The sequence below is a fragment of the Podarcis liolepis genome, assembly GCF_965112155.1.
Source record: "Podarcis liolepis genome assembly, chromosome: 13".
Classification (NCBI taxonomy): domain Eukaryota; kingdom Metazoa; phylum Chordata; class Lepidosauria; order Squamata; family Lacertidae; genus Podarcis; species Podarcis liolepis.
Window position 1 is genome coordinate 29,531,451 of NC_139573.1, and position 120,891 is coordinate 29,652,341.

The following is a 120,891-nucleotide window of genomic DNA, read 5'->3' on the forward strand; positions in this document are numbered from 1 at the left end:
GGTCCAGCTCTCACTTCCATACATCACTACTGGGAAAACCATAGCTTTAACTATACGGACCTTTGTTGGCAAGGTGATGTCTCTGCTTTTTAAGATGCTGTCTAGGTTTGTCATTGCTTTTCTCCCAAGAAGCAGGCATCTTTTAATTTTGTGGCTGCTGTCACCATCTGCAGTGATCATGGAGCCCAAGAGAGTAAAATCTCTCACTTCCTCCATTTCTTCCCCTTCTATTTGCCAGGAGGTGATGGGCCCAGTGGCCATGATCTTCGTTTTTTTGATGTTGAGCTTCAGACCATATTTTGCACTCTCCTCTTTCACCCTCATTAAAAGGTTCTTTAATTCCTCCTCACTTTCTGCCATCAAGGTTGTGTCATCTGCATATCTGAGGTTGTTGATATTTCTTCTGGCAATCTTAATTCCGGCTTGGGATTCATCCAGCCCAGCCTTTCGCATGATGATAAAACAGCCATCGAATAGCAAGCTCTGGACTGGATACACAGTGAAGTAATCACACCAAGACTTTTATTGTGAGACAAAGAGATCTCTTATCAACCCGAGATAAGATTAATGCAGGTAATCATAGTGATACTTGCTTGGGAGAAAGTCCCATAAAACTCAGTGAGACTCCGGCTGTATACACAACATATATTCAAAGCAAATGTCTTCCCTGCAAAAGAATCCTGAGAATGGTAGTTTGTTAAGGGTACTGGGAAGTGTAGTTCCATGAGGGCTATGCTATAACTCCCAGGATTCTTTGAGGGAAGCCATGTGCTTAAAATGTATGGGGTGTGTTTGCGTGTGTTACATTAATAGAATTTTTAGGGGGGGGGGAATAAAATCTGTGATGATGTTTGACGAGACTCCAGGAATGATTCATGTTCAAATGTTTGTACTCCCCCCCCTTTTTTTTGCACCCTTAGAAATATCTGGGATGAATGTACTCAAAAAAACAGCGCCAGGAGGATAGTCATTTCCTGTTGTCTTACAAACTATATTAACCATATTCAAAGCGGTCTCTCTCTCTCTCTCTCTCTCTCTCTCTCTCTCACACACACACACACACCTCCCCCCCAGTGGTGGAGCCAGCAGGTGGGGTGGAGGGGGCGTGGCTGGCACGCATCCTGGGGGTGTCCCCACACCCCTGTTCCTCCGCCAGTGCTCGCCCCACCAAAAAAAAAGGAGCAATACAACATTAGAAGCAAACCCTTCTAGCATCATTCCTAGCCTAAAGTAGATAATGAGGTTAACTACATGATTGCAATTAACTGTGCATATCTTTTGTCATGTAATTAGTGGCAGAGGGGAAGCCTGAACAGTAGGGAGTTTAACTCCTCCTCTCCCTGTCCTAATCCTTACTTACAACAACAACAACAACAATTGCCTATCTGAGGTTGCTATTTGCATCCAGGGAAGGCTGCAGTGGCATTTAATGCTTGTGGTGAACAATTAAAAAAACAAAACAACATCTACAGTATTCAACATGAGTAGGGGCAGGAGTGGGGGGGAACTTCCTAGTTTCTCCCAAAGTTAGGAACACATGGAAGTGGGGACAAGGCTATGACACAGTGGCAGGCAGTAAGTGGAACCCCTTTGTTGGTCACAGGGCAGTGCAAGCCCGCATAGGAGTGTTTAGGGGTCAGGACATGCTCTGTCTGTTGCCATGAGTCCTTTGTGGATCTTGGCTGTCCTGCCTTGAAATTGCTGCAGCTGCCGAGTTCCTACAAAAGCTTCTGACGACAAGCAGAGTGGTTGCTGCTTCCAGAAGCTGGGCCATAGGTTAAAGAAATTACACGAGCATTTTACTACTCTTTCATAAATCCATACACTTCCCATTCACAACTGGCTATTTTTCACACCAAAGCACTTGGTGAGTGTTCCAAGGGCTGAAACTCAGCAACTGGAAGGCCTGGTGGAAGTCCACAAGCAGCCTAAAAAAACAAGGTGAACTGTAATTAAATGTACGTGAAGGAGGAAATCAGACCCAAGTACCTATTTCCTATAAACAGACATGCCATTAAGATATTAGAAGCACTTACAGACTCTTTCAACAAACCTCCATGAACATGTAGCCTAAATTAACCACATTAGTTAATCAAAACAAGCAAACAAGCAAGCAAACAAACAAACCTAAATCACATTTCCTTTTCCTCAAATCATCATGGCTGTACCTTATCCTGTGCATGTCCCATCCTAGGTCTCACTACAATGAAGCAAGTGGTGAGATTTCATGACACCTTACATTTACCCGCCCCCCCCCAAAAAAAATCATGGAAACTGTAGTTTGCTAGGGGGTTCTGGGAACTGTAGCTGTAAGGGGCAAACTACGGTTCCCGTGATTATTGGGGAGGGATGTGTGGGATGTGTTCAGAATATATAGTGAGAGCCGGTGGGGCATAATGGTTAGTGTGTTGAACCTGGGAGACGGGGGTTCGAATCCCCACTCAGCCATGAAGCTCACTGGGTGATCTTGGGCCAGTCACCATCTCTTAGCCTAACCTACCTCACAGGGTTGTTGTGAGCATGAAATGGGGAGGAGGAGAACCACATACACTGCCTTGAGCTCCCATGAGGTTAAAGATGGTATATAAATGTAGTAGTAGTAGTAATAATAATAATAATAATAATAATAATAATAATAATAATGTGGTATCTCGGGTTAAGAACTTAATTCATTCTGGAGATCCGTTCTTAACCTGAAACTGTTCTTAACCTGAGGTACCACTTTAGCTAATGGGGCCTCCTGCTGCCGCTGCACCGCAGCTGCATGATTTCTGTTCTGATCCTGAACCAAAGTTCTTAACCCAGGGTACTATTTCTGGGTTAGCGGAGTCTGTAACCTGAAGCGTCTGTAACCTGAGGTGCCTTTGTAATAATAATAATAATAATAATAATAATAATAATAATAATAATAATGTGTATGTAGCCCAGGTCAGTGAAGGAAAGGGCCTATTGAACCCTTGCCCCATACTTTAACTCTCTCCCCTTGTTTTTTTCTTTTTCTTGGCTGGACTTTTTTAAGGTTACTGGAGAAAAAAGGGAGCAGGCGAGAGGTTAGGGACTGAGGAGGATTCCACCCCATCTCCTTTCCTAATCCCTCTCAATATGAAATTCCCACCCACACCAGCTTAATGCCTTTCTGGCATGATCCACCAGCCCAGTAACCACCCCATCTCATTCGTTAGCCCCACAGAGAAGACTGCAGATTCCCGTAAAGAGAGAACAATGGTCTCTGCATGCCCTCAGCAAATCGCTTCAACAGGCTCCTGCGTTTCAGTCAAAACCAGTCTGAGCCATGGAGCCAGTGGCGGCCTTGGCGGCACTGTTTGGAAGGACATTTTCCCCCCTGTAGGGAAAGGGGAATGAAATGTCAGAGAGCAGCTGGAATAGTAGCAGGTGGGGGTGGGGTGGGGTGGGGCTCTTCTCATTTCTAGGAAGGCCCCAGGATTCCTCAGCTGCTTCTCTCCAAAACATAGCGGGGTTTGGTATTCTCCCTGCGTGAATTCCAGCAAATGAAAGGCAGGCTTCTCTGAGGCGCGACACTGTGAGGTGCGGACAGGGAAGAAACCGCAAATAAATTACCAGCGGGTATTGGAAGCCATTCAAGACCAAGGTGGTGAAAGATTGGCTAAATGAGGCAAGCGAGGACTAAGAAGAACGCCACAACCGAGAAAGCTGCCTTGTGTTGAATCAGGCCAAGGGTCTTTGAAATCTTCTGAGGAGGCCTTTCTCTCAGTGCCCACCATCTTCACAGGCACATTTGGTGAGGCCACGACAGAGGGCCTTCTTAGTGGTTGGCCCCAAATTGTGGAACTCCCTTTTATGGGAGGCTAGGCTGAACCCTTATCTGCTCTCCCTTCCCTGGCAGGCAAATACTGTGGTACCTCGGGTTACAGACGCTTCAGGTTACAGACTCCACTAACCCAGAAATGGTACCTCCAGTTAAGAACTTTGCTTCAGGATGAGAACAGAAATCATGCAGCGGCAATACGGTGGCAGCGGGAGGCCCCATTAGCTAAAGTGGTACCTCAGGTTAAGAACAGTTTCAGGTTAAGAACGGACCTCCGTAACAAACTAAGTTCTTAACCCGAGGTACCACTGCACTCTTTTTGTTCAAGCAGGCCTTTGGCCGCTAACTCAGCTGTTGTGGCAGGGTCTTCTGAGGGTGGGTACTGCTTCGAAATGGTTTCCAATGCTGCTTTGAACAGGGTCCTTTATTCAATTGCTTATTCAATCTACCTGGGGATGATGATGATGATATTTGTATCCCGCCCATCTGACTGGATTTCCCCAATCACTCTGGGATGCTCAAGAGAAATCAACAGGTGCAGCTTTTCATCACACAGGCCAGAGGTTGCCAACACCAGAAGAGTCTTCCCTGGCACCCAAAGGATTCCCCATGCCCCACCGAACCAAGGCTTGAAAGATTCATTTAGCTGGGAGTCAAGAGAACAGAGGGAGGGTGCTAGGTTAGGATGCATGGGCAGTGTCCACAAAACTTTGCAAGTGTGCCACAGGTTCAGAAAAGGCTGGCAACTCCCAGCATAGGCAGAAATGGGCATGATCACCTCCTGACACCTGCAAGTTTAACAGCTGCTGAAATTTGTTGTTGTTTAGTCGTTTAGTCGTGTCCGACTCTTCGTGACCCCATGGACCACAGCACACCAGGCACTCCTGTCTTCCACTGCCTCCCACAGTTTGGTCAAACTCATGTTCGTAGCTTCAAGAACACTGCCCAACCATCTTGTCCTCTGTCGTCCCCTTCTCCTTGTGCCCTCCACCCTTCCCAACATCAGGGTCTTTTCCAGTGAGTCTTCTCTTCTCATGAGGGGGCCAAAGTATTGGAGCCTCAGCTTCAGGATCTGTCCTTCCAGTGAGCACTCAGGGCTGATTTCCTTCAGAATGGATAGGTTTGATCTTCTTGCAGTCCATGGGACTCTCAAGAGTCTCCTCCAGCACCATAATTCAAAAGCATCAATTCTTCAGCGATCAGCCTTCTTTATGGTCCAGCTTTCACTTCCAAACATCACTACTGGGAAAATCATGGCTTTAACTATACGGACCTTTGTTGGCAAGGTGATGTTTTTGCTTTTTAAGATGCTGTCTAGTTTGTCATTGCTTTTCTCCCAAGAAGCTGCTGAAATAGGGCCAGGTTAAAAGAAGAAAAAAAAAAAGGTTGGCAGTCCTGTTTGCTTGTTTCATGCGGCCTTTCCAGACCAAAGTCCTCCCAAGGCAGATTATGTACAAATTTAGAACATGAACTACAGATAAAGATCAATTAATTAAGATGATAAAACTAAAGCAATAGTTTAAAGCTCTCTCTACAGTCCAGCATGTCAAGTCCAGTAAAACAATTCAAAACCATTTAAAGCCGAGACTGCAACAATTTAAGCAACATAGTTTTTGGCACATCTCCTTTCGCAGAAAGCAAGAGTGAAACTAAAGGGGTTTCAAGGCCTGTTTGAAGGCTGATAAGGATGGGAGCCACACAAATGTCCCCTGGGAGGGAGTTTTGCATGTATGGGGCCACTCCAAGAAGGCTCTGTGGCCACTCCAGACTGGTGGGGGTTTTTTTGGTGGTTATATACTGAAACATGTCACTGATGCAACAACAGAGCATTCATGGTGGATTTATAGTGGACCATCCACATGAATCATTCTGCCTTATTGGTAGCTTTGCAATGATTCCCCAATGGTACCACCTTATTGCCATCTAGAGGGCAACTCCTGCACTAAAGCTGAAGGAAAAGCCCCACAGAATATCTGCAAGTATAAAAAGTTACAGGATTTCAGCAGGAAGCTATGGGGAATGTACCCATTGGAAACAAAGCACTATGTCTGTCCTGGAACTTTTGCAAGTGGAAATAGTATTGACAATGGGATTGTGTACGGCCACACATCACGGATGTGTATAACCTCACGAGCATAAATCATCAGAAATGTACAATAAAAAGGACATCTGTGCTGGAAGTGTTGGGATGCAACTCAGCTTGTACTGGAGGCTGATGTGTCTGCACTGGGGAGAGCACAGCAGAGCCTCCAAATTTCCTAGGCTGCAATCGTCTCTACTCAGAATTAAGTTCCACTAAATTAAATTGGAGCTTACTTTCAGGCAAGTGGAGTTGAGATTGTAGCTTTAGGCACCTCCTCAGTGCCTATCCTGCCGCCCCTCGCCTTGCCACGGGGGCTGGGAATCCCGCACTTTCCTCGTGGCATGTAGTTCCATTCAAACAGTGCATCTTACCTCTTTATAAAAACAATTTGAGCGGCTCGATTCCATCAGCCGGTGACGGCGAGGTGCCTGGTTCTCACTGAGATGTTAAACCTGCTGCGCCTGCCTGCGTTGGGCTGTAACATTACAATATATATATATATATATATATATATATATATATATATATATATATATATATATATATATATATATATATATATATAATCGCTGTGCGTTAAAGAAAAACCAGCATGCCAGGGGCAAAAGACTAAAATACAACCCTAAAATCGACGGGAGGTATCATCATCATTTTGTACAGGGATCACAGACAGTGCAATCTAATAATTGCACCGCCTGCACAGAAGTAATCCCCAGAAGTTAGTTGAACGGGGAAAGGCGGCGCAGGAAACCCTGCGAGCCTCCGCCGTGCTCCGTAGCTTATTGGAATAAATTTGGGGCTAGCGGCTCCCTGGAGAACTACATTTCCCAGCATGCTCCACCGTCCGCTAGTGATGATGTGTCCGGAGAGGCGGTGCTTGCGAGAGCTCCTTGCTGTGTTGTCAGCTCTTGGGAAGAGAAGTGTGAGCTGCGGGGAGCGGGGCTTTCGAGGGAGAGGAAGACCCCCAATTCGTGAACCCCCTCCGCCCCCCACCGCCGTTGCCTTTCCAGGCAGCCCAGATCTGGGGGCCACGAAGGAAGGAAGCCGTCCCTGCTGGTAAATGAAATGCATGGGGGGTGGGGTGGCGGTGGGGCAGAGAAAGGGATCCGTCTGCTCCAGCCAAAATCACAGCTTGGGGGGCGGAGGGTGCTTGTAAACATGCCAAGGAAGGAGTGGGCGGCCAAGCGAAGGAAGTTTTTAAAAATCTGGGCCTGGAGGGGGGAAGCACCTTGGAGAGGAAGGGATGCAAATATATGGTAAATGGGAGAAGGTTGTGCACGGTTGCTTCGGGGAAACGGTGTGTGGGTTAAGAACAGCTGCTGTGGGTGTTGATAAGGGAGACGGTGTACGTGTGAACGCTTTGGAGCGCTGCTCTCGTTCAGAGAAGCTGGTGGGTTGCTTTTAAAACGTAGCCTGGGGAGAAGAACTACAGAGTCTCTGAAGTTGGGAGTGACATGCTTTTCTCCCCCTTTGGACATGCTGGGCCTAATTTAAGAGTGAGTAGAAAAGTCTAACCCAGCAGAAGCGGGTGCTGAATGTTGTGGGTTCGAGATATGCACACACCTTTCTGGGTATCTGAGCCCACGATTTAGTTCAGAGCTTGGGAATTGCCAGTGTCGGCCTTGTTTAAAACTCCTGCACCGAGCTTTGCTGCTGCGTTTTAGCGTGTGCACCTGTTTGACTTAAGCCAAGAAGAGTGAAGGTTGTCGGGAAAGCATGAGGGGTTAGGTCAGGAAGAAGAGGGGGGATGGAAATCTCCCCAACTGTCTGCAAAAAACAAGCAAGCAAGAGCAAGTTTCACTGAGGTCACATCCAGACCAAACATTTAAAGCACTCTCAAACTGCTTTAACAGTTGCGCCTCCTCCACAAATAATCCTGGAAATTGTAGTTTTTAAAGGTTCTGAAAGTTGCTAGGAGACCCCCTTACAGAGCTACAGTTCCCAGCACCCTTAACAAAGTACAGTCCCCCAGGATTCTTCATGAGAAACTATGGCTGCTAATTTATGGCATGGATGTGACCTAGATGACTATGTTGTATTCTAGAGCTTTGGGAAGTTTGTTTGTATAGAAAATGTGTACAGCTCTCTGTAATGTTGTTGGAGGTGGGGGAGCATATGTGTGACTTCCTTGGAACACCCAGCTTCTATATAGGACAGGAAGCAGGTTTGGGCACCCCTGTCCTTTGACCTCTTTTTCACCATCTCTAATATGTCTGCTGAAGCAGCCAGCTCCATCAGCTCATCTGCCTCAAGGCAGAACTCCTTTTCACCCCGAGATTCATATGCTGATATGATCAAAAACCCCTGTGGTGCTATGGATAAAATTAAATATTGCCTTTGCTCAATGTGCCTCCCTTTCCCATATGTCCTGCAGCAGAACATAGTGCAACATCTTTTGTGGTTTTTACGGGGTTCCTCCAAGAGCAAGTGTAGACCGTATTGAGTTTGTGCCATGAAAGAGTGAGGTCCAAACCATACACTTTAAAAGTGCTCATATGTCACTTGAACAGTCATGGCTTCCCCTGAAGAGTTCTGGGGAATATAGCTTATTCCCCTGAGGAATTCTGGGAACTATAGCTTATTGAGAGCGCAGAGATGGGAGACCCACCACAGAGCTACAATTCCCAGCACTACAGTTTCCCAGGATTCTTTAGGGAAAGCCATGACTGTTGTGGCGTAGGAGCGCTTTTAAGTACATGGTGTGCAGGGCGACTTCACTCTTTGATGGCACATCGATATATGTAGGGTGGTAGATGTGCCCAGCAATATAGGGCAGTAGAAACTAATAGGCCAGCGTTGTGGCGCCTTAAGACGATTTGCATTGCAAAGAAACTAACCAAAGCAAATTGGAATCCATTTGCAACCCAGCAGTGGGTTGGAGAATCTGGAGGCAAACATTGCAATTTATATGCAATATCTTTACCTGAAAGCCCTAGAGCAGGAAAGGATCGAGAAAGTGGAACCTCCCTACAAATCTGACCTCTTATCCATATTCTCAGTTCCAAGAGAAGCAGGACAAATGTTGACTATATATGGCAGAAATGTTATTTTTGGGAACCATTTGCAGGAGTGCCGCCAACAAGAGACCGGTCACAATCGCTTTCACCCAGCTCTCCTTGGATCTTGCCTCAGTTGGAACGTTGCACATCGTTTTCAAACCATTGTGTTTATGTGGAGGGGGGGGTTTGAACAAAAGACTGGATCCAAAAAAAGCAAGGGGGGGAGCAGAGATGGTTATTTCATCTGTCACTTAGTTTGGATATAGTCTTGCAGTGGAATAAGGTGGCAGAGGGTATACTATAGCAGACTTCAGGAAAGCAGATCGCTCCCCAGTGTAAAAAAAGCAAAAGGCCTATTGTCACTCTACGCATGCAGACTGTCCCCGGGTTCAAGCCCTGGGTATCTCCAGATAGTGCTGGGAATGTCCCCACATCTAAAACCTTGGAGAGCTGCTGCCAGTTAGTCTGGACAGGTGGTCTGACTCGTATAAGGTTCTTAAAAATGGAAGGCTTCCATGCAAACAGCATATTAGCACATTGGAGACTGGGCTGGACTAGAAACTACTGTAGTTGTTTACTTGCAAGGAGGTACGGCTCTATGAAAAATGGCACCACCCGCCCACTCGCAGCTCCGAAAGGAAAAAGGCTGCTGTAATAACTGTGTAATGACAGACAAACTGCCCTGTGAGGAATATGTACTAGAAGGCAACGTTATATATCTGGTAAATAAATACTGACTTGGAATTCTACTCTCCCTCATTCTTTCGCTTGGGCAGACCAGGTTATAGATTTGGGTCTAAGACGTGGGAATAGGGTAATACTGGAGAGATTTACTAAGCTTGGGAAAGATAGGTTTGGTTTATTTATTGTGGGTTGGGGGTACCTTTATCCAACATGTGGTAGATGATGTGTCTATTGTTTGCTTTGGATCCTTTCAAACAACCTAATTCCTCTTGATTGACTGCAAAAGACAATGCCTATTGAGAATAAACTTGCTTGTCTGAAACCAGTCCCACTTCATCCCCAGTGTTTGGCCATTCCTTTTACCCCCAATAAACCTTCATAGTGTTTTTTTTATTTTATAGCTGTTGAAATCCATTTACAATCGCATACCGTTTGGGGGGGGGGAAGGTTTGGAAATTGAGAATACGATGGGCTAAAAGGAGGCTGCTATTTCTGGAGTTTGAAACACGATCCTAACTTCCTTTATGGAAGAAATCCTATCTGTGAATGCACTGTGTGCTGCCTTCGCTTCCTCCATGCCCACAGTATAGCTTTAGTGGGTTGTATACAGTCTTAGTCCCACGCAAGAGTAGACCTACTGGAACAAATGGGCATGGCCAATGCTGGTCCATTATTTTCAACAAGTCTTGAGCAGAACGCTGTTGGGTGTGACCAAACATAATTCTGTTTATCCAGATGTTTTGGGTTCTCTCCAGTCGAGTGGGATGGCTAGAGTCATGCTGCAAAAAGGTCACTTAGAAAGAGCCAAGTCAATAGTCCAAAGAGCACCAGCTTGAGGCACAAGTGATGCTGCAATTAAAGAATCACCAGCCACTGGAATAGGAAGAGTCCTTAATTATCCTCTCCTATGGTGCACTTTGCAAGGATGAGACGAGCAAATAAATGTGACTACTGCACCATCCATGGGCAGAAGCGGTGGCAGGACAAAGGGATGGAGGAGACCTAGGGACACATGACACAGCCGCAAATTGACTCAGACCAATTGGTCCACCCAGCATTGCAGTCTGACACTGCAGGATTTCGCCCTGCCCTGCCACCAGAAGGGTTTAAAATTGATGGTTGAGAATGCCATTCTCTGCAAGAAAAGCCTGCGTTCTGCCATCGAGCTAAGTTAAAGAATCCTCAGTCCAAGCTCCTCCAGCACAGCCAAACTCTGGTTCAAGAGAGCTTTAAACTGCATTTAACTCTGGAGGAGGGGGGTTACCCAGCTCTTTGATCGGTTTGGTTGCCTTTTTCAGCACCTTTTTCCAGCGCTACGGTATCCTTTTTGAGGCGACACCAGAACTGTGCAAGGTATGTGCAAGATAAGGCATTATTGACACTGGAAGATTCGTTTTTGATCCCTTAGAATGAAACTGGCCTGGTTCCTCGCAATGATTGGCCATAGTTTATTAAACTGAGGTTTATTAACTCGTAGCTTGTTTGACCCTGCTCAGCAGCTTAACAGTGGTTTGTTTGCCGCCAACAAACCATAATCCAAGTGCATAACAAACAGTTTCGATTACAAGCATTTTATTTGTTTTAAATAGGGTTTGGTGTTACGTGCAAACCTGGCACCCTTCCTTAACCCATGGTTTGTTTAGCCAGGCCACCCCAATCCACCCTGGATGCTCACAAAGCTGCAAAGACATGAAAACAAAGTAATGTTTGGAGGAACGAGCTGTGGTTAATAATTGTCTGTGGGACAACTTGCGGTTAATCATGGTTTAATGTCATCATATTGTTGCAATAATATGGTCAGATGTTTATTTCCTTAAAAAAGAAACCACCTTTAAAAAGTTACACAACCCATGTTGTTTGATTGAATTGGTATCCTTGCTCAGATTAGCTTGCTCAAGCCTAGTTAAATTTGCATAGAACAGTTACATTATGGCAATACAAAATGATCCTCAACTGAGACTGTTGAATTAAACTCCCTCAAATAAAAACCAGGACTTAAGAAATCAAAGGCAGTTGCTTAAACAAACAGCTTAGCAAATAAAGACATCGAAATGTTAGATCTGGAGGTTTCAGTTTCTGGCTGAAGTAAGCTGCCCAATATAGTCTAGTCTCGATACTCTTGTATTTTGTTCTGGTTGGCCGAAACACAAGTTGCACAAGTTTAGCTCGGTGAGTGCAGAGGCTGAGCAAAACCAAAATACCTTCAATAGGAGTATATACAAAGACCACTTAAAACAGATTTGTGATCCATGGTGCTGTTTAGGGAGCCTGGGGCATACATGTCTCTTTCCAACGCCACTCTGGAAACTACAACAAAATGTTGCAGTGTGGAGCGTTCCCTGTTGAGAATTCCAGCCATTCTATTCCCCCTCATTCCCCAAATCGTTGGTATTCCACGCTCACTAAGCATGCCTAGTTCTTATTGGAGCTGTTTCCGGGGTTCCCACCACCCCAGGCTTTCCTTTCCTGAAGTTTGTATCATAAAAGGTTTTGGGGGTTTTAAAGTTCTGCAAACTTTGGAGTTCTCCCAAGCCTGCTAATACTTTCTTCCTGTTAGCTTCAGAGCAACAACACTCACGTCTGAAATGTTGGAAATACAGTGGTACCTCGGGTTAAGAACTTAATTCGTTCTGGAGGTCTGTTCTTAACCTGAAACTGTTCTTAACCTGAGGTACCACTTTAGCTAATGGGGCCTCCCGCTCCTGCCACCGTGTGATTTCTGTTCTCATCCTGAGGTAAAGTTCTTAACCCGAGGTACTATTTCTGGGTTAGCGGAGTCTGTAACCTTGAAGCGTCTGTAACCTGAGGTACCACTGTTGAGGGAAACAAAGCCCTGCAACAAAATGTTGCAGGTTATCCCTGGTAACCTGAACCTGCAGCTGAGGGGGTTGAAAAATAAAAGTTACCATCAAATACATATGCGAGTTCCTGTTCTAATTTGGTCTTTTACTTCGCGTGCAATGGAGAAAAATGTGGTTGTTTTTACATTTAAAAATGGAACCAGTTTGCTTGCAAGTTAATAGAGCATGAGGTTTCTGCAGGCAGCTGGGTGCTTGGCTTGCTGTTGGAGGTCAAATAGTCACATCTGTGACCTGAAATACAGCAATGGGTCTACTTTACAGGGCTGCCGAAAGCTGTTCTTCTCCAGCACAGCCCTCCAAGCTGCAATAGGAATGTAGCAGTGAACTACACCTCAGGGTTGTTGCTGCCCAACTTGCAATGTGGGGATTAAAGTAGCAGACAGCAATGCAGATTTGTTGGAAACCAATCAAGCGTCTGGCCTGCAGTATTTGATGTGACTGTCCATAGGACTGTCCATAGTCACTCTCTCTCAGATGCAGCCAATTTCAGCCTGGAAGTATAAGGACAGAAGTCTGGCATTTGCTCTGAAATTTGCATTAGCGGTGTAGGAAACTATTCCATTCGTTGCTGCCTTTTTCTTTGGTGTGTGAGGAAAGTGGACAGACACACTGATGCCTAGCCCTAGCTGAGTTACAACCTTGGATTTCTCTACTATGGGCAGTTCTCAGTTCTGTCTCTGGGGACATTCGAAAATAGCTGCTCAGCGTAAACCAGGAAGTGACCTAGCTGGACTTGTTCCTTCTGCCCTTTTTATCAGGGGTGTGGAACGTTTTTGGCTCCACAGACCATAGTGTTATCAAGAGCGTCCTCACAGGCCAAATTTGACAGGTGGGCAAACTATATGAGTGAGAATTTTGAGAATATGCCTGCGAGTTTTGAGATTGCTCTGTGGGCCTGAAGTTCCCCATCTTTTTTTTATCTGTCCCTGCAGTCATCTTCCAGCCCGTTCATTCTATCTCCCCACCACTGACTGCCACACCCCTGACCTCTCAATATTCCATGGCATTTGGTTATGATGGGCCCGTCTAACGTCTGTGTACGCATGCCTAGGATGGCACTGCAAACGGCCATCTGTGCTAGTTTTGCATGCCAAAGGAACAAGTCCTGTTGGTGCTCCTTTAAAAGAAGGGATTCATCGCGAACATTGTTATTACGAGGCATTAAAAAATAGGCACTTAAAAAAACACCACACCTTTGCTATTTTAGAGTTTCACGCAAAATGATCTCTCTGTCTCTCACTCACTTCTACCCCCCCCTCCCCAAATACACAACACATGATGAATAAGTATAAATGTGTATCTACTGAGATATTGCTTGGATCCAGGGTCTCCTGTCCTCATTTCATGCTTCAACGCAAAGTTAATAAATTCAGTGTCTCATCTGTCCTTGTAGTTCTCTGGTTAATGTAACTTAAGACAGGAGCGCATTCATCAGGCATGCTTGCTCTGGTGCCAGCTGTTTCCAGCTGTTTCTTTCCTACCCACCAGCACCACTTGTGCTCTCTCTATATGCAGCCAGATTTACCATTCTGATGGTTCCTAAGACTTTTAATGAACACTCTTCCTTAAACGGAGTTCACTTCATATGTAGCCTTGTTGCCGTTGAAAGCTTTTAACACGATCACTTATTTATCCTTTGCAATCAGAGGCTTTAAAAATTAACCACAACAAACGCTGTCAAAATAGGCCGGGGTTTTGTTTTGTTTTTGTTTGCAGTCCGAATCTGAACATGAACAAAAGTGGGCTGTTAAAATCTTATCGAAGAACCTGCTTCTCCCAACCCCTCTTCGAAAACGTATTCTGAAATGGAGCTGGTTTAGAATGGTGGGAGGGGCATTTTAAAAGTGAAGAGCAGGTCTTTTGGAGAGAAAAAGTGAAATTAGTGTGATATAGAGACATTGCTTTCCCATGCTGCCATCTCTGGTTGGACCAAGTTTTGAAGCGTTCTTTCTCCCCACCCTGCCCCAAAACACAATGATAGCAGGATGAGTACCCCACTGTCAACAAAACCTCCATCATACCACATTTTAGCTTGCTTTCAAACCACACACTGTGAATGCTTGCGAGCTGAGCTGGGTACTACCAGAAAAGACCCCACTAGACCATAGCTGTCAACTTTTCCCTTTTCTTGTGAGGAATCCTATTCGGAATAAGGGAATTTCCCTTAAAAAAGGGGGAAAGTTGACAGCTGTGCACTAGACCCCGCGGAAACAAACAAAACTATAAGCTTCAGTGTCTTCAGCCGATATGGGAGAGTTCCCTTTAGGATCCCAAATATGGTTCCACGTGAGTGGAACAAACCACTGTATGCCTCCGCAAAAATAAAGGGCCCTTAGAGCCAGCCACTACTTGCCATCTCTGAATGTCTTTTTGATGGCTGTGGCAGTCCTAGAAGAGGGATGGAGGACTACCTATGGCTTTTCAGATGTTCCTGGATTCCATCTCCCATCTTCCATGTTTCTGTTAACTAGAACAACATCTTTAATGACCATTTGTATCACTTTCAGGCTTCGGGTTAGCTGCAGTCATTTATTTCCATCTTGGCCATTGGCCTTGTGGTTGCGGGTGGGGTGGGGAGTGGGTTTCGGGAGTCGCAGTAGCATCTGAAAGGCCTAAGGGGTCCCTATCCTTGAGGAAAACAAGAAAGCCAATATAGCTTCCCAGAAAAGGTGCTCTGCCTGGCTCTCCAGGTACAGATTGAGCTTTTTCCTGTGGCTCATTTCATTTGCTAAACAGGCAACATCAGTAGGAGTGCTGGGCGTTAAGGATGCAACTTCAGTGCCCTAAATCTCAGTTCAGCCCAGAGGATCTAGCTGTTGCATTTACTTAAACTGCACTGACATGAGCAGATCCATGAATGACTTTGCACAACCAACTGATCCTGATTTGTTAATGGGCTTGCTCCAGATGCAAAGAGGCCTGTGATAAATCAACTTGTTTCAATCTGAAAAGGTACTATTTAGGTCTTATTTTTGATGTGCTGGACCAGAACAACAACCCTGCCAAAATGTTAATGGAGTTATAGCTATCTATAGCCCTCCCATCAGATGTCAATGAAATAAACAACTATCTTTTAGAAGACATCTGAAGGCAGCCCTGTTTAGGGAAGTTTTTAATGTTTAATGTTTTATTGTGTTTTCAATATTCTCTTGGGAGCCCCCAGAGTGGCTGGGGAAACCCAGCCAGATGGGTGGGGTATAAATAATAAATTGCTATTGTTATCTATCTATTGCCAGCTTTTATGGTCTACCCATCACCAGTTGGTCCCCAGGCAGGTTACGCAGGTGGCGCTGTGGTCTAAACCACTGAGCCTCTTGGGCTTGCTGATCAAAAGGTCAGTGGTTCGAATCCGCACAACAGGGTGAGCTCCCATTGCTCTGTCCCAGCTCCTGCCAACCTAGCAGTTCGAACGCACGCCAGTGCAAGTAGATAAATAGGTACCACTGCAGCGGGAAGGTAAACGGCATTTCCATGCACTCTGGCTTCCGTCACGGTGTTCCGTTGCTCCAGAAGTGGTTTAGTCATGCTGCCTGCATGACCCGGAAAGCTGTCTGTGGACAAACGCCAGCTCCCTCAGCCTGAAAGCGAGATGAGCTCTGCCACCCCATAGTCGCCTTTGGCTGGACTTAACCGTCCAGAGGTCAATTACCTTTTACCTTTACCTTACATACATTTTTTTAAAAATACAGTGCAATCAGTCTTCAAGGGCAGCCCCAAGTACAGTGGTCCAGTTAGACCCTTCTCTGCAGAGGAAGGACCATAGCTGCTAAACCAGCTGTCGCTGGCAGTAAGCGCTTCTTGTCACCAAAGCTACTTGATGGTTCACAAGAGTTTTCAAGGATCTCTGGTATCAGTGCTTGTTTAAACAGCATATTTTGGGGTGGATGGGAATGTAAGTCTTTACATTTATTTATTTTATGCTTATTTATCGCTGCGTTCACTTCATAGGAATTTGCAATGGTCAATGTTTGCGGCGTCAACTCGCACGTTTGAACAACTCGCGACCCTGCCAAGCTAAACGTCGCCTGGCAACCTTGGCAAGAGTATTTCCCACCCTGGCAAGGCCACAGGTTCTTGGCTTGCCTGTCCTTCATCCCAGGATAAGCAGCCGCATAAATAAAAGCAGCATTGCTTTTCCTGGTGGGCAGAGCAGAGAGTCCATCTTATCTTAAGGGTTTTCTTGCATTGTTTGCAAGGGGCAGGTACATACGGTGTGACTGGTCCCCACTGGGAGTTCATGCACGTTTGGGTTTGAGGTGTGGCTTTGCTGGCAGAAGAAGCCGGACTGCCATGTTTTGAATGATGGGAAGAAACAGCGGGCTTCAAGCCCAAACTAGAGAAAGTCCCACTCAAAGCAGATCCATTGAAATTAATGGACCTAGGTTAGTCGTGGCCATTAACTTCAATGGGCCTGTTTTGAGCGGAAAACTAGCACTGGATGCAACCCAGTGGGGTTAAATACCAAAGCAGATGCAGTACAGGCGGTTTAAGGGAATGGCTGTGGCTCAACCGGAACGACTGTAGCTCATTGGTAGAACATCTGCTTTGCATTCAGAAGGTGCCTGTTTCGACTTGTGGCGTTTCCAGGTAGGGGTGTGAGAGATCCATGTTTGAAACCCTGGAGATCTGTATACACCATACCGTTTCCTGCATTGCAGGGGGCTGGACTAGATGACACTCAGGATCCCTTCCAACTCGACAATTCTGTGATTCTATGACCTTGCTGGACCAGAGGTCTAACTCTGTATAAGGCAGCTTCCTTTGTGTTTCAAATAGAGAGAGAGAATTCAACAGTCCTTCATTTCAGTTTTGGTTGTTCATTAGTATTGCTAATATTGTTTTGTGGATTAGGAGTGCTGTACCTTGGTAGTCGAACGGCTTAGTTGTCGAACAAATCGGCTCCCGAACGTTGCAAACCCGGAAGCGAGTGTTCTGGTTTGTGAACGTTCTTTGAAAACCAAACATCCGGCGTCGCTTCCAACAGGCTGCAGGAAGCTCCTGCAGCCAATCAGAAGCCACGCCTTGGTTTTCGAACCGTTCTGGGAGTCAAAGGACTCCCGGAACGGATAAAATTCAAGAACCAAGGTGCCACTGTAATGCTTTGTGAATTTTATCATACGACTTTTCTTGCGTTTGTGCTGTTTCACCTTTTTGTTGTTGTTATTGCTTTGTTAATAGTGTTTCATAGAAGGCAGTTGTGTTTTACTGATGGTTTGCAATCGTTTTGCTGATGATTTCGATAATTATTCTATACCATTACGCTGTGGTTGTGATGTTCTGCTATGTTATCACTTATCGTATATAAGCCGTTTGGGACTCACGTGAGAGAAAGGCGGAATAGAAATGTAAGAAACGAAACGAGTTGTTCAATAAACACAGCAAAAGGGGAGGACCTTCTCATTTTAACAGCAATACGGGTGCGTGGGTAAGGGGTGCTAAATCCCACCCACCTACAATTTACCACCCTGCAGCACCTCTTCCCAAGCACCATTTGTCAATCAGTCCATAACTAATGGATGAGCCCAGAGATTTGGGACTGGGGAGTGGGGTTCTGCGTGCTGCACACCATTTTTCCTTTGTTTTGTTTTGTTGTGCTTCTAACAATATATTTCCCTTTCTCTCTCCTCCACCCCCCCCCCCACACCCCTTTCTATTTAAGCAGAACGGGAGCTGTCTCTAGTTCCACTCTGATACGTCAATTCTGCCCTGCTGGAGAGGTAAGCAAGGATTAAAGTTTGACAGCTTATCAAACGCTCTCCCATATTTGCGCAAGTCCTTGGTTGGCTGCGGTGGTATGAAACCTCGGTCAGGAAACCGCTCAGTTGTGTCTGTCTTTTACGAGCAGAAAAAAGAAAAATTGCTTCAGCAATCTGAACTTTGCTCTCGAATGCAAGGAGATGTTTTCCTGTGCAATCCCAGTTTTGAAGCCTCGGTGGACAATTGAAGTCCCCTCCCCACCTAACCATAACCACAGAGCTAATAAAGGCTAGGCCTCAGGGCTGTCAGGCCCTTACCTCTTCTAACACACATTTGCCTGCTTGGGGACACGACTTTGCGCCGTGCTGTAGTCATCAGTCAAACAAAACTCCACTTGCAAATTTTTAAAAAGCCTCATAAAATGCTTTGCCGAAACAGGTTGTTAATTTTTATAGCTCGGTATTTTCTCTCTCTTTTTTAATTGGTCTTTTAAACTAATGCCCAATTGCTGCCAGAGTTCTGGGATAATAGCTGGAGCCTCTGCAAGGCAAATGTTCATGAATAGAGAGGGGCAATGGTTGTGTGTGTGTGTATGTAGAGAAAGAGAGAGAAGCTCTTGGACAGAAGTAGTGTCTGATAATTCCTTTTATTGGCCTGCTTCATGTGCCAAACTCGGATCAGAAGGGTCCATAAAGAAATGTTGTTGCTGGTCACATACCTGTAGAACTCCCTTTGGGAAGGAAAACTTATGCACCAGGTATCATGTTCTTACTTGTACAAGAATGTGAACAGCAAGTAATACAGGAAGCAGACTGAGTCAGGCAATTGGTCCAACTATCTCAGTATTGTCTGCACTGACCGCTAGCCACTCCTCCAAGGTTTCGGACAGGGAAATTCCCAGTCCTACCTGGAAATGCCAGGAATTGAAGACACGACATTTCATACACAAAGCAGATGCTCTTCCACTGAGCTGTGGTCCTCCCTCCATGTACAAATTACTAGATCAATGGGGAATCCACACTGCAGTGAACAAAATCCATGGAAATGCTGTCCAGCTATTGATTTTTCAGGTGTACAGTGGCACCTCGGGTTACATACCCTTCAGGTTACATACACTTCAGGTTACAGACTCCGCTAACCCAGAAATAGTACCTCACGTTAAGTACTTTGCTTCAGGATGAGAACAGAAATCGTGCTACGGCAGCAGAAGGAGGCCCCATTAGCTAAAGTGGTGCTTCAGGTTAAGAACAGTTTCAGGTTAAGAACGGACCTCCGGAACGAATTAAGTACTGAACCCAAGGTACCACTGTATAAGAATGGGGGAAACCCAAGACGCCAGCCAGAAAAGTGGAACGTATGAATATGTATGTTAGAAGCAGAGAACCGTGTCAGTCCAAGATTATTCTTTTTTAAAAACAATATTGGTGTCTGGATAACACCACTAGAAAAAATGCTCTGTGCTTAAAAATGGGTGAGTGGGTTGTGTCCTACTGTCAAGCAGGCTGATGTGCAGGTGAAGGACCTTGTTGGGTAAATTCAGCCTAGAATGGGAGGTTCTATAAATAGCTACAGAAAATGTGTCTGACTTGCATCCCAGCTGCGTAGATAGCAGCCCACAGACAGGCCAGATGTTTGGGATCTGACTGAGATTACATGAAGCTTGAAGGACAGAACAGCTACAGAAGCAAGTGCTCTCGCTCTCTCCCTCTCCCTCCCACCACACACACACACAAAAAAAATTTAAAGTGGCCAGGACAATGCAGAAGGCAGAACTACAGACTCTAAAACAGCTCAGGACCAAGTCTAGATGCATTTGTGAACATCTGGTGTCCACGCTGCCTAATGATGCAAGAGGCCGGACTGCAGCTGCCTTGATAATTAGGGCACATTCGCTGCAGAGAACAGATAATTAAGACATTTTGTAAATGGGTGCCATGGGAAACTCCTAGGATAGAGTAGGAGGAAGTTAAGTGCAATGTGCATATTCTGACAGCTGCGATTGCATTGCATGCAAATTGGATGCTCATTTATGGGACTGTTTTGTAAGGATTGCTGAGAAGAAATTAAGCAAAGCGGAGAGTGGCTGTATGTAGCTCATTGCAGGAATACCTGCTTTGCAAACGGAAGGTCCCAGATTGAATCCTCAGCATTTCCAGGTAGGGATGGGGAAGACCTCTGTATGAAATCCAGGAGAGCCATTGCTAGCCTTTGCTAACCTGGTGTCTTCCGAGTGTTTGAGACTATAACTCTTTGGCCCCAGGCAGCACATCTGGAGGGCGCCAGGTTTGTGAAGGCTAATGTAGACTCTACTGAGCTAGGTGGGGCAGTGGTGTAACTCTGGAGTAAGCCAGCATCCCATGCCCATTCAGAAGTGTTGCATGGATGCTGAATGGCATTACTAAAGAAGAGGCAGGAACCAAGGCAGTTTTCAAACTTCTTACACCTTCTGAAACCTGTGGCTGGTCCCTATTTCCTGTATAACTGTGCCCCTAGTCATGCTCATTGGAGAGGCGGTGGAGATGTCTTTTTAAAAATATTACGATGCTCTGTGTGTGTCTGTGTGGCAGCGGAGTCTGTGCGCTGGTCCTCGCCCGCCCACCCCCCCAAAGTTAAATATTGAGCGGGAGATGGATGTGCCTTGACCTTAGCGCATAGAACATGTAAGTGCCGGTTGCCAGAGCGCCATCCCTTCCTTGCCATCCCTTTCGCCAGCCCTCTTATCTAAATAGGAAACGTTGCCTAATGTGTGTGTTGTTCTGCCTTTGAGTTGCAGCTGTTCTGTCGTCAGGACAAGTGGATTCACTGTGAGAGCAAACATTGCTCCATCTGCTATATGCATGTATTCATTTACTCTGCAATCGGAGGCTCTGCCTTGCGCTGGCAAGTTGTGGCTAGGGCCCAAACAAGATGGGGCTATCCAGCCCTCGTGCGGCTGATTCTTCACCCCATCCCACCTAAAAATAAGCAGCTCCTGCAGGGGTTGAACCAGATTGCAGCTGTGGTGCTTTAAACCCTTTGCACCTTGCTACAGTCAAAATTTGAATTGGGCTGAGTGTGCGCATGCACTCGTTCCTTCTCTTTGCAGCAGGAGGGAGGTTTCACGTGGTGCAAGCAACAGGGATGGGCACCCTCTTGATTTGGAGCATAACCACAGTGGGGTGCACACAGGGTTGGAGATGATCTTCCCCATGCCAAGGTATTGCTCCAGCCCCCCCCCCCCTTTGGCTATTTGTCGTGGGAGAGGGAATCTGGCACAACTTCGTAAGCCAGAGCACGGCAGGGCATGCCGTTCCAAGGTAAAGACATGCCGTGAGCCGCAGATAAAATCAATACGTAATGGCAGTGTGCTTATGTGATTGTGGTGACCGTCGGTGTGAGGGTTGTGGGTGTTGCGTGTATTTAAGGATGCCTTGATGTGTTTTTGATCGGCTGGAGAGTTCTAATCCGAGCTCTGTTAATGATAGGACCCTATGCACCGTCCCTGCGGTGGTATCTGTTATGTATTAAAGTCACAACTCAATAGTATCCATAGGAAGGGAATTACAAGATGGCCTCCCAGGTCTACAGGAAGCCAATTGAGCAGGGATGTGGCTGCCCAATTGATCTTGGTCTGCAACTCCCGTCTCCCCTGATCATTCACCCTGCTGGCTGGGTTTTTTGGGTGGCTGAAGTCCAGCAACATCTGGCACATCTGCTACTGAGCATCTATAAGGGCCGTCACCTAGCCGCATTCTGAATCAGCCTTGCCCCTTGGTGGGATAATTAGGCTTAACGATATCAGGGTTGGTTTATGGAAAAATACAAAAACTGACCCAGGCCAAAAACAGATGGAGCCACCTGTTCCAGGGTTGGAGAACCCACAACTCTCCGGCCCTTGTTGGACTACAGCCCCCATCTGCCCTAGCTGTGGCATGGATGATGGGAGCTGTAGTCCAGCAACGTTCCAAACGGCCGCAGATTCCCCCAGCCCTGGTCTTTTTTTTCCTATTTGGGAGCTTTCCCTCATCCTGCTAACCCACCTGTGTCCCTCTGTGTTCTCTTGCAGGGCCGCCGAGCTGGAGAGATGAACGTGGGCACAGCTCACAGTGAAGTGAACCCAAACACCCGGGTCATGAACAGCCGGGGCATCTGGCTCTCGTACGTCTTGGGCATCGGCCTTCTGCACGTGATCCTCCTCAGCATCCCCTTCTTCAGCGTCTCTGTGGTTTGGACTCTGACCAACATCATCCACAACATGGTACGGGGAGCCCCTTTGGGAGCAGCTTTGAGTTCCGGCATTGGGCACTGTAGGCAGAGGGTGCTTCTGCAGGCAGCGCAGGGAGGGGGAAGCCAACACAATTCCCACCCCCTGTACTCCCTATAACACAGGGGTGGGGAATCTTAGGCCCAGGGCCAAGTACAGCCCTCCAGAGCTCCCTAACTGGCCCTTTTCTTCAGCCCTCCAAGAAATGGCCACCTAGGCTATATGAATGTCTGGTGTCTAGACCAGGCAGCCGGCAAGTATCCATCTAGATGCAAGTCTGACGCTATCAGCTGGATTGTCCAGAGAGATCCATCAAGTTGTCAGTGCCAAGGATGGGATTGTTGCTATGAGCATGCAAGCTGAGCAGAGAGCCACTATTTTAAAAAAGTGTTTGTGGATTCATCCTAAGCATTGTTGTGCCTACCTGCCAGGTATAATAGACATTTATTTTTTATTAGGGTCTTGGTGGTGGTTTTTAAATCTGCAAACCAATCCACTTTTAGTCGTGAAATGCTTCTAACGGAGACCTCTTTTCCGACTTCATTTATCTTGTTCTTGCAGTCAGTGTCCATTTTACAATATCTTAAAGATACAGTACTGCAAATGTGCCCCCCCCCACATATATACAGGCACACAGCTGGCTCAGATTTGACAACCTCAGCATAGGAAACTATGTGATGTATTATGCCAAGAACCAGTGTGGCGCTTGCATGCTCCCTGCGCCACCCCCATGCACCGGCTTTTAGCATTTCTATCACAATTACTTTAAACCACTTCAATGCCTGATCTGGGAAACCATGGATTAATCTTGGTTCACTCACTGAGTGTGGTTATACCACAGTTTCCCAGTTCAGGTGTAATGGGAAACTATGGTTTAAATTAACTCTGGACCACTAAAGCTTGCTGCAGGAAGGGAGTGGGGGGTGGAGCACAGGGTTTATTAAGGATTAGTAAGCCGTCTGAGAAACCTCATACATGCTTCTACCCCACCTCCTGCTTTTGTTTTGTGCGAACCTGAGACTGTTAAGGGGAGAAAATCCTCCCTAAACCCATTCAGAAAACAAAAAGAACATCCCAGTTTGAATATTACACCAGTTTGAAAGGTCATGGCTTCCCCCTAAGGAAGTGTAGTTTGTTAAGGATGCTGATAGTTAACAGGAGACCCTCAACAGAGCTAGGCTTTCCAGAGTTCCCTGGGAAAGAGGGATTGATCATCGGGGGTTTCAGCAACCTGAAAACAAACTGCAGTTCCCAGCATTCTGTGACAGTTCACAGTGCTATAGTACAGTTTTAAAGGTACAGTGGTACCTTGGGTTACAGACACTTCAGGTTACAGACTCCGCTAACCCAGGAATAGTACCTCCGGTTAAGAACTTTGCTTCAGGATGAGAACAGAAAACGCATGGCAGCGGCATGGTGGCAGCAGGAGGCCCCATTAGCTAAAGTGGTACCTCCGGTTAAGAACAGTTTCAGGTTAAGAACGGACCTCCAGAACGAATTAAGTTCTTAACCTGAGGTACCACTGTATACTTCAGATGGGGAACTAAAGCTCACAAAACAGGCTGCACAAGGAGCAGGTGTGAAACTACAATTTGAAATAATCATAATATAATTTTAAGGATGATGACTATGGTGTGCCTTAGCAGGGGCTCATTCTCCCTCGTCCTTAACATTGGTCCATATTTCTGGGCATCTCCTCCCCCACCCCAAACCCTCAGTTAACCTTAATCTGCTTAGCCTAATATCCAGACGCTATCTCAGCGCAGACATGGCAGCCTGCTGGCTTATGCCCTGTGCTCCGAGTGGTGCATCATTTTGCATCTAGCCAGGGGCGGTGGGGGTGGGGAGCAGCTCTCCCGGCGGGTTACCCCATCTGCTCCGCATGCAATTATTTCTTCACTTTAGCAGTAAAAACAACTGAGAGTGACAGCTATGTGCTGTTTGGCTTCCTTCCCCTCTGATATATTTAATGTGTCGCTGGCCCTGTAGGGTGTCTAGCTCAGGATTGTTAGGAGGGTTTTTTATAACGGCGTCAGCGTAGAGAGATGCGCTTGCTGTGTTTGGTTTCCACACAGTGGTTGTATTCCAAAGCATATGCATTCATCTAAATCCAGGGAGTGAGGAAACTCAGGCCTGGGGGCCTGGATTTGGCCCTCAAGACATCTCTGCCTGGCCCTCACGTCACACCCCCTTCCCAGGCCACCCCCCTCACTCGGCTGACTCTGCGCCCTTGTCCCGTGATCTTTACTGGACCGAAATATGTCTGCTTGCATGCCTGAATGTAGGCGAGAGTTTGGCCTCACCCCCCCCCCCGGTATGTGGCCCTTCAGTATGTGGCCCATGACAGAATGCGGCCCTTCATTGCCCCTGATGTAAGGGGCATCTAAGAAAAAATGTGACGAAAAGAGAGAGAAAGATGCGATAGTGTTGGAGGAGGCAACAAGACAGGATAATCTTGACTGGATTTGTAGGCTGATGCGCACACACACGGGGTCTCTCTTTCTCTCCTGGCCACCTACTGTGGAACAGCGAGAGAGACCCTAGCTGACATTCAGCCGGACCCCAGAATGAGTGAATTGACCTCAGTACCCACTGACATCAATTGAGCAACTTCGTTGTGACTCAAGTCACCCATTGGTTTCAATGGGACTTAAGTGCCACCACCTTATAATTTGGATCCACCCAACGATTTCGCGTGGGAAGAACTGAAATCCAAGAGGACAAGAGCTGGAAAGAATTAACACAAAGGAGTCCGGGCACCCTGGCACCGGTTATCGCCGTGCTTTGTTATCATTGCTTCATGATAGGATGAGCTTAAGATGATTTGCAACTGGGAATTGCCCGCTCACAGATTTTATCTGGTGCTTTTGTTCTCTTTCAAGGCTTCCCCACCCCCGCTATGTAGGAAGCGAACACTGGACGGCCGCCAGATTAAAATTCCAAAGTGCAAGGGTTTCTAGAGTGCTTCTGTATCCTGTTCCGTGAAACTCGAAGCTTGGTGAAATTGGGGCGTCTACAGCTAAAGGATTGTTATTTGGGCAGTTCATCCTCCTCCTGTTTAATACAGACATATGGATTTCTCACACCCAGTGCTTATTATCACACCCATTTACTCCATCGAACTTAATTGCAAAAAGCTACAGCCACCCCTAATTTGCTTAATACCACTTTAACAAAAGCTTCCCAGCACCTACTGCATTAATTGGAAATGTGGGGCGAGCCACACTTTTTGTGCAGGGCGGATAATGATAATAATAATTTTTTATTCATACCCCACCCATTTAAAAATACATTAAAACCTCAATCATTAAAAACTTCCCTGAACAGGGCCGCCTTCAGATGTCTTCTAAACATCAGATAGTTGTTTATTTCTTTGACATCTGGTGGGAGGGCGTTCCACAGGGCGGGCGCCACTTCCGAGAAGGCCATCTACCTGGTTCCCTGTAACTTTACTTCTTGCAGTGAGGGAACCGCCAGAAGGCCCTCGGTGCTGGACCTCAGTGTCCGGGCAGAACGATGGGGGTGGAGACGCTCCTTCAGGTATACTGGACCGAGGCCGTTTAGGGCTTTAAAGGTCAGCACCAACACTTTGAATTGTACTTGGAAACGTTTGCAAAGGTGTTCAGGGTAATGGAGGCACACTGAATAACGATGCACCCTTGTGCATTTTTCCATAGCATGCAACCCCTGCCAGGTTACAATGAAGGCAGGGTTGTCTAGCTTACAAGCACAAGAGCCCCGCTGGGTCAGGCCAAAGGCCCACCTAGTCCACCATCCTGTTCTCATGGTGGCCAACCAGATGTCTATGGGAAGCCCACAAGCAAGGCACGAGCCCTCTGCCCATTCGTGAGTCCCCCCGCGGGTGGTATGCAGAGGCAGGCCACTTCTGACATTGGCGGTAGAACGTAGTAGCTGTTGATGGCCTTTGTGTAATCCTCTTTTAAACCCATCCGAGTTGGTGTGGGAGTGAGTTCTGTAGTCCACCTATGCTCCGTGTGAAGAAATGGCATTCTTTTGTTGGTGGCGCAACCACATCTGGCGCAAGTGGGGTGGAGTTGCCAAACCCCTGGCAGGCCACGATCCATGACTGGTGGGATTGCAGTAATCTAACCTTGAAGCAACCAGTGCATGAACTACTGTGGCCAGGCTCTCCCGGTCCAGGAGCAGCTCCCCTTTGTGTATTACAAATGGCAAGCTACCTCCTACACACCTGTGACAAGCACATGTGCGTCTCAGTTGCCGTTGCCCGCTGCAATAACCTAGGACAGATTAGGAATTTGCACACAGGGCTGGCTCAAGGCATTTTGTGGGTGCGGTGTGAAATCTGAATTGGCACCCTCTCTCTGCCCTGGGTACCATTGGCCACGCAGACGCCAATAACCGGTATGGCACAATTCGTGACCTAGAAGTAGATCTGTGTAGGAAATCTGTCTTGCGTAGAGCGCTGGCCCTTTGAAAAATTATGTATGTGACACTTTGCCTCCAAAAAAGAGCAGGGAGGGGGCTGCCTCTTGAGGCCCCAGTTATATTTTTATGTGCATTACAGCATCTGAATTTTTTAGCACTGCTTTGTAGGCAGCAGAAGTGGCAACAGCTCCCCCTTCAGCACAAATGTATAAATGACGTGTTCCATGCTAGTTCACTGCTCAATGCTTCCTCCTGCTTTTTTCTCCTTTCTTCCTTGGATCAGGTTAGCCGAAGCATTTTAAGGCTCCAAATACTGCAGCTTCTTTCCTCTGCCACGTTTTTAAAGGTCGGTCAATAGTCCTCTTTGCAGCACTGCTTCTAGTGGACTTCAGCCAAGCACCTTAGATCGAGGGTTTGTAGTAGAATAATAATTATCCTAAATTAGCACTGTATCTGCACGTTTGCCCTCTTTCCTGCTAGGCTACCCTTGCTTCTCATTGAAAAGTGGTTATTCATTGGCTGTGCAGGAACCTTTCCTTCAACACAGCACATCTTTCGCAAGGACGTTGCTGCCTTTTCAACCGGTTAAATCGGGACCCGAAACAAGAGAGAGGAAGAGATGAGCGAAGTAGCCCAGAATAGGGACGGAATATTATTCCCCACCGCCATGTAGCCCTTAAAAACACACGTGTGTGTTTGTGTTTTCTTACAGAGCATGTACATTTTCTTACACACTGTGAAAGGAACGCCTTTCGAGACTCCTGACCAGGGCAAAGCCCGGCTGCTGACTCACTGGGAGCAGATGGATTATGGGGTGCAGTTCACCGCTTCCCGCAAGTTCCTGACCATCACACCAATTATACTGTGAGTGTAAAAGAGGGCTTAGGGACTGTACTTATAAGGCTAGGTGGAAATCGCTTCTGGATCAGGCCAGAGGCCTGCCAAGCCCATCATCCCATTCCCACAACGGCTAGTCTGATGCCTGCGGGAAGCCCGCAAACAAGAAATGTTGCTGTTCTCCATCAATGAGTATTTGGAGTCATGATGCCTGAGGTTGGCATGAAACCACATTGACTAGTAGCCATAGGTACTTACCCTCCATGTACTTGCCTCACCCTCTTTTTAAGGCTGTCTAAGCCCTAAGCCCTGGAAAAGACCCTGATGTTGGGAAAGATGGAGGGCACAAGGAGAAGGGGACGACAGAGGATGAGATGGTTGGGTAGTGTCTTCGAAGCTACAAACATGAGTCTGACCAAACTGCGGGAGGCAGTGGAAGACAGGAGTGCCTGGCGTGCTCTGGTCCATGGGCTCACGAAGAGTCGGACACGACTAAATGACTAAACAACAAGCCCTAATAGCCACCCCCACAACTCATAGCAGGCCAGTTCCATAAATTAACTCCACACTGTGCGAAGAAATGCTTTTCAGACCCACAGAACTCCTTCCTATCCTTGTGCCCTTAGAGCTGTGTTTCCCAAATTTGGGTCTCCAGCTGGTTTTCCCCAACTACAATTCCCATCATCCTTGACCCCGCTGGCCTTGCTAGCTTAGGGATGATGGGAGTTGTAGTCCAAAAACGACAGTACCTTAACATTCTCTGGGTAGTGAGCAATACAATTTACAACGTTAAAGAAAAAGAAAAATCCCTGGAAAAATGAAAAGCTCTTCACCTGGCACCCAAAGAATATATATAAGATGTATAAGACTGAATCAGGTGAGTGTTGGAGATGTAATGAGACTGAGGATACTTTCTATCATATATGGTGGACCTGTAAAAAGAGTATTGGGAAATAATTCATAATGAACTGAAAAAAAATGTTTAAAAGCACTTTTCAAAAAAAAAGCAGAGTCCTTTTTGTTGGGGATAACTCAGACAGAAATTCCCAGGTGTTGCAAAAGGGTTATTTATATATGTCACTACTGCGGCTCATGTTTCGTTAGCCCAAAAATGGAAAACGAGTGAAGTCCTGACTGGCAACTTAAACTGATGGAATATGTGCAGCTTGTGGACCTAACGTATAGAATAAGAGAACAAGAAGAACATAATGTTTAAAGAAGACTGGAAAATGTTTATTGAATATATGGGGGGGAAATGTTAGGATATTTCCGTTCCACCTTAAAAGGGAGCAGGCTTTTGTAAGTAACAGAGTCTGCGCATGTCCTAGTCACAGGATGTTTATGTCTGCTGTTGTTTCCTTTCGTTTTTGCTCAGTCGGCTCAGACACGCTGACAGAATGGACGTGTTTTCTTTTGTTCTGTTAAACGCTAAATAAAGTCTGTAAATTATGCTCTTCTGCTCTTCTGTGATGCAAGCTTTCGGCTGTGTTTCTGCTGATAAAGAGGGTGCACCAGCCTAGGAATGATGCCAGGAATTTCCAAAGGCTTTGTGCCCCTAACTGTTGGATCTGCGTGAGTACGGGAGGCCGATGGACGTCCAGAACTCCGGCTTGGGGGCTCATGATGGACACTATCTCCCTGGCAGTTTCCCAACAACAAGGTTTCGGGCCCAGATTCACGGCACCTACAGGAGAGTAAAGCTGCAACAGACTGCGTAAGAGGTATGAAGGGGGGAAAAGCGAAAGGGACGGACGCTTTTTCTGTTATACCTCGGCAAAGAGCCTTTGAACTCCGGCAAGGCTTAATTGGCCTGGGAGCCGAGCCAAAGAGTTCGTGATTAATGAGCTGCCAAGATAAGGGTCTTTGAAGGCAATAGACTCACGGCTACTGCCAAAAGCTGAAATGGAGTTTTTCCAAGCTTCTGGAGATGCTCAGTCCCTTAAGTTGGATGGGCAGAATTATGAACCCTGGACAAAATGGTGTGAGAGTTTACTGCGTCAGTTTGGGGTGTGGCATGTTGTTTCTGAAACCCCCCCAGTTCCTCTGACAGAGAAATGGAGATCAGCTGATTCGAGAGCGATTGACATAATAGTCCTATCCGTATCTCTTGAGGAAATTAAGACGCTGGCTGGCAACACCACTGCACGTGCAATGTGGTCTGCTTTAAAAAAAGCTCACAAGCCAATAATCCCAGCCCAGAGTTTGACTGCATCGGAGGTCCTAGCTGTTTCCCAGAATGCGGGTGATTGCAGGGATGCTGAGAGCACCGGTTGCAAGCTGCAGGGGGAGCTGACCGTCACGTCATCCCAGGCAGCATTCCAGCCTCCAGGGGGAGCCAAGGAGTCGGCAGCTGAGAGCTCTGTTTCTCATGGGAACCAAGGCCATCGCCTTTGCAGAAGCCGGAAAGGCAAAGGTAAACAGATGCCTGCAGATGGCCAGGAGCAGAGGGAGGGTGAAGAGCCCGCGGCGCCAGGGAAAAACAAAGCGTTGTTTACTGGCACAGCTTCACCAAAGGCTAAAGGCACGTCTGCTGACCAGAAGCAGGGGGGCAAGCTGCAAAAGCCCACGCCAGTGGAAAGCAAGGTTTTGCTTGCTGGCACAGCTTCACCAAAGGCTAAAGGCACGTCTGCTGGCCAGGAGCAGCAGGGGGGCAAGCTGCAAAAGCCCACACCAGTGCAAAACAAGGGTTTGCTTGCTGTAAGGACTGCTCCAACAGCCAAAGGCAGGTTTATTGTGGACTCAGGTGCCAGCCGCCATGTTTCCAAGGACAGGCATCTCTTTATCTCCTTCAAGCCCCAAGAAGGTGAGATCCACCTGGCTGATGGAAGGACGTTGCAAATTGCAGGAGAAGGGACTGTGAAACTTGCAAGTTTGCACACAACCATCAGCGGTGTACTATATGTTCCAGGCGCTGCAAGCAACTTGTTGAGCGTCCCACAGCTTACTGGGCGTGGTTTTCAGATTTCCTTCAAGAGGAGCATCTGTGTCATCAGTAAAGGCAAAGAGGACTATTTGCATGCAAAGTTTATGGATGGTTTGTTCCATATAACTTATGATGACACTGCTGTTGTATCAAATGCTGATTCTTGTTGTGTTGCACAAACTAACAAAGTTCTTCATGCAGGTTGCATTCATGATGCGCATCGAAGATTTTGTCACCTCTCTTGGAAGGCACTGGCCAAGATGCCAGAGGTGGTTGAAGGTTTGAACATCAGACCCTGTAAATTTCACATGAAATGTGTATCTTGTGCAGAGAACAAGGTGAAGGTTGCTCCAAAAGGCAAGGAGTCTAGCAGGCAGGCTTCCAAGCCCTACCAGCTAGTGCATGCGGACCTGGTTGGTCCACTAGCGCCCTCTATAGGAGGAGCAAGGTACTTCATGATTCTGATTGATTCTTTTTCCAGGTACATTCATGTGTATTTGCTCGAACAGAAATCGCAAGCGTTTCCAAAGTTTAAGGAATTCTGTGCTTGGTTGGAAAATGTGCACGGTAAACGTATTTCTTGTTTTTTTACTGATCGGGGCGGGGAGTTTACTTCTCAGCAGTTTGAAGCTTTCCTGACTGAGAAGGGAATCCAGCATGACATGTCAACGCCCAGATCGCCATGGATGAATGGGCTTGCGGAGAGAGCAAATCAAACATTGCTGCAAGGAATCAAAACCTTGTTGCATGATGCCAATCTCCCTGATAAGTTTTGGGGGGAAGCTTTGGGGAATCTGGTTTACAGTTATAATCGCAGATTGTCATCACCCATTGGTTGTACCCCCTATGAGAAGATGTTTGGCAAGAAACCCAACACCAAACACATGAAAATATTTGGTTCGGACATGTGGGTACGCACACAACAAACCAACAAGCTTGGGAAGCGTGGGGCACATGGTTTGTTCATGGGGTACGAAAAAGGTGCATACAGGGTATGGATGACTGACTCTAAGTCCATTAAGTTCACAAGGAGTGTTGAGTACAATCCTAAGTGGGGGGAAAATGTGGGAATTTTCCAGTGTTACCCAGAGGAGGATGAAGGTGATGTCAAGCAAGCAGCTAAAGCTGAGGAAGCTGCTGCTGATGATGAGGATGAGGATGATGATGAGGATGATGATGATGATCAGAGTTCGGATTCCAGTTCAGTGGACGGCGCTGCTGCTGATGTCAGTGAGAGTGATGACACAGCAGACTACCAGAGCGCAAAGGCCTCAGTCAGACCATCTGATGCGTCTGACAATGAACTGGAAGAACCACTGTTCACCATTGGTCACTTTTCTCCTAAGAAAGAGGAGATGAGTCCAGAAGACTTGCGTCTAGTACGCAGATCTGAAAGGGCGACCAAAGGCAGACCTCCAAAGAGGTATGCTGATGAGTTTGCTAAGACAGCAACTGCTGTTCTTAGTAGCTCAGAGAAGGTATGGGAACCTTCAAGCTTCAAAGAGGTTCAGGAGTTAACCTCTAAAGATGCTGAGCCTTGGCTTAATGCCATGAAGGCTGAAGTTGATTCCTTGAACAGGAACCAAACTTGGGAACTGGTACCGGTAGTCCCAGGAATGAGACTGGTTGGCAGCAAATGGGTCTTCAAGGCCAAGACAGACCAGAATGGCAAGGTAGTCAGACACAAAGCCAGATTAGTTGCCAGAGGTTTTTCACAGGTACCAGGACAGGATTACCACGAGACCTACTCACCCACAGTCAAATATGAGAGCATTCGGCTGATGCTCAAGGTCGCTGCGGAGGAGAAACTGCATGTCACCCATCATGACATTAATACAGCTTTTTTGTACGGGATTTTGGGGGAGGAGCTGTTCATGCTTCCACCTGATGGGATGCAGATACAGAAGGGAATGGTCTGTAAACTGCGGAAATCCTTATATGGTCTCAAGCAGAGTGCCAGGTGTTGGAACACAAGACTCACTGAGACATTGCTTTCTCTAGGTTTTCACCAGGGCAAAGCTGATCCATGTGTGTTTGTCAAGGAGGAGGGGCAAAACAAACTGTATTGTTTATGTTTTGTTGATGATCTTCTGATGTTTTGGAAGAATCAGGCTTTTTACCAAAGCACCCTAGCTCAGCTGAAGGAGCACTTTGACATGAAGGATCTTGGTGAGGTATCCAACTATCTTTCTCTGCAGGTGGAGAGAGACCAAGCAGGTAATTTTCTGGTGCACCAAACACAGAAAATTGCTGATGTGTTAACCAGGTTGAATTTGGTTGATGCAAACCCAGCAGACACACCGATGGTGACAGGTTACCAGGTAGACAGTACTGCTGAAGCGTTTTCTGACACAACGCTATACAGATGCATTCTAGGCAAGCTGAATTTCATTGCCAGATGTTCAAGACCTGACATTGCTGTAAGCTGTAATCTGCTTAGCAGACATGCCAACAATCCTACGGTTCAGGATTGGAAAGCTCTGAAGCGCATAGCCCGCTATTTGAAAGGGACTATGCGCTACAGGCTGAGGTTCACCAGTCAGAAGACTGGAGGTCTTGAAATCTTTGCAGATGCAAGTTTTGGAAGTGACACCACGGATGGTACAAGCACTTCTGGTGTGTGCTACATGTACAACCACTGCCTGTTTGACTGGTTGTGCAAGAAGCAAACAACAGTGAGCCTAAGTTCCTGTGAAGCAGAACTCAATGCTCTGTCATTTTCACTCATGGATTGTGAATGGTTGATGCAACTGTTTAAGGACATCAGGGTGTCTGTGAAATGTCCTATACAAGTGTATCAAGACAATAGATCGTGTTTGGCTTTGCTGAACTCCGAGAGTTGCAAGCAGAGAACCAAGTACTTGCAGATTAAGTTACATCGTGCAAGAGAGTGTATCCAGAAAGGACTGATTCAGGTGTCCTACATGGCAGGAAATGAAATTCCTGCTGATCTGTTGTCTAAGGTTGTTAACAAAGAACAACTAAAGGTTTATGTACAAAAGTTGCAATTGAGTGAACCACAGGTACAACAGGTTACACGGAAAGGGGGAGGATGTTAGGATATTTCCGTTCCACCTTAAAAGGGAGCAGGCTTTTGTAAGTAACAGAGTCTGCGCATGTCCTAGTCACAGGATGTTTATGTCTGCTGTTGTTTCCTTTCGTTTTTGCTCAGTCGGCTCAGACACGCTGACAGAATGGACGTGTTTTCTTTTGTTCTGTTAAACGCTAAATAAAGTCTGTAAATTATGCTCTTCTGCTCTTCTGTGATGCAAGCTTTCGGCTGTGTTTCTGCTGATAAAGAGGGTGCACCAGCCTAGGAATGATGCCAGGAATTTCCAAAGGCTTTGTGCCCCTAACTGTTGGATCTGCGTGAGTACGGGAGGCCGATGGACGTCCAGAACTCCGGCTTGGGGGCTCATGATGGACACTATCTCCCTGGCAGTTTCCCAACAGGAAATTGTGTACATATGAAAACGTGGGCAGCATAATTAAGATAAATTCAACAGTGCAAATAAGTTTTGATGGCTGTAATAATGGAATACAGAATGGTTTAGTTTATATAAAATGTGCAAGTGTTTATGCTGTGCAAAATGAACCATGGAAAGAGAGGAAGGGAAGTCATTGATATTTTAAGGTTGTTTAAGTGAATATTCTAAAAGGTAAAACAGAAATTTAATAAAAATTATATATCCATAGAGAGAGAGGTTATATGCATGATATAAAAATGTTGTGTGTGTGTGTGTATGCATGATACGGGCATCCAGCAAGCCTCCCTAGGAAGGGCATTCCATGTTTCAACTCTCAGCGTGGGCTAGTTGAGGGAATGGGAGCATACGCGATTCAATTCTCTCCTCCTTTTCTTTCCTCCGCAGTTATTTCCTTACTAGCTTCTACACTAAATACGACCGGATACACTTCATCATCAACACCATCTCCTTGATGAGCGTCTTGATCCCCAAACTACCCCAACTGCATGGCGTACGCATCTTTGGGATTAACAAGTACTGAGCCCGGGTGTCTTTTATATTCCCTTCTGGTGAGCTGTGAGAGGCCATCAACGTGAGAAGCCTGTTTCCTTCGTTCCGGCTGCGTCTTCAGGATACACTTCCACACAATGGCTCCTTTTTAAAAATTTAATTTCTTTTTAAAATGAGCACATGTTGAGCAGGATTCCAAGATCCGGCAGAGAACGCAGACGGCTCAAACGAAGCTTGAATCCTGGGTAGAGTTTAGCTTGGAAGAGAGACAAGGGTTGGGGGGGAGCTTAAAACGTATTTATTATTATTATTATTATTATTATTATTATTTTATTTTTCAAGAATCTGAAAATAGATGCAGACAACACTGAAATTTGAAAGGTACTCATAGCTTGCTCTCTGGGTAATGGAAGACATCCAGCCCAGAAGGCTTGGACAGGTAGAGAAAGGTAGGAGCCTATTGCAAGGCGATGTTTAGGATGATAGCAAATGCACTTTAATATAAAGTTGTCCCCTTTGGGGCGGGATTTGTGACTTGCTCATCGAAAGGGCTATATCAGAAATTTTGAGATGCACACTAGGTATAGATTTCTTTGTGAGTTTGGAAACCTTAGCTGATCATTTATAAATACATTTTAATTATTTGGTAGGCAGTTGGGACAGATTCTCATTCTTTCTTGCAGGGGCATGAACCAGGTTTCCCCCCCCCCCCAGTTACAAAAGCAATGCTCTTCAGAGTCTTCTTTGAAAAGCCTTTGCCTATATATATATATATATGTCAAAGCTTTTCCCTCTCTGAGGTTGAGGGAGTGGGGAACTCCACATGGCAGGTTGAAAACACAACCCAGGGACGAGAAGGAAGAGGGAAGAAATGTTTTGACACTTGCCTTGCAGTGGTTGCCACATTTCGACAGTCGACAGCTGCCTCATTGTGGCGTTTCTTCTGGATGGGAGAGCCAATGGCTGAAAGACCGGTCTCTTGAGGCATGGATGTCTTATTTTGACATTGTACAGTGACGGCGGTGGAGAAGACACAAGATGAGGCCAAAGGACCCAGGCCCCGTTTCCAGCATAAGTTGATTAGGGTTGGTTAGGTACCACTCTTCGTTGATTCATTCGCTGATTCATGCCAGCACTGGGGTTCAGAGAGAGCTATCTTGTTGCTGCCCTCTGTGATGTCTAACTGAGATGTTGCTTGTTTCCTGGGCAGCCTCCACCCATGTGGTTTAATGGGCTTTTGCTTTAGTGCCCCACTGTGTCAGAATAAAAAACCCTGTATTGCTCTCTGTCACCTAGAATGCAGATATTTTGGTATACGTCTGACTGCTGGTTGGTCTGCTTCCTAAACACCAGTACAGCAAGGAGGAGGGTTTTTCTTCTGCTAATGGGTTAGTAAGTGGGTTTATTTCTTTCTGATGCTTCTGTTGGATTGGGGTGGGGGAGAGAAACAGACTCTGAGAGCTATAATACATTATGTCATGTAATCGCCAACAGCCTTTTAAGGTGCTGGCTGCAATTCAATCATGCGGACATCAAGAAAAACGTGGGTTAGGTTTTGATCATCAAGATCATAGGTATGTGAGTTTGGTTCTTCTTGTCAATGTTGTGTCCTGTAAAAAAAATAAAATACAATTTCCCTCCCCTTATCCACCCCGCCCCAGGAAATGCACACATTGCTAGCTAGGATATGAGTTTTATGATGGGATTTAAACAGCCTGAGTATTTCCTGGAATCTGTTTCTCAGGCTTGTTAGCTTGGCAACTGAAATGTTTCCTTACCCCACTAAACTGGGGAGGCATCTAAACATTTGAGGCCGGTGCCAATAATTCGTAAGCTGTTTTCCCAGCTTTAGAACTGTTTGGGACACTTCCCTGAAAGGAGGAGGAGGGCATTCTAAACACCACCTCTGCTTTTGGCTGTATCTAGAAGTGATGGCAGGGAAAGCCCACCTGGTTTCTCAATGGCCACATTAGCAGTGGTGATGCTGTTGGGCTTTGCAGCAAGCAAAGGTTCTGGGTTGGGCAAAGAGGTTTAAAAGCCTTCCACCAAGCCCAGTATCATTAAAGGGATGGGAGTTGCCCCCTTCTTTCTCTTCAGATGTCCTTCCCATTATCTGATTTGGTACAATCTACGTAATAAAACAGATGATTTTAGCTGAGGTTCCTGCATTGCAAGGGCTTGGACTAATTGACTCTTGGCCCCTTCCAACTCTACAATTCTATGATTCTATCCCTATCCTTGACCAGTGGTGCAAGGCAGCTCAACAGACAAAAATTTAAACCGCTTTACACCGGCAGCAAAAAATGTAAAGGACAGTTAAGTGGCTATCCGGGGAGGCAATGTGTACTAAAGTCCACAAAGCTTCAGAGACAATGATGCAAGAAACAAAGGAGATTGAAAATGTGGAGGCAGAGGTGGTGAACCTGCGGGACCTCCAGGTGTCGGGGGACTACAACTCCCATAATCCATGAACGTTGGCCACGCCGGCTGTGGTTGATGGGAGCTGGAGTCGAATGGCACCTGGAGCATGTTTCCCACTCCCTCTATTGAAAGAGATACAGTGGAGCTGTGTTTGGCACAGCTGCAGCCAAATGTTGCTTTTGGGCTTGTCACCTGTATGTTTTAGCAGCCTTTGTGTCGCAGTTGGGACTAGTAATCTTGGAATCGAAGGTCAGGTTCTGGTGTACTTGGAGCTCTCCCTCCAGACACAACAGGGAAGAGTATCAGCCCTTGCAATTTCCTGTCAGTCAGAGACCTTCTCAGTTAGCCAGGTAGAAGGACCAGGTCCTGATGTCTACCTTTGGTTGTCTGACAGAGCAGGACCTTATTCCTGGTTACTCCTCAACCTGATGGAAGTCATCTAGCCCTTGCCCTTGCCCAACAACTTGTCATGTTGTTGCCGTTTTGATTGGCACTGACAGTTATAATTAAGTGTAGGTACGTGAGTTTGTGGATTAGGAAGGCGATAGTAGCTTCGAAATTACGGACAGGCAATATATACCACTGTTGATGATGACTGGTGTGGACCAGAGCTTGTCATCTAGGCACAGAGAGGGAGGCAGGGTCTTCCCGGTGTAATTCTTCTCTGAGAGAAGCAAGTGGCCTTCCCTGCTCAAGACACCTGCCAGCAAAGTGGGCTAAGAGGATTAACATTGTAAGCTTTTCACCCAAATCCCAGCGCTAAGATGCTGAGCTGCTACTGACCTCCGTTAGAGCCTGTATTTTTTAACTTCCTGTCTAAGGCAACTTGAAAGCAAGGTCCTTTTTAAAATATTCATGAAAAAGGAAGAAAACCAAATTTAACGAAATGTGAAAAATATGCCGAGGCCGGGGAACAGACTCAGCATTGGGTTCTCAGAAAAGTGGGGGCAGGGGGAGGATAGGCATTCTAATTTTTCTTCTTCTTGTGTTCAGTTCAATTATTAGCTTTTTCTAGCACTAGATCTCCCCGTTCTACCTCCCATTCTTTATTCTGCAGAAGCAAAACAGCTACTAATATGTCAAAATAATCGTGGAATGCTGAACAACCACTTACCAGTTTTCAGCAATTCAGTGGAACCAGCTGAGCCCAGGTTAAAAGTTGAAATTCAGCAGCGATTTTAAGAAATTTTAATCAAACGCACAATTTTAACCCCAGGTCTTGCTTTGATGAGGAAGCAAAAATACCGGGGGAGGGAAACAATCTGCTTCAACGTAGATTTCTGCAATAGAAGTTGTGCTCATTACTTGATGATACGTGTAACTCAATATATGGATAACTTAAAGGGCTTGTGTATTTTTTAGCACTATTCCAATATATAGGTGGTTAAGGCCTTAAACACAGATCTAAGTTGCACTCTTCCGAAAAACAGAATGTTCTTTTGCAAGGGTATAAATCAGTACCCTACTAAAAAGGAAAAAATATAGAAAGAGCTCATTAGCACTATGTCTACACACCAGCCAATTTTCATGCCATTCATTGCTCTGCAAACTTCTGCTCCTACCACTTCGGTTTCATTATTCTGAGTACTGAGGGGATTGTTCAGAATAGCCCGTTCACCAGCCACAGTGCTGTCAAGGTATTCTAGGCCTGCCTTAGCAACCTGAAGTCCTCCAGATGTTTAGGATGTCAATCAGCCTCAGCCAACAAGGCCCAGAGCTCTAGGATGAAGGGAGTTGTAGAGCAACAACATCTGGAGAGTACAAAGTTGGGGAACCAGCTGTTCCAAGCCGTGTCTCCCGTTGTCAGTAAGAGTTCCTGTTACAGTTAAGCAAAGGGGGTGGGTTTAGCTTTATGAAAATCTAAACAAAACCCTTTTCAGTGCGAGCTGCCAGCTCACTCTTCTGTCAATAGTTACTGCTACTAGAAAAGTGAGCTCTAAGAAAGCTTACGTTGTCCAGGCCAAGACCATATGAGAGAATCAGCTGGAAGATTGTTCCTTTACATTAAAAATATTAAATACTGTGGAAACTTTCAAAACCCAGTGGAGATGAAGAGAGCCTGGGCTGTGGTCAATCCTATAAGCTAATTTGCTGAGGACTTGCTCAGTCCTGGCTTTGTCAAGCAGAGCAAGTCCAGTTAATATGGCGTGAAACCCATTTGTTTTCCATATTCCCCAATGAAGCTGCTTCTTGGTGCTGACACGAAAGTTCATGCAGTTTCCTTGTTGACCACTTTCTGTAACTCTATACTGTAGAAAGAGCTGCTTTGCTAAGTCTGGGCACTCTCCATAAAGAAGGTTTCTGTATACTATAACATTTAGTAGTTGTGGTTTGGGATGGAATTCCTCGGTGTTCTGTGGGCAGCAGAACTTATTAGAGAAGATGCACCACGCTATCATTTTTAATAATTTGGAATCCCTCCTGTTATTAGTAAATTGTTCCCCTGTATGTGCCCCTAATGGAATCTCCCTGGTAGAGGGTAGTGGACATGCATAACTAAGGATGGCAGGGGCTGGGGAGGTATAATTGTCTTGGCTGAGTTGTGTTTTAACCAACCCAGTTAGGTCCACTGTGCCTTTTACGAAGAGCCCCAAATCCGTCCTCAGTTTGCCTTGGGAGCAAACAGAGATTGAGCCCTTCCTGCTCTTCTAAAGGAGGTGCTGGGCGGGCGGGCGATAGCATGCTCCCTTTAATTCACTGTCCCAAAGGCCAATCTCTTCCACCAGCACCCTAGTAATCATTTTGAAGGGGACTCAGAATGCAGTGCACCATTTGCAATATTGTCTCTGGGCCACAAATCTCTCCCCACCCTACATGGCTTTACGGATAAATAAATGCTCTCCATCATTGAAGTGGTGAGTGGAGAGGATGGGATTTCCCACACAAATGTTGCATGTGAACACATTTCTCCTGGAATAATTGTAGGTAGCAAGGCTGCTTTGCCCAGGCTGGTATAATTAAGGTATAAAATGCATCTCGAGCCTGGTGCATCTCAGAGACTGAGCAGAAAGGCCATGCACTGTCTAGGGTTTCTGTTGTCAGGTTCTGTGATAAGTGCAGGAACAATCTGAAACATGGGCCTGTGGTGGTCAAAGCTTCAAGTTATACTAAAATCACGCTTGGCATTTCCCATGTGTATGCAATAAAAAAACTGAGGTTTACCCCCTCTCCCCTATGCTACTATCCTGCTGAAAATTACCCCTCTGTGAAGTTGTCCCCCCCCCCAAGCTGCCATTATCTGCAAACAGCAGCTTCAGGCAAGAAGTGGGTTTTCAGTGATTATTGAAATTCGGTGATTTCATCATGGTCCCGATCTGGAATCGCTCCCTCTCGCACACAAAATAAATAGATTGTAAATACAAAGACACGGGAAATCTCAACATGGGATTCAAGGACTTAATGTAGCATGTTGATAGAAAGGAAATATGGAGCCTATCTGAAACAAATCAAGGTTTTCTTGTGGCTTTTGATGGGGACTCTATGGGGTCTGTGCACGCCCAGAACAATGCACAGAGCAGCCTAGAGAAGAACAACCCCTCTCCCAGCAAGCAGCTTACATAGCATGCAGGTTCCACATAGCAGAGTGAGTAGCTGTGTGCTTTGTGCCAAGTCTGGAGCCAAAGTGCTGGCAGATACCTAGAACAGGTGGACCTCCTGGTCCTGGTGGGCACCAACTCCCATCACCCTTGACCAATGGTCAGGGTGATAATGGGGGTTGTAGTTCAGCAGTACCTGGAGGCCTGCAGGTTCCCCCTCCCTGGGCTAGAGCAGATGATCAGGGCAGAAGTAGTTTCTCAGTGTAGCAGGTGTGAAAGATTTGCAGCAGAACTGGATTTGTTATTTGATGATCATCTAATGGTCAACAGAGTTGCTAGTGTCCCTATTCAAATTGCCTGCGGTTCCTTCCTCCAACTGGCACCTAGGGTGGCTTGGTGAGTAGGGAATCTGTGCCTGAACAGCTGTGCTCCTGATTTGATCCCTACAACAACAACAACAACAACAACAACAATACTGTTCCTGACCATGAGAGCCTCTGTAGCAGCAGAAGTAATGATGGAACACGCAATCGCACAATGGTCCACTCAAAGATCAGTGGAAAGGAAGCAACGTCGTTCCAAGTTGCCACAAGAAAGTTTTGCTCGAAATAAGTAGAACTGGGTTGTGGGGCTGCAAATGGCCTGCTCCCACCCAGATTTTTGCACCAGGTAAAGCATAGTTTCATATGGGCAGGTCATGTATATGTGACCATGCAAGGAACAGTGTAACAATGATTAAAGGGTCCCTGCCAAAGGGGCATATGTCGCATTTCTGGAACTCCAGAAATGGAAGGAAAAGGGAAAAGACCAATGAGCTCTTTTCACGACTTAACAGCAAGGTGCTGTGTTTACTACAGGAGCTAATACTTGTGGGTTTAATTGCTAATTTGGCATCAATTGGTTGGTGAGGTCTAGGTTTTTCTCTTAGCTTTATAGGCTGTTTACTTCATAAGGGTTTAATTTTTTAAAAAACAACAATAATTAACTATTTTAAAGGGATGGTAGTAAGCTCTTTAGGAGGGCATGGTACCTGAGTTGTTGCCACAAACTGCATTTTATGATATGTCTGTGGATTGTTCTTTAATTGTAGTGAATTAACCTATTGTATTGATTTACCATTATCTGTGAAATATAATTTTTAGAATGTGAGTGTGAATGTTCTTTTCAGTGAGCGTTAAATGTTTTACACCTTTGTGTCGAACATAGAATTACGGTTGTGTTGGGTTTTTTTTAAAAAAAATCTTCTTTTGTTTCTGGATTTGCTCTCGTTTTGTTGTGTACACGTGAGAAAAGAAAACTTTCATCTGGAGAACTTTCTAAGACAAAGTGTGAATATTATTTTTATGAGTCCTTTCTACAGTATTCAAAGACAAACCAATTAAAAAAAATCAGTATTCATGTAATATATCTTGTATGTATTCCTCGAATCTGTACAATTATAAGGAAAGCTCTAATGTGTCAATGAGCACTGTCCTGCTCTTCCCCTGAGTAGGGGAGGATGCCTGAAAAAGACAATGGTGTTTTGACATTGTGTTGAGGGTTCTTGGCTGCTTCCAGATCAGGGCCTTTTTGAGTTGTTTTTCATCCTAATGAAAGTGACGTGGGAAGCTGCCTTATACTGTGTCAGATCATTGGCCCACCCAGCTCAGTATTGTTTATACCAGTGTATCCCAAACTTGAGTCTCCAGCTGGTTTTGAACTACAACTCCCATCATCCCTAGCTAGTAGGACTAATGGTCAGAGATGATGGGAACTGTAGTCCAAAAACAGCCAGAGACCCCAAGTTTAGGAAACACTGGTTTATACTGACAGGCAGAAGTTTTCCAGGATTTCAGGGAGGGGTCTTTTTCTAGCCTGACCTGGAATTGCCATAGGAGCTTCTCAATGCAAAGCAGATGCCCTACCTCTGAGGTAAAAACAGATGGGCCCAACGACTCTTCCCCCTCACACATTTTTTGGCAACTTGCTTGCTCTGTCTCTCTACAAGTCATCACCATTTAACACACACACAAAAATCAAGGCACAAAGCACTTGCACATTAGTACCCAATTTTTCAAAATGTGGAAAAGTAACCCATCCAACACAAGTGGTAGATGAATCTGTGAGGAAGGAAGGAATGGCAGACTTGCTGCAGCCTTACTGAAGGAGAAGATTTGTTGCTGGCACAGAACATCTGAGGGAATCAAGAAGAGCATTGATAAAGACCACCGAAATTTCTCAGGGGAAAGGAACGCCTTTCGAGTTTTCGCTGGGTTTTCCTGAAGAGCCAAATTTTGTGGTGCGCTTAAAGGTTCCGCTGAGGAAAATTGCCTTTCAGTCAGGCAGCCAATATATTTTTATTCTGCCAGGCTTTTAAGATTTTTTAAAAACTGCATTTAAATTATCCTCCTTTTTATGCTGCCTTTCAGCAATCCTTTTAAGATATTCTTCTCAGTTGTTATTGTATATATTTGTTGTAACCCACCTTGGGTCACTCTGAGGGCCAATAGGCAGCATATAAATGTTATCTTACAAGAGCCCAAGTAATTATTATTTTGGGGGGGGGGGACAATAAAAATAGGCTTTACAGTGGTACCCTGCAAGACGAACGCCTCGCAAGACGGAAAACCCGCTAGACGAAAGGGTTTTCCGTTTTGGAGGCGCTTCGCAAAACGAATTTCCCTATGGGCTTGCTTCGCAAGACGACAGCCCATAGGAAAATCTCCGGGACAGCGGGGAAGCGCAGCGCGTCTTCCCCACTGTCCTCGGACCTCCTCCAAAGCCTGGCGGTGGGGCGGGGACACCTCCTCCCGGCGCCGGGCTTCGGAAGGCTCCTCCGAAGCCGGGCGGCGGGGCGGGAACACCTCCTCCCGCCGCCCGGCTTCAGAACGATGCTCCGAAGCCGGGCGGCGGGGCCGCGAAGCCTGGGCGCGCTGATCTCAGCGCGCGCAGGCTTCGGCATGCTGGCAACTCTCCGCAAGCAGCGGGAGAGGTCCGCGAAGCCTGTCCAGGACAGCTTTTGAAGGCGGGGGGGAGGGGAGCAAAGACTTTTGCCCCCCGCCCGCCTTCAGAAGAGGTCCTGGACCTCTTCTGAAGGCTGGCGGGGGGCAAAAGTCTTTGTCCCCCCTGCCTGCCTTCCCAGGGGCTTTTAAATCGCCCCGGACAGCGGAGAAGTCCTCCGCTGTGCCGGGGCGATTTTAAAATGCCGCCCGCCAGCATTTTAAGATCGCTCCGGACAGCGGAGAAGTCCTCCGCTGTCCCGGGGTTTTTTAAAATGCTGGGGGTGGGAAGAAAAGCCCTTGTCCCCCCCCCCCAGCCTTCAGAAGAGGTCGGGGGACAGACTGTCCCCGGACCTGGTCTGAAGGCGGTTTCCATAGGAAAGCATTAATTGATTTTCAATGCATTCCTATGGGAAACCGTGCATCGCAAGACGAAAAACTCGCAAGACGAAGAGACTTGCAGAACAAATTAATTTCGTCTTGCGAGGCACCACTGTACTTATATTTTAAGTTTTAAATTGATAATAAAAAGTATGAAATGCCACAAAGAATGCACAATATTATATTCTTGCTCTTGATCTTTCAGGTTTAAAAGGAAGAGGCAGTTTAGAAACTGTTATTTGGTATAGACACACCTCTCCAAGAGAAATTAATAATTGGAGCTGCTGTTGTAGTTAATAGGCAATTACTTATTCCACACTAAAGAGTCATTTTGTCAACATTATTCTATGCACGGAAAATAAAAACAAATATGTTACAGTTGCTATCAAAAGGAGGCACCCTTCTCCTAGCTTTCAGTAATAATGAGCTTCTCAGCATGACTATATTCAACCAAAACTCTTAGGAATCAACTGTCACAATCTGAGTGAAAACTTTATAAAGGCGATGATGCTAATAAGAAATGAGACAACATACTATTTCAATGCCTGCAATCTCCCCATCAATTGCAGGAGTTGCAGATATTAAGAGTAAATTCATTAGCTTAAAGCCACCATTCTTTAGTCTGTCAGCATAACTATCTCAAATGAATTATGAAATTTGAGTGAACAGAGTTAGGTTTAGGATGATTCAAGTTCCAGGACAAAATTCTACTCCAGCTCAAGATACTGTATACCTACGCAAATTTCCTCACCATCGTGCACCTAAATGATCACGACAACGTTCAAATGCCTCCTGTGAAATATGCTACGGTTTGAATTCTTCAGAACTTATCAGCTTTAAGGGAGAAAATTGTAAAACCTTGGGGACAATATGCTGATATTTATAAATAAAGCAAATCTTTCTTTTTTAAAAAAAATAATGTTACTAACCCCCACCATTAATAATAATAATTATTTATTCCCAGGGGTTGACAGCCTTGAGCATGCTCAGTTCCAACTTTTCTGTGGAAACTTTTGGGCCACCAGGTAGCAGCCACATAAGCATATCTTACAGCCACCAGTAATAAGAGTTTGGATTTTATATCCTGCTTTATCATTACCCTAAGGAGTCTCAAAGCAGCTAACAATCTCCTTTCCCTTCCTCCCCCACAACAAACACTCTGTGAGGGAGTGGGGCTGAGAGACTTCAGAGAAGTGTCACTAGCCCAAGGTCACCCAGCAGATGCATGTGGAGGAGCGGGGAAGCGAACCCGGTGCACCAGATTACGAGTCCACTGCTCTTAATCCCTACAAGTAAGGCAGATCCTCCTCGCCTGTCACTTCCGGTCCATCTCACTCACCTTCCAAGTGGGTCACCAACTTCTAAGAATGAAGAAGCAGTTGCTGTGTCCGCTCTTTTTCTTCACACACACACACACAGCTATGGCGCTCTGCCTCTGCAGAGTTACTGCTGTGGACCATATGTGCAAAGCTCTCAGACCTCACATGAGAAACCCCAGATGACAGATCCCATTATAGTTGGCCACTGGCCATGCCCATTGGGGCTGATGAGACTTGCAGCCCAGGGACTTCTGGCAGGCCATGGTCTAGCCTCCGCTGTTCTATACCAAATGGAGGGTCCCTTATCCTGTACCCTATTCCCACTTCCCAGGTTCTTCCCCTGGTGCTGCAAAGAAAGAAGGATGGAAACTTGACCCAGAACTCTCCTTTTAGGAAAGAGGATGCACTGCAACATTTTGCTGCCCAGCCCGCTACCTCCATGTCCATGTCATTTTCAGTAGGCCTGGTCAGTTCTGCACAGAGCATTCTTGCACCAGACAGAAATTTTCAGTTGTGCTGGTCTTTCCCTTCTTGTTTCCTGGCGGTGTCTCGTTTTGCTGCATACGCAAAAGACAAAATCAATCTTCCATCTTCCAACACGGTACGAGTTCGATTTTTCATCATCCCTTCCACAGTAAGGCAATGAAATAAAAATTATACATGAAATGTCCTATCTATAGTTCGTTTGTTTGTTTGATACATTTTTATCCCACCTTTCGTCCAGGGTGGTGTACATAGTTCCCCATCCCCCATTTTATACTCACAACAACAGGTTAGGTTAGGCTGAGAGAGGCAGTGATTGGCCCAAGGTTCATGGCCGAGTGGCGATTTGAACCCAGGTCCATCCAGCACTCTAACCACTGCCTCAGGCCGTACTTCTGTAATTGAGGAGATAATTTTGCTTGGTCCACAGACCAGAATTGTGAAATCAGGTGTTGCAGTATCAAGGCAAACCACCTTATTTCCCTATAAAAATTACAGTATGGGAGAATGTGAGCGAATGTTTCAACTGAGCCACTTTTGAAAGGACAAAGTGTCAGATGCCAAGGTGGCTCAGTAAATTGACCTCCCATAATTGCTGATGGTGAGACATCACCTTGCCAACAAAGGTCCGTATAGTTAAAGCTATGGTTTTCCCGGTAGTGATGTATGGAAGTGAGAGCTGGACCATAAAGAAGGGTGATTGCCGAAGAATTGATGCTTTTGAATTATGGTGCTGGAGGAGACTCTTGAGAGTCCCATGGACTGCAAGAAGATCAAACCTATCCATTCTTAAGGAAATCAGCCCTGAATGCTCACTGGAAGGACAGATCCTGAAGCTGAGACTTTGGCCACCTCATGAGAAGAGAAGACTCCCTGGAAAAGACCCTGATGTTGGGAAAGATGGAGGGCACAAGGAGAAGGGGCCGACAGAGGACGAGATGGTTGGACAGTGTTCTCGAAGCTACTAACATGAGTTTGACCAAACTGCGGGAGGCAGTGGAAGACAGGAGTGCCTGGCGTGCTCTGGTCCATGGGCTCACGAAGAGTCGGACACGACTAAACGACTAAACAACAACAATTGCTGATGGCAAAGCATTGGGGAAGTGCTATATGAAAACAAGCAGTAAAACAGAATTTCCTTCCTATTTTATAACATTAAGAGAGTTGCTGGGGAAATAATGCAATTGCAAAATAATGCTATTTTACAGCAGTGATTCATGTCTTCTGTATCACTTCTCCCTCACAGTTTTGCCAGCTGACTCGTTTCCTTCTTCCTCTGTACTAGTCAAGAGTCTATTTTACACCATTTATAAAAATATCATGACTTAGCATGGGGGGGAGGAGAGAGAGTTGATTCAGCTCACATTTAAATCCGAATGCTGTATATCAAATCTGCACTTTCCAAAATAACATGATAGCTTAAATTTCCACTAAATGGATTTTTTTGTTTGTTTAAGTGCCATCGCACAAGTATTTTTAAATGATTTTGAAAGGCGTATGTAATAAAACAATTTGCCACAAATGAACAGACTGGTTAAAAATCACCTAAATTTGCCATACATGCTGCTAAAAAGGTGTTGGCTAGAAAGGTAATAGTGGACTGCAGGGTTCAGCCAACCCAACGTGTCACTGAACACATCAAAACACTCTTTTCGGACAGAGGAGTAGCACTGAGGCAGCCAACATCTGCAGAGTTTGCACTGCTTTTCCATTCTGTGACTCCCAAAAATGAGATATTGTGACTTGCAAAACAAAAGAAAATAAAAAGCAGCAGAAGGAAAACAAAAGAGAAAAAATGATTTTATGACCATACAATGTGGATCAACAAAGAGTAGCCTTTCTAAGGTAAATGCCTAGTGTGGAAGCCTCCTTTATTAGATAAACAACAGCTAGGTTGAAAACAATGGTTATTGAGAGAGTTGGCAGGGACCTGATTGATTCGTTGCTGAATGATGTACGCATGCATCCCCTCCCCCCCCCCATTCTGCTGTTGCCTTTGGCCAAACAAGCATTGGAAGTTGGTGTGGGACTACGAGAACCTCTCTGACTGGAGACTGGAGGCAAGGCTGGGATGAACCAAATTTGTTGGTGCAATGATAGCCCTGCTATATTACTTTCCACTCTGTTAGGGTGGGGGGAAACCCCTATCATCATTAGCTAACTCTAGTAACCTTGCACAGCAATTCTTTCCCTGAAGTGAAGCAAGATTTTTATTGTAACTGCTATAATCCTTTTTCTTACCAGAGCCAGAAAGAGGGATTGTGAAATCACTGCTACGGTTGATGGTAGCTCAAAAGCCCAAGGTTTCATCAGTGTGGGAAGAGGAGAAGTGGAACTAAAATGCACAGCATTGAGATAAAGGTTAACACCAGCTTGGTCTTACTTCACTGCTACTTGCTGTGATTGATGGAAGTATATAATTCCTAGATTTCATAAGCATGGAAAGAGTGAAACCACATTTCACAGTTGAAATAATGAGGGCGGTGAGGGGGGGGCGTTTTGAAAGCCTGGTATCAGCACACTGTGCTATAAATGCAAGCCAGAACTGGAGGGGCAAAGCACAGAGGCCAATACAACGGTACCAGTTTTCAAAAGTGATCTATTAATTCCATCTACTCCAGAGCTCTCGGTCATACAGCACATTCAGGGATATAGTTGCCGAAGACAGTTATTGCATCAGCCTAGTAGCACAGAGGGATAGCAGAGAGCAGCAATGGTGGACTGCTTCTTTTGGCTTGCTGCAGACATTTTGCCCCCAAATATCTCTTTCCTTAAAGTTTTTACAGTTTTCCCGCCTCTAGTCCTCCAGTCCTCTCTCTCTCCATTTACTCTGCCCAAAGTTGAGTGGCAGGCAAGCTGTTTGGCCTGATTACAAGGCTTCCCAGCCTTATTGGAATGCCGTTGCCCTTTCTGGAAATTCCACGATGCAATGTGAGCCTGTTCATGCTTTGCTTATTTATCACAAGCTTCCAAGTAGATAGCTCACCTCTTGGCTTCCCAAAAGCAAAATCTTGTTTACCAGAGATAAGCTGCTAAAAGCTATCGATGGCTAAGAAGAGCTTCACTCATTTGTTCAGCTTGTGATTGCATTAAAAATAGTAATGTTATATGGATAATAAAAGTAGAAGGGTAATGAATACATGAGTATCAGACAAAATAATATCTGGCTGATTATGGTCTCTGCCTCTTATTTTGGGCAGGGGCCTGCCTGCTTCTCTGTGATGCTTGCTTTGGAGAGTGCTAGGTCCTCCTCTGAAGAGGATTTCTCTAGGAGGGACACTTCAGTTACCGAGTGTCCAAATCTGCACAGATTTGAAAGGTTCAGAATGCCATCTTGTTTCAAAGTGCTACACCATCCTAGGAACACGTAGACCAAAACTTGTCCCTTAATCTCAGAAACAAGTCCATGCCAAATTTGGTTATGATATCCTAAGAGGTGTTCCGAATGCATAGACAACAGACAGACAGACAGACAGACAGACTGGTTGATTGATTGATTGATTGATTGATTGATTGATTTATAAAACCTTTCCAAGATATAGAGATAATATAGAAAGATTAACATTTTAGTCCCTTAGAGTTAGGAATAACACTTTCCGTTCCAACATTTCTCAGTAACTTCAAGGGATGCAGACCCACAGAGAGAATCAAGCTCCACCCTGTACGCCTCCAGCCATTTTTAAAATCTGGGTTTTTGGCTTTATCCAATTGATTTAACACCGATGAGATAAGTGAACAAGCACCCTCCTACATCTGCAGATATTCTTGAACTACAACTTCCATCCTCCCTTAGACCATGTTGGCCTGGGGCTGATGGGTGTTGAGAGTCTAACCACAACTGGAGGGTCAAGGGATCCATCTAAAGATCTCTGTATCTCAACACCTTTTGAAATTGAGCTAACCTGTTACAAACAATGGTAAAACCTTAAATCCTTATCACCTTACTTGCTCCTTCATTTATTCATCTGTCAGCATGATTGTATAGTGAGGGACAAGTCTGTCAGTTTTCATTTCTCACTGCTTCTGATTTTTCTCCACATTAGTTTGTGATTTAAAACAACAACACTCTAATGAAAATTTATCAGCATTCTAGTGTAAATTTCTCCTAATGCCGATATTTTGTATGCATTTTTTTCTAATGTACATACTATTGCAAAGTAACTTCTCCGTGTGTGTTCAGCTTGAGCATTTTTTAAAGAAATTGCAAATTAGGGAAATTTGCTTTAAAGGTGAACTGATTTAAAAGCAAAATTAGGTAAATTTGCTTTCAAATGTGAATATATGTTGTCCTCCTCTCTAGGAAGTTTGACAGTATTAGCCAAGAAGACTGTCACAGGCAGATAATTTAAAGTAAAATTAAACCAAAGACATTCAAAATCTGCTGCAAAAGGAAGTTGAATTCCCCCTGCTTATTTGCAACAGAAGTGTCGAAAACAGAAGACATGATACGCAGAAGTAGTTGCGATTGCTTAAAAGCAAGGAACCATCCTTTTCTGAAAATTCGCTGTCCAAGTACAGGAGAGGTAAGAAATATTCAGAGTTTGCAGTAAGAGATTTGGGTGGGGGTGGGGGGCTGGCCTTGAAAATGTATTAGCTGTTTCTTTGTTCAACCTGCTGTTGAAGCAGAGATCCTTGTGATTCTTGGTGGCAGATTCTCTGTGGGTTTTCCCCCAGTGACCAGTAAATGAAGCAGCAGCAAACAAGGGGAATCACTTTTTCTTAAATGTTGCAGTTGATAAGGTTTGGGTTCTCTCATCACTCGGCAATCTCAGTCTGTGAAAGAGACTACTCAAACAGATTGCTGAAGAGGACGCAAAAATTAGCCATCTGGACGGCTTCCAACATATTTAAAAACATAATAAAATGCATAGTTTAGAGATTCCGGACCAAAATTTTTGAAACTATCTCCACCATCACCTTACCCAGATCCAGCCTTAGCGCTCCTATCCTTGGAGCCTGGTACCAACTTGATCCACCATGCATAAATCTCTTGTGTTTATGCTACTTGCCACAGCCAGGAAGACAGTGGTTTCCCACTGGAAATCTGACTCACCTCCTTCCTGAGAGGAGTGGCTAGTGAAAGTATGGAGCAATTGCACTGTCAGAACACCTGGCACACAAACAGAGAGTCCTTAATGGTTCATCAAGAATAGACCACATTCATTCGACTTGGTATAACACTTTCTATGTTAACTCGCCCACACAGCCCACTAAAGCCCCTGCTCCACAAGTAAATATGTGGAGAGGCTTTATTGAGAACTAATTTGACTCACCTTTCTCTTATATGTGATAAATCCTGATTTCCCCCTCCCCTCTGTATTCTCATTTCATTTGTCTATTTTTACATTCATTATTCTTACTGCATTTTGTATGTGCTTATGTCAATAAGCATTCTGTATGAAAAATGACGACGACAAAAACAACAAACAAACAAACAACAACGTTTCTTATTGGGGTTTAAAAAATAATAATAATGAAATATTAAACAATAAAAGACTTCCCTATGGAGAACTGCCTTCTGGTGACTTGGGGGGCGGGGTTAGATAATGCCATACCCTCCATCATTTCTCTGAAGAAAATAGGACGTCTTAAGGAAAAGCGGGACACTCTGGAATCAAATCAGAAACCGGGACAGCTTCGGAAAATCCGGGGCTGTCCCTGGAAAATAGAGACACTTGTGGAGTCTGTTACTTTAATATTTTAGAGTTGGGCACAACAGTTTATATTCCAGCATTTCTCAGTAACTGTGAGGGTTGAAGATGCATGGAGAGAATCAAGCTCCAAACTCTGTTTGCTCAGCCTGCTTTTCTAATCTGATCCCCTGCTTGCTAAAAACTGGCTTTAGCATGGATAACAAGCACTCGCAGATTTTTTGGACTACAGTTCCCATCATGCTCATTCATGCTGGCTGGGGTTGATGGGTGCTGGAGTCCCAGAACTTTTTTGTACTGACTGACTCGCTCAAGATTCTGTTATGCAGCGCCTTTTGAAAGTGAGCTCTTCTGTCCTAAACAATCTTAAATTCTCATTATCACCCCACTGGCTCACCTCCCCTGTCCCCATGACGGATTTGTGAAAGCATTCCTAGGAAACTTGGCAGCATTAACGAAAAAAGGAGTGAAATAAAGTAGTGGGAGTATCTAACTCCCTGAAACAGAAACCGAAACCGGAAAATCATAATCTGTTTTGTTCCTACTACAGTTTTTGCAGCGGAATTTCTGAAAGCCAAGAAACCAGCCTTTTGCCTTTTCTCAAAAATTGCTGTTTAAGTACAGGGGAGGTAAGAAGCGCTGAATGTTTCTATGAAGAGGTTCATTCAACAATAGATCGGTGGGCAGCTGAGTTATTTCTCTGTTGCTTTTTTGTTCGGCTGAAGAAGGGATCTCTCTTGTTTTTAGGGACGGGGTCTCAGTGTTTTTCAGTGATCAAATGGAAATCGGGGTGGCTGCTGATATGTTTGTGGTTATCTGATCTCTAAATAGTCTCAGACTGTGAAAGGATTTATTCAGATGGCTTGTTGAAGAAGCAGCAAAGAAAGAAAGAATAAATTAGAAGCCAGTGTTTAAGGTGCCTCATGGGTAGCCTGAAGCATTTCCTTTTAAATTTCTCTTTCAGAAATGTTCTCGTTCCTCCGATTTGTCACATGGTAGAGTCAGACAGTGCTGCTGTAGTTCTTTTCCCAATCTTAAATTCAGTTTCCCATGTTTCTGCATCAGTTTGTCACTTTTTTTTTTTAAAAAAAAGAAGCCTAATAAAAATTCATTGGCATTTTTAAGGCAAACGTCTTTTAATTTACACATTTTGTATATATTTTTACCCAATCTACCCATTTTTGCAAGCATTTCCCCCTAATATGATGCATTTTGTATATAGTTTTAGTTGTGTTTTGGTTTGCTTATTATCAGTGCTTTTTCCTGGGGGGGATGCAGGGGTACGCATACCTCTAAACGTTTTGTGAAGCTTTGTACTTTTGTCCATTTACTGTCTTTATTTTTCCCAATTCAAACTATAAAATGGTGATTTTATTGAGTCAAAACGAGAGTACCCCTAAACATTTTTTTTAGGGGGCAGGAAAGCACTGCTTATGTAAAATCTGAACTGAACCAACTCTTTCTCCATCCAAACCCCAGTGGCTAACAGCAGATTGCAATTTAAATGTCCTACAGACCAATCCCATGCATATCCAGTGATTTTTCCCCCAGGGAGTACTCAAGGGTATGCAATACCTGCACCTCTTGTTGTTGTTGTTAAAAAAGTGTTTCACTTACTGTAACAACTTCATGGTGAGTACCGGCACCTATTTTTCAAGAAAAAAGCACTGTGCATATCTACTCAGAAGTAAGCTCCGTTGAATTGCAGCCTTAGTAGATTAATCTGTGTTTTTCTTTTGCTGTTATTTCTGCAGCTTTGGGGTTTTTTGTTTTGTTTTATGTTTTATTTTTACTCATTTATTCTAAGCCGTTCAGAGAATGTCATTTTAGCGAGCAGCATTGAAATAGCGTAAGTACATGATGAAATAAATAAATGCAATACAGTACAAGCCCCTGGTCCACCAGGCTGGAGGGGGTTTTGAGAGGTGGAAGTGTCCCTCTGCGCAGCCTCTGCCAACCTCGGCCAACACAGAACCGGCCTCAATGTACTCACCCAAATAGCAGGTGAGCAAACCTCCTATTGCTGATATCCCTGTTGGCAAGGAGGTGGCAGAACTGGGCTAGCAAAGGATCCTGAGCTGGCCATGCTGCCACCATATGATGGCAACATGTAAGACTTGGCACATTCCCCCCCCACACACATATATAAATAATAAATCATTTTCATATTATAGGGGGGAAGTCAAGAGCTTTCAAGATTATGAAGATATAGAACTGGGATGTTGTTGTTGTTGTTGTTGTTTAGTCGTTTAGTCGTGTCTGACTCTTCGTGACCCCATGGACCAGAGCACACCAGGCACTTCTGTCTTCCACTGCCTCCCGCAGTTTGGTCAGACTCATGTTTGTAGCTTCGAAGACACTATCCAACCACCTCGTCCTCTGTCGTCCCCTTCTCCTTGTGCCCTCCATCTTTCCCAACATCAGGGTCTTTTCCAGGGAGTCTTCTCTTCTCATGAGGTGGCCAAAGTATTGGAGCCTCAGCTTCACAATCTGTCCTTCCAGTGAGCGCTCAGGGCTGATTTCCTTAAGAATGGATAGGTTTAATCTTCTTGCAGTCCATGGGTCTCTCAAGAGTCTCCTCCAGCACCATAATTCAAAAGCATCAATTCTTCAGTGATCAGCCTTCTTTGTGGTCCAGCTCTCACTTCCGTACATCACTACTTCTGTACATCACTATCCTATATATAGCATAGCAGTTAGGAAATTCCAACAAGCTGAAGAAGTAAAGCAAGGTACTTGACAGAGATGCCTTGAAGGATGTGTGGTGCATCCATTCTGGGCGGGGGGAACCTCTCTCAGGACCCCAAGATCCTTGACAATTGCCTTCTATTCACTAATACTATTTTAGGGGCAAGATGTTGGAGAGAGTAGCAGAAGCTAAGCTGCAGGCACTTCGGGAGGAAACCCATTACAGTTGTACCTTGGAAGTTGAACAAAATCCATTCTGGAAGTCCGTTTGACTTCCAAAATGTTTGGAAACCAAGGCGCGGCTTCCGATTGGCTGCAGGAAGCCTGCAGCCAATTGGAACCCCCGTCCGACATTCCAGCTCCAAAGAACATTCACAGACCGGAACACTCACTTCCGGGTTTGCGGCGTTCAGGAGCCAAAATGTTTGACTTGCAAGGCATCTGACTTCCAAGGTATGACTGTATCTGGAACAATTCCAATATAGGTTTTGGCTTGGTTTTGGCATGAAATTGGTCCTGTTCAGCCTGAAATGTGCATTTTTCTTGGGGAATGGCTTTTAATTCCATTGACCGAGGTATCCTCCTGGAATCATCTCTGTGAATTGGGGGATTGGAAGCACCATTCCACAGTGGTTCCATGTCTCCCTACATGACTGGCCTCAGGGAATAGCATTGGAGCAGAGACTATACATCTACACCTATTTAAAAACTGCTTTGAAGGCTGGAAGGAATTACTGTTTGGAAAAGGGGAAGGCATTCTGCAGCAGATTGCACAACACACCCTACACTGTTTACGTGTTTGTTCCTCTTCTCGTTCTTTCTCCATCAAGGTCAAACAGCAAGTCTTGCATACATCTCAGAAATGTTGTTTCATAAGGCAACCAAATCTTTGTCCAAGGAACTGGACCCAACAGGAGATTTGATCCCAGTACGAAGTGTTATAGACCAACAGCACTTTAGGCCTCTCTGCCTGGTTCAAAGAAAGAGAAAGCAGTCGTGGTGGCAGACCAGTCGTTTTCAGAGAACTGAATACAAGCTAAGTGATGTGCTGTTATCGGGAGACCATGCTGCAAAACTAGGTAATTTCCAATATTTACAAAGCTATACGTACACATTCAGAAGGAAGCCATATTGAGTTTAATGGGACTTACTCCCAGGTAAGTGTGTAGAACAGAGGTGGAAGAACCTCTAGCCTTCCATTTGTTGCTGGCTTCCAACTCCCTGAATTTCTAGCCATGGACCATGGTGGTTGGGGCTCATGGAAGTTAAGAGTCCAACAGCCTCTGGTGGCCTACAGGTTCCTCACTCTGGTTTAGATGATTTCAGGCTCATTCTCCTTCACACATTCTTTACAGGGCTGTGTGCATTCCATGATTTGGCAAGAAAAACGCAGGGTGCGTAATTCAATTTCATGAGCATTTTAGCATTCTTTTAGAGCGTATTTCTCGTCCCATTTTTCTCCGTGGTTTGTGGTAGTGCCATAGTGTTTTGAAACCTTTACTCACAGTTATGCTGTTTTATCATTAGTTTTGACTTGGATAGAACCATAGAGTTGGAAAGGAGGGAGCCAACGGTCATCTAGTCCAACCCTCTTAAGGGAGTTCATAGATGGCAAATTTCCAACCCCCTCCTTCCCACTCTGCCCCACAAAATCTCTCGTAGAATCTTATTTATAATTCATGTTATTCTGCTTTCCATAATTATATTCAGGGGTGTTTTTTTCAGCTGGAACTCAGTTCTGCCACCCCTCATACGAGAACAATGAGGCATTCATGATGAGTTCTGGCAACTCTTTTTCTAGAAAAATAGCACTGATTATATTGTTTTTAAAAACCACTTATTGGAATCTTCAAGCCTTAACACCATGGCAAAAGCATACTTTGCATTAAGGAAGTCCTGGGTTGCCCTCCAGTATCTCCAGGGCTGGGAAACTCAGAGAACCACAGCTAGACAGGGTAGAGAAGACAATGAGCCAGATGGACTAAAGTTACGTTTGTTGTTCTTAGTGCCCCTTTCGTTGTCATTGATTTTTCTCAATTTTTTTAATCTCCAGAAGTCCAAGATTCAGGTTCAGTCACTGTTGTGGACCACGTCGATGGAAAAGTGGAGGGAAATATTGGTGGGCGGATTGAAGAGACAAGAGTAGAAGTGGTGGCGGCTGTTAGTATGTCTCATTCAAGGTCTGTGAACGTGAGAAAGATATATGTCCACCCCCAGCTCCTTGATTCTGCAACAAGAGATGGGTAAGGCTGGAAGAAAACAGTTTTGGATATTGACCTCATATACCCAATGGAACTCAACACCACCCATTACACTTTCTAAGAGACCACCTCCTTCCCTACAGACCCTCTCATATGTTAAGATCAGTAGAGGGGGCCCTTTTGGTTGTTTCACTTGCTTCAGAAGTGTGGGGGGGAGGCAAAGGACATTATTTGTGGCAGCCTCTAAGCTGTGGAATTCCCTCCCCACAGAGGTGTGTCCAGTGCTAGATTTATGTATAAGCTAAACAAGCTATAGCTTAGGGCCCCACTCTCTTGGGGGCCCCAAAATTTTTAACAAAGAAACCTGGATGTACAATTCCAAAATATAAGATAAAAAACAAATAAAATAAAACCTACATACAGCAACAGTGTTTGTGTTGTGTAGGCTCCTATGATGTAAGTAATGGGCCCCGCCTGCTAGCCTGCTCCCTGCAATATCACTGGTTTGCTCATTTCTATATACAGTCATACCTCGGGTTACAAATGCTTCAGGTTGCGTTTTTTCGGGTTACGGACCGCCGAAACCCGGAAGTACCGAGGTACCACTCACATAAAATACCAAGCTACTGAGATGCCGGGTAAAAGTGACATGGTCACACTCCTGTGTCACATTTCAGCAGGGCAATAAAGGCTGATTCAGTCCCAAAACCATGCTTGGACTCAGAGGAAATGGGTCCAGAGTGAAAAAATCCTGTACAGTATTTAGAACGACGATATAGATTGCAGAAGATGCACTGCATGAAGTTTGTATATGTGTTGCTATTTTATGCACTTTGCTCTGTTGGATAACAGATGCATATTTTCTTCTTCTTCAGGAAAATCAACTTGCAACATGAGTTCATTAAACAATCAAAGATGATTCAAAGGGACCTGTTTGTCATCAATGAGGCAGTGGAGACCCTGGAAGAGACAGAGTTCAGGGAATCCAGCAATGCTGAAGGCAACATCTTTTACGACACCTGCATCAATCTGAAACTGAAGGTCAGGTTCGAGTTGCGGCCTTTCATTAAATAAGGGGTGGGGGACGGACACACACATCCTTGCAGTCAAATTTTGTTCCATGTGGTTGATCCAAATTCTTCTTTCATGTTCTAGGGTGGCAGAGGCAGTAAGAAAGCAATCATCGTTCCCAAATCCTGCATTCTGGCATTCAGAGCCAAGCAACTGTTATTTGGAGAGAGAGATGCATGTAAGATACTTTTTGTTTGAGACCTAGACCACTGTGACTTAGCTGCCTTGCTGAGGTGGAGAAGGGTTCCTCAAGCAAAGCCTCTCCCACCTTCTCCCTTGCCCAGCGACGACACAGCAGCCCTGCAGTGCTGCCTGTGGGTCTTATTCTCCAGTAGTTGCTGCCACCATCCTCCCACTTACTCCTGCAGCCCAAAATGGGAGAGGACCTGGGATGCACCAAAGCAATTGCTTTTAAAAAGGCTCTGAGTCAGGGCACCCAGCACTCCTCGGTTCAATCCACACAGATGAATCTTGATATTCAACACAGCGTCCAGTTCTATCTCAATACTGGCATAAATCAGAAATGATTTCAGTGAGACTTATAAATGGGCCCTGAAGTGAAGGACATGAGACAGGAGTTGATCATGCAGGTGAGCTATGCATAAGCAAGCTGCCAGCTAGCTCTGCAGAGGCTCTTTTTATTAGCACAATATGCAAAACCAGTCAGATACATTTAGGACTATGCCCTTTGCACATCTTCCAATCATGCGATCGTGGGGTGATACAGTTATTTTGGCACCTGTTTCCACTGTGTTACTTTCCCCTTGAACAGTGTTTAAACGACGGAGACAAAGGCCACAGACAGGGCACGGCAGACTACTAAGACAGCAAAAGGTTAGAGGGCATGGCGTTCAGACAGCTGTGGCTTGTATGTGGGCGGAAGTGTGCTTCACACCCACATTCCTTTAGGGCCCAAAATGGCTTGGCTCCTCAGAAAAGTTAACTTGTGGAACAAAGGTTTCTCATCTCCCCCACAGCCCATCTCACATTATTTCAGAGAGCCTGTTTGTGGGGCACGGAGGTTGTGGGAATGGGAAACTTTCCTTCTGTGAACTTCCTTAATTTAGCCATCTTAGGACCCACTGTCTACTTTCCTTCCCAAATTTATATATCACTGGTAAGAAATAAATGCTCACACATTTGAATATTAAAACAAAATGCCATTATTATTTATACACTTTATGTAAACCTTTTTGCTCTTTCTCCCAGCTATTTCACACTATCCATCCAAGGGAAGAGGAAGTTTTGGTAAGCACATTTTAGGAGTTCCATTTTTATATTTTTACAGACGTTTGACAGAGTGATAGAGATGGCTTGAGAGTGTCATTGCTGTATTCACAGCACATACATTTTTCTCTGGCCTAATGTGATGTCTGAGAAAGGGGGGGAAATCCTGTGTTTTCATTTGATTCAACTTGAAGCAGGGAATAGTTGGCTGTTGTAGCAGGAGGTCTTGTGAAGCAATGACAACAACACCATGGGTAACAGGAGCTGAATCATGCCAACTTTGGCTCTTTGAAAACTGTCTCTATCCTAAATTAAAATATGTTCTTAACAGATATACTCGATGGCAGAGAAATCCAGCATGTAATAGAGATGTGGGGTGATGGCAGTTATGTACATTGGTATGAAATCTTTATTTTCCTGAAATGTAAAGGAACTGAGAGGGAAGGATCAACAATCTCTATATGTACTTTCTCATTTCCGGATAGAATATATGTTCTTGTCCCATGCGAACTGCAGTGCGGTCCTAAGCATATTTATTTAGATGGGCCACTGATTTAAATGGAGGACAGTCTTTCTGGATTTCATTCTGTGGAAAATTGGTTTGAAGTATTTTTATACCACTTCTAAAAGTTGGAAAAGTTCTCAAAGTGGCCCATAAAATAAAAGCATGAAAAAGTAACACAAGTACATGCACATTAACTAACTATGGTAGACTCTGTACTAGATGTGTTAGACTACACACCTAACTGAAAGTAAGCCTCATTGAACTTCAATAGCATTTTGTTTTCAGTAAGTGAATATAGCATATGATTGCACTGTAAACTTGCTTATCGTAACACTGTTACATGAATTACCGCTGTAATTATTTTACATATAATTTTTTTAAGTATTTTACATTTAAGGTTCAATGTAAATAAGCACTTATTAAAAATTTGCATACATCCAAAGATCACAGGGTGGTTCACAAAATAAGGAACACAAATTACATAAAAAGACAAAAAGGAAACCAATAAACCCCCTCCCACAGTTAAAAGGGTAAAGAATTTTTATAATCAGCCAAAGGCCTGATTACAGAGGAGTGTTTTATCCCTGGGGAGAGCATTCCACAAATGGTGTTGTCAGAGTCTGTTGTTGTTGTTGTTGTTGTTTTGCATTTCTTTCCCCATTGACCCTACATTTCTCCCCCACCTGCCTACATCCATCTGCCCTCTTATGAAATTGCTGGATTACAACTCACACCATCTCTGACTATTGGCCAGGCTAGATGGGGTTGGAATCCAACAACATTTGGAGAGTCACAGGTGAACACTCCTTGTTTAAGGTGCCTCGAGACTCTGTTGCGTTACCTAATGCAACTTTTAAAAACTTCCAAAATAGACCATGAAAAGTAGTTGGGAGCTTCCATTTGTTCACCAGGCAGCAGTTAGATTATTGATGGGAAACTCAGAGGTGTGCTCATACTGTGTCAATACATTAAAATTGCACTGATTCCCTCTTTGTTTCCAGATAAAACTGTTCAACTATGCGCAAGTAGACAATGTGATTCAATTGAGAGAAAATGTAAGTAGATTTCAGAATGGTAGGTTGGAATTAAATGTGGGTCTTGAGGTGGGAAATCTGAAAACTACTGTTTCGGCTAACTTTATAATTGATTACCTTTTTACATTGCAATGCCTCAGTAAATATGTTTTTGATGATTCTGAAGGAAGACAATAGATCTTGTGTCATGTGGGGTTTAAAAAACCAATGCCACTAATATTTAGGCAAAATAAAACATTTATTGTTTTTATCAAACTTATTTTATCAAACTGAAATATTATCCTGACCATCAGATATAGAAAATGTTATACGTTCCTGGACACCAAAATCAAATACTTGGCAGATGGCATCAAGCATATTTATCTCTTGCCCTGGGCAAAAATGTGGAGGGGGAATGTTAACATTTCCAGAGTACCAGGATCAAAGCTGCATGTACCATGAGAGGCAGGCACTCCAAGGCTTCTCTAGATGACCTATGAGGTTTATGAGTTTGATGCAGCCTTCATCCTAGCACCCTCTAGCTATTCTTGACTACAACTCCCATCAGTCCCAGCCAGCAAAACTGATGGGGGGTTGCAGTCCAGAATAAATGTTAAACGGCTTAATTGAACAATAATTTCCTTTAACTGAAGTTTTTTGGTGGGCCCCAAACTTTTTCGTAGGCTGTTGGGAGTTTTGTGGGTCCTAGGCACTGTTGGAGATTCATTCCCCCATGTCTGCAGTCAAGGGATTGTTGTCTATCACATGACGGTGTATGTTTTCATTCCACAGTGTGGGAAGTGACAGAGACAGGATGTTTTGTGTTACTTTGTTCCAATGAAGTGGGACTATTGTCCTTTGTTCTTTCTCCTTGCTATCTGATGAGAAAGAGGCAGGAGCTAAGTCAGGATGCTCCGAGTGTATTATATGTAAATAAACATAGATTAGCCAAATGCTGAGCTACTTGAGTTCTGTTACGCAAACTGTGAATACTCTGCGGATCCCTGAGTGTGCTAATGAATTAGTCGCTGTGATGTTCGGGCAGATGAAAGCTTTTGAAGCTCCTGAATGATCGACCAGGAAGGAAAGAACATGCCAATCGGGCATGTGTCTCTGCCAGGATTCTACACGAGAGTAGGATGCTCCTAACAGGCACTGCATAGATAAGGATAATCCAGCCCTTCAAGGGGCTAGTTCTAGTTTTGATCGGAGCAGTAACACTGAGGGAATTAGAGTTTCTTATTTCTAACGAGAGCCAGTGTGGTGTAGTGGTTAAGAGCGGTAGTCTCGTTATCTGGGGAACTGGGTTTGCGTCTCCGCTCCTCCACATGCATCTGCTGGGTGACCTTGGGCCAGTCACACTTCTTTGAAGTCTCTCAGCCCCACTCACCCCGCAGAGTGTTTGTTGTGGGGGAGGAAGGGAAAGGAGATTGTTAGCCGCTTTGAGACTCCTTAAAGGGAGTGAAAGGCGGGATATCAAATCCAAACTCTTCTTCTCTTCTTCTTCTAACCCTACCACAACCTCCAGCATTGCTAGTAGTCCTACAGGGAGAAAAGGTACCTTACAGGTATTCTGAGGTTCTTTTCAGTAACATGGAGTAGTATCAAATTTGTGAACCCTATGTTTTGTCCCTTCCCCTAATCTCTAGTTGTGTCCATACTGCCAGTGATCTCAGGAATCATCAGAGAACACAAGAGTAACGACATACAGCAGGAAGTTAAGACAGAATTTGTAATATTCTCTTCTTTATCTGCGATGCTGCGTGGCAAATTTCTAACTGGCTTTCTGGTGATAATGAGAGAGAATGACTTGTTGCAGGAACTGGAGCTCCAGGTAAAGTTTTTTTAAAAAAAATTATTTTACTTTAGGATTTCATTTATATATCACTCTTAAATTAACATATTGCAGAGTGGTTTAGAAATAATAATGTAATACAGTGGTACCTCGGGTTACATACGCTTCAGGTTACAGACTCCGCTAACCCAGAAATAGTACCTCAGGTTAAGAACTTTGCTTCAGGATGAGAACAGAAATTGTGTGGCGGTGGCACAGCGGCAGCAGGAGGCCCCATTAACTAAAGTGGTGCTTCAAGTTAGGAAGAGTTTCAGGTTAAGAACGGACCTCTGGAACGAATTAAGTACTTAACCTGAGGTACCACTGTACACACAAAGAAATACTAGTACAAACAAAATCACTACTTTTTAAATCTTCAGAATTGTTCTGTAAACAAAGCAAAGCAAAGCAAAAGCAGTGAAGTGAGGTGTTAAATAAAATGTTCAACAGATTAAATGTTCCAGACCCGAATTAGAGACTCAAAGGCACAGGTTTGGGGGGGTGGAAGTGTAGCAACAGACAGACACAGCCTCTCAACAATCAGGGGTTTGTATGGCCAGTTATAATTGGGAAACACATCTGAACCACTTAGAGAGAAGTAGGACAAAAAAATAAAACCAGTGGCTGTGTTGAACATTAGGAAAAGGTTTTTCAGGGTGTGGGCGAGGGGTTTGCAACTGAAAAGATGATTTATCATACAGTTTCCAGTTGCTGGCTGATTCCTTCCTTAGGATCTGGCAGTTCTCATATCTCTTGCTTTCAATGGGGTGTGCATGAACTTGGCTGCCCTCCTTTAACCTTGCCCTATTGACACGATGGGCCCCTCTCATTACAACCTTCTACACACAAACACAAAATATGATATATATATAATATATAATAAATTAGAGGTACAAAAATTACCTACTGTAGTTACCCGATGTCAAAACTTTACTTATTAGCAACAGTCCAGTCTATCATTAGGCCCTCAGCTCCCCCACTGCAATACTCCCTGCCCAAAAGAGTAATGCTTTTTCCTAATGTTTCTAGGCTTTGTGGATTGTGCCACATCTAAATAAAAATGACCAAATGGTCCAGAGTCTTGATGTTCACAGCCATTTACAAATAAAGTGATACCTATCACCTACCAAGCCCTACTTTCACATATGTGCTACGCATAGCCAAATCTCAGGTCATATGTTAATATACCCACCATTTGGCATTAACATCTTTTGCTGTAACCTAAACTCTCAGCTGGAAGAGGCTCTTGAAGGCACCAGTCAATTCAAGCTGAAGGCTGGCAAGCCAGAGCTGCGAGACTTGGTGGAGAATTTACAAGATTCCAGTGGGGCCGTTTTCACTGACCTTGTTGAGGCAGTCCTCTACTTCCTGTACGCTCTAGATGGTAAGCATTATCCCTCTCAAAATATCAGAATCAAGTATTTGACTTGAATGGAGAACATTTCAGCCCAGGAGCAGCTGAAAGTAAGGATGGAAGGACAGATCATCCTTAAGACAGATGCCAGAACTAAAGCTGGTTGAAAGCTCACACCTGCCCCCCAAAATTTGAGATGTGGTGGTATTTGCTTATCATTTTCTAGTTGGGATGCTCAAGGAATTCAGCCTTTGCAAGCTCCAACCTGATGAATGTGCAGCCTGGACCTTAGCTATCCATAAGCTTTTACACTTTTTCTTACAGTTCTGATTATGACAAAAAATTGGTTCAATGATTTGCAAATATTCTTTTCCATGTCTTGTCACAACTACATAAGACAACTAAATGAGTTACTTTTATACATTCAGAGTGTTTGGGCTAGGCAGAGGCATGCTACAGGTAGGATTAAGGATTATCAGCAGGCAAGGCTCAAACTGTAGGACTCCCATTCATCTCAAACAGCCCTGCAATCTTCAGGCAGATGCTGGAGATGCCAGACTGTGACAACAGTTATCTTCCATATATTGATCCTGCACAGCTCCTTTGCCAGATGTGGACATAATCCTCCCCCCAAAATGAACTCTTAGATTCTCTGATCCCTAAACAGAGCACTTTGAGAATATTTAAGGGAGATAGCCGTAGAGGAAGACAAGTAATTATTTTGAGAACAATGAGGCAACTTACAGCTGCTAACTGAAAATCCTTGAAATCTTTGCCAGGTTTCTGCTTTGGCCTTGCATTTCACAGAATGGAACCCCTTCCTGAAACTGACAATATTCCTCACTTTTCCAGAATTGACAGAGGAGCAGCTGATACTCCTGGCAGAATCTGTGGAGAAGAAGATTGTGAACAGTCAGCTTGCACTGGTAAGGGAGAATTCCAGTTAGTTCTTAAGGCAGGAGATACTTTTCCTGGAAATGGGTGAGGTTAAAGATATGCAGAATGTCACTACTGCACATTCACAAGTATAAGGTTTGTGTGCATCCTTGGCTGATCCATCAGATCAGCACACATAACTCTTCCCTATGGCTGTGAGTAAGTATTGTGGCAACAAGTCAAGCTTAGGAATTATTTTTTTAAAGGCAGCAACCCTTTGTGTGCTTACTGAGGAATAAGTCCCACTGAATTTGGAGGTGTGTGCTTTCTAATAAAAATGAACAACGTACCGTATTTTTCGCCCTATAGGACGCATTTTTTCCCCTCCAAAAATGAAGGGGAAATGTGGGTGCATCCTATGGGGCGAATGCAGGCTTTCGCTGAAGCCTGGAGAGCGAGAACGGTAGGTGCGCACCGACCCCTCTCGCTCTCCAGGCTTCGCGGACCTCTCGGCAAGCAGCGGGAACGCTCCCGCTGCTTGGGGAGAGTTGTCGGCATCCCGAAGCCTGCGCACGCTGATCTCAGCGTGTCCAGGCTTCGCGGACCTCTCCTCAAGCAGCGGGAACGCTCCCGCTGCTTGGGGAGAGTTGCCGGCATCCCGAAGCCTGCGCGCGCTGATCTCAGCGCGTCCAGGCTTCGCGGATCTCTCCTCAAGCAGCGGGAACGCTCCCGCTGCTTGGGGAGAGTTGCCGGCATCCTGAAGCCTGCGGGCGCTGATCTCAGCGCGTCCAGGCTTCGCGGATCTCTCCTCAAGCAGCGGGAGCCACCGCTGAGCTCCCACGGCTTGCAGAGAGCTGCCTGTTTGGGGGCTGGGGTCGGGGGAAGCTCAGGCTGCCCCAGCCCCGCGCCTGGGGGGAAAATTTTTTTTTCCCCTTTATTTCCCCCCCAAAAAACTAGGTGCGTCTTATGGGACGGTGCGTCCTATAGGGCGAAAAATACGGTAATACTTACTGCACAGTATAAACTCACAACAGGAATTCTACAGTGATGCATGCTGCAACTTTCGTTAATGTAATGAATTGAATGGGCATAGCAAAAACGGAATTCGGTGTTAAACAAGTGTAAAGTGATTAACATTGGTGCCCAAAAACTAACCTCACATAAACGCTAATAAGGTCTGAATTGGCCAGGAAATCAACCTTCAGGTTGTAGTGGATAGATCAATGAAGATTTTAACTCATGGTGCAGCAGCTGTCAAAAAGGTGAATTCTGTGTTAATGAGCAATAGCAAAGGGATCAAAAATAAAACTGCCTGTATCATAATGCCATTACTCAAATCTATGGTGCAACTACACATGGGAATATTGTGTACAATTCTGGTCACTGTAGAAGCTGAAAAGGTTTCAGAAAAGGGCATCAAACTGATCAAGGGGCTGGAGCAATTCCACAGGGAGAAAAAGGTTACAACATATGGGCTTTTTTGGTTTATAAAAAATGCAAGTAAGAGGAGGACGATAGAGGTGTATAAAAGTATGCCTGGTTTGGGGAGAAATTGGATGGAGACATACATACACACACAACTCTCATACTACTAGACCCTGGGAGTCATTCAATGAAGCTAAATATTGGGAAATTTAAGACAGACAAAAGAACTATACTACAGAATTTGCCATCCACAGGTATAGCAATGGCCATGAACTTAGATAGCTTTAAAATGGAATTAGGCAAATTCATGAAGGGTAAGACTATCAAGGCTACTAGCCATGATGGCTATGCAGTAGCCTCCAATGTCAGAGGCAATATGCCTCTCATTATCAGCTCCTGGGAATTACAAGTACCGGTAGGCAGCTTGTTATCTGTAGGCTTCCTTATAAGCATCCGGTTCACAACTGTGAGGACAGAATGCTGGACTTTGGCCTGATTCAGCAAGACTCTTATATCCTCATTATGTCTATTGCTTTTCAACACTGATACCATTCATCAAGTAATGGTATTACACACCAGCAAGTTCTGATTTTGCCTTTTTCTTGTTTGCAAAGGTCGGAAGCATCCTAGATAATGACTTCAGCAGAAGAGAAGAAGTGTTTACTGTAGAAGCCAAGCTCTTAAGCGAAGAGGAACTGAATATAACTGGAGCAATCATCAAAATGAGTGGAGTCACGGTGCAAAAAAATGGATCCAGTCTTGCTGGGACTGGAAGTCCTGCTGCTTTCTCAGCTCTCTGTGCACTATATGTAGCTCTGTATGCACTCAATACCCTGTCTACCTAGGTATCTATATGTTCAGAAGTCAATCTCACTAAAGTCAATGGAGCTTACTCCCAGGAAAGTGAGTACAGGGTTGCCGTGTTAAGTTTTTTTATCCTCTTTGCATTCTGACCCTCTAGAATCCCACAGTATCCACTTTGCTTACGTCTTTAAGTCTAATGCTTGTTCATGGATAGAGGTCATTGCTTTAATTCAGTGCCTCTGCTGACTCCCTACTATCTAACATGTATAACTACGGATCAGTTCAGATTTAATGAGGAGCCATGGTTTCCTTCCATAAGAATGAGCTGAACATTCCCCCTTCCACCTTCATTTGTGCCTGCAAGAATACCGTATTTTTTGCTCTATAAGACTCACTTTTCCCCTCCTAAAAAGTATGGGGAAATCTGTGTGCGTCTTATGGAGCGAATGCAGGCTGCGCAGCTATCCCAGAAGCCAGAACAGCAAGAGGGATTGCTGCTTTCACTGCGTAGCGATCCCTCTTGCTGTTCTGGCTTCTGAGATTCAGAATATTTTTTTCTTATTTTCCTCCTCCAAAAACTAGGTGCGTCTTGTGGTCTGGTGCGTCTTATAGAGCGAAAAATACGGTACATCTTCACTCAGAGCCATAGAACAGCCTATAGGAATGTGAGTAATATTTCTACATGTGCCTTGATTATCTTTAAAAAGTCTATGTATGAGAGTTTTGTGGAGTTTTGTTAATACTATCCACAAAGAGAGAGAAGTCTCCAGACAGAACAATGGGGGCTTCTGTGGTCCTCCAACTCCCATCATACCCAGCCAGCATAGGCAATAGTCAGAGATTATGTCCCACCCTTTACCAAAAAGTCTGCTGTCTTCCTGCAACATGTGATTTCTGCCCAAGCAATTACTGATATGAACAGATTCCGATCATTATGCACTAGTCCCCCTTTCTGTCTCCAAAACTGACAACAGAGTCAGAGCAACTATTTGCCCAGATAACAATGCTGTGAAACTAAACACTGCTATCCAAAAATCTGTGAGCCTCTGACCAAGTCCACTGTAAATGAAATCAATCAATCAATTTATCAATCGTAAATGAAATCAAATTCCCACTTCCCCACACCCCTTCCGCCACTTAGGCACCAGCTGCTTGTTAAATATGGCGAAGCTGCACAGGTGTCAAATGCCACCAACGAACAGATGCCCTAACTCTTGCAGAAGTTGTGTGTAGTGGCTGCTAGATCCAGATTTTAAGTCAAAACACATACTGTATTAAAGATCTCTTTTCTTCTAATGTTGGTGTTTTATTAATCAGCAACAGTTAAGTCGGAGAATCGGGTCTCATCCAAAGCTATTTACAAATCTTACTTGCTACCTTTTCCTCCATAAGTAATTGCTACATTATAGTCACAAGAGTGAAGGAGTAATAACATCGTTTTGTTACAAACTTACAAAATAAAACATGGTCTTTTGATATAGTGTCTCAGATTATTACATTACGTGTTTTTGTTTTGCTGTAAATCGCCCTGAGATTCTCAGGTGAAGGGCAGTATAATAAACAAAGAAAGTTAATTTTCAAAGCAGCATACACATAAAATCCAATCTTTTTTTGCAAATGGCACAGGTACGCCATATTTCACTTTCGTCCAGAATTTTCAGTGCAACCTTAACTCTGGCATAGCAAAAATTATGCTACAGGTTCTCGGCAGCAAGATCAATCCTGTTTAGCACCTGCAGGTATTTTTATCTTTATCCATACAGAATCAGAAGTGTGGCCTGAAGCTGGAACTTTCTCAACAGATGGCTATCCAGTCTCTGCCTGAAGACCAGACAGCCAACCACCCCTCTAGGTCCAATTGCCAAACTGCTTCAAACATCAATACGTTTACTCAATTTTTAATCCACACCAGTACTGTGGGTGGAACTTGATATCCGTGATAGGGAGCTACTACCACAAAAAAATGGCAGCCCTGATCTGACTCAGCTCATTGTAATGCTACTGATCTTCTATCTACCTATTTCCCTGGCTTTGTCAATCTTAGCCAATGAGGTGAAGCACAGGCAGGAACGAACCTGGTAATGGCTTAAGCAACCTTGCCCTTCATCAGTGGCAGATGCTCAGCAGACATCTGAAGAGTGGCACTTTAAAAGGTGTCATCCATCTGGTGGCTGCTTGTGGTACAGCTCTAATGAACATAGGTCCTTTCTTTTCGGATTATGTGAGAAGTGTAGCAGCAAATACTGAAGAGTAAAGGAATAAATGACATGTCAAGGTGGTGAGAATACCCTTTAAAGGCTAAAAGTATATGCTTGGGAGAAATTATAATCTGAAACTCAAAAAATAGGAATGGGTGGGGGAGGTTTAGATGAGTTCTAATAATGTTCAAATGAATAGCTGGAAATGGGGAAGCTAAGGAACCTGAAAATGTTGAAAATCTGGCATGAGAATTCCATTATTTAAAGGATCCTGACTACATTTAAGTTAAAAATCAGAATCTTAAATTTGTAGCAGTGAAAACACTAAGAGTTGATAAAATAATTTATTTTTGTTGTACTGTGACTGTATTAATAATTTCCTTGAGCACCCTCTAGTGTTGGTACAATGGAAATGTATTCACCAATCATTGCATGCTTAGATGTCAAGCCTTATTTGATGGACCAGGCAGATCATGTGACTGGTCCCATTTGATCAGCATTGGTTCATGTCTGTGGCTCAAATCAAGATGCTGGTCTTTACCTTTAAATCCTCGAACAACTTGGGACCTGAGTGGCTTAATGATTTCCTGCTCCTGTATGTGTCCTTCCATACAAATAACATACAGTGGTGCCTCGCAAGACGAAATTAATCTGTTCCGCGAGTCTCTTCGTCTAGCGGTTTTTTTGTCTTGCGAAGCAACCCTATTAGCGGCTTAGCGCTATTAGCGGTTTAGCGGCTATTAAAGGCTTAGCGGCTATTAAAGGCTTAGCCGATTAGCGGCTAAAAGGCTATTAGCGGCTTAGAAAAGGGGGGGGAGCGAAAAAAAATCGGAACACTCGCAAGACATTTTCGTCTTGCAAAGCAAGCCCATAGGGAAAATCGTCTTGCGAAGCAGCTCAAAAACGGAAAACCCTTTCGTCTAGCGGGTTTTCCGTCTTGCGAGGCATTCGTCTTGCGGGGCACCACTGTATTCCTGCTGCTGATAGTTTTTAATGTTGTTTATTGGGGTGGTTATTTTAGGTAGGAAGGGTTTTTGTATAATGCAGGGGTGGGTTATTGATGTTCTTATGCAACTTTAATAAATACTAATAGCAGACTACAGAGGATAGCATTACAATAATTTTACAAGCTGTAGAGGGGTGCAGAACAAAGTTGACAGGTGGAGGTTACAGAAAAGACGGGAGACAGATGAGTATGTGTTTGGTTCATCATGAAGAAAGCCCATGACGGCAGGAGAAAGGGAGCAATTGTGTATTTACAATAAAATAGACTGGCTCTGTTTTAAATGAATTCTGTCCATATACCTACCTACCGTATTTTTCGCCCTATAAGACGCACTTTTTCCCCTCCAAAAATGAAGGGGAAATGTGGGTGCGTCCTATGGGGCGAATGCAGGCTTTCGCTGAAGCCTGGAGAGCGAGAGCGGTAGGTGCGCACCGACCCCTCTCGCTCTCCAGGCTTCGCGGACCTCTCCCCAAGCAGCGGGAACGTTCCCGCTGCTTGGGGAGAGCTGCCGGCATCCCGAAGCCTGCGCGCGCTGATCTCAGCGCGTGCAGGCTTCGCGGATCTCTCCCCAAGCAGCGGGAACGTTCCCGCTGCTTGGGGAGAGCTGCCGGCATCCCGAAGCCTGCGCGCGCTGATCTCAGCGCGTGCAGGCTTCGCGGACCTCTCCCCAAGCAGCGGGAACGTTCCCGCTGCTTGGGGAGAGCTGCAGGCTTCGCGGACCTCTCCCCAAGCAGCGGGAACGTTCCCGCTGCTTGGGGAGAGCTGCCGGCATCCCTGAAGCCTGCGCGCGCTGATCTCAGCGCGTGCAGGCTTCGCGGATCTCTCCCCAAGCAGCGGGAACGTTCCCGCTGCTTGGGGAGAGCTGCCGGCATCCCTGAAGCCTGCGCGCGCTGATCTCAGCGCGTGCAGGCTTCGCGGATCTCTCCCCAAGCAGCGGGAACGTTCCCGCTGCTTGGGGAGAGCTGCCGGCATCCCGAAGCCTGCGCGCGCTGATCTCAGCGCGTGCAGGCTTCGCGGACCTCTCCCCAAGCAGCGGGAACGTTCCCGCTGCTTGGGGAGAGCTGCAGGCTTCGCGGACCTCTCCCCAAGCAGCGGGAACGTTCCCGCTGCTTGGGGAGAGCTGCCGGCATCCCGAAGCCTGCGCGCGCTGATCTCAGCGCGTGCAGGCTTCGCGGATCTCTCCCCAAGCAGCGGGAACGTTCCCGCTGCTTGGGGAGAGCTGCCGGCATCCCGAAGCCTGCGCGCGCTGATCTCAGCGCGTGCAGGCTTCGCGGATCTCTCCCCAAGCAGCGGGAACGTTCCCGCTGCTTGGGGAGAGCTGCCGGCATCCCGAAGCCTGCGCGCGCTGATCTCAGCGCGTGCAGGCTTCGCGGACCTCTCCCCAAGCAGCGGGAACGTTCCCGCTGCTTGGGGAGAGCTGCAGGCTTCGCGGACCTCTCCCCAAGCAGCGGGAACGTTCCCGCTGCTTGGGGAGAGCTGCCGGCATCCCTGAAGCCTGCGCGCGCTGATCTCAGCGCGTGCAGGCTTCGCGGATCTCTCCCCAAGCAGCGGGAACGTTCCCGCTGCTTGGGGAGAGCTGCCGGCATCCCTGAAGCCTGCGCGCGCTGATCTCAGCGCGTGCAGGCTTCGCGGATCTCTCCCCAAGCAGCGGGAACGTTCCCGCTGCTTGGGGAGAGCTGCCGGCATCCCGAAGCCTGCGCGCGCTGATCTCAGCGCGTGCAGGCTTCGCGGACCTCTCCCCAAGCAGCGGGAACGTTCCCGCTGCTTGGGGAGAGCTGCAGGCTTCGCGGACCTCTCCCCAAGCAGCGGGAACGTTCCCGCTGCTTGGGGAGAGCTGCCGGCATCCCGAAGCCTGCGCGCGCTGATCTCAGCGCGTGCAGGCTTCGCGGATCTCTCCCCAAGCAGCGGGAACGTTCCCGCTGCTTGGGGAGAGCTGCCGGCATCCCGAAGCCTGCGCGCGCTGATCTCAGTGCGTGCAGGCTTCGCGGATCTCTCCCCAAGCAGCGGGAACGTTCCCGCTGCTTGGGGAGAGCTGCCGGCATCCCGAAGCCTGCGCGTGCTGATCTCAGTGCGTGCAGGCTTCGCGGACCTCTCCCCAAGCAGCGGGAACGTTCCCGCTGCTTGGGGAGAGTTGACGGCATCCCGAAGCCTGCGCGCGCTGATCTCAGCGCGTGCAGGCTTCGCGGATCTCTCCTCAAGCAGCGGGAACGTTCCCGCTGCTTGGGGAGAGTTGACGGCATCCCGAAGCCTGCGCGCGCTGATCTCAGCGCGTCCAGGCTTCGCGGATCTCTCCTCAAGCAGCGGGAGCCACCGCTGGGCTCCCACGGCTTGCAGAGAGCTGCCTGTTTGGGGGCTGGGGTCGGGGGAAGCTCGGGCTGCCCCAGCCCCGCGCCTGGGGGGGAAATAATTTTTTTCCCTTTATTCCCCCCCCAAAAAACTAGGTGCGTCTTATGGGACGGTGCGTCCTATAGGGCGAAAAATACGGTACTTCATTGGTTTCCTACTTTGACTAAGCAGCAAAAGACAGAATGTTTACAGCCAGCAGTTTAAGAGACGAGCTATTACATCTGGTTAGCTTTAAGAGTTCACACAGTACAGTGGTACCTCGGGTTAAGAACTTAATCCGTTCTGGAGGATCGTTCTTAACCTGAAACTGTTCTTAACCTGAAGCACCACTTTAGCTAATGGGGCCTCCCGCTGCAGCCGTCACACGATTTCTGTTCTCTTCCTGAAGCAAAGCTCTTAACCCGAGGTAATATTTCTGGGTTAGCGGAGTCTGTAACCTGAAGCGTATGTAACCCGAGGTACCACTGTATTTCAAAAGCATCCTTCTCCCGAGTTGGATACTATACCTGGCCCTGCTTCAGCACTGATCTTAGCCTGCTGAGGGAGAAATGTAGTCTCCAACCCAAAGACCAGGGAAAGGAAAAGAAGAGAAGAGAAGGTCACTGACTGGCCCAGCTGCAAATGCAAGGCAGTGAAGTTTGCTGGCAGATTCCCGAGTTTAATGCGGCCACTTTGGCTCTCTGTGCTTTCTGATGCAGGGAGGATCCTCAACTCCTCCCGGAATAAACGATTCTTTTTTTATTTAAAACAACAACAACCATGCACGATTACTTATGCAGCACGACACTCAGCACCCTTTTGTAAAACGATAATTTTTTTAAAAAGATGTAGAATGATTTTTTTAAAATGATGCAATGTGAGGCTGCAGTCCTGTTACATACAAGAGAGTAAGTATGCATAGGATTTCAACGTTAATGAATCCATTGTTTTGGGGCTTGTTATTATTTGCCCCACAAAGGGTGGCGGGTTTCCACATTCTTTCTGTCTCACACACTGCAAGGTTTTTAGCGGAGGCAATTAGAAAAAGATCTATTATTTGATTATTGATGTAAACCCCCAAAACGTATTTTCTATAGTTAAGTTTTTACCTCTATCTTCAGTACATTTTATTTATTTTTTATTGCCATGGCTAGTGGCTGATGCAAATAAAGATTCTTCTGGTTCTTATTTCCACACACCCGTTAAGAATATTGTAAACCGCCCTGGAATCTTTTGATAAAGGGCGGTATATAAATTAAATCAGTAATTTAAAAATGTATTACTGTTTCAGTTCGAAGGCCCTTCCCACCGCTCCTCCCGCTTGCTTGCCTGGCTGCCGGCCTGCCCCCTCCTTCCCTCCACCCGCTTTCAGGCACTTCCCTCCCGGCAGGGGAAAGGAAAAAGAAAAAAAGGAAGAGGCGCAACCCGGAAGCCGAGGCGCGGCGTCGCAGCCCGCCGTTCTCTCTCTATGGTTCCCTACCATGGAGACGCGGGGTGAGGGGTGGGGACAGGGAGCCAGGAATCAATCCATTCGCCCGCGTCCGTCGGTTCGGCAATCGGCTCGTCGAGCCTGCTCGGCTTTTCCCGTCGTCCTCCGCGATAGTTGCTCAGTCACGGCCGTAGCCGGTGTGTGTGTGTGTGTGGAAGGTGAAGCCATGAAGCAGGAAGGCGGCTCTCGGCGCCGCGCCGGGTCGGAGAAGGCCAAGCCGCCGCCCGCAGAGCCCCCTCAGCCTCCCCCGCCGCTTGCCGACGTTGAGATGCACGAGGAGGCGGCCCCGGCCGAGCCCGCCTCGGGGGAGAAGTCGCAGCGCGAGCTCGACGCCGTCACGCTCGAAGGTGAGGTGGGGGGAAGGGGGAGGCAGGAGACGGGGCGCGCGGGGATGGGCGTGGCTAGAACGCCTCGCGGCGGCGGCGGCAGCAACCCCCACCTTGTGGGTTCGATGAGGGCGTGGCCAGTGGAGTGCCGAGCGGCTATTGGCCGGCCGCGTTGTGTACCTGGAAAAAGGTGGAGAGGTATCCATCCACCGCCCGGCTGGAGGGGCGGGGCTAAGCTGCAGCAACGCCCACCTAAAATAGCCGGGTGTCCCGTGGGAGGGGAGACTTGGAGTATACAGCGCGGTGCAAGGGGGGGGCGTGGGGGGTTTCAGACAGAAATAACGCGCAGCATTCCTGTGTAGGGAGGGCAGCGTGTCAGCAGGTGTTTAAAAATGTGCGTAAATGCGCAGAAGATCCTGCAATCCTAATATCACCATACCGGGATTCGGGGCAAGGTAGTGGTTTTTATATATCCCAAGTTCTACATCATGTTTACTTCAGAAGCTTTCACCCCTCTGCTTCCTGCTCTGCAATTTGCATCCAAGTAAACATGTACAGTCACCACTTGTGTGCTTCTTGGAAGAAGAGATTGAACACACACAAAGTTCATTGCCATCAACAACAGGGGGGGTGCTGCTCCAGTTTCCATCTTCCGGTTGTGTTGGGTTAGCAGGAATGGACCCTGTAATATAACACTGTAACACTGGAATTCCTTCTCTAAAAAGACTTGCCTGAGCTCATCCTTGCATACTAATTTACATGTGTTTATTGAAAGTTCATTGCAGAGAGGCTTTGTTTTCTGCTGCTAATTTTCTGTCATTGTATGTGTATAACTGGGCTTACTCTGTTTTAGATCTTCTGTTGTTTGGTTGTTATGAATCTCCCTGACAACAAATTGAAAATAAAAAAGCCGTTGTTAACATTTGAATTCATTTTCTATAAACAGCTTCATTTGGATACCTATTTGGGTGGCATATTGTGATCTGTATGTGTATATTAAGATGGTTGTATTGCTTGTTGCACTGTGAATATGAGCTGATAATTTTCTGTTTGCTTTGCTTTTTCCATTTTTTGTTTTTTGTTTTCTTTAATAAATGTGCAATAAAAATTATTTAGGTTACAGCAAAGTGTGGAGAGAGTAGGCTGGTGAGTGGACCTGCCTGCTGGAAGAAAGTGAGCATGACTGAACCACTCAGCAGCGCTTTTGTAATCTAGATATTGATTTCATGCCAGTGACATATTGACTAAGGCTGCAGTCCTGTACATAGTAACCTGAGAGAAAGTCTAATTGAACTCAGCGGAGCTTTCTTCCGAACAGACATGTATAGGATTGCACTCTGACCTCTGTAGCACAAAGATGGGCTGGTTTCTATATTGTTGCGGCCGTCCAAAATGTGTTAGGTTTTTAAAGCAAGCTTTCATACTTGGGAACACTACATACACTCAAATGGATACTATAACTACCTACAATTTTAAAAGATGGAGGAGAGTGGTTTTGCAGAGGAAGAGAGGCAGAAGTGGGTCAGAACTGAGAAAGCGGGACCATCAGATGACCACAGGGGTGCATCCTGGGCATCCAGAGCAGTTCACTGCAGAGGAGCCTCTGCTTTAAGATCAAAAGTACAGTCGCATCTTCCACCAGCCCACTCCTTGCCACAGGAGCTCTGGGTTATTGTGGCAAGTCTTCATTGGATGTATGAAGTGGGCACAAAATTGCTTGCAGCGCCATGCATGAGAGCCAGTGTGGATTGGAATCCAGTTTACACATAAATGGTAGGAAAGTGATATACTGTTTATCTGCCCTGTGAGTACAACAGGGATTGGCTAAAGTTATCCCAAATGAGGGATACTACTCATTTGACTTCAAGAAGTGCTCTTAATAATAAAGCCTTAATAATGGTTTTCCCAGTGGGTCTCTAAAGCACTGTTTTTCACTGACATACTACTTCTACCAAATGACATGTTTACTTCTCTGTAACTCCCAAACTGGCCATAACTACTTTGGTAGCATCCCTGAATCTCGCCTTGATTCTACTGAATCTGTCTGGAGCATTTTCAACATCGGTACCTGGCGCATTTTGGTAGCTTCTAGCGTCCCGTCACTGATGCCTACTTAACATTGCTTTTTCACCTGACCCAGTGCTACACCAGTACAGACAGTGCTGTATCAACAGAGATAGGATGTTAAATCGCCACCATAGCACCACGTAGCCCTAGTAATCAAGCACATACATTGCTCATGTAGACTCATCCCCCTAAACTACCCTTCCTAGCAAATAGCTTCCTTTCATCATTGATTGGGAATCTGAGTTAACTTGCTGTTTAGAGGCGCTGAAACTCTTGTTTTACAGTCTGTAGGTTGCCTGATATAACGCTAGGTGTTTTCTTGGGTTTTGTTGTTTCAGCTCTGTTTTGTTTTGAGGTTTTTGGTCAAATGTTCAGTTGCTCTAACCGTTGGTAGGAATTGACCACCACACCATATAGCTTAGCCTGTTCATCTAACGGTGCTGTTTGTTGACCATTGCAGACATTAAGGAACATGTGAAGCAGCTGGAGAAAGCCGTATCTGGGAAGGAGCCACGCTACGTCCTGCGTGCCCTGAGAGCATTGCCCTCCACTTCCCGACGCCTCAACCCCAATGTGCTCCAGAAAGCTATCAATGGCTTTTTCACATCTAACAGTGCTGTGCGGGACTTCCTCATTGGCTTCCTGGAGGAGGCAAGTCACAAAGCAGGTTCACAGGAGGTTTGGGTACTCTTACCAATAAAGCGAGATGAGCGCTGCAACCCCAGAGCCGTCCGCGAGTGGACCTTTACCTTTACCTTTTTTACTGAGGCTTGGTGCATGTTTTGGAGAACTCCCACTTTGGCATCCTTCAAATGATTCTTTGGGGCCCAATTCAACATTGCTCTGTGGAGCGCTAGCACCATTTTGGTTTGCTGCTCAGTGTTGCCTGTAACTAATTTCAAGATTTACTAGCTATTCAGTTGCAATAAGTGGGCAACATCTGGTCTCCTTAGGCATTAATATGTAGCATTCTCTGAGAATCAGAAGGTGGAGTGGGATGGCACCTTCTCATTGCTCTGATCACCTCTCTCTTTGTCTCTATGTCACACTTTATAGCTTATGGACACGGAAGCTGATCTACAGTTCCGGCCCCGCACAGGAAAGGCAGCCTCTACTCCTCTTCTGCCAGAGGTAGAAGCATATCTCCAGCTACTCCTGGTCATCTATCTGATGAATAGCAAGCGCTACCAAGAGGTAATGCACCACCTGCTCTTGTGTGCCTCATTCCCCAGTGGAAAGCAAAGAACTGCCAGTGTTTGGATACAGATCTAGAGGGAGGGCAGAGAAATAAGCGAGCAAAAATAGACACTATCCTTCATCACTTTCCTCTCAACTCAGACCCAGCTAGACACTTTAAAAAGCTGTAGGTTGAAACACAAAATCTTAACTTAGAACACCAAGTCTTGGTATAGACTTCGGTGAACTCTGTTTGGAGATGAGCAAGGGCTCTGCTAGGCCAATTCTGACCCAGTAATTTATGGCAGCCTGCTTTGCTTCCACCAAGAATTTCCATGAGGGGCATAAGGGGTGCTTCTTGCAGACCTTGTTTCAAAACTTACATTTTTAAACAAGCACATGTTGCCCTGGAGCCCTAAGTGTCACTGTGAGGAACTCATCTTTGCAGCCTTGCAAGCCCACCACATGAATTCTCTCTCCATCCAGGCCCAGAAAGTTTCAGACGATCTGATGCAAAAAATAAGTCCTCAGAACCGCCGAGCCCTTGATTTGGTGGTGGCCAAGTGTTACTACTACCACGCTCGCATCTATGAGTTCTTGAACAAGCTGGATGTGGTGAGGAGGTAAGCTTTTGATGTTGCAATTTTCTGGCCTCCTCCTTTCCTCCTCCACAATATTCTTACCCCAAGCATTCTCCTGACACAGCCTCTCTCCATTCCTTCTTTCAAAGCTTCCTTCATGCCCGCTTAAGGACAGCGACACTTCGCCATGATGCAGATGGCCAGGCTACCCTCCTGAATCTGCTGCTGAGGAACTACCTTCACTACGACCTCTATGACCAGGCAGAAAAGCTGGTCTCCAAATCGGTGTTCCCTGAGCAGGCAAACAACAATGAGTGGGCCAGGTACCTCTACTACACAGGTGAGAGTCGGCACTTCACCACTTTTTGAGATCCTGGGTGGCCTGGGGTCAAACATGGAGCTCAAAATAGGCACCTGTGTAACTGGTATTATGTCATCATATCTCTCCCCAGCCCCCCAAACACAAAAAGTGAAATAGCCGATCCCTTGAAAAGCTTAGGCATGCTAGCCTCTCCCATAGTTTACCGTATTTTCACTCTATAAGACACACCAGACCATAAGACTCACCTAGTTTTTGGAGGAGGAAAACAAGAAAAAAAATATTCTGAATCTCAGAAGCCAGAACAACAAGAGGGATCCCTTACTTTTCCAAGAGGTTTCCTGTGCAGAACATGAAATCCCCATTGTCCCTCTGATTTCTGAGATTCTTCAACAGTTACACAAGTTATGATGATGCCAATTTCAAAACCAGATAACACATTTGACACTTGTCTGTTGTTGGCACTGACATCCAGGTTCATATGCGAACCCATCAAGAAACCTGTAGTTTAAGTCTTTTTATCTCAGGGTTGTGGGTTCGAGCCCCACATTGGACAAACAATTCCTGCATCCCAGGGGTTGTACTGGATGACCCTCATGGTCCCTTCCAACTATACAAATCTATGATGCTAAGGTTGGTTGGATTAAGATTCTGACAACAGAGAAAAAACTTTAACATGTTCATTTTACCAGCTGCTTAAGGCTTCAGAGCAGACCAGAGCAATTTCTCCCTGCCCGCTGTGCTTTGTGTTAGTGTTTTTCTACAAAAAGCTATTTATTCACTTATTTTCACACATACTGCTTTTCTTCCAAATGGGGAACTCAAAGCAAATTACAGTTTTAAAAGCATAATGTGGTGAAACAAATACTGAAAATTCAGCCTTAAATACATGTGCAGGGGCTCCTGGCACATGCATTGCCCAGAGACAGGAAGCTGTTACCTGCACTTCTGCAGGAGGCGCGAAGAGGCAGCTTAGTCACTCATCAGCTGGGTTTTATATTTGCTGCACTCCAGGGAATGCAGCTGAGAACCTTCAACTCTCCATCGGCTGTCTAAGGCATAGTATACTTGCAAAAGGGAGGAAGTAACAAAGTGATGGACATTAAAAATGTAAATGAGAAAACAGGTCACTATTTTCATCTGCTATTGTTACGCTGCTCAGTATTCAGTGAGACACAAGGTGGAGAGGGTAACAAAACTTTGATTCACCCAGGACAACAAAGAACTTTGGGCCAGACTTGGCTAGGGTAGCCCAGATTTGCCAGTATATGAACCGAGTGCCGTTTTTGCAAAGCGAAAGTTCCCTGCTAGCCACAAACCACATGGAAATTAAGATGGGCAGGATCGGCATAGGTGGCACAGTGCCCAAGAGTGACTGTAGCAAATAAGCCTTTCTTAAGGAACCTCCCATCCCGTTCCCCACTCCACAGATTCCTGTGCAATGCAAAATCAACCCTGGGCGGAGGTGTTCTCTGGAGGCAGCTTTATCTTGTTATATCTCTGGCAAGCCGTTCTAGTGCTGATCTTCTATCCTTTTCCAGGACGCATCAAGGCCATCCAATTGGAATATTCTGAAGCTCGGAGAACCATGACAAACGCCCTGCGGAAAGCGCCACAACACACAGCTGTTGGCTTCAAACAGACGGTGAGTGGGGACTAGCACCTCCAGGTGGCGCTGTGGAGTAGCGATGAAAAGGGAGTGCGTCTGCTACTTGTACACAGAGCTCTCCGCAGTCCTGAGTCTTGCTTTGTGGTTGAGACAGCAGGACAAAACTGCATCTCTTGCATCTGTGCCCTAGGTCCATAAGCTGCTGATAGTGGTGGAGCTGCTATTAGGCGAGATCCCAGATAGACTGCAGTTTCGGCAGCCGTCTCTGAAGAGATCTCTCATGCCGTACTTTCTCTTGACGCAGGGTAAGTGGCGCAGCTGGTGAAGACGCAGCAGCCCAACGGTACTGCAGCACTGGAATCCCAACAAAAAACCCTAGAATGTGGAGTAAACACTCTTTAGTAACAATGCAATTCACCCCCTCCATTTTAAGTGATTTCAGCATCTCTCTTACTAGACAGTCCATTTGAATATTTATTTCTTGCATTTATATTCCACCTTTTATCCAAGGAGCTCATGGGGGGTGTACATGGTTCTCTCCCTCCTCATTTAATTCCTGCATCAACCGTGTCATACTGATTGTAAATCAGTAACCTCTTTGATTTGAAAGGTGTTGCACTAAATGTTCTTGTTTTCTTTTGCACACAAGGTGTGCGTAATACAGTGCATTTTTTTAGCAGAGGGCGGCCCTTGTGGGCACAGAGCAGTGGCCCACTTCCCATCCTTCAAGCACCACCAGCCATGCAAAACTGGTGGGGACAGTGTGCGCACGGCATTGCCCACCCACAAGCACTTAAAAAGTCATGGTGATGGTTTGTTTGAGTTTGCAACACATAGCCCTTGTACTTTGTACTCAGTTTTGTGGTGAAGCCCTTAGACACACTGCACACTAATCCAAGGCCTCAGCAAGGGGATAAATTTACTGGAGCGCAGGAGAGGGAGTTAGAATTCCTAGGCTGCAGTTACTTACACACGTACATGCACACACCACATGTATGTGTGTGCATGCAGACCATACATATGTACACTGTGTTTCGCCTTTCTTGAATCTCTCTTCTTTCCTTGCAGCTGTTAGGACTGGGAACCTGGCCAAGTTCAACCAAGTCCTTGATCAGTTTAGTGATAAGTTCCAGGCCGATGGGACATACACCCTCATCATCCGGCTGAGACACAATGTGATTAAGACAGGTGAGCGACCACCAAATCCTCGAGTCATGATATGATATCACATCTCAGGACAACATGGGGGATTGGGTTTGGAACAGTGTTTGAAATCCCAACTCGGCCGCACATCCACAAACATGGGAAGCTGCCTTCTTCTGAGTCTGACCACTGGTCCAGCTAGCTCTGTATTGTCTACACTTAACTGGCAGTAGCTCTACAGGATTTCGGGCAGCGTTCTCTCCCTGTCATACCTGAAGACTCTTGAGCTTTGAACTTGGGACCTTATTCCTGCAAAAGCAGGCGCTCTGTCACTGAGCTTGATCTGTCTTCACTATAAACTTCTGGGTTGCTACTGAATGTATCACCTTCCTTTGGGGTGTGCGGGTGGCAGGCAGTTCCCTGCTCCTGCAGAAGCTGCCCCTTGAGCCAGAGGGAAAAGATGGCAGATACCTGGTGGATGCCCCTTAAGTGTGTTCACCCCATTTGCACTTTTTAAAGGTTGCCTTTCTGTCTCTTGTGTAGGTGTCCGCATGATCAGCCTTTCGTACTCGCGCATCTCCTTGGCTGACATCGCCCAGAAGTTGCAGCTGGACAGCCCAGAGGATGCTGAATTCATTGTTGCCAAGGTGAGTGCCTGCAGCGTTGCCTTGGTTACTGAGTTGAATAGGAATCCCTACTTACCCTCTCACTTGGTTAAAGCTCTGACCACCTCTGGGTCCTAAAACAAATGCCATGATGTATCTGCCAAGAATTAGGGGTTCATCCTTCAGTATCTCACAAGATACTGAAAAATACCAGGGGTTGGGCCACCATAATCCAGATAACTCTAAGCTCTGATTTCCCGGCATAGAATATACAAGCTCTAAATGTGTGCGCAGGAAATATGTGAGGGACTTTTTGGCAATACAGACTGTGTCATGTAAAGGCTCACGCCTGTTTCTCCTCCTCATTCTGTCCTGTTTACCATTAGCCCTCTTATGTCTCTGCCCACAGTCTACACAATGAGCAACTGGGTGAGGCAGTTCGATACCAGCCTCAGTAGCAGACTATTAATTCCCTCAAAGTTCCAAAGGATTCAGAGGTTATTGCTGTGTGTTTTGTTTCTTAGTCAGCCCTGTTCATGTAAACTAATAAAATAGGAAGCAGTTGTGAGTGTGTGGTGGTGAATGCTTTTCCCCAGAAAGACCCACCATAACCCAGCTGGAATGTGAGGGTATGGCCTTTTGGAAGACTTGCCTGTCTCTCAATGCTGGATTAAAATCTTAGCCTAGAATCATAGAATTGTAGAGTTGGAAGGGACCCTGCTAGGGCTATGTAGTCCAACCCCCTGCAATGCAGGAATCTCAGCTAAAGCATCCATGACAGATGGCCATCCATCCTCTGCTTAAAGGCCTCCAAGGAAGGAGCGTCCACCCCTTTCCACTGTCAAACAGCTTCTTACCACCAGAAAGTTCTTGAGCCGGAATCTCCTTTCTTGTAACTTGAATCCATTGGTTCGGGTTGTAGCCTCTGGAGCTGGAGAAAACAGAATCATAGAACGAAAGAGTTGTCTTGGCTCTTGTGGATGTAGTCACTGGAAGGCAACTGATGATGTGCTGCCTTTTTCCCAGGCCATTCGGGATGGCGTGATTGAAGCCAGCATCAACCACGAGAAGGGCTACGTCCAGTCCAAGGAGATGACTGACATCTACTCCACACGGGAGCCCCAGCTGGCCTTCCACCAGCGTATCTCCTTCTGCCTCGACATTCACAATATGTCTGTCAAGGTAATGGAGCAAGTGTGCAGCAGTTATCTTACAGCGGGCATTCCTGGGCCTGCCTGCATTTGCACTGGATAAAAAAGTGGGACTTCAGTCCTGCTGTTGGAACTCTTGCAGCGTGGTCCTAGGCATGTTTACTCAGAAATAAGCCCGTTGTTTGCATTGTTTGTACTTCTGCCATTGAAAGTCCCTATGGCGAAGTTTCTTGCCGTGAGGCCTGCCTTCCAATTCATAATTGCCTTCCTTTTCTTATTCCCTGCCGCTGTTTCTAGGCTATGAGGTTCCCACCGAAGTCTTATAACAAGGACCTGGAGTCTGCAGAGGTGAGGATTCCCAAGCCATGTGTACATTGCACTAAAGGGATTAAAATTCTGTGCCAAGAAAGCTGGATTATGTGACCTATATAAACTATGTAAATCAAGCACATTTGCACCATTTAATCCATCATGTTTGCTCTTCTGTGCGATTTATTATAGTTTCGCTAGACAGAGAAGGGGCAAGGACACTGAAGCCCTGCTAAAATACTTCAGCAGCTTTCTGTGATTGCCGCAGATACCGCCCACTTGCTTTCAAATATATTTTCATAATCAAAGGCTAGATTTTTTAAAAAATGAAAGTTGTTATTGGTAGGAGTTAACACATCTTACAGCTATTTGAAGTTTTTCTTGCATCAGATTCAGGCACACCTGCCTCCTTGTTTTCTTGGGTTTACATTTCCTTGTTTTTCTGTAAATACTTCAGGTTTGTCTTTGCTTGTACAAAATCTGAAAGAGACACGTTAGTTTTGTATGCTTATGTATTTGTTTAGGATCCCTTTTAACACACACCAAATGCGCAGAGAGGCATGTCTGTGGGGGGTGGGGTGAGGCAGACTAGCCTCTGTGACCCCACAGCCTCCCTTGCTCCATTGTGGGTGGGTTTTCAACATTTTGATGCTCTAAGTAACTAAAGTGTCGGGCAAGCCACAGGAAGAGTGCTGCTTGTTGTTTCAGTGTGGCCAAAATAGTAGCCAGCAACATAAAAGTGTGCATCTTTTACAACCTCGTTCGTTCAGAGTAAATAGCCCCAGAAGCATAGTTCTTACTCAGTTTAAAGATATAGTTCCCCTATAATACATATTTACCCATAGGAACTTTAAAGAAGAGAAATGTGACATGTTCTCTAGGAAATAATCTGTGCTCTTGTTCGTGGGGTTGTATGAGATGCCATCCTTCAGCTCTCCTTTTAGGGAAGTGCCTTTTCATCTCAACCTGCAGAGCTCCCATTCACATGGTTCCCTTTTGCTTTGCAGGAGCGCCGGGAGCGGGAGCAGCAGGATCTAGAATTCGCCAAGGAAATGGCAGAGGACGACGATGATGGTTTTCCTTGATGCTCTGGGGGATGGCTGCATATATATTTTTTTTGTTTTTTTGTTTCTTGCCCAATACAAACCATTGTCTACTGGCTGAAACCCAGAACTTGCCTTTCTTTCTATATTCTGCATGTTTGGGGGTGGTGCAGAGGGGGAAAAACCAAAACCCTCTTGCTGCTTGTGGTGGAGGAAGCAGCACCCCAGATTAAAGGGGTGGGCCTCCCTCTAAATTAAAGGCCACTTTGTGGTTTTCAGTCATGGATGTACCTGCAAGGGCCTAAATGAATTCACAGTTGTCCTTACCGGTTTTTAGGTGGACGAATGGGGGTGGGGGAGACGAATCTGGTGGCACTGTGAATCACCTCTTCAGCTCTAGCTGGGCAGAGCAACTGCAGTTGGAGATTTTTGTCAAACTTTGTTTAGGGCTTTTAAATAAAAGTTTGGGGGAAATGGAATGTGCCTTTTGTCCAGGTTGATGTTCAGTACAGCAGTCTCGGGGTCTTTAGAAAGGTGGGAGCTTTCTCTGCTTAGTAGACGATGGCCTGGAAATTTGAGAACTCTGAAGTTACCGGCAGCAGAATACTGGCGTCATTAGAAATCGGTGAAAGACAAAAAAAAAAAAAAAAAAAAAGGAACAAGCAACAACGGAAAAAATGAAATACATGAAAAGTTAAAATTTGAAACAAATGGGACCACACAGCCCACTTTCACCGTCTGGAATAATATGGTATCTGCAAATTTGGCCGCCTGATTGCTCACCTTTTCTTTCAGATAAGTTGTGAACATTTGTCCTAATACTAATTATGAACTGGCCCTGATACAAATAGGTTTTCCCAAGGATCTGTAACTTCCTCCTTGTGAGAACTGTCCATTTACTAGTACCTTCCGTTTCCTGTTCTTTAACCAGTTACTAACCCATAAGACGAACTGCCCTTTTATCCCATGACTGCTAAGTATCCTTGGGAGCCTTTGGTGAAAGTTCCAAGAATATCATCAACCCCTTGATATGTTTGGAGGCCTTGGATTATGCCTGTGGAAGATGTCCCTAAGTTGTACTAGCACTGACTACACATGTCTGCAGAGGCCAAATCTATTATTTTCAGCCAACCTACTCTCTGAATAAAGCAGCATTTGTTAACTGATGATGCTCATTTGTGACAGCTGCAACTGCTAATATTGATTCATTTATTAAAAGGCACAAAAGCAAGGCATGCTCCCCTTGCCTAACCCTGCACACAGGCTTACTAATTAATCCTTAATTTGAGCCAGAAACCTATTTCCAGTGTTGAAACCTCACACCTACATGCTGCTAAGTACCAGCAATGAAGGGTACTCTTAAATTATCTGTAGCTTGCTTGTGACTTTGGCCACAAGCTCTCAGGGCTATCTAAAAATGTAACACATAAAAAAATAATTTTTCCAACTTGTCCAAATTTATTGTGTTATTACTCCCAACACATTTTACTTTTCATTTATTACGTGTACAGAATGCACTTTTATTGATAATCCCAGAACATTCACTGAATAATGAACACCAAGGGGGGAAACTTCCCTTTTAAAATTTGGCAATATCCTCTTTGGATTTAAGAAGCTGCTTTAATCAGAATCGGGTCTCTGGTCCATCTATTTAGGCCTTCACTTCTGCAACTGGCAGCAGTTTAGCGACATCTCAGGCAGGCAGGGAAGCATCTTTCTCAGCCTTGCTGCCTTTGACATCATTGGACAAGGACCATCTACAGGCAAAGTGTTATATTCTACCGTGTAGCACTGGTATTTGCATTCTTTCCACCATGAATTGATATTCTATAGGGAAAAAAGCAACTAGCTATAATCTTCCTCTTCTTTAAGTTTTCTTTCTTTTAAGACCTGCCATCCACAAAAGGACTTTTTTAAAAAAAATGGCACCAGTGTTTGTGGACAAGTGTATCAGCCTCACGGTTCCCTGCTGGGTATGATGGTTGTGGTCTAGATAGACTGGCTGATAACAAGTGGGAGGAATCTGCAGCAAGGATTTCTATTGTAGGCACCTATGACACTGGGATATGTCATGTGATCCTAGAAGCAATATTTAGATTTCTAGGTAGGATGTTGAAATCCCAGACCTTTCAGATGCTACCTGTTCCAAGTGTCATGGCTGCCTGCTTCCTCCCTCAGCATTCAGCGCTGAGATTCAGATCTGTGTTAAGCCATAGCTGCACTTTGTATCTCAATGGGGTGGGTTCTGTCTTCACGGTGGTTAACAAAATCCAGGACAATGAGCCAGGATCAGACCCTTGCTAAGCTAGATGCAATCCATAATTGTGCCATAGGAGGAACTCTACTAGCCTGTGGCTTCAAAAACCATGGTATAAGTTTATAGCAGTGATGGAGAACAATCACTGATGATGATGATGATGATGATGATGATGATGATGTCTGACTTCCAACTCTGATCAGCTGCAGTCAGCATGGAGTTGGAGTCTTAACCATAGCTGGAGAGCTGTAGGTTTCCCAAGCCTGTGAAACCAATATGGGGAAGTTGTGGTATGCTAAACAGGAACACTGGTAATAGGAATAATGGAAGCGTGATGGGCTCCAGAGAAGAAGTGGGATACAATACAGATTCTATAGAACGTTCATGGAAGGGTGTGTCAAGGGTGATACGGTTCTTTGTGTCAAAGAGTGCATAAACGAGAACATTTTAGCAGACTGGGTGGTAATACCAGACTAAACATAATTCTGAACAGACGAGATCCTATCAATTCTTATCCTGGACCAAAAAACTGTGGGTGAACTTCAGAGTGAGAAAAGTAATTGGGCAGTCAAAGGAGAAAGTGCAATAATGGGTAACACCATTACCCTTACATAAGCTAAGTAAATGCATGTTTGGGTCATGATAAAGGCACAACATATTTAGAATAGATGCCCTAAATGTGACAGTGGGGTTGGTTACCCAAAGGAAATGACCCTGGACTCAATCCCGAGAAGTGACCAGAACATGGTGTGAGATGTAAGAGTTGGTGAGCCCATTTGGGAACAGCCGCTAGAGTGCTATCAAATTTAAGGCATATGTTGCTTCTAGCAACATCACACGTTTTTCCATCAACATCACTGATTTCATGATGTCAGCTTTGCTGAGTGAAGCCTGATGTTGCACATTTCGTTGCTCCCCTCCCCTGGGCATCCTGGGGGGAAATTTTAGACAGTCCTGGATTTCCCAAGATGGATTGATCACAGGATATAGAAAGGATATGTCTCCAGGCTCTGTCATGCGAAAAGCTTTCCCTGATGATCAGTTTGTAGAGTAATAAAAGCACAGGGTTCTTGGAATTTTCCTCAAGGTGGCGCTTCCAGATATTGCACAAACTCTGCTGACTGTAGGGATGGTTCACACGTTATATTACAGGCACACCTAAGGCAATAGTAAGTGTACGCTTGAAAATGTAAACTGAATATGGCAAACCAATAATTGCCAAGAGGTACTCCCATCACAGGACAGACTAAAGCATAATAAAGTCACTATTGCTGTGTCTAGAGCATGTTGCAGAATCGTTGTTGTTGCTGGCTACCCATCTGTCTCGAGAGACAATGGAGTGCGCCTCTGGGGCTGATATCAAACCGCTGTGTTAGCAGCACCGAAGTGACATGGAGATCCTGGGCTGCCCAGTCGACACAACCCCCTTTTCGCCTCACTGATGTGGCCCTAAGGAAAGCACAGCAATACGTTTGGCGCCAGCTTGGCTGCAGGAATTGCCAGAAGGAGGCATACAAGGCACCATCCAACCATCTTAGGGACTCCACTCCAGATTTGTGTAGGGTTTAGAAGAAGAAGAGTTTGGATTTGATATCCCACTTTATCTCTACCCGAAGGAGTCTCAAAGCGGCTAACATTCTCCTTTCCCTTCCTCCCCCACAACAAACACTCTGTGAGGTGAGTGAGGCTGAGAGACTTCAGAGAAGTGTGACTGGCCCAAGGTCACCCAGCAGCTGCATGTGGAGGAGCGGGGAAGCGAACCCGGTTCACCAGATTATGAGTCTACCGCTCTTAACCACTACACCACACTGGTTCTCAGTTTACTCCTTCCAAAGATATTCTGCAAGGCAGCAGAGGTTTAGGATGAGAGTTCCCTTCTCCTAGATAAACTACGTTCCTAGGTAGACAAGTCCCATTTGCTCCTCACTTCCCTCTGCAGTATGTGCAGAAACTACTTTCTTGACCATTTGACCCGCTATTGGAACACTGTTGCAGGATACGCCCTCAATAACACACCAATCTGGAGAGGCCCTTTCAGGCTGCAATCCTGCACATACTTACCTGGGAGTAAGTCTCATAGAACGCAATAAAACTTGCTTCTGAATGGGCAAGCATAGATTGCACCGTTAGAAGCTAATTACTTCCCTACGCTGAACTATTGCTTACATTTGTCGAACAGATGGGAAAAGACCCCTCTGTACAGGCTTTTAAAGCATCATTGAAGACCACTTAATTCAGGCCACTTTTAACCGAGATGCTGATTAGACATCTCAACTGGTTATGAAGCCATAGTGCTGCTGGTGTGAAACGGATTTCAATTGTTCCCATCGGTTAATTACTGGGAACTAGTATTGCAGACTCTGGCAGCCAGCTGCGGCGGGAAAGTTGACATGTAAGACGAAGATGGTGAGAGGATCTGGCTCAGCTTTAGATTTTGATGCTAAATGGTTTAGCGTTCCACGTCAGATGGACTCCAGCTTCCTATCTGCAGCCACGACATGGAAGTAGCGCTTTTGCCTTGAACCACATAATATTTGCAAGTTCATTCTCAGGAAAGCTTCGATTTTCACTCACCAGTATTCCCCTTTCATCTGTATTCTGATTCATCGTTTGCAGCTGCCCATCCACCACTTCCGTAGAAGCTTTGATTTAAGATGATTCGCCTATTTATTTGTCTATTTTGCTAAATAGGGGGGGGGGGAGCTGAGGATGTTGTCATCAATTGCTTTGTTTCTGCAAGTTTCACAATCACAGCACTTCCTTCGGCCTCACTTTTCTTAAAAATATATTCATACGTTTTTTGGACATATCTACACATTGGGGAGGGGGGCTTGCAGAAATGATCACATTGCCTGAATGTTGGCAAATGGAAAGGCAATAGGGGGCAAATATAGCATTTCCCTGTTTAAGTATTGCTGCATCTTTTGAGAGGGTGAGAAACGTTAAGAATGATTCATGTTTCGTTTACCAGATAACTACTTAGACAAGGTAATCTGCTGATGAGCAGACTTAGCCAAACACCTCTCCTTTGCTTGGAAGCAGATAGATTTGTGTCTGTGACGTCCATACCATTTCTCCCACATCTCACTCAGGGTCAAAGCACAGCTACACACTAAAAGCACAGCCTCTCATTCATTCATTCATTCATTCATTCATTCCCCACTTTTTTCACTGATGGGGTTGAAGGCAGCTTACAGATAAAAACAAAAACCGCTTTAGAAAAATCAAACATTAAAGTACAATTAAACATTGATAGAATTAAAACTATCCATTTATTTATATAGATATAGGTATGCTTATTTTTAAAATTAAAAAAAGTTCAAATGATTTAGGACAAACTGCAGATTGGGGTGGGAGGGATACCACTGGAAATAAGCACATTGCTTAAATGGTGTCAAAGGCAAAAGCTATGGGCGTAAATCCTTGTTCCATAGAAGCTTTGATTTAAGATGATTCACCTATATATTTGTCTATTTTGCTAAATAAGAGAGGGGGGAAGCTGAGGATGTTGTCATCAATCGCTTTGTCTCTGCAAGTTTCACAATCACAGCACTTCCTTTGGCCTCACTTTTCTTAAAAATATATTCATACCTCATATATTCATACGTTTTTAGGACAAATCTACACATGGGGGGGCCTTGCAGAAATGATCACAAATCTTTGTTCAATTTAGTGATGTAACATTTCCCCCCCAATTTATGTCTCACAGCATTAAATTAGAAATTTAAACAACAACAGCAAACTCTGAATCCTTTTGCACTCAGCCCAGATCTCCTGCCCCTCTCTTCCCTTTTCTCTAACTTAAAAAATACAAAACCTTTGCATACAGTGCAGCTGGGTGCAATGCGAAGTTCAGTGCTGGGGAGATTCCAGGTACCTGCCATTGCAAGCCACAGGAGGGGCTACGCCACACATCACTGTTGGGTACTGAGAGGAATAGGGGCAAGGCAGCAGGTATCATGGGCTCTATGCCTCCAAGCAGGATGGGGGTGGGGTGGGGGAATGGCAGGATCCATCAGAGGAGGATCTGATCCAGATCCCAAGGGGTGGGGGTGGAGGCAGTTCAAGCAGTGACTTGGATAAATGTCCTGCCCTGGGGTGGCTGGGTGTCCCAAAAGTAGAGGGGGAGCAGTCCAAAACAGTCAAGTGCTGAGGAGCTGGCGGGCTGGCCAACCAGATCAGAGACAGAGAGAGTTAGAGGGTTGGATTTGAGGCCCGTCACCAACAGATGCAACACCCCACCCCAACAGAAGAACTCACTTGCAAGTATAGTTTTCTTGCTTGGGGTGAGAATCACGCGAACGGCTCATGCCTTGAAAGAGTGAGGAGACAACATGCCAGGTGTTGGGACCAGGTCTTGCTCTTATGCGCATCCGTGTCTCCTATATTCTGCCTATGTACCTTTTGAGTCATGTATCCTGATGCTCAGGCAGTGTGCTGATTTCTTTCATAAAGCCTTCAGGATTTCCCAACCCGTGTCTTTCACCCAAGGGTGGGGATCCAGAGTGGGGAGTAAGGGTGCTCAGTGTAGCGCCAATACAACACTCCCAACAATGCATTTCCACCATGCCAACCAAACTGCCCACTGCCTTGCTCTCGCCCTCAGTTGCCAGAAGCGAGGTGCGGCGTTCGGGAGGCTAGAGAGCAACATAGCCCCCACACCACACCACCCTGCTGGCTACTCCTGCCCAAAGGCATCCATGCACATTCCTTGACATATGCAATGTTTATGTGTATCTGTGCCATAGGCCTGCAGCCCACATCCTGTAAGTACTTAGCAATATCCCTGGAGGCAGGGATAAGAGGACACCTACTAGAAAGGTGAAGGTGTGCCAAAGGGGTGAAAGGTTCCCTTGTATTCAGAAGCCTTTCTCTTGGGAATTACAGGGATAGAACAACCTAAATTGTATAGAAATTTATTCATGTATGCGACTACAGTGGGGAGAATGTTACTTGCCCCAAAATGGAAAGAAGCAGAAATCCCAGCAAAGGAAGAATGGATACAAAAACTTATGGAATATGCAGAAATGGCGAAACTTACCGGAAGAATAAGAACTCAAGATAACAAACATTTTTATAAAAGAATGGAAATAGTCTATTGAATATTTACAGATAAATTGTAAACAGATAAAAACACTGGGTGGATTACTGTAATGACCTGCAACTACATAAGAGTATATATTTAAAGAAGATGAATAAATGAGTAAGTTAAGTTAATTTGGATATGCAGAAGACATTAAAAATAAACCTAAGGAATCGCAGAAAGAGGGGGAAGGAAGTCAAGTTTTTAAATGTCAAAATGACTGCAAAATCAGTGAGATAGATAGATAGATAGATAGATAGATAGATAGATAGATAGATAGATAGATAGATAGATGATAGATATAGATAGATAGGAAAAGTATAATTAATATTTTTTGTTTAAAAAGGTTCCCTTGCATCACTGCACACGCTTAGATCAAAACAAAAGAGTATCACTGTTGTGATCAGTATCAGCCTGACTGCACCTAACTAGACATTGCAGGAGCTCATGGGTGCCACCAACCTGCTTCTCCTTTCCCTGTCTAATTAGTAGTACCTAGCAATACAGGTGCCTGATGTGATGTCATTGCACTTCGTCTTTCCCTGCTTCAGCTCCATTCAGAGTGTGGGAAACGTTGAGAATGATGGTAACACTTCTTTTTTTTTACTAGGCGACTACTATGACAGTGTACTGTGCTTACTACAGTGGTAGTTGTGCTTACTACTACAACCCTCCCTTCCTTGGAAGCAAAGAAATTTGTGCAGTCTATGCATAAGTTTTCTCCCGCATCCGTACTCAGGGTCAAACTAGAATTCACACGAAAAGCACCGCTGCTGCTGAAAAACGTTCTCTCTCTCTCTCTCCTCCCCCTCTAATATCTAGGAGAACTTGATACCTGAGAATGGCAATGGGATTGCACCCGCCAACCCCTGACCTCACATTCAGCATCAGTGTGAAGGGGCTGTACATATACGTAGAAGAACACACAGGGGGGAATTATTGTGCAAATGGAAAGTTGATCTTAGCACTACGTTGGAGACAACTAACTGTCTTGCTACCAGCCCTCTATCTTGCCAGAACTGCATCCTCCATGTGACCAGACTGTGGAACTGCCTCTCAATCTTGCCTTTGACCTGCTAGTTATGCACCCAAGTCCCTGGCCAGTTTGTGGGCCTTGCTGTAGACTCTTCTCCAGCCTGTCCTAGCCTGAAACTTGTGGAAGTGAATAAATCTGTGCACTTCATGGTCACAGCGGAACATGATTGTTGCAGCCTCTGGCTCCTTCCACAATTCCCTGCATTGGGGTACGAGCACCTCCAAAACCCAGCACACATTTAAATCCCGTGCAGTCACAAGTCCTTTCTGCTTTGGTATTACACCAGTTCCTTATTTGCTCTTACTCACTGGCGCAGGGGCTGTTTTCAGTGTGCACATGTGGTTTTTTAAAGTCTGCTTCCGTCATATCCTCTTGCAGCTATATCCTGTTAAAAATGAACAGGTTGGAACAAGAAATGACAGAATGATTTGAAAGGGGGAGAAAGCAGCAGACACATTCCAGGAACAACAGAAAGGGCAAGTGGAAGCAACTGAAAGGAGACAAAGTAGCGTCATCAAGGAAGGTATTCTGAGATGCCCTCTTGGGCATTTCCATGTGGACAGGAAACAGGTCCCCCATACACACACACACACATATATATAGTGGTACCTCAGGTTACATACACTTCAGGTTACATACGCTACATATGGTGCTAAATGTGGTGCTGGAAATCTATTTCAGGTGTGTGACAAATTCAGGCTTAAGTCTGGACGCATTCCACACCAGCCCCATCACCTCAAGGAGCAAGATGCCCTGGCAGCCATCCAGCTGATAACTCAGCACTCAGGAGAAGTGTTTGCCTTCAGAGTAGGTTCAGCTAGCTCTGGAACATGCCTGAAAGCGACTTGAAGGTGTTTATTCTTATTACAGTGGTACATCGGGTTACAGACACTTCAGGTTACACACTCCACTAACCCAGAAATAGTACCTCGGGTTAAGAACTTTGCTTCAGGATGAGAACAGAAATTGTGCTCTGGCGGCGCGGCGGCTCCATTATCTAAAGTGGTGCTTCAGGTTAAGAATGGACCTCCAGAACGAATTAAGTTCTTAACCCGAGGTACCACTGTATATCCCAACAGAGCTCTCTCTCTCAGGTGCTTATGTATCTGTGTTTTTATTTTATTTTATTTTAAAACCAAATATTTGCAGGAAACTCATGGTGGCTCAAAAGTCCCGATACAAAACCAGTGTGGTGTAGTGGATAGAGAGTTGGACTAGGAGTGTTGGACTAGGATGTGGGAGGGCAGAGTTCAAAGCCCTACTCAGTCATGACCTACCTCACAGGGTTGATGTGAGAATCCTGATATGGAGAGAACCATGCACTTTCCCATGAGCTCCTTCGAGGAAAGGTGGGATATTAATGTAAAGTAAATTTTTTGGAAAGTGGTATGTCTGTTCTCCATGGGTTCAGCCACCTCCCAAAATATAATTTACAAACTTGGCACAAGAGTTTCCAAGCTGAGGGCAGCATTTGTTATTGACGTCTGGATGCCAGGTGCCATTTTGAATCAAGATGGCAGACCAAAATGTCACTTGGATGTGACTTTCACCCATTTTTTGGCAAAGGTTTAGTCACCTCTCAAGATAACTGGGCACAAGGATTCCTGAGCAGTAGAAGCAGCTGTCGTCGTTCAGATGCCGGGTGCCATTTTGAATCAAGATGGCAGACCAAAACATGACTTTGGCTTCGATTGGTATTTGGTGCGATGGATCCAGACTCACAAACTGCACTATCCGTTTAAAAATCACTTTTTTATAATAAAAAAATATACAAATCCCCAGGCACCTGCAGGCACTCCCCACTAGCAAATAAATAAGTCTTTTTCAAACTGCCACATCCATAAGCACCAACTCCTTGGGGCTGAGGGGTCTTTGGCCCCCTCAATAAAATATTTGAGGGAGCTCCCCCCCCCATATTTTGTTCAAGTTGGCACCCCTGGTCACATTTTACCAGCTGTCTGAAGGGGCTTGGTGCACCTTACTTGGCAAGGCATTCCACAGAGTAGTTGGCTCCACGGAAAATGCCCCAGCCCAGACAGAAGGAAGTACTTCTTTACATAGTACATAGTTAAACAGAGGAATTTGCTATCACAAGCTGCAGCAATGGCCACCAACTTGGCCAGCTTCAAAAGAAGGTCTTAAAAAAATTCATGGGAGATAAGGCTATAAATGGTTACGAAGTATTTGTGGGTTAAACCACAGAGCCTAGGGCTTGCCAATCAGAAGATCGGCAGTTTGAATCCCCACAACGGGGTGAGCTCCTGTTGCTTGGTCCCTGCTCCTGCCAACCCAGCAGTTCGAAAGCACGTCAATGTGCAAGTAGATAAATAGGTACCGCTCCGGCAGGAAGGTAAATGGTGCTTCCGTGCGCTGCTCTGGTTTACCAGAAGCGATTTAGTCATGCCGGCCACATGACCTGGAAGCTGTACGCCAGCTCCCTTGGCCAATAAAGCGAGATGAGCGCCGCAACTCCAGAGTCGGCCATGACTGGACCTAATGGTCAGGGGTCCCTTTACCTTTTACCTCACTCCCAAAGCAGCCCAGGGCAGCAAACACACCAATACCGTTAGAAATATTCTATAATTACGTTCTCCCAGCCCAAATATTTTCAGGGTTGCCAGGATCAGCATCTTTCAGTCGTCAAATGCCTGCATGAACAGGGATGTTTTTAAATTCTTCCTGAAAGTCCGTAATGAGGGAGACAGACACACCTCACTAGGGAGGACATTCCAGAAATGGGGTCCTGAGAAGGTTGATCTTGATACTATCTCCAATGTCAAAGGCAGCAGGCCTCTGAATACCAGTTGCTGGAAATCCAAAGTGGGAATAGGGTCATTGTGCTCATATCCTTCTTGTGGACTTTCCTGAGTTGTGGGGTTCGCCACTGTGAGAATAGGACACGGGACTAGGTGTGCCTTTGGTCTGACCCAGTAGGGCACTTCTGACGCCCCCTACCATTCCCTTGCAATGTTTCAGGAGGCCCAAGGGGGCCTGTACCTATTAAATAGTGGGTGGACATAGCAGACGACACAGAGATTTCTCCAAGTAGTTCTTTATAAGTAAGCTGGAACTGAACTGAACTGAACTGAACAGCATGCAGCTCAGCCAGCCTGCTTTTATAGGCAGCCGGCTGTCAACACTGTAACACTGTTTCCTGCCTAAATTGACTGATGTGGACCTGAGTGAAAACTATATACACGATACCCCTGGTGGCCAGGGTGAGAACTTCAATACATAACAATACCCAAGGAAATGGATCAAAATCCTTTCCCACATGCCAGGCTCCCTATTTTCTCAGGTGATGTAGAAAAAGTTCCCTCAGAGCTGGTTCAAGACATTTTGCCGCCTGAGGCGAAGCAGGAATTGCTCCCCAAGTCAGTGTGTGTCGCATCCAAGACCAGGCAATATAGTTCGGCACCTGAGGCAAAAAAACAAAACCCACCTCTCCCTTCCTCTGAGAGTAAAATAATAATAATAATAATAATAATAATAATAATAATAATAATAATAATGAAACAACCAAACATTTGCTGCTCTTTCACGACACCTGTGTTTTATTCCTGAAAGTAGACAATTTAAAACCACTGTCTAACGGTGCAAGGTTGCAGGGGAAGGTTTTCCAGGATCAGCACCCACTGAAAAAAAGTTACTACGACTTCTGGTGCTTTGTGGGGCAGAGGGTGAGATTGTTTAGCTACAAATAAGTAAGTTGAGCAGTGAGGAGACAGCAGACACTCAGGCAGTCTAAAGAGCCAGTCCTAAAGCAGTATTAATTCCAAAAGCAATCCTTTTTCCCTTTGCTTCCCTTTCCCACGGCTGCTTCCAACCAGCCAGCTACAGATCTTGGGCTCGTCCTTTATGTGTTTACCCAGCTCTGCATAAGTGGATGATGCGGTGTCCATACAAATCCCAGTGCAGTAGCCACCAGCTATCAATGGCCATTAAGCAAGGACCTCTTGCCATCCATCTGCACAAAAGCATCAAGAGAAGGTGACTCTGCAAGACAGAATAGTATGCCCTATAAGCAGGGCTGGTTTTGAGACATTTGGGCCAATTTGTCCTGGCACCCACTTATATCAAGGTAAGAGTAATATTTGGAAACCCCCACCCAAAAAAAGTGCAGCCTACAGCAATGTGTCATCCCTACCTACATCCCTGATTTTCCCCAGTTCTGTGGTTAACGTGCAAAGTGGGGTGCAAAAATCTTTCCTACAGTGAGACCCCTGAATCCCATGTCTGTTCTTGCTTGAATAGCAGTTTATGGCTTTCCTCTTGCTTCTGCTGCAGTTCAAGGGAACTGGCATCTAGAACCAAGTGTTCTTCCTTTTTAAAAAGATTTTGTATTAAGAATTTCCTGTAATACAGTAAAATTGCGACTGCTCCAAGTGTTCTTTTTGACAGGGACAAGAGACCAAGCTCTCATTAGCGGCTCCTTTTCTGGGTGATGGATGGGGTCCTTTTGGTCTTCCCCTTGCAGCAATGCTCCTCCTGGGAATTTGGGGATCCAGCCTCATAGTGGCCTTTGATCCTGAGGCCAGTGGCAGAAGCCGGAGTGTGCTTTCACTCCAACTCATCAGCCCAAGGTCGTGCTCTCGATTACCGTATTTTTTGCTCTATAAGACTCACTTTTTCCCTCCTAAAAAGTAAGGGGAAATGTGTGTGCGTCTTATGGAGCGAATGCAGGCTGCGCAGCTATCCCAGAAGCGAGAACAGCAAGAGGGATTCCTGCTTTCACTGTGCAGCGATCCCTCTTGCTGTTCTCGCTTCTGAGATTCAGAATATTTTTTTTCTTGTTTTCCTCCTCCAAAAACTAGGTGCGTCTTGTGGTCTGGGGCGTCTTCTAGAGCGAAAAATACGGTAGTTTTCCCTGCATCGTTTGTAACAAAGCTGGAGAACACTCCAGTGGACTGGAAGGATGAGGGTGTTGGGGAAAAAGAGAAGAAAAGAAATCCAGCAAAAAATAATAATAATTCATAATGTATTCTTACTAGGTTAAAAAAAAGACAACCAGTTTCCTAAAAGCAGTTCCCAACATAAAAAAGCTAGCATTTCAGGGAGAAAGATTCCAGCCCAGTCCATTTGCTGCTGGGCTAGTTTTCTTCTTGCAATGATTATGATTAGTAGTAGTAGTGTTTCTCTTTATGATGAGGATGAATTTACATAGAGAACTATTAAAACAACAACAACAACAACAACAACAACAACTAGGATTCCTTACTATCAGTCTGGATTGGAACAGTCCTTTCTCACCTGTTCTGCTGTGTGGGTAGACCTGGCCACTTCTATAGGCAGGAGGGCAAGCTTTGGGAGATAATGTAATCCTATCCTTATGTTCACACAAGTTGTTTCATAACACCTGCCCTCCCCAAGCCCAACCTAGGTATAGAACAGGAGAACGCCAAGGCTAAACTCAACCTCTTCATTCTGTAAGCTAGCTGTTAATACATGGAAATACCGTATATATTTTTTGATAAAAATTATTTGTCTGGTTAGATACTTGGTTTATTTATTTAGTTAATACAAAACAATTTTTATACTGTTCTTGAAAACAGCAGAGACCACAAAAACGTATTTCCACCCCCCACCCCAGTAATCAACAAATTTCAACAAAGGAAGACTAAATCAACAAAGGAAGACTAACGTTTAGTTGTCTAACGGTGCCCATGCAACGAACAAGAAAATCTGAAGGTTCCTAGAGAGAAAATTGCAGCCACATTGCCCCCTACTACTATCCTGCTGCTGTCACACGGCTGTGAGCTAAGCCATGGTTTGGTTTAGCATTACATCTGAACGTGGGCTTATAGTTTATCTCACTCTGGCAAAACCATAATAAGCCAAAGCTTGTTCTATGGATAAGCTGTAGCTAAGGTTTGTTCTATGGCTTACTGCTCATAGGTTGCCCGGGAGAGATAAACCATGAGCTTGGGTTTGAGAGTAGCAGGAAGGCAAACCACGAGTGAAGTGACTTTCTAGGAACCCACATCCTTACTCATTCATGCGAAGCCACGGTTTGGCTGAGCATTATGCACAAACTGGACTGGTGAGCATCATGGCTGAGTGGGGGGATTTGAAGCCTGGTCTCTGAGACTCTGATCACTATATGGCATTGGCTTTCCATGCACTTAGCTACAAATCAACCATCATGTCAGGGAGGGAACTAATTATGACAAACTTTGGGCAACGATTATAAACATGGTTTATCTAATTTATAATGACAGGGAGGTAGCATTTATTTATAAATTTTGTAAACTTGATTAAATAAATAAAAAAGCTCTCCAAGTGAAATTATAGATAAAAACACAGCTGAAATCCAGAAACCAGTTAAAAGCAAATTTACATAAAGCCATCATGGTGCAAAACAAAGATAAAACCTATAACCAACAAATCTGGGAACTAAATCATGTGTCTTGCTGATAGGCTTCCTGAAACAGAAAAAGTTTTCAGTAGGCTTCTAAAACAACGTAATGAGGGGGCCTGTCTGGTATCAATGGGTAGTCATTTCCAAAGTACCCGTGCCGTCGCACTAAAAGATCGACTGCTCATAAATGCGACATGGACAGTATGTGGCACTTTAAAAGTGAAAGTTCCATAAGCCAAAGCAAGACAGCTGCTTAAGTAAACTGGTCCCAAGTCATTAAGGGTTTAAATACCAAAGAGGAATAACGCTGAGAACAGTCCAGTAACGAATCAGTAGCCAATGCAGATCGTTGCAAGGAAGTATAAAATGCTGGTAGGATCTTACTTCCTGATCAACTTCAAAGGAAGCCCCACATAGAGTGCATTGCAATAATCCGGTCTTGCGAGTTCCCAGTGCCTCCTGTGATCAGGTTATCCTGGTCCAGGAATAGTTGGACCAGCTGAAGATGGTGAAAGGCACTCCTAGTTGCTGAGGCCACTTGAGCCTCAAATGACAAAACATGGCACCCTCAGGAATAGAAATCACCCAGGCAACAGACCACTTTATCCAACACAAAATGTAAAAAGCAGTTTTAAACTACTGATTTGTGGCAACCTTGTGGCTAGTCAAAGGCTTTTCATTTGATGAATATGTAACCCCTGTAATAAGCCAAGTGTTGGAAGTGCCTTAAAAATGTGGAGACAACCGTACAGCGAATTTTCGCTTTAGCTAACGTGTTTTGGAGTCAAACTAATACCCAGATAGAAAGTTGTTTGGCATATTCTCTTTACCTAGAGACATTACTAGGTTTTAAAACCATCTATGTAAATGAGCTAATTCAGCTAAAGACACAGGGGTTTTATTATATACCAGCCTCTGCTTTATATCAGATTTTTGGACTACAGTTCCCATCAGCCCCAAGGCAACACAGCAGCCTATATAATTGTGACTGTGAAGATACTGTATGCAAGATAATGGGGGCAATCTGTTGTATACTTCTTAAAGAGAGCTAGCTGCTTGAGGAGATGTGAAGTATGATCTGGCACTAATGTCAAATCTGGTCAGCTATGTGAAAGTAAGAGGGGGGCGGAATATGAAATGGCTGAGAGACCATTACCATTTATTAATTTCTGGTTTGCAAACAGTAGATTTCCACATATGGGTGCTTCCTTCCTTAACTTGGCTACTATTTGTGGTGCGTCCGTTTTTCTGCATTATTGTTCCAGCAATTCTTTTTAAAAACAAAAGGGTAACAGTTTTTAAATCTAACATACATTTTAACCAACACAGGTATTACATTTCAACCACAGAACCAGGAAATGCAATCCATTTAAATCAAATTTAAGCAAAACACCTGAAAACAGCCCAGGTCACTGAAACTCACATTCCGCAGGAGGGGACGAAAGGAAGTTCCCATTGCACAAATAGGGTTAGCTGTGAAAAAGTAATGATTGGAGTCCTGCTAACTAAAATCTTGGATTTTTTCCCCCAAGTACATTATGAAGATCAGAGCCCATTACTCTATTTACTCATCGACCCACAGGATATATCTTTTTTAAAAAAAAAAAATTACTCCCCTTTCTCAATTTGCGTTAATGGCCACACCTTTAATTCCATCGGAGGAATTTCCCCAAACTTCCTATAAATACCCCTAATGGCTGAAGGATCTTTTCACACTCCCCTTTGGACACAGAAGCAGCCAAGCCTCTCCTGCTCCTGGTGTGTTCCTTCCCGGCAGAAGTACAGGCAAGCCGTCATCCGGCATCTCGAGAGGAGGAGGGAAAAAAAGTGGGAGGAGGTCCAGCGCAAAGAGATTCCAAGGCTTTTGAAGGATGAGCTCAGAACGAAGTAAGTAGAACTTTGGTCAGCCCGTTCTAGGCGCCTGGCGCAGAGGTCGAGAGAGCTGGTAAGTTGCATGCTTTGGGACAAGCGCAGCTGGATTTTGTTATTTATAAGGAGGGTAAATCTATTTACCTACTCCCTGTTTCCAGTGGCTTAGCGTGGGGGGTGCAGGGGGGGGGGCGGCCGCACCGGGCGCAACATCTGGGGGTTAGGATTAGGGGGCGCAAATCCACGGGTTAGGGGGCGCAAATTACTTGCCTTGCCCCGGGTGCTGACAACCCACGCTACGCCACTGCCTGTTTCATACATTTGTGGGGCGGATGGGAAAGGAGGAAGGGTCTCAGGTTTAGCAGAAGAGTTCTCTCCCAACTCCCCAACTCTGCGTTACGCCTAAAAGAGCAGGTTTTCTTATGGAAAGGATGGTGGGCTGTTAGGTTTAAAGTGGTTAAGGTAAAACCAGCTTGGAGAGATTTTTGAAGGCTAATAAACCTTGGGCTTGTTCGTTTGTTTAGGTCTTCTCTGAGAGCAAGGGGCCGATTCCTGTTTTTAGTCTTAAAAGGGCAGGGAGACTACTCTTCGCTCAGATTTCCCAGCCTCCCTATTTAATCCACGGGCTCCAGAAGAAAAGCCAAGTTCTTTCAAAAGTTATTCTCGGTTATATTTCGTATCGTTCCTCAAACGAGCTCGAAGGAGACACTTTTTAAGTTTCACAAGAGGTCCCTGTGACTTTTAGGAAAGGCGGAACAGCGTTAACCTCTGGAACTGCCTGCCGCATGATTCCCTGATCTCCACACTACTTTAGCAGTCCTTTTCGGGGTCTTGAATTTGCTTTCTAATTTACTTTCAAGTCTGCGAGTGGAGCTCTCGATCTCCCGGCAGATTGCAATAAAAACCGGCCAGGATTCACTCCGGCTTGCTTTAGCAAACAAACGACGGCAGCAAAACTCCACCCTAAATTGCACTGCAGAGTCTTTGCGCGGAGGACTGGGAGCGCGGTTTAGTTTTGGTACTCGAAACAACTTCCAGGGGCGAGAGTTAAATTCTCAAGGTGCTTTCTTTTCCACCCGGCTCAGACTACTTATTGAAAACACAAGGACGCACACACCCCTCCGCACCCTCGCAAGCCTGAAGTCCGCCGCCTCTAGTAGCTAAAAAGTGATTTGCCACGGGCCACCCAATCGAGCCGAAACCACGCCCCGCGCGCAGGCGCGTCTCGGGGGCTGCCGCTTCCACGCCGCTTTTTAAAGCAAAGGGCGGCGGGCCAGAAACTTCGGAATCGGGATGTGTATAAGAGATAGTTTGATCCTCTGGGTGGGGTTGGGTGTCCCCCCCCTCGCGACTCTTTTCCCATCTCCAACCCTTAACAGGAGCATAAACTAACGCGCCCCAGTTCTGTTTTACGCTCGAGTAGGGACTTTTGGATTTTTTCCCACGCATCCTAAATGTGTGGAGAGGGGGATTTAAGACTTCTCCATGGGGCGGCGGCTTCTTATTTGAGAAAATAACTAGTGTATGCGCGAATTGCCAGCTCCGCCTCCCCCACTAATGAATTTATTTGCAAAAAATAAAAAGCCGCCAAAATGGACTGAGCAAGGAGATGATTTACTGCGAGGAGAAGGGAGAACAAAAAATTCGGCAAAATTACCCGCTGTGGCCCGGCAGCAACACGTGGAAGCGGGAGTGCTTTAGCTACTTCCTCCGCCTGCCGGAAGATAAACGTGACCCAAGGGGAGATCCCTCCAAAGGAACGAGATCCCTTCCTTTAAACCTCTCTCCTATTTGTGCGTAATCAGCCGGTAGAGCATGAGGCGCTTGATCTCGGGGTTGTGGGTGCGAGCCCCACGTTGGGCCAAAGATTCCTGCGTTGCATGGGGTTGGACTAGATGACCCTGGTGGTCCCCTCCAGCTGTACAATTCTATGATCTAAATACTGTACAGGACTTCTCCCTCTCCTCCTTGCCTAGTGTGGACCAGCGCTTTGGGGACCGAACTCCAGTTAAAATAGAATGTAGGTTTGCGTTTTAATATTCTTGGAAGTATCAACCCATATTGGGCAGAATATTTGCTGTATCACGCTAGGCCAGCCAGCAAAAGCCTTTCCTTTTGTGTCTCTTAAGGTAAAGGTAAAGGGACCCCTGACCATTAGGTTCAGTCTTGACCGACTCTGGGGTTGCGGCACTCATCTCGCTTTATTGGCCGAGGGAGCCGGCGTATAGCTTCCGGGTCATGTGGCCAGCATGACTAAGCCGCTTCTGAACCAGAGCAGCGCATGGAAATGCCGTTTACCTTCCCACCTATTTATCTACTTGCACTTTGATGTGCTTTCAAACTGCTAGGTTGGCAGGAGCAGGGACCGAGCAACGGGAGCTCACCCCGTCACGGGGATTCAAACTGCCGACCTTCTGATTCTGATTGGCAAGTCCTAGGCTCTGTGGTTTAACCCACAGCACCACCCGCGTCCCACTTTGTGTCTCTTACTATTGATTAAATTGAAAGCTTAAAATACAGGCCAGGGGGCTTGGAACTTCTCTGAGGGCCATGTTGGCACAGCCTTCCATCTTTCTTGTAGCTATGGCTCTAGATGAGTAGCACATCTAGCTCCCCAGTTTTGTAACTGAAAGTGGGTGAGTGACCCTTGGATTAAAGATGGAAAATGAGTGTAAATTTATATTATTATTTTTTAAAAACCCATGTGTTTCTAAATCATGCTTTTCCTGAACTTCTTTGAAAGGTATTCCTTCCTGTCATGTAGGAAGATGAAATGCCCTTAAAAGGGGGAGTGGGAGCCTGGGAGATCTGACCTGCAGGATGCAGCCCACTGGGAAGTTCTCTTGTACAACCTCATGGAGCCAGTGATACTAGTGCTGGATTAATTTATATCAGTGAAACTATTCTTCCATTGTTCCACTGACTATATGACCTCATTCATTCTCTCTCTCCCTCCTCCAGATGTTATTTTCCCCCTGATCAGCATTGCACTGTGGGGATTGATGTGCTCAGCTACACCCCTGCCAGAGACTTCCGGGTACCCAGACTCCGTCCTTGACAATTTGGAATTTGTGCTTAGGATTAGGAAGGATGTTGCTAAAATGAAGAATGATCTGGTGAGTTGTTGCGAGCAGAAGAGGAAAATGCTGGGCAAGGAATATTGCAGAGATGAAGGTGTACAAGTTTGTCTAGAGCAGCCTTTTTCAACTTGGTGCCCTCCGGGTGTTTTGGAACTACAAATCCCATCAGCCCCATCCAAGTGTGGTCAGGGGTGATGGGTGCTGTAGCCGAACAACACTCAAAACCCAACAGGTTGGATTAGGCTGCTCACGATCAAAGCCTATATCCACAGCTTATGCACACTGGCAGAAGCTGTGGGTTTAGGCAGCTATCTAAAAGGGATGTCTTGATCAATGATATAAAAAACTTCCTGAGAAATCCTGAAGGACCAATTCCAGTTCTCCATTTTACCCACCTTTTAAAAATGTGTCAGCTCCTTGAAACTACCGCTGTGAATCTCAAAAGTACAAATATCGACTGATGATCCCCCCCAAATATTGTGCCAGGATGGGTTTGAGCAAAAGGTGGAGCCCAGTCCTGAAAAACTGCCTAATTTATCCTGTATATAACACACCTCCCCAGTAACATAACAACTTGGAAAGTGATTGTGCCCTGACAGTTATTATTTTGCAGCTCTTGGCTTTGAACCACTGTAAACTCCAATACAAATAACTTATTCCCATCGAGCTGAGTTCTCGGATAAACAAAATAGTTGGCAAGTTGTTCTGGTATGGGACTCCGTTCCCGGCATTTCCTTGAAATTGCAGCTTGCCCCGGAGACTTAACCTCATAGAGAGCGTAGCTTTCTCCCTTCTAGCATTGTGGAAGTCTCTCCTGGCCCTGGCCCCATTTAATCTGAACAAATGGCATTGATCCTACCTTTCCCAGCATTTGTGAGGTTGTGCCAACCTGGAAAGGTCACCTTCCCTCAGTGACAAAAGGATAAAAATTGTTTGCAGACAGTGAATAAAGCTTTGGCATTCTCGTTGGCTTCCCTCAGAGGGCGGAGGGGCTACTTTGACTAGATCTGTCAAATTATCGTAAAAATGCATTTAATCCTCCTCTTATCCAAGCCTAACTTAAACCGGAAGAAAAATCACGCTGTGATGAATGCCAATATTTGCTGCTCAGTCTGCCACCCTTTGGCTAGAATCAGATTCTTTGGTTTGGGTTTTGGGTGTGTGATATGTGCGTGTTGATGCTTTCAGCAGTTTCAGTGTGGCATAATTTACTCCAATTTTGTTATGAAAAAAGGCAGAGGTTTCTGCAGGTCTCTTTCCAAACACTAGAAATAGTATTCATCAGTCTCTTCGTCTGACTTCTGAGAGTTCATGCACTTGAGAGCATAACTTAGCTTCCTATCATAAGGACTGGAAACTGGGTGGTTTGCAAACGCTGCACTCATAAGTTATAACCATTCTGCACTACTGTAGTGTTCCTATAGAATTCACACCTCCCTTTATTCTATGAAATAATTTACTGCTGCATTCCAAGTGATCCCATAGATGTTGATCTGTCTATTGACATGTAGTCCTTTACTATGGACTCCTTATTCAAGTGAAGGCACTAAATAACAGGGCACGTTAGGTTCTTGTGAGAGCAGGGCAGAGACAAGGTCTTGCATTAACAGAATGAGTAGATAAGGTTTCTGTACTCTTACGAACTACAAGGCTGGGTGGTGGGCAGCAAGTATTGGGGAGCCCTTGCCCTTCCTGGTAGTATCACCAATTCCTTTTTAAAATACTGTAAAATATACAGGTGGTGGGAGCTCATGGGGTTGCCAGTAGGGAACAAGCAAGCTATATGTCTGTATTGGCTACTGGGGCCTTTGTCTCTTCTGACCTCAACTCCTTGTTTCTCCCTCCTCCTGCTGCCCACAGCGTAAAGAATTCAGGCTTGGCAGTGACAACGAACTGCAACTGGTGCAGGAAATCCTGCGCATTGAGCAAGTTGATTATTCCCATTGTCGGAGAGACCTCTGTAACAAGGTATGTAGAAGCCACCGTCCGGTAACAAGCCCTAAGCAGTTATATTTCCCGTTCCTGTTAACGTGCAATTATATTTCCCGCCTGTTCCCACCGCCCCAGAAAGTTCCAGGTGGGAAAACAACAAGAATTCAAGAAGGTAGGAGGGAGCTTTGCAATATCTGTTTACAAATAATGCAGGCAGCAACTGGTGGAAGGAAGCCAGAACCAAAAGGAGTGTTGGGTCCTCAAAGAAGTGAGCAAGCGGCTTCCTGCCCGCCTACCAGCTTTGGAAACTTCTTGCCAGGCTCCACACCTCCAGCTTCTTCCCACATTTATTTCTCATGTCTGCTATGAGAAACAGCAAGTGTCTGTCATTTCTCCATTTTTCTTTTAGCTATAAAGCTGTAGGGAAATGCTTAGAGAACTGAGGCCATTTCATTTGGGGGACAAAATGATAGCACAGTTATAACATGGACAATGGCCAGTTTGTGACACCCTCTGTGAGCCCCATCCTTAAGTGAGCCTGCCTCCTCGTTGCAATAGGTCTAGGGGGCTCTTGCAAATGCCCCCCACCTTGCTTTGGGCGTGGTCCTTCAGCAAATGCCTGACTGTTCCTCCAATGCAATGTGTGTGGATGAGCAGGGTCTGTGGCAATAATTCTATGTGTTTTGCATGCCTTATAATTCATGTCAAAATCTTGGTTAAGATTGGCAGTCCACGCTTGACGTAGTAGTTGCCTGGCCGACTGCCAAAAATACACTTTTGAGGGTTAAGGGGGAATTCCTGTTGGTAACCAAACCAGATGTCATCCATTTCCCCTGGTGCTGCAATCGTGACTCGGCGCGTTTGCAGGTTAAGCAATGAGCCAGCAAAGTAAAGGATTGAGTGGATAAGATCAGCTATGTACTTAACAGAAGGGCTTGCTCATGAGAAACAGAAGGATCTGCCTTTTCTGATTGCGAAAGGGTGGGGTTGGCGGGAACATAACTTTAGAAGAGGAAAGAATCTCAGGGGCATCTAGACAGCCATGTGAAAAACTGTAGCATTACGATTTCCAGGGGGTAGCTCTGTTTGTTGGAAGCAATAAAATGAGTTTTATGGCACATTTAAAGTATGCTGTACTTGACTAATTTTGGACAAACTAGTTATGTGGAGGTGAATCTTTTTAGGTGGCAATGTGATGCTTTGCCAGGGTGGGGACTCCTCATTCTGGGCGTAGCACTGGACCTCTGCCCCCAAAGTCCAGCCCTGATGGCTTCACTGCATTTATAATGGCACAAACTTTTGTGGATTAGAGCCCACTGCACCAGAATATCTAGCATTAGTATGTTCACTGATATATTGGACAACTTTATTACAAATCAACTAGGAGCATTCTCTCTACTGACTTATAATAATGACTTCCCTCGCCACCAGCACAATAAAATTGCTGGTTATAGGTGCAATCTTAGTTTTACACCCACACACACCCCTCTTCCCAAATGAATGCCTATGTGCCACATGGATTCTGTTTATATTCAATACATGTTTTCTCTTTAGAACTACATAGGCACATTCAGTTGAGCATGGACTATGAAATTGGTAGCAATCAGCAAATTAAAACAAATTACACTTTAAGGCTGGTTGTTAAAAATCACTGAGGCTAATGTGTATCTAATCTAGAAGCCCTGCCCACTCATTACAAAGTTTGGTTATAGTTAACCAGTGGCAAAGGAAGAAGACTCCATACATGCTCAAATACCCAAATACTCTGCCCTGGGTCCCCTCCTAGCACTCAAAATGAGTTCTGAGGCTGATCACTCAAATGAGGTTTGGTGAGGGGGTACCCTTTTCCAGGGGATATTCGGGCACACCTCTGTAACATGTTGTGTATTCAACTTCTCAAGAAGAGAGGAATATTACCAAATAGCCAATAAGATAAGAGCATGCAGAGAGAAAAAATCCCCTTCATGTTTTCTTAGCACACAGCAAATATTTCTTAACAATCTTATTGCTGCGAAAGCTTGAGCAATAACATAGATGTTGGACTCTATGCCTTTGTACGTAAGGAATGTCAATGTCTTGGCTTGCCTACTATGGGAAAACTTTTTCTTCTCTTGCCACTTCTTCTGAGGAACCCTCTTAATTTTCCCACCTTAAGTTAATATTTAAACCTGTAGCCTTTTTCCGCTTTGTTCTCTGGCAGGGGAAACTGAGCCTTCCCCTTTATACCAACTTGAACTGTTCATTTGTTCTTCTGCTCTCTCTCTCTCTCCACCACATATGATCAAACTGAGCCACTTCTAATATCTCATCTCACATGGTTTTACTTATACTCACAACACACCCTAAATTGGGTTGCTGTGTATTGTGTTTTAAGAGTTTAAACTGGTTTGAGAGGCATTGCTTTCAGTGATCCACATCAGGTGTGAAGAAATTTGTGTCCCTACAGAAATACAGCTCCCATAATCTCTGGCCATTGGCTGTGTTTGCTCTGGTTCATGGGAATTGTAGTTCCATAAAAGAGCCTACCTGGAAGCACATTTCTGCCTTGCTGTAATGATCTTGCTCTGTAGTTGCAAAAATGGATTGACTGTATCTTAACTGCCCTGAGAATGAATGTCCTAAATAATTTAAACAAGCCCCCTTTTTAAAATACTGTCTACACTCTGGATGTGAAAAATGGTGGTCTCCAGCCTAAATGGGAACCAGGAAAAGTTGTGTGTGCGAGCGAGAGAGAGAGAGAGAGAGAGAGAGAGAGAGAGAGAGAGATCTATCCAGACAAAAGCTGTAACCCTTCTTCCCCGCCCTTAAATCTTGTTCTTGCAGGAGGATTGCTTCAACCAGATACAGACAGGCCTCAGCACCTACCAGCACAGCCTCTCACACGTTGCCCAGATCCTGCCAAGTTTCTCTGAGAAAGTGACTGGCCTCCAGCTGGACCTCTCAAACCTCTCCACCAACATCCACCGGCAGGTGAGAAGCTGGCTTACTACTTGCTCAGCTTGGGCTGAGGGAGGGGGCAGAACAGGTGGGCAGGAGGTGAGAAGAAGCCCTTGCATGCTTGCACCAAGTTCTGTGGGAGCAGGAATATCCGTAGCCATTTTAGCAGGGTCTGTTGTCTGCACTTCATAGTTGCTTCTCCTCCTGGAAGAGTGGTGATGCCCCTAGTGCTGGCTGCAGTTGCACCAACCCAGATGCATATTCTGGCATGGCTTGTCTTGGCTGCTATTGTCTCGGTGTCTGTTCCACTGAATTCCATGGGCAACACAGAGACAGAATATGGAAGACTAATTGCAGATGAAGACAGTTTCTGAGACAGGCGGCTCATCCCCTCTGCTTCCCTTGGCCTCATTCCTTCTTGATTTCTTTTGGAACATATTGATTAGCATGTCAGGGTATTAATAATACCTCTAGCTGTCATTGTGTCCTTTCTTCAAGGAACACATTATTGTTAAAGGGTGTAATTGTTTAGGGTAATTCCTGCTCATGGAAATTGACGATCCATAATCCCCTTCTCCTCAAGACACAGCCCCAGGAACTTCAGTTCTTCTCCCCTTCTCAGTGTTCCCAATTTCCAGGCATGGGGAGCTTTGTAGCCCTGAAGATGCAATTCCCATTATCCTGGACCGCTTGCCATGCTGGCTGAGGCTGATGGGAATCCCACCCTGATCTAGAGTTCTCTATATTTAATTTTGCGAAGACTGGTACTCTGTATTTCAAGGAATGTTTGATCTCTCTATAGAAAGCTTCTTAGCTTCTCTAAGCTCTGGGGTTGCAAGGTGCAAAAGGGTACCAAGTTAGGCCATCCAGCTGTCAAGAAAAAATGATCCTCTAAGCACTTAGCAAACAGCTGCATTTCAATAACGGATGCAATTTCTCTTCTTCCCACCCCACTTTCTATCTCCCTGCTTCAGATACTTGAGAGTGTGGTGACCGCTGTCACCTTCCCCCAGGGAGAAACCCTGGACTTGCAAAATCAGAGAGCTATTGGAAGTTATCTTGTCGTCCGCAACCTTGAGAAATTCATGGAAGCGATTGCCCGGGCATTGAGGCATTGTTATTCATAATGTGAAGGGCTAGAGGATTCTCCCATAAGACCCTGGAGTGGAAGGGTCCTGTGCATCCTAAGGAGGACCTAATAGGTGATAACAAACTGAAACAAGAGGATGCACTTCTTCTGCCTGGACTCCTCCCAACCTACAGAATTCCAGCCTCCTAACTTTTTATTATTTATTGTATTTATTGTAAAGTTTTAAAAGCCGTTTGTTATCATGCAAAAGCAAGAAAAACAGAAGGCACAAGAATATTTAAAGAAGCAGCAGAACACCAGACGCATCGTTTTTAAAGAAGTCACTCTGTGCCCAGTTTGGTGTTCTGCTGCTATCAGCAGGAAGTGACTCTTGCTAACTGAACTAATCTTTATCTTTTTTATAATCAAAAGTCAAGTAGTCCCACATTCTGATGTCTCTCCAAATTAATTGGTCAGCCTTCTCCATGTTTGGGCATTTAGCATTTCTGTTTGTGCCAAACTAAATTCCTTGGGGTTTTTTTAAACTAGCCTTTTTAAGAGACTGATGCAGGACATCTTTAGCAATCGGGTGTTGTTGTTGTTTTTATCATAGTGTTGACATGAGACTCCTGCAACAACTCCAACTATTGCTATCCTCCAGATGTTGGACTCCAGTTCCCATCAGCCCCAGCTAGCATGACCAATGCTCAGGGATGATGGGAACTGAAGTCAATCCAAGACATTGGCTACTTCTGGAATTGGCTCATCTCAAGCATTTCGTAGAATTGCAATTTTGGATTCGGCTTTTAATGAAATGTATTCTTCCTGCGATGCCAACTTGACATTTGTATGGAAAGATCCTGTTTGCTTTGCTGGATTTCTAGTGAAATATCCTTAAGAATCAATTCCTACAACTGCGTGTTTTTAATTTATTGTGCTTATTTATTTTATTTTTTTATTTATTGTATCTTAAAAACAACCAATGTTCTGCATCTTAAAATTTGCCCTCAGACCTTTAGTCATTTCTCTGGTATTAAGAGTATTTATTACTTATTTAATATTTATACCGATAACTGTCAGATTAACTGTTTGATAAGAACCTTTGTTTATCAAAGGCAAGGGAGTTTCAGCAAGTTTTACATGTGCATCTTGCAACACTTGCAGCCTTGTGGCGCACATGTCAAGATGTATGCAATGTTAAATCACTGTTTAATATTTAAACATTAAGAGTACTGGCTATTGGTAGTCGGACCAAACTGCAGGGGGGTGAACAACAGGAGTATCTAGTTCCCACCTCTGGCAGTCTCCTGGGTACATGCTGGGCTGTGCATCTTCTTGTACTTGTTATAGATAAGTAACACTGAATATGAACCATAAGCACACATACCTCTTGTTGGAGCAGCACCAGTAGATGATAATTCTGAAACTGCTATGAACAGTTGCTGTAAAATCAATGGATCCCTGATTTGGCCAGGGGCTGCCATCTAAATTTCCCACAATCCTCGTGTTGGCGGTATTGTAAGAAACTAAAATGGCAGCTAGACTCCGCTGCCTGGTGAATCATGTAGTACTGGGCCGTAAAATAAAGTTAACACAAACATATGTGCACCAGCCCTTGCAGTTGCATGAAGCAACCCACTTCACCCTGTTGAATGGTAGGGCTGGTCCTGCCTTCACACCACTGATGGGGAACCTGTGGCCAGTTACAGGCTGCTGGACTCCAGCTCCCATCAGCCCCAGCAACTGTAGTCAATAGTCAGGGATGATGGGAGCTGTAGTCCATTAAACCTCTGGAGAGCCATATGTTTCCCCACTCCTGCTTTAGACAGAGAGATGTATCTAGAAACCAAAGCATTAATTGCTCATTTGCTATCTGATTTATTCATGTAATATTCTATGCTAGAGGATGTTTTGTTTTTACTGAGGTTTTTAATAAATGTTAACTTATGATTGTAAACTGTTTTTGTTATTTAAATGAATTTGTTTTACACCAACGTAGATCATCGATCTGTGCAGAATTCCATTTTGTATTTTGTTTAAAATCGCTTTGCAGTTTGCTAGAGAGGTACAAAGTTGCTTGTAGATTTTAGTCCGCCACCAATGCTAACTGTTTTTTCCTTCAAAACTGGACCAGAACTCTTGCTAGCTTCACATTCTTCCATTACAAGCCTCTGCAACAGAAGGCAGCTGGAATGATATGACTTGTAAATGTCATGAGGTGATAAAAAAATATCTGGAATTTGGCTAAGAGCCTAAGCTCAGCTTGAAGCATTCCAGAGCATTTATTTTTGAAGCTGTTTAGATTTTCTGTCGCATCACTGTAGTTGTGCTTTCATTGTAACTGTAAACTGCACTGAACACCCCACACAATTAGAAAAGGCAGGATATAAATACCTATTTATTTGACAATGATGCTAAATGGAATGGACATGGTACTTTTAAATTTTATTTATATTTTTATTTTAAAAGGTAGAAATAATTGGCCACTGGGTCATTGATTAGTGCTTAATATTTCTATTTAGAGTCTCTCAATGCTTCCATTGTAATACCAATCAGGTTTTAATTCTGTTACCACTTCTTCTGAAAATGAATTTTATTTATTTTATTTATTATGATATGGTGTATGCAATTTCTGAGTAGAAATAAAAATCAACATTTGTTCAATCAAAAATGTGGTGTTGAAGTTTATTAATGTGTTGAGACCCAACTGAAGCATGAATGAAAGCAAATGAAGTATTGGAGTAACTAATTCATACGAGGCGGGGTATAAGTTGGGGGAGCTGAGATGTCCCCAGTTAAAAAGTGACATTGTTCACATGCCAAAGACAGGTCTTATGTCTAGTTTCCCCATCTGTAACCTAGGAATAATCATAGGCCACCTTATCGTGAAAACAACTGCGATGATGGATTGAATCCAAAGGCTGGAATTCTACACCCACATGCCTGTGAGCCCTACTGGACTCAATAGGATTTACATCTGGGCAGAAATGTTTTGAAATACACTATCAGATGTTCTTGGGTCCCACTGAAGTCAATGTGAAAATTAAATCACAACTAATTGAAGATGCATAGATTTCAGTGGAATTGTGACTAACAATGCAGTATAACCCGGTATATAATCTATTCAGAAGTAATAATCTCACTTTTCCTTCATTCTTCTTTTCCAGTCACCCTTATTCGGTCCCCATTTGGTTCTCCTTGGGAAGTTTGGGAACCCTCTCCATTCATTTAGGGTTTGAGTTTTTTGGTTTTTTGCTAAAGGGTGGTGTTTTGTTTTTTGGTACTACAAATCTCAGGCTTAGACTGCTACTACTTCCCTTTTCTATGTAGGTGGTGCTGTTTTGGCTATGCTGGTATGAGCAAGTGAAGACTTAAAACTGGAAACAAAAGGAATCATTATCCATTACTCTGTACAGAGAGTAATGCCCCATGAGAGGCTGACAAGGCATCAGATATTTTGTTTAGTGGGTTGAGGGCAGAAATGGGGGGGGGAATGGGGGGTTTGAAACTAAGGCAAGGCAGGGACATTTTCTGAAGAAGCAAAGCAAGGGGCTCATTTTTCAGCCTGAGGGTCGTGTTTCCCCAGGGGTAACCTTACAGGGGCCAAATGCTTGTGGTGAGCAGGGCCAGAGGCAAAAAGGAGGTGTTGCCAGTGTTATAAGGGGGGGGGGACTCCTTTTCCCTTATGGGGTATCCAAGAGCCCGTACAGTGGTACCTCAGGTTACAGACGCTTCAGGTTACAGACTCCACTAACCCAGAAATGGTACCTCCAGTTAAGAACTTTGCTTCAGGATGAGAACAGAAATCACACGGCAGCAGTGAGAGGCCCCATTAACTAAATTGGTACCTCAGGTTAAGAATGGTTTCAGGTTAAGAACGGACTTCCAGAACAAATTAAGTTCTTAAGCAGAGTTACCACTGTATAGAGTCCTTAAGTGGGTTCCCTATTGGTAGGAGAAAATAACAGAGGCCAGCCAGAGAATATTGAGAAGCAAAGCAGCTAGTAAGCCTGATCTTTAATGCAATAGAAAAGTACTGTTGCAACAGGGTCCCCACTCCCCACACACAGGAGGGAGAGAACCCAGATCAGTGGTGCACAAGCCCTTACATAGACTTTGGAAAGTGCCCCCCTGTAGCTCAAGACCACCCCGAAAAACATCATGCATACATCACAGAAGGAGGCGGTCTACAGCAGAAATGCATCACAGGAGGCGGTCTACAGCAGAAATCCTGTCTGCCAGGACATCTTATAACGGTCACTGATTGCTTTACCTGGGCAGTCTGGCCATTCTTTTGTGATGGTTAATAGTTTAGTTCCTGAATCCAGGTCACAGACTCACCCTATTCATACACAAATATGCCCTTGAGACAGGATTTGTAAGCAAACAACAATGGGGAGGCTTTCCTATTTCTCCTTGCAGAGAAATATTTGAGGTCACTGGGAGAGTCAAAATGGCTTTAGGATTGCTCTCCTGTACTATTTCAGACACGTGGTTTATATACTTATGTATGTGTTTGCCTTGTACATTTATGAACATTTAATTTATATCTGAGACCTTAGAATTCTTATAACACCAGAGGCAAAAGTGAGCAGAGAAACGGATGCAACTCTGACCTTTGTACCAAAGTCAACATTCCAGTTACACAAAAGCAGTAAGTTTCTATGCACACCCTACACATATCTCGCTATACAGGAAACCCAGAGGCATTGTCACAGTCGAACACTTTCTAGCTAGGCAAAAGTGCCTCAGGGATGTGTAGGCATGATCCCGTGAGTGGCTGTGGCCTGAGGAGGCTCTTCTCAGGCTTTGCTGAATTGGCTTTATCCTGTGAGCTGGTGCTTCTGTGATTTATTTTGCCCTTATATTGCTTTATGCTGGGAAGCAGTCTATAAATTTGTACACAATTAATATGAAAAATAAACAGAGAGGCCTAGAGGGCTACACTGGGCCCTCAGGTTTGAGGCGTCTTACCCCTGCCATTAAGGTCCCCTTAAAGAAGATGCAAAATACGCCCTCAGAGGAAGGGATGGCCACCATATGGTTAAAGCACATTTATACTACTATAGCAGTCATGGCTGGGAACTGTAGATTAAGGGTGCTGGGGGTTGTAGCTCTGTGAGGTGTAAACTACAGTACCCGAGATCCTTGAGGGGGAAATTATGACTGTCAAAGTTTTAAATGTATGGTGTGGATGTGGCTGATACCAAAGGAGTGGCACATAACAAGCCACGTCCCTTTTTTCTCTCTAGTTTGTAGTACTGTAGTTAATATAATTTAGGCTGTGTTCATGCCATAAATCCATTTATTTATTAGATTTATATTTTCCTCCTTCCCTCTCAAAGGAGCCCAGGGCCGCCAAGTGATCCACAATTCCAAAGCGAAAACATTCTAAAACAATTACATTTAAAGGCATTAAAAACAGTGACCGCTATTCCTTCTGGCAATCCCGGGATTGCCAGGAAACCAAATTCTTCAGTTACCATATGCCTAGGTAAATTTAAAGAGCACTGCCTCAAAAGAATTGTGGGAACTATAGTTTGTTCCTCACAATTCCCAGCACGCTTAGAGAGCTACAGTTCCCAGGGTTCTTTGTGAGGGTGGATGGGGATGTACTTTAAACAAATGGTATGCACACAGCTTTATTTTGGTTCTTCAAGTTGTGTTTGGAACATACCAAATATACGAAGGGGCACTATTAAAAAGGTGTGGCTGAAGAGAAGATGGCTGCAGGGCCAAGGATGTTTATTATTATTATTATTATTATTATTATTATTATTATTATTATTATTACTGCTGCTACTAAATTTATTACCCACCCTTCACAAGCAGGTCCCAAGGCGGGTAACAACAATATAAAATTCAGAATTAAAACCAGTTAAAATAGAATTGTCAATATTTTTTCTCCCTACACATGGCCCTCATTTGATGGCTAACACGAAACGTGACAGAATAATCACTAGGCTGAGAAGCAGGGCTGGCCCAAAACATTTTGCTGCCTGAAGGACAAAATGGCACACACACACACACACACACCTAAAGAGGCTGACTGGAGCAGCAGCTGCAGCTTTACCACACCTGAATGCAGTAAGCTAGCTTAGGGCAGGGACTCATCCCTGACCATTGGCCATGCTGGCTGGGGCTGATGGGAACTGGGAGTCCAGCAGCTTTTTGAGGGTACCATGTTGGCTACTTCTGGCTAAAGAGATGCAGGGCAAGGCACTGTGGCACATGCCCCTCCCAACACCTCGCTGCCATTCCCCGTCCCCAGCACTTGCCATTTTAGGCAGCCACCTCACAACCACAGTTGTCTACACATGACAATGAACACACCCACAAGCTGCCTCTGTACATGTGCAAGTAGTTGTGTGAAAGGGTGCACGCCTGTTCGTTTGTACCACTCGGTTGTTGTGTACATTTGGTGAGTGTTACATGTGAAGATGGTACAGGCTCAATTATTTGCAGATTGTACACTGATTGTGAACTAACAGTCGATTCCCCAACTGTTAATAAAATGCAGAGAGAAATCAACAGTCAGGATAAGCTGAGCTGGGCTACCTTTCAGCAAGCTACAGAAGAGAAAATGGGAATCCTCACACGAACACACCCAGCAACATGTTTTGAAGCTCCAGATAGTCAAGGCAAGAATAACAAGAAACACCTTCAAGTCGCTCTCGGACATGTTCTAGACTAGCTGAACCTACTCTGAAGGCAAACAGAGTAGCACTTCCTGGGTGGCTGGATGGCTGCCAGGGTATCTTGCTCCTTGAGGTGATGGGGCTGGTGTGGAATGCGTCCAGACTTAAACCTGAATTTGTCACACGCCTGAAATAGATTTCCAGCAACACATTTAGCACCACATGTAGCTACACCCCAATAACAGCAAAAGAGGAGGTGGTTCCACCCACAAACTTCTCCAGGTTTCCGATATAGTCATCTTAAAACCTTATTTACTTGATTTGAAGGGAGGAGGACCCATGACTCAGCTCTCCCACTGCTCTGTCTGCCAGTTTACAATCCCAGTTTCTGACTCTGACCACAGACCTCAAGTCATACAGACACCATACCTTTAAAGCACATCCCTCCCGCTCCCTGAATCCTGGGAACCAGGGCTGACCCAATATATTTTGCCACCTGAGGCAAATCAACTGTGGCAGCAGGCAAGCCCCCTGCCCACATCTGGGTGCAGCTGAGCTGGTGGCCAGGAGTGGGAGAAGGGGCAGCAGCTGGGATACTGAGAATTGCGAGGAGGTCTATATTCCCTTCACAGACCTACAACTGTCAGTTTCCTGTAAGGAAGGATTGATTGGTAGACCAGTCCTAGAACTGTATCTCTGTGGGATGAATAGGGGCGTCCTAACAACTCTTAGCATCCTTAACAAACTGCAGCCCCCATAATTCTTTGTGGGGAAGCCACGACTGTTTAAAGTGGTATCATAGCACTTTAATTGTATGGTGTGGGAATGGCCTGGGCCTTTCAGAAGTGCAACACATTCGTGTATGGTTCCTGAGGCAAAGAAACTTTTGCACTAGGATTACTCAAACTCGGTCACAGGGTCAGATCTCTGTCGAAGCTTGTTGGTTCATACCTACTTTTCCACTTCCTGGGCAGCTTGCCATGACATATCAGCCCCAGACCAGAGAGTTTTCCAAAATTGCTACATTATTCGGTGGCACTTCCTGCTTGCTGTTTGCCTAGGACCAGAGAGGTGCAGAAAACGAAAGGTTAAGAGCTTATTGTTGGAAGGTTAAGACCAAATACTGGAAAAACAGAAAGAAAGGGGGGGGAACAATAAGGAGAGTGGGAAAGCAAACAAGGAAAAAACCCTTAAAATGCAAAGCAGAAAGGGGAGATGGGGATGGGGAAGTTTACTTGTTTCCAAACATCAGGATTTAGCATTATGTTGAATATCCTTAGTATGTAATCCAGACAGTTGTGCAGTTAAGCAATTTGGACTATGGACTTAATCATGTTAACATGTACTACTTCACTCACTTCAACTGATTTTGAACCACCAAAAAAATAGCCCAAAAGGAGGATGTGTTCCGACTGTGTTGGGTCTGGCATTATTCTTATTTCAAGCTGCTGGCAATCTTTTCATCCTGACAGTGGTGCTTTCCGAGTTTTGTGGTTGGTCACAAATTATTTGAAGGGGCCAGTGGAATGTTTAAACTAATTGACTGTTATGAAGGAAGGAACAGGACTTTGGTTGAGGAGGCAAGGAAAGCTGGATTTCACAGATACGATCTAACATACAACCACTCTAGTGGGTTAGCAGATGTTGTTGAAAAGTTGGGTACTGTGAAGTTGTTCACTCTCCCTCATTCTTAGCTTCCTGCTTGAAATTTGGGCACAAAAATGAGCATGACACCCCACCCTACTTTGAGGTCCCTCAGACATCTGTGGGATTCTTTGAAGTCATTCCTCATTGTTGCCAAATTTTGACTTGATGACGTATTCTGCTAGGCCACGTTCTTAGAAAGTGAAAGGATTTCCTTCTGCTTTTCACACGTTCAGACAGATCACTGCAGAAATCACATTTTCCTAACCTCGGTTTTGACAAGCACATCAGCTTGACTTAGCTTCAACAGGCTGGGCCAAGGGAAGGGAAGTCTTGAGTTGCAAAATGTTGAGAAGTATCTGAAGCTACCAACAAAAAGGACTGAACTTCTCAAGAGGAGAGCTTGGTTGCCCCACAAACCAACATTGCTTTCAGTTTGGGTCAACAGGTCAACCAGACAAGCTTACAACTCTGACCATGAATTTGGATAAAAAAAGCAGTTTTGGAAAATGTGTAAGTTTCACACTGGCTTGGAATACTCCTTAGTTATCCATTTCTATTTGTGTTGACTATTTGTCCCAACTTCATGAAATATTGCACAGTCTGCACAATGACAGCTGTAAGATGGTAAAATTTTAAAATGTTTGGATTTTGAATGAGACAAGACATTTAAAGAGTTTTTGCTTGCAACTGTCACCTGTTTCTCCTCAGTTTGTGTGCGTCAATCATCTCTAGTTTTTCCTTTTGCTGGTTTAGAGTGTATCCAAATGCAAGGGAAATAAAACAGCTGCTGGACTTTCATATAATTTTGCCCCTGTATCTTCAATAAAAACATGCAAGACACAATAGAAAAATAGAACTCAATATAACATAGTATCAGGTGCTACTTCTCTAATCTGAAAGCATACACTGTTCTGATTACAAAACAATAAACATGTCCCTGTTTTGAGATGTAGCTATTTTGGCAGCTGTTTGGATTTTCAAATTTGCTAATTTGCTGGGGGCGCATGCAGATACAGCCCACAGACTACTCACTTCTGCTGTTGGGCCACTGCAGTCTCTAACAGGAAGCTGGGGAGGGAGAGGGGCTGGTAGTTTGCTTCATTTGGGCTATGTTCTTTTCACATTCTTATCACACCCTGTCATGCTAGAGCCTAGGCTCTGCAGACGTACTTTCCGCATGCCAAAGGCCTCCATCATATTTCAACTCCCTAGATTTACAACTATGGCCTCTGTGGTCCCTTGCACTACCAACGTCAATCAACTGCTGTCACAGGCAATAGACCTTGATCATCCCCTCCCTAGGCTGTGGGATTTATGGCCCACTCTTTCGTTTTGAAGAAGTCACTCCAACTCTAGGGGGTTACATAAGAATTGGACGACCACTCATGCTGCTATTTATATCTTGTTCACAGGAAATAAGAAGGGGGGGAAACAGACATAAGCACTCTCCAATACAGAGTGTAACCACTTTACTTTGAGTCACCCTGAGATTAATTTCATGCGTACTTGCTCCAGTGCAAATCCTGGCAACCAACAGTGTTCTGGACGATGATCTGGGGTCAGTTGTTGCTTCCTCATCCAGCCAAACAGGAAGGAAACCCACCCAGACTCCAAGAACAGCATTGACTCCAAATCCACTAGGGTCCCTTTTACAAGTTTCACCAAGCCAACCAGGCAAAAGGCTGACCCCCCTACCGAGTTCAGATCACAATTCCCATTAAAATTTGTATGGACTACATATCAGCAGAGTCCAGTTTGCGATTGGTTGGCAATCGCTTTCAGCCTAGCTGTGCGCTGGCTGTGTGCCTGTGTGTGATTGAGACATGGGGATGTTGCCATGCGCCAGCCAAACAAATAGTCCAGAATCTGATTGGAAGCCCTGCTTGTTCCCAGTTTTTCCTTTGCCGTCTTCTTTGTACATCACAGGCAATTCCCACAAGCATGGCTTGCAGGTGGTGAGGTTTCCTTACCTCATGCTTAGGTCCTGCTCGTGTCCAGAATGCCTCAGACTCTCTGGGGTTTCATGATTCATATTGGGAAACACTTGACGCAAATGTGCAAGAGCTGCTATGACACCCAGGATATCCTGAATGAAACGGCTTTAGGAATACCTGTAAATTACACTCAGATATTACTGGATCCAATGGGAGATCAGGAAGGGCTTACTGAAGATCCTGGGAATTTCCCTAGCCCCCCTCCCTATAAGGTATCAGGGACTTCTGAACCATTAACATATCATTAGACTAAGCACCAAATAATATTTGGATCTCATACGGAAGGAAAGAGAGTGGGATGGGGAAAAGAGAATGCCTGTGGGTTATGTCCAGATTGATGATTTGGCATCTTAGCTGTGGGAACATGCGCAAGTTTTAGATGTGCATGCAGCTCAGGCTTGGTCTACACATGCAGCACAATGAGGAAGGAATGAGGTGGCAGAATGGATTGTATCACTTTAGACTGCAGGCTATATGGATGCATTCATATAGATAAGTAATATGTAGCTTTCATCCGTCTGTTTCAGGAGACAATGGAGGAGTGCGCCTTTGGGGGAGAGGTCAAGCTTTGGCAGGTTGCAGTGCCTGCCATGGCTGTAGAGAACATAACTAAATATTAAGCCCCCTGCAACATCTTTCTGCAGGCAAAGCAGCCGGAGTCTGATGCTTTGGACGTTAGCTGGAAGTGTCAGAATAAGTTTCATAAGATACTCTTTTCGGCCCTTCTGCACTGACACTGCTTTTAGCAAACAAATATTGGCTCAGGACAGGAATGGTACTTGCGGTGGGGAAGGAATTGTCACCCCATCCCTCAGGTTGGACAGTTCAGTGGGCAGGGGTTTTCATGCACCTTCACCAAGCAACTACAGCTTCATCCACTTGCTTGAATTTCCTGCTCATATTTCTTCTGTATGCACTTAATTAACCAGTTTTGATCTGGAGGCAAAACCGCTTCCTTACAGAACAGGGACAACTGAATTCCACCCCCACCAAATGAGCAAAGCCCATTCATCTCCATGAATGGATTCTGGACAACTTTTCCCTCCACCCACAAGTTGCTTGAGGCTAGGTGGGAGTCCATCTGACATGGCTGCAGTTTTGCCAGGATGATGCCACCCTACAATGCGTGTGGAAGTAGGGTGGGGCCAACGTCATCACAAAGCCTTACTGTTTTTGGCTTTGAGTTTCACCCAGCATGAAAATGGTTGGGTTCTAGATCAGCAACCCCACCACTTTCATTAGCAAACTGTCCCGGCTGTGTGGCATATAAGTGCATGACACAAAGCCTCTGGCGGAGTCTGTCGGTCAGACTCTTCTTCCCCAATTTGTAAGCCACCCAACTCTCTGACATCCCATGTCCAACTTGCCAGAACTCAAAC

The 120,891-nt window shown here is 45.2% G+C and overlaps 4 protein-coding genes and 4 long non-coding RNA genes across 16 annotated transcripts; 5 read left to right on the forward strand and 3 right to left on the reverse strand.

Moving 5' to 3' along the window:
• The first annotated feature begins 6,751 nt into the window (after window positions 1-6,751).
• ORMDL3 (ORMDL sphingolipid biosynthesis regulator 3) lies at window positions 6,752-41,858 on the forward strand. 5 transcript variants are annotated; one of them, XM_083470360.1, is made up of 5 exons: window positions 6,752-6,926; window positions 18,074-18,131; window positions 22,157-22,348; window positions 27,474-27,625; window positions 34,394-41,858. In XM_083470360.1, exons 3-5 carry the CDS (start codon window positions 22,175-22,177, stop codon window positions 34,527-34,529), a joined length of 462 nt encoding a protein of 153 aa, XP_083326486.1. In that variant the 5' UTR covers window positions 6,752-6,926; window positions 18,074-18,131; window positions 22,157-22,174; the 3' UTR covers window positions 34,530-41,858. The 5 variants fall into 5 exon arrangements, with proteins under 5 accessions (XP_083326486.1, XP_083326485.1, XP_083326487.1 ...); XM_083470359.1 differs by having other exon boundaries at window positions 18,077-18,131; XM_083470361.1 differs by lacking the exon at window positions 6,752-6,926 and adding an exon at window positions 10,695-10,906 and having other exon boundaries at window positions 18,077-18,131.
• LOC310690862 lies at window positions 41,694-44,941 on the reverse strand. Its single transcript, XR_014518226.1, has 2 exons — window positions 43,933-44,941; window positions 41,694-43,016 (listed from the first exon to the last, which is right to left on the reverse strand). It is a non-coding gene; the product is annotated as an uncharacterized lncRNA (long non-coding RNA).
• On the forward strand, window positions 44,785-45,799 carry LOC310690921. Its single transcript, XR_014518287.1, has 2 exons — window positions 44,785-44,882; window positions 45,116-45,799. It is a non-coding gene; the product is annotated as an uncharacterized lncRNA (long non-coding RNA).
• Window positions 45,800-45,812: 13 nt separating this feature from the next.
• LOC310690872 lies at window positions 45,813-47,039 on the reverse strand. Its single transcript, XR_014518237.1, has 2 exons — window positions 46,693-47,039; window positions 45,813-46,185 (listed from the first exon to the last, which is right to left on the reverse strand). It is a non-coding gene; the product is annotated as an uncharacterized lncRNA (long non-coding RNA).
• A 2,637-nt stretch (window positions 47,040-49,676) lies between these two features.
• GSDMA (gasdermin A) lies at window positions 49,677-66,637 on the forward strand. Of its 3 annotated transcripts, none has more exons than XM_083470014.1 (11): window positions 49,677-50,139; window positions 54,786-55,034; window positions 56,009-56,198; window positions 57,032-57,197; window positions 57,312-57,405; window positions 58,437-58,475; window positions 59,961-60,014; window positions 61,640-61,806; window positions 63,040-63,190; window positions 64,013-64,086; window positions 66,076-66,637. In XM_083470014.1, exons 2-11 carry the CDS (start codon window positions 54,818-54,820, stop codon window positions 66,304-66,306), a joined length of 1,383 nt encoding a protein of 460 aa, XP_083326140.1. In that variant the 5' UTR covers window positions 49,677-50,139; window positions 54,786-54,817; the 3' UTR covers window positions 66,307-66,637. The 3 variants fall into 3 exon arrangements, with proteins under 3 accessions (XP_083326140.1, XP_083326139.1, XP_083326141.1); XM_083470013.1 differs by lacking the exon at window positions 49,677-50,139 and adding an exon at window positions 51,830-51,896; XM_083470015.1 differs by lacking the exon at window positions 49,677-50,139 and adding an exon at window positions 51,855-51,946.
• On the reverse strand, window positions 62,706-73,404 carry LOC310690855. Its single transcript, XR_014518214.1, has 3 exons — window positions 73,275-73,404; window positions 63,905-64,048; window positions 62,706-63,264 (listed from the first exon to the last, which is right to left on the reverse strand). It is a non-coding gene; the product is annotated as an uncharacterized lncRNA (long non-coding RNA).
• Window positions 73,324-84,091, forward strand: PSMD3 (proteasome 26S subunit, non-ATPase 3). The gene is made up of 12 exons (XM_083469941.1): window positions 73,324-73,630; window positions 76,137-76,327; window positions 76,733-76,870; window positions 77,339-77,475; window positions 77,583-77,773; window positions 79,294-79,397; window positions 79,552-79,666; window positions 80,430-80,549; window positions 81,048-81,151; window positions 82,136-82,291; window positions 82,558-82,608; window positions 83,577-84,091. Exons 1-12 carry the CDS (start codon window positions 73,450-73,452, stop codon window positions 83,652-83,654), a joined length of 1,566 nt encoding a protein of 521 aa, XP_083326067.1. The 5' UTR covers window positions 73,324-73,449; the 3' UTR covers window positions 83,655-84,091.
• Window positions 84,092-97,620: 13,529 nt separating this feature from the next.
• CSF3 (colony stimulating factor 3) lies at window positions 97,621-111,904 on the forward strand. Of its 3 annotated transcripts, none has more exons than XM_083470329.1 (5): window positions 97,621-100,291; window positions 103,177-103,331; window positions 105,156-105,263; window positions 108,051-108,197; window positions 109,139-111,904. In XM_083470329.1, exons 2-5 carry the CDS (start codon window positions 103,218-103,220, stop codon window positions 109,289-109,291), a joined length of 522 nt encoding a protein of 173 aa, XP_083326455.1. In that variant the 5' UTR covers window positions 97,621-100,291; window positions 103,177-103,217; the 3' UTR covers window positions 109,292-111,904. The 3 variants fall into 3 exon arrangements, with proteins under 3 accessions (XP_083326455.1, XP_083326454.1, XP_083326453.1); XM_083470328.1 differs by having other exon boundaries at window positions 97,621-100,233; XM_083470327.1 differs by lacking the exon at window positions 97,621-100,291 and having other exon boundaries at window positions 102,691-103,331.
• The last annotated feature ends 8,987 nt before the right edge of the window (window positions 111,905-120,891 follow it).

Excerpts from the sequence above, each read along its gene's own strand:
- ORMDL3 (XM_083470360.1), top strand. The coding sequence starts at position 22,175 with ATGAACGTGGGCACAGCTCACAGTGAAGTGAACCCAAACACCCGGGTC. Across the intron at positions 22,349-27,473 it reads CCAACATCATCCACAACATG|AGCATGTACATTTTCTTACA; the intron begins GTACGGGGAGCC and ends GTTTTCTTACAG. Across the intron at positions 27,626-34,393 it reads ACCATCACACCAATTATACT|TTATTTCCTTACTAGCTTCT; the intron begins GTGAGTGTAAAA and ends TTTCCTCCGCAG.
- GSDMA (XM_083470014.1), top strand. The coding sequence starts at position 54,818 with ATGTTGTTTCATAAGGCAACCAAATCTTTGTCCAAGGAACTGGACCCA. Across the intron at positions 61,807-63,039 it reads TGCAGGAACTGGAGCTCCAG|CTGGAAGAGGCTCTTGAAGG; the intron begins GTAAAGTTTTTT and ends CTAAACTCTCAG. Across the intron at positions 64,087-66,075 it reads TGAACAGTCAGCTTGCACTG|GTCGGAAGCATCCTAGATAA; the intron begins GTAAGGGAGAAT and ends TTGTTTGCAAAG.
- PSMD3 (XM_083469941.1), top strand. The coding sequence starts at position 73,450 with ATGAAGCAGGAAGGCGGCTCTCGGCGCCGCGCCGGGTCGGAGAAGGCC. Across the intron at positions 77,476-77,582 it reads AAGCTGGATGTGGTGAGGAG|CTTCCTTCATGCCCGCTTAA; the intron begins GTAAGCTTTTGA and ends CTTCTTTCAAAG. Across the intron at positions 82,609-83,576 it reads AGGACCTGGAGTCTGCAGAG|GAGCGCCGGGAGCGGGAGCA; the intron begins GTGAGGATTCCC and ends TTTGCTTTGCAG.
- CSF3 (XM_083470327.1), top strand. The coding sequence starts at position 103,143 with ATGACCTCATTCATTCTCTCTCTCCCTCCTCCAGATGTTATTTTCCCC. Across the intron at positions 105,264-108,050 it reads GGAGAGACCTCTGTAACAAG|GAGGATTGCTTCAACCAGAT; the intron begins GTATGTAGAAGC and ends TTGTTCTTGCAG. Across the intron at positions 108,198-109,138 it reads CCACCAACATCCACCGGCAG|ATACTTGAGAGTGTGGTGAC; the intron begins GTGAGAAGCTGG and ends TCCCTGCTTCAG.